This window comes from Orcinus orca, chromosome 3 (assembly GCF_937001465.1).
Source record: "Orcinus orca chromosome 3, mOrcOrc1.1, whole genome shotgun sequence".
Taxonomy (NCBI): domain Eukaryota; kingdom Metazoa; phylum Chordata; class Mammalia; order Artiodactyla; family Delphinidae; genus Orcinus; species Orcinus orca.
In genome coordinates, this window is record NC_064561.1 from 20291249 (window position 1) to 20413144 (window position 121896).

Sequence of the window (121896 nt, forward strand, 5' to 3'; positions counted from 1 at the left end):
CGCTGTCTTATATGGGGCATGGTTCGTGGTGCCCCAAAATTATTACAATCAAAGATCACCAATCACAGATCACCATAACAAAAATAATAATAATGAAAAAGTTTGAAATATTTTGAGAATTACCAAAATGTGATGCAGAGATATGAAGTGAGCAAATGCTGTTGGAACAATGGTGCCGATAGACTTGCTCAGTCCTGGGTTGCCACAAATCTTTGATTTGTAAGATTACAATATCTGCGAAGCCAAAAAAAAAAAAAAAACGAGGTATGCTTATATCCCAGATTATCCAGTGGACCTGATAACAAGGGCCCTTGGAAATGGAAGAGGAAAGCAGAAGAGAGAGAACCAGAGAGACGGCAGTGTGAGAGTGACTCAACCCAACTTTGCTGACTTTGAAGTTGGAGAAGGGGCTGAGAGGATGGTGGAAGGAGGGTAGCCTCTAGAAGGTGGAAAAGGCAAGGAAACAGATTCTCCCCTACAGCTTCCAGAAGGAATGCAGTCCTGCTGACACCTTGGTTTTAGCCCCGAAAGACCCAGTTTGGACTTCTGACCTCTGGAACAGTAGAATAACAAAAGTATGTTGTTTTAAACCTCTAAATTCGTGGTCATTTGTTACAGCAGCAGTGGTGAACTAATACAGGGGTATTACTTTGTTTGTATTAGTGGGGGAGGGTCAGGGAAGGCCTCTCTGAGAAGGTGACAATTAAGTTGAAATCTTCTGTCACATTGTTACTGGCTTTGCTTTTAAGAGCCTTAAAAATGTAAACCTTACCTGATTCAGCTTTGTACACCAACTACTTACTGGAGACCCAGCAGGGTCACACTCCTCAGGAATTTTTTCCCTCCCAGCATTTTCATTTTATTCTGTTTTAAACAATTCAGTAAAATTGTCTTTGTGTGTGTGTGTGTGTGTGTGTGGTCTATGAATTTTAACACATTTATAGATTCATGTAACCACCACAATCAGGATACAGAAGAGTTCCATCACCCCCATGAAGCACAGTCTCCCTTTATCATCACACATGTTCCACACCCTTACCCCCCAGCCATCACTGACGTATTCTCCATCACTATAGCTTTGTTTTTTTGAGAAGGTCACATAAATGGAATCACACAATATGTAGCCTTTGAGACTGGCTTCTTTCACTCATCATAATGCCTCTGAAATTCATTCAAGTCGTCGCATGAATCAATAATTATTTCTTTCTTATTGCAGAGTATTATTCCATTGAATGGATGTACTACAGTTTCTCCATTCACCTATTGGAGGACGCTTGGATTGTTTACCATTTAGGCAATCACCAATAGAGCTGCTATGAACATTTTTGTTCCTGTTTTCACATGAACATAAATTTTCATTTCTCTAGGGTAAATAAATACCCAGGAGTGGGATTGCTGGGTCATATGGTAAGTATATGTTTAACTTTATAAGAAACTGCCAAACTGGTTTCCAGAGGGACTGACCATTTTGCATTCCCACCGGCAGTCTATGAGGGTTCCAGTTGCTCTGCATCCTCACCAGCACTTGGTTTTCTCAGTATGTTTTTTGCTTTGTCCATTCATAAAAGTGTGTAATTGTAACTTTGCCCTAATCTTGTTGAACATCTTTTTGCATGCTTATTGGCCATCCTTACATCCTCTTGGATGACGTTTCTGTTGAAATCTTTTGCCCAGCTTTTATTTGGGTTGTTTGTTTGCTTTTTGTTGAGTTTTGAGAGTTCTTCATATACTTGGGATACAAATCTTTTGCTGGACATGTGGTTTGTAAATATTCTCTCCAAGTTTGTAGCTTGTCTTTTCTTTCTCTTAAAGGTGCCCTTCTCATAGCAGAAGGTTTGCTTTTGATGATGCTCAATTTATCCTTTTATGAATTGTGCTTTTAATGTTATAACTCTACCTACTCCCAGGTCATGAAGATCTGTCCCTTTTGTTATCTTCCAAAAGTTGTATCTATAATCTATTTAGAATTAAATTTTGGATAAAGAGAAAGATTTAAGTTAAAAAAATTTTAAGTGGTTGCTTTAGGAATAGCCATGCTTAACTTTTCCAGTCCACTTAGAATTAATATTTTACCACTTCATGTGGAATGAAGAAACCTTACCACTATATAGGTCACTTTGCCGTCCTCCTTTTATGTTATATTTCTCTTCTATATAACATCTACATTCATTGAAATCCCATCAGGTAATGTTATATTTTTGTTTTCAATCATCAGACATATTTTAAAGAGCTCAACAGGAGAATCAACAGGAGAAATATAGTCTATAATATATTTCCAAATATTTACCATTTCTGCTGCTCTTCCTTACTCCTATTTCAAGTTTCTTTCTGATGTTATCTTCCTTCTGTTGAAGAACTTCCTTTAGCAATCTCTTAGTCCAGGTCTTCTGGCAACAAATTTTCTTAGCCTTCCGCCATCTGAAAATGTCTTTATTTTACCTTATTTCCTGAAATATATTTCCTGTGAAGAATTCTGAGCTGAGAGTTTTTTTCTTTGAGAATTTTAAAAAATGTTGTTCCACTTCCTGCTGGCCTTTGTGGTTTCCAATGTGAAATCTACAGTCATTTGAATCACTGTTCCCCTATAGGTAATATGTCATTTTCTCTGGTTGCTTTCAAGATTTTTTCTTTTGTCTTTAGTTTTCAAAAGTTTAATTATGATGTGTCTGGGCATAGATTTCTTCATATTTATTCCGTTTTGGATTCACTGAACTTCTTAAATCTGTGTGTTTATATTTTTCACCAAATTTGGAAAATTTCCATCATTATTTCTTCAATTTTTTTTCTGGACCTCCCTCTTTCTCTTCTCCTTCCAAGACTCCAGTGATATCAATGTTAGATCTCTGAAGCTCCGTTCACTTTAATCCAATCTTTTTTTCTCTGTGTTATTAAGATTAGATAACTTCTATTATTCTATCTTCAAGTTCACTGTTTCCTCTGTCATCTCCATTATACTATTGAGCCCATGCAGCGAGTTTTTAAAATCTCAGTTATTGTATTTTTCACTTCTAAATTTCCATTTGGTTCTTCTTGACATCTTCTATTCCTAGGCTGAGACTTTTTCTCTTTCCATTCACTTCAAGAGTGTTTGCCCTTATATACTGGGCTATTTTTATAACAGCTGCTGTAAAATCTTTGATATCTCAGGAGAGTCATCTCCGCATTGGCATCTGTTGATTGTCTTTTCCCAAATAAGTTGAGATTTTCCTGGCTCTTCCCATGCAGAGTAGTTTTTTGTTTTGGGCTGCATTGGGTCTTCGTTGCTGCGTGTGGGCTTTCTCTAGTTGCGGTGAGCAGGGGCTATTCTTCGGTGCAGTGTGTGGTCTTCTCATTGCGGTGGTTTCTCTTGTTGCGGAGCACAGGTTCGAGACGCATGGGCTTCAGTAGTCGTGGCACGCAGGCTCAGTAGTTGTGGCACACAGGCTTAGTTGCTCCCTGGCATGTGGGATCCTCCTGGACCAGGGATTGAACCTGTGTCTCCTGCATTGGCAGGCAGATTCTTAACCACTGCGCCACCAAGGAAGTCCCACAGAGTGTTTTATATTTTTCCTTTAGCAGGCAATTGACCTATTTGGGTTTAGATCACAGGTTCCCACAAGCCTCCTGTGGGTCATGGTTCCAGTGTCAGTGCAATTTTCAAAGCTTTTGCAGTGCTATTTGGATCTGTCCCGTATGTGCACCTCCCCATGGCCAATCTGGGATTTGGGCAGTGGTCTATCCTCAGATGTTCAGTTCTCTGGTCTCTGCAGGCTGTTTAGGGTCAGGCCATGCACAGTTTGGGGACGAGCCCAGGATTTCATAAACAACTTTAAGGGGCTGCTTTTCCCAACTCCTCCCTTTCTGTGATCTCCCCTGGACTTTCCAGTTCACTGAGGTTGCCCTTTGCTGGTCCCCAGACCAGAGGCTGAGTCTCTATTTACTTCCCCTACCATGTACTTCCTTAACTGCTATTGTGGAGCCCAAGGGGCTTGCCCACCATCATGGACCATGGCTCCTCTCACTGGAGTTCTAGGTTGCCACCAGCCCACACTGCTACTGCTGCAGCTGCCATCACATGATTTATTGGATGCTGGGGTGCAAGACAATGGAAAAAAAGGGGGTAAAGAAAAAAGAAAAGAAAAACAGAAGGCTTCTGCATTCTCTCACCTTTCTTGGTCCTCAAGCCAGAATCAGAGGGCTTTTCCTGGAGCTCTCTTTGTAGGTTCCAATACCCACTTCAAGGTTTCGGGCTGCATTGAATTCAGCCCAGGAGATACTGGGTGGGGCAGGGGGGTGGGGAAATAGTAAACTTACCACTGATTTGGTGTTACTTTGATATCTGAGACACCATAATATCTGTAAAGCCCTTTATCTTGGGACCCAGCACATAGTAAGTGCTCAAGAAGTGATAGCTACTCTTGATGTTATTATTACCACTTATTTGCTTGTAGGCAGAAGAGACTTCAAATCCATGCATTCTGTCCAGGTTTTAAGCTACACTCAGTGGGAGAGACAGGACGAGTGTGTTTACCTCATCTTACCTGGAATTGGAAACTCCCAGTCATATTTTAAAGGACACTGCATGCAAGCATACAGAGGTGGTACGGTGCTAAAGTCATCATTTAGTGAGCACACGACAGAGCTTTAGGCTCGCAGCTTTATGCCCTTATGCTCAGGCAGCTCAGGGTTTGAACCTAGCTGTCCCTCTTTCTAGCTGTGTGATGCTGGGCAAGAATCCAAATGTATATGATCCTCAGGTTCCTTGCCTGTAAAACAGGGACAATTATAGGATTGTGGTGAGGACGATGCAATAATGTCTGTAAAGCTCTTTATCTTGGGACCCAGCACACAGTAAGTGCTCAAGGCATTGATGGCAACTCTTGGTGTTATCGTTACCACCTGGGGTTGCAAGTTACAGAGACGAACTCTGCCTATATTAAGCAAAAGGGAAGGTATATCTGGGGCTCCCAGAATCCACAGGAGCTGAGGGGGACGAAGTCAAGGAGCACCAGCGACTGCAGGCTGGCTTGAGGTTCACAGCTGAGTTCATTCCTAGCCCCACAGCATGGGACACACTGCCCCCAGGCTCCCATGGTGGGGGGCAGGTGCTATCTCCGCCCTCCCATGAAGACCATGCTCACTGGGGACACTTCCAGAGAGGAACGGGGACTAACAAGCAAGGAGGGTGGCTTCTGGAAAGCTCTCCCCACCAAAAATCCTCTTCCCTTTTACTACTTATAAGACCATAGGCAAGTAACCTAACCTCTCTATACCTCAGTTTTCTCAGCTGTGAAATAAGCCTAATAATCATATGAACTGACGATTTCATCCAATAATGTCAGAAAAGGATTAGTCAGGCTTAGGCACTGAGCTAGTGCTCAGTTATAAAGTATTATTGTTATTACTACATGTGGCTGCTCCTTCAGTCCTCACAACAATCTCTGTGTGTTACTGACCTCACTCTCCGGGTGGAGAAACTTATAGAGGTGCAGTGATTTGGCCCAGGATACAGGTGGACTTTAAAGCTGGTTTGAATCGTACCTGTTGTCAGGGTGGAGGTGGTGTCACCAACGGTGGGGCAGGCCCCCAGTGAAAGGATGACAGCCACAATGGGGGGCAGCATTCGGGGAAGGGGGTCTTGAGGTGAGGGGAGTGTGGGAGCCCCTCCATCTGAGGTCCTGCATATGTTCTCTGGAAGCAAGGTGCTGCCTGCAGCGTGGGTTCACTTGTGTGTGCAAAGTGTGTCTCCTCTCAGCACACGTGTCCTGCTCTGTGCTTTTCTCATAAAAAACATCAGTGATATGGATGGGGCGTCAGGATGAGAAATCTGTTGGAGAACACACTCGTGGGCTGGGGGACAGGACAGGGTCCCCACAGGGCCTGAGGGTTGTAGGGATTGGCAGGAGAAGCCCTGAGCTGACCGGGCACGCTGGTCCCATCTGGAGGGTACAGCTGGGGCAGGGCGGGGGGCTAGGTCCAGGCTGCCAGAAGGACAAGAAGGCTGGGGTGGGGAAACAGGGGGACTGAGAGGGACCCTTCATGAGATGGGAGGTGATGGGGCTGCAGATGGTACCTCTTTTTCTTTCCATGTTTTTTTCCTCCACTTAAGAAAAAGCTGTAATGAGGCAGCCTATGGAATTGCAAGATTGATTGTGTCGTTCTGGCCTTTGAGGGAAGAAGGGGGAAAAAAATCAAATTATCGGACAGGGTCCTTTTAAGGAGCTGCTGTTTTAATTTATTTTTTTATATTTTGTCAATAGCTGTTGTTTTTTCTTAAACAAGTGCTGCACTTTATAAATGGATTTTGCTGGACAAAACAAACACAGTCATTTAATACTTCCTTCTAAAACTTGCTGAAAATGTGGTGAGTGACTATGATGGACACAGGGCCATACCACCACTCGGAAGTGTGACAGGTGGCTTTAGAGAGACACACAGCCCCAGGTGGGGCGGGAAGGGAATTGGACACAGCAGCAGACCTGTGGCACAGAAGACCACCTCCCGGCCACACGGACAAGTTCCCACACCTGTTGAGGCTCCATGTCCCCCAGCTGGGGAGAACATTTTTAAAAACAGAGATTGCCTCCCACCTTGAAGAGTCTGATTCAGTGGGTCTGGAGTGGTCCCCAGATTGTATTCTTTTTAAGCTCGAGGAATTGAACAATAAATCTCAACTCCTCAGCTTGGCCTTGCAGCCACCCTGGGAGACCTCCCTGCCCTCATCCCCACTCCATCCCAAGGGCCCTGGACTCCTCTGGATGCCCCCAGCCTCTGTCCCCCTGCTTCCTTCGCCTGCAGTTCAGACTCAGCTTTTCAAATGGCATTCAAGCTCCTAACCCTGGGCAGGGCTCTCCCACTTGTTCACTCATTCATTCAGCTGCTCATTAAAAATGTGTTTATTCAGCTTCTCTATATGCCAGCCACTGGGCTGGGTATTACAGTGAGTAATATACACAGATACAGGGAGAATAGAGAGTCCTTGCCCTCCAGAAACACACAGTACAGAGGAGGGGGAGGGAGGGAGCTGGCTCTGAGCAGGGGTCTCTAAACCCAGACGTCCCCTGGGGTGGGGCAGACCCCTAGGGGAGCAGAGGCAGGGCTGTGGTTAAGGCCCATGCAGGCCCTTTCCAAACTCCACTGCAGCCTGACTTGGCCTTGCGGAAAGCAGCTCAGTGTTGACCCGTTTTGCAGGAGAAGCTAAATCCAGGTATGTATATGAAATCTCCTGTTTTTTAAAAGCTGCTTGGTTTTCTTTAAATCCATCCTCCCTGGGAGCCACACAAAACTGGCCTGCTTGCCCGGTGGCTGCTTGGCAGCTGGGTCTCTGCAGCTCCAACCCTCTCTGAGCCTGACTTGGCAGGGCCTGGCGGGTGGAGTGAGGGCGGCGGAGGTAGAATGTCCTCCTTCAAAGGCCGCCCTGGGTGGGTGATGCTTGACCAGAGAGTCTGCCCTGGAACCGAGCTCACGCCCCTGGGCTCAGCCATCTCCCTGGGACATCCCCACCCTGGTCCCTGGCCCTGAGCTGGCCCCCTCCTACCAAGGCGGGTCTCTTTTCTCCAACGTAGCGTCTCCCAGGAAGCGGCGCTTCACCCCAGTCGCTCTGGGGACTTAAATAATAAATTGCAGAAGAGAGAGGGGAATTAAGCAATGCAGTGTGGGAGGTGGAGACTGGAGGCTGAGGCTGAGATGGAATATCTGAAGAGGAATCAGAAGTGAAAAGGGGCGGACGGGTGGGCTCCGGCCCTCCACCGGGGGCTGCAGGGGCACCGGGGATGGGTCTTCTTGCTGCCCTGTCCTCGGAGCTTAGGCCTGGAGCAGAGCTGCATCGCAGCCTCGATCTTGTCGAAACCAGGAATCCAATTTGGTCCTGTGGCTCCTTAAAGCAAGATGAAGCCCACTGTCATGCCCCTCACCCCTCAGCACGAGCCTGGCTCACTCAGGCTTGGCACCCAGGACCCCTCAGATGCCTCCCCCCTGGGAGTCTATCCTGACCAGTTGGAGTGAAGGTCCTGCCCAGCCCGGGCCGGGGGTAGGGGAAGGGGAGCCTTGTTCCTGGCACCCTTGCCCTCCCTTCCTCTCTGCATTTCCTTACTCTGAGGACCCCAGGGAGCCCTGGCAGGCCCAAGGCTAACACGCATGCCACAAGCAGCAGACACAGAGATGTGTGTGGTGGTTAGAAAGACCCCAGGCTGGGGAGAGCCCTGGAGTGAGATGGGAGGGGTGGGGAAAGCTAACCTGGGCCTGTGTGGAGTTGCGGGATCCCATGGCAGTGGGACCGTGCTTCACTTCTGAGGTGAGGCCTGGGGAGCATGGAGGCCCACAGAGACCTCCACCAACCCACTCGGCCCCCAGCCAGCAAGACAAGAAACTCCTTTTGGAGGGGTCGGTATAGACAGGCTTGGAGCAGAACAGAGGGTCCCCATGTGCCCCTGGAGGAAGAATGTTTCTCTTGGAATGAGAAATTCACCAGGGTGGCCCTGAAACATGATGGGGGGACCTCAGTAGCCGGGAAGGGACATGTGGCAGGGGATGGACCCAGGACCTGGCCGGACTGGGGACCACACGGGCAGCCAGGGTGGAGGAGCGGAGAGCTCTGGGAATGTGGACACAACATGGATGTGGTGAGCTCGGCTCCCATTCAAGGTCTCCACCCTTCGTGGGCCCTGCTCCCACCTTAAGTTCGACTCCAACCCTAGTGAGAAGCGGGAACTTGCAAGTGACCTAGGAGACCGAGAATTGACCAAGAACACCTTGAAATGACTACATTTATCCTGAGTTTACTGTAGTGGGGGTTAAGATAAGATTAAGTTTTACATGAACACACTACTATATTTAAAATAGCTAAAACAACAAGAACCTACTGTATAGCACAGGGAACTCTGCTCAATATTCTGTAATAACCTAAATGGGAAAAGAATCTGAAAAAGAATAGATACATGTATATGTATAACTGAATCACTTTGCTGTATACCTGAAACTAACACAATATTGTTAATCAACTATGCTCCAACATAAAATAAAAATGGAAAAAAAAAAGGTTAAGCTCAGTTTTTAAAAACCTGAGACTATTTTTACACACCTGGGTTTCTAACCTGGAGACTCTGCCTGATGCTCAGCTCAGAGTTCTCAAGAGGCATTTGGGGTCCGGGCAGGCCCTCTACTGAGTGTCTGCGCTGTGACGGTTTCCATCCTGGGACAGGGGATGCAGCAGCGAGCACAGCTGAGGCGAGGTCCCAGCACTGATGTTGGAGGAGGAGACGGGCGATACAAAAGTGGAAGTGATGTGATGCTGGTGAGTGCTTGAGAGAACAATAGCACAGAACCCTGTGATGGAGCCTCAGGGCTGCTGTGGAGGACATCCAGGGGGACCTCTCTCAGGAGGGGACACTGGGTTGAGTCTCAAATGCGGAGAAGGAGCTGAAGGCGAAGGTCGGTGGAGAAGGCTTTCCAGGGGAAGGGACGGCAGGTGCAAGGGGCCAGAGGTGGGATGGCTCACGGGAGCACGGCGGGTGGGGCCAGGGGGCTGCAGCATGGTGTGCGCAGGGATGGGCCCAGGAAGGCACGGGGTAGAGGGTGTCTGCCCTTCATTCTATATGATGGGAAGTCAGGGGCCAGAGGAGGTAAAGCAGGGAAGAGACCTGATCTGATTTACTACTTTTAAAGGATATCTCGGCGACAGGGAACAATCTGCCGTGCCCCGCACCGCCCCACCGTGACCCCCTCGGACGCCACCTGACTCCACATCCACGCCAGCCTCGTGGCCTCATGGGCCCCCACAACCCCTAGCCCACTCCACGTGCCTGCCTCCACAAAGACTCTTATCACTCAACACACACAGCAAACAGGAACTTAATTTGCTGGGAACCAAACATTTCCAACAACAAGTCTTGGTTTGTTTTCTCTCTTCTCACTTTCCCTCCAAATAACATTTCCTGTGTCCTTTGCCATTCTGAATCCTTCCTTCCCTCCCATGATTTGCCTTTCCTTGTCTTCCCCCCTTTCTCTCCTGACTGCTTCCCCCTCCCCACGTTAAACACTTGAGCCTTTTCCCCAGGGACCAAATGAATACTTCTTCCACATATGTTGTGTGCTAAGCACAGACACGTGTAATATCTATGACAATTGTCACAGGACTCTCACTTGAAAGTTGAGGAAACCCAGACCACATTGGTCTACAATGGAACGGCTTATGTAGCTGGAAAGTCCTTGGGAAGATCTCACTTCAGTCATAGCTGGACCTAGGGGTGCAAACCATGTTTTTAGGACTTTGTTATGGACTGAACGTTTGTGTCCCCCCGCCACAAGATTCACATGTTGAAGCTGCAAACCCTAATGTGACTGTATTTGAAGATGGGGGCTTTATGGAGGTAATCAAGGTTAAGTGAGGTCATGAAGATGGGGTCCTGATCCCACAGGATTATTATCCTTATAAGAAGAAGCACAAGAGTGCTGGTTGTCCCTCTCTCTCTCTCTACTTTGTCAGCACCTTGATGGTGGATTCTCAGCCTCCAGCGCTATGAGAAATAAATGTCTGTTGTTCAAGCCACAGTCTATGGCATTTTGTTATAGCAACTGAGCTGACTGAGACGGACTTCATTTCTTTCACCTTTCAGCTCTGCTTTCCTCTGAGTTGAAGTCATTCTCGGACAAACCTACCTCTTCATGGAGGCCCCGCAGCAGCTCCAAGCTGCATACTCATGCTCACCACCCCAGGAGAGCTAGCTCTCTTTAGCAATAGTTCCAACAAAGGTGCCAGAATATAGTCTTGCCGGCCAGGCCCAGATCACATACCCATGCCTGAAACTAGAGGCCAGGGTCAGCCCTGCCGGAACTACTGGGAGATGAGGTTTTCCCAGATGAGAGTCGCGCAGGGGAAAGATGTGGGTCAGGCGGGATTGGCAGGCTGCCCTGTTTTGAGTGAGGACCTGGAGGCTCAGAGAGCTTAGGACCCTGGAGCTGACTTGTGCTCCCAAGCCTGCTGACCCACCCCCCTGCCCCTGCCCCTACCCCTCCATAGCCCGCCCTGTGCCTACACAAGATGCTTCCCTCTGTCGTGGCAGCCCCCTCCAGGCCTGTCCTCTCCTCTGACCAGCAGCTCGCCCAGCTCCCCTGTCTGCCTTCTTCCTTCTTCCTCAGCACCAGCTCCTGTTGTGGCCCCAGTCCTGAGTTAAGCCGTGGGTTGTGGGTATGACTATTCAGGCCACTAACCCAAGTGTGCCCAAACCACAACCTTACATTCCTATTATCTGTATTCTTCTTTATTGCAAACCCCCATTTCCTGCCCAGCAGAAGAAAATAAGTGTTGGTCAGTTCAGCGACTGGTGTTTATACTCAGTTGATACGGAGTTCCCCCTCCCTGTCTCCTGGTCCCCGGATTCCAGTGAATGTGGGTGGTATCACAACGTGGGTAGGTAGTTGGCAGATGGGTCATAGGTTGGTGTCTGCCCTGCTGACACCCCCAAGACATACACGGGCACATCTGGTTCTTGGCTGTCATCTCCCTTCAGTGCTGGCAGCCGATGAGGTGTCTGTGTCCTCATCTGGTCCCTACTTGTAAGGGCCAAGACAGGGCACAGGGGACCAGGGGGCCTCGCTCAGCCAGGTGCCCCCTGCAATCAGATCTTCAGCTCTGCTGGGGGTATAATCCTTCCTAGCTGCCCTGCTTCAGGGATTCCCTCCCTTCCCTCCTCCAGACCTAGAACAGCCCCAGCAGGGCCCAGCTCACTCATTTCATTCCTTACACTCTCTCTCTTTCCCAGCCAGACAGAATTTTTAACCTCACGTATCTGTGGTGACCAAAAATGCGCTGGGCAGGCATTGTTCCAAATTTACTGTTTATGATGGGACCTGGGCCTTTGGGAGCTCAAAAGCTAAGATTTAGCTACTTTTGATTCTCTCTGCTCCTCCGCATAGCCTGCATCCTGCAGGTCGGGTCTGGTTGCTGTGGGTGGTGGGAGTGTGATACAGTAAAGAGGACATTGCAGGCCTCGCTGGCCCTCGCTGGGGAAGATGTCACAGTGTCACCCACCTCAGGCTGGCTGGGGTGAAGCCACAACCCTGGGAGAGACAAGGCCATCTCTAGTGACACTGTGTGCTGAGAGCCACACATGGGGGTGGGGGCAGCTATAGAGGTGGGTCCCTCCCTGTGGGGCAGGCCTATCAAGGCAGCCAGATGCCCAGTGGGGAGCTCCTGGCAGAGGCCGGAAAAGCTGCCCTGCCTGCCACCTAGAGGCCAAGCGGACCAGGAACTTGAGAGCACCAGCCACAGTTGGTGACCAAGGCCCAGGGGCTGATGTCGGAGCTGGAGGAGCCCATCTTGTTGGGCCGGACCCGGGCTTCTTGGCTTCTCTGTGTTTATACCTTTGTTAAGTCCCAGCAGTAACAAAACTGTGCACAGGGGACCCAGGGAAAAGGTTATTCACACGGGAGCCAGGACATAAAAAGGGGCAGCACTTGCCACTGATCCCTGAGGGGTGGGTGGCAGGAATCAGAGGGAGAGACCCCCAGGGAGAGAGGGAATCCGAAGAAGCAGTGGTCTAGGTTTAATTAATGGAAACAGGAGCCCCTCATAGGGGCTCCCAACTCAGAGGAACAACTGCAGACTCCAGACAGCAGGCTCATCTGCTTACTCACATCAGGGAATATCACCTGGCCCCAGCAGTCTCCTGGACTCTGAACCTTTTGAAAGTACTGATGACCTCAGTCAGGTGTCTTTTGGTTCCAAGTAGCCAAAGCCCCACTGTGACTATCAGTCACAAGAGGAGATATGCTGACTCACAACTGAAAGTCAAGAGATGGCTGAGCTGGCCATTGAGAGCCTCTGTGAAAGTTAATTTTATGTCAACTTGGCTGGGCCATGGGACCAAGATATTCAGTCAAACATTATTCTGGGTGTTTCTGTGAGGGTGTCTCTGGATGAGATTCACTTTTTTTTTTTTTTTAACATCTTTATTGGAGTATAATTGCTTTACAATGGTGTGTTAGTTTCTGCTTTATAACAAAGTGAATCCGTTATACATATACATATGTTCCCATATCACTTCCCTCTTGCATCTCCCTCCCTCCCACCCTCCCTATCCCACCCCTCTAGGTGGTCACAAAGCACTGAGCTGATCTCCCTGTGCTATGCGGCTGCTTCCCACTAGCTATCTATTTTACATTTGGTAGTCTATATATGGCCATGCCTCTCTCTTGCTTTGTCACAGCTTACCCTTCCCCCTCCCCATATCCTCAAGTCCATTCTCTAGTAGGTCTGTGTCTTTATTCCTGTCTTACCCCTAGGTTCTTCATGACATTTTTTTTCTTAAATTCCATATATATGTGTTAACAAACGGTACTTGTCTCTCTCTTTCTGACTTACTTCACTCTGTATGACAGACTCTAGGTCTATCCACCTCATTACAAATAGCTCAATTTCATTTCTTTTTATGGCTGAGTAATATTCCATTGTATATATGTGCCACATCTTCTTTATGCATTCACCCGATGATGGACACTTAGGTTGTTTCCGTCTCCAGACTATTGTAAATAGAGCTGCAATGAACATTTTGGTACATGACTCTTTTTGAATTATGGTTTTCTCAGGGTATATGCCCAGTAGTGGGATTGCTGGGTCGTATGGTAGTTCTATCTGTAGTTTTTTAAGGAACATCCATACTGTTCTCCATAGTGGCTGTACCAATTCACATTCCCACCAGCAGTGCAAGAGTGTTCCCTTTTCTCCACACCCTCTCCAGCATTTATTGTTTCTAGATTTTTTGATGATGGCCATTCTGACTGGTGTGAGATGATATCTCATTGTAGTTTTGATTTGCATTTCTCTAATGATTAATGATGTTGAGCATTCCCTCATGTGTTTGTTGGCAGTCTGTATATCTTCTTTGGAGAAATGTCTATTTATGTCTTCTGCCCATTTTTGGATTGGGTTCTTTGTTTTTTTGTTATTGAGCTGCATGAGCTGCTTATAAATTTTGGAGATTAATCCTTTGTCAGTTGCTTCATTTGCAAATATTTTCTCCCATTCTGAGTGTTGTCTTTTGGTCTTGTTTATGGTTTCCTTTGCTGTGCAAAAGCTTTGAAGTTTCATTAGGTCCCATTTGTTTATTTTTGTTTTTATTTCCATTTCTGTAGGAGGTGGGTCAAAAAGGATCTTGCTGTGATTTATGTCATAGAGTGTTCTGCCTATGTTTTCCTCTAAGAGTTTGATAGTTTCTGGCCTTACATTTAGGTCTTTAATTCATTTTGAGCTTATTTTTGTGTATGGTGTTAGGGAGTGATCTAATCTCATACTTTTACATGTACCTGTCCAGTTTTCCCAGCACCACTTACTGAAGAGGCTGTCCTTTCTCCACTGTACATTCCTGCCTCCTTTATCAAAGATAAGTTGACCATATGTGCGTGGGGTTATCTCTCGACTTTCTATCCTGTTCCATTGATCTATCTTTCTGTTTTTGTGCCAGTACCATACTGTCTTGATTACTGTACCTTTGTAGTATAGTCTGAAGTCAGGGAGCCTGATTCCTCCAGCTCCGTTTTTCGTTCTCAAGATTGCTTTGGCTATTCGGGGTCTTTTCTGTTTCCATACAAATTGTGAAAATTTTCTGTGAAAAATGCCAGTGGTAGTTTGATAGGGATTGTATTGAATCTGTAGATTGCTTTGGGTAGTAGAGTCATTTTCACAATGTTGATTCTTCCAATCCAAGAACATGGTATATCTCTCCATCTATTTGTATCATCTTTAATTTCTTTCATCAGTGTCTTGTAATTTTCTGCATACAGGTCTTTTGTCTCCTTAGGTAGGTTTATTCCTAGATATTTTATTCTTTTTGTTGCAATGGTAAATGGGAGTGTTTTCTTGATTTCACTTGCAGATTTTTCATCATTAGTGTATAGGAATGCCAGAGATTTCTGTGCATTAATTTTGTATCCTGCCACTTTACCAAATTCATTGATTAGCTCTAGTAGTTTTCTGGTAGCATCTTTAGGATTCTCTTTGTATAGTATCATGTCATCTGCAAACAGTGACAGCTTTACTTCTTCTTTTCCAATTTGGATTCCTTTTATTTCCTTTTCTTCTCTTATTGCTGTGGCTAAAACTTCCAAAACTATGTTGAATAAGAGTGGTGAGAGTGGGCAACCTTGTCTTGTTTCTGATCTTAGTGGAAATGCTTTCAGTTTTTCACCATTGAGGACGACGTTGGCTGTGGGTTTGTCATATATGGCCTTTATTATGTTGAGGAAAGTTCCCTCTATGCCTACTTTCTGCAGGGTTTTTATCAAAAATTGTGTTGAATTTTGTCGAAAGCTTTCTCTGCATCTATTGAGATGATCATATGGTTTTTCTCCTTCAATTTTTTAATATGGTTTATCACGTTGATTGATTTGCGTATATTGAAGAATCCTTGCATTCCGGGAATAAACCCCACTTCATCATGGTGTATGATCCTTTTAATGTGCTGTTGGATTCTGTTTGCTAGTATTTTGTTGAGGATTTTTGCATCTATGTTCATCAGTGATATTGGCCTGTAGTTTTCTTTCCTTGTGACATCCTTGTCTGGTTTGGGTATCAAGGTGATGGTGGCCTCGTAGAATGAGTTTGGGTGTGTTCTTCCCTCTGATATATTTTGGAAGAGTTTGAGAAGGATAGGTGTTAGCTCTTTTGTAAATGTTTGACAGAATTCGCCTGTGAAGCCATCTGGTCCTGGGCTTTTGTTTGTTGGAAGATTTTTAATCACAGTTTCCATTTCAGTGCTTGTGATTGGTCTGTTCATATTTTCTATTTCTTCCTGATTAAGTCTTGACAAGTTGTGCATTTCTAAGAATTTGGCCATTTCTTCCAGGTTGTCCATTTTATTGGAATAGAGTTACTTGTAGTAATCTCTCATGATCTTTTGTATTTCTGCAGTGTCAGTTGTTACTTCTCCTTTTTCATTTCTAATTCTATTGATTTGAGTCTTCTCCCTTTTTTTCTTGATGAGTCTGGCTAATGGTTTATCAATTTTGTTGATCTTCTCAAAGAACCAGCTTTTAGTTTTATTGATCTTTGCTATTGTTTCCTTCATTTCTTTTTCATTTATTTCTGATCTGATTTTTATGATTTCTTTCCTTCTGCTAACTTTAGGGGTTTTTTTTGTTCTTTCTCTAATTGCTTTAGGTGCAGGGTTAGGTTGTTTATTCGAGATGTTTCCTGTTTCTTAAGGTAGGATTGTATTGCTATAAACTTCCCTCTTAGAACTGCTTTTGCTGCATCCCATAGGTTTTGGGTCATCGTGTCTCCACTGTCATTTGTTTCTAGGTATTTTTTAAATTTCCTCTTTGATTTCCTCAGTGCTCACTTCGTTGTTAAGTAGTGTATTGTTTAGCCTCCATTTGTTTGTATTTTTTACAGATCTTTTCCTGTAATTGATATCTAGTCTCGTAGCATTGTGGTTGGAAGAGATACTTGATACAATTTCAATTTTCTTAAATTTACCAAGGCTTGATTTGTGACCCAATATATGATCTATCCTGGAGAATGTTCCATGAGCACTTGAGAAAAATGTGTATTCTGTTGTTTTTGGATGGAATGTCCTATAAATATCAATTAAGTCCATCTTGTTTAATGTATCATTTAAAGCTTGTGTTTCCTTATTTGTTTTCATTTTGGATGATCTGTCCATTGGTGAAAGTGCGGTGTTGAAGTTCTCTACTATGAATGTGTTACTGTCGATTTCCCCTTTTATGGCTGTTAGTATTTGCCTTATGTATTGAGGTGCTCCTATGTTGGGTGCATAAATATTTACAATTGCTATATCTTCTTCTTGGATCAATCCCTTGATCATTATGTAATGTCCTTCTTTGTCTCTTCTAATAGTCTTTATTTTAAAGTCTATTTTGTCTGATATGAGAATTGCTACTCCAGCTTTCTCTTGTTTTCCATTTGCATGGAATATCTTTTTCCATCCCCTTACTTTCAGTCTGTATGTGTCTCTAGGTCTGAAGTGGGTCTCTTGTAGACAGCATATATATGGGTCTTGTTTTTGTATCCATTCAGCCAATCTGTGTCTTTTGGTGGGAGCATTTAGTCCATTTACATTTAAGGTAATTATTGATATGTATGTTCCTATTCCCATTTTCTTAATTGTTTTGAGTTCATTATTGTAGGTCTTTTCCTTCTCTTGTGTTTCTTGCCTAGAGAAGTTCCTTTAGCATTTGTTGTAAAGCTGGTTTGGTGGTTCTGAACTCTCTCAGCTTTTGCTTGTCTGTAAAAGTTTTAATTTCTCCATCAAATCTGAATGAGATCCTTGCTGGGTAGAGTAATCTTGGTTGCAGGTTTTTCTCCTTCATCACTTTAAATATGTCCTGCCAGTCCCTTCTGGCTTGCAGAGTTTCTGCTGAAAGATCAGCTGTTAACCTTATGGGGATTCCCTTGTGTGTTATTTGTTGTTTTTCCCTTGCTGCTTTTAACATGTTTTCTTTGTATTTAATTTTTGACAGTTTGATTAATATGTGTCTTGGCATATTTCTCCTTGGATTTATCCTGTATGAGACTCCCTGTGCTTCCTGGACTTGATTAACTATTTCCTTTCCCATATTAGGGAAGTTTTCAACTATAATCTCTTCAAATATTTTCTCAGTCCCTTTCTTTTTCTCTTCTTCTTCTGGAACCCCTATAATTCGAATGTTGGTGCATTTAATGTTGTCCCAGAGGTCTCTGAGACTGTCCTCAGTTCTTTTCATTCTTTTTTCTTTATTCTGCTCTGCAGTAGTTATTTCCATTATTTTATCTTCCAGGTCACTTATCCATTCTTCTGCCTCAGTTATTCTGCTATTGATCCCATCTAGAATATTTTTCATTTCATTTATTGTGTTGTTCATCATTACTTGTTTCATCTTTAGTTCTTCTAGGTCCTTGTTAAATGTTTCTTGCATTTTGTCTATTCTATTTCCAAGATTTTGGATCATCTTTACTATCATTATTCTGAATTCTTTTTCAGGTAGACTGCCTATTTCCTCTTCATTTATTAGGTCTGGTGGGTTTTTATCTTGCTCCTTCATCTGCTGTGTGTTTTTCTGTCTTCGCATTTTGCTTATCTTACTGTGTTTGGGGTCTCCTTTTTGCAGGCTGCAGGTTCGTAATTCCCGTTGTTTTTGGTGTCTGTCCCCAGTGGCTAAAGTTGGTTCAGTGGGTTGTGTAGGCTTCCTGGTCGAGGGGAGTAGTACCTGTGTTCTGGTGGATGAGGCTGGATCTTTTCTTTCTGGTGGGCAGGTCGACATCTGGTAGTGTGTTTTGGGGTGTCTGTGGACTTATTATGATTTTAGGCAGTCTCTCTGCTAATGGGTGGGGTTGTGTTCCTGTCTTGCTAGTTGTTTGGCATAGGGTGTCCAGCACTGTAGCTTGCTGGTCACTGAGTGAAACTGGGTGCTGGTGTTGAGATGGAGATATCTGGGAGATTTTCGCCATTTGATATTATGTGGAGCTGGGAGGTCTCTTGTGGACCAGTGTCCTGAAGTTGGCTCTCCCACCTCAGAGGCACAGCACTGACTCCTGGCTGTAGCACCAAGAGACTTTCATCCACATGGCTCAGAATAAAAGGGAGAAAAAGTAGTAAGAAATGAAAGAAAGAAAGAAAGAAAGAAAGGAAGGAAGGAAGGAAGAAAGAAAGAAAGAAAGATATGAGGGAGGGAGGGAGGAAGGAAGGAGGGAAGGAAGGAAAGAAAGAAGATAAAGTAAAATAAAATAAAGTAAGATAAAATAAAATAAGGTTATTAAAATAAAAAATAGGGCTTCCCTGGTGGCGCAGTGGTTGAGAGTCCGCCTGCCGATTCAGGGGATGCGGATTTGTGCCCTGGTCCGGGAAGATCCTGCATGCCGCGGAGCGCCTGGGCCCATGAGCCATGGCCGCTGAGACTGCGCATCCGGAGCCTGTGCTCCGCAACGGGAGAGGCCACCAACAGTGAGAGGCCTGCGTACCGCATTAAAAAATAAAAATAAAAAATAATTATTAAGAAAACAAAATTTTTTTAAAGAAAAACAAAACAAAACCAAAAAACAGACGGATAGAACCCTAGGACAAATGGTGGAAGCAAAGCTATACAGACAACATATCACACAGAAGCATACACATACACGCTCACAGAAAGAGGAAAAGGGGAAAAAAATCATAAATCGTGCTCTCAAAGTCCACCTCCTCAATTTGGGATGATTGGTTGTCTATTCAGGTATTCCACAGATGCAGGGTACGTCAAGTTGATTGTGGAGCTTTAAATCGCTGCTTCTGAGGCTGCTGGGAGAGATTTCCCTTTCTCTTCTTTGTTCGCACAGCTCCCGGGACTCAGCTTTGGATTTGGCCCTGCCTCTGCGTGTAGGTCGCAGGAGGGCGTCTGTTCTTCGCTCAGACAGGACGGGGTTAAAGGAGCAGCCGCTTCGGGGGCTCTGGCTCACTCAGGCCGGGGGGAGGGAGCGGTACAGAGTGGGGGGGCGAGCCTGCGGCGGCAGAGACCGGCGTGACATTGCACCAGCCTGAGGCGCGCCGTGTGTTCTCCCGGGGAAGTTGTCCCTGGATCCCGGGAACCCGGCAGTGGTGGGCTGCACAGGCTCCCCGGAAGAGAGGTGTGGATAGTGACCTGTGCTCACACACAAGCTTCTTGGTGGCGGCAGCAGCAGCCTTAGCTTCTCATGCCCGTCTCTGGGGTCCGCGCTTTTAGCCGCGGCTCGCGCCCGTCTCTGGAGCTCCTTTAAGCAGCGCTCTTAATCCCCTCTCCTCATGCACTAGGAAACAAAGAGGGAAGAAAAAGTCTCTTGCCTCTTCGGCAGGTCCAGACTTTTCCCCAGACTCGCTCCCGGCTAGCCGTGGTGCACTAACCCCCTGCTGGCTGTGTTCACGCCGCCAACCCCAGTCCTCTCCCTGCGCTCCGACCGAAGCCCGAGCCTCAGCTCCCAGCCCTGCCCGCCCCGGCGGGTGAGCAGACAAGCCTCTCGGGCTGGTGAGTGCCGGTCGGCACTGATCCTCTGTGCGGGAATCTCTCCGCTTTGCCCTCCGCACCCCTGTTGCTGTGCTCTCCTCAGCAGCTCCGAAGCGTTCCCCCTCCGCCACCCGCAGTCTCTGCCCGAGAAGGGGCTTCCTAGTGTGTGGAAACCTTTCCTCCTTCACAGCTCCCTCCCACTGGTCCAGGTTCCGTCCCTATCCTTTTGTCTCTGTTTATTCTTTTTTCTTTTGCCCTACCCAGGTACATGGGGACTTTCTTGCCTTTTGGGAGGTCTGAGGTCTTCTGCCAGCGTTCAGTAGGTGTCCTGTAGGAGTTGTTTCACGTGTAGATGTATTTCTGGTGTATCTGTGGGGAGGAAGGTGATCTCCGCGTCTTACTCTTCCACCATCTTCCGTACGATTGAGATTCACTTTTGAATTAGTAGACGAGTAAAGCAGATTGCACTCCCCAGTGTGGGTGAGCCTTGTCGAATCAGTTGATGGCCTGAAAAAACAAAAAGGCTGTCTCTCCTCCGAGGAAGAGAGAATTCTTCCTGTCTGACTGCTTTTGCATTGGGACACCAGCCTTTTCCTGCCTGCAGACTTGAATTGAAACATCAGCCCCTCCTGGGTCTTGAGCTTGCCAGCCTTCAGACTAGTGGAACTCCACCTCAGTCTCCAGCTTGGCAACTCACCCTGCAGATCTTGGGACTTGTCAGCCTCCATAATCACATGAGCCATTTCCTTATAATAAATATGCAAATTATATCTATTTATATACATCCTATTTGTTCTGTTCTCTGGAGAACCTTGACTTATAGAGACTTTCTGGAGCCTTTGAGGGAAGGAGGCTCCAAGGTCAGCTCAGGAAGTGGCTTGAACCTGTCTTATGCTGCCAGGGTCTGCTTGAGGTGAAGCCAACCCAGGAGAGAGCTGGGGAATCTCTGGAGGGTCCTGGAGCCCAGAGGTGCACCAAGCTCGTGCCACCAGCTTCTGAAGTTGCCTCAAAAGGCAATTCCTCCCACTAGGATGGATAGAATCCAAAAATCAGACAATAACAAGCGTTGGCAAGAAATGTGGAGAAATCGGAACCCTCACCCACTGCGGGTGGCAATGTAAAGTGGTGCAGCCTCTTTGGAAAACCGTCTAGCAGCTCCTATACACAGAATGACCTCATGACCCAGCAATTCCACGCCTAGGCGTGTACCCAAGAGAAATGAAAACATGTGTCCATGCTGAAACATGTACACAACTGTTTATAGCATTATTCATAATAATCCAAAAAACGTGGGATGAAACGATTAAATGTCCATCAACTGACTAATGGATAAACCAAATGTGGTCATTCTATACGATGAAATATTATTCAGCCATAAAAAGAATGTTCTGACACATGTCACAGCATGAATGAACCATTATGCTAAGTGAATTAAGCCAGACACAAAAGGCCGCATAGTGTGTGATTCCATTCATACGAAATGTCCAGAACGGGAGGATCTACAGAGATGGAACGTAGATTACTGGTTGCTTAGGGCTGGGGGGACATGGGGATGATAGCTAAAAGGCTTCTTTTGGAGATGATGAAAATGTTCTCAGTTGATTGTGATGATAGTTGCATGTATCTGTGAATATACTAAAAACCACAGAGTAGTATACTTTAAATGGGTGAAGTATGAGGTATGTGAATTATACCTCAAAAAGCTGTGTCTTTTTTTTTTTTTTTAGAGCAACTCTCCCTTGTAATCTTTGCAACTGGACTCCATAGAGTTCTGGAACCTGAGTCTTTCTCCCAGGATAGAGAGCCTAGTTCTCACCAGGCTGCTGCCCCCATTCCCCTAACTGCCCCTCCCACATCCCTGAGGGCGGAGCCCCAGATGCTGTCCCATGGACAGGGCCCAAGCAGGGAGCCTCAGCCCACATCCATGGGCCTGAGCTAAGGTCTCCTACATTTCCGTGGACCCTCGTGTCTCTGTGCTGCCCACAGGGAGCCAGGGTCCCTGGGGCACCCCTCTATGCCTGTGCTGCCCACCCCCTGCCTTGTGTTTTGGTACTGTCCACAGACTCTGGCTTCGCCTTAGCTGTTCTCCTTGGCCCTGCTGGCCAGCTACCCTGCCAGCCACCCAGTGCCCTCTGATTTCCCCCCTTACCCACCCTCCAGCCCTTGCCTGTGGCCCCACCATCATGTCCAGCATCAACCCTGATGGCCTTTTGCGTGCCTGCCTGGAATCCAGCCCCTACCTTGTGGGGTCACGCCTGGAGCTCTGGGGTCAGCTTCCTCCCTTTCACCCTGATGCCCAGTCCATCCAGGTCTTTGATGCTCCCTGCTCTGCCGCCCACCTCTAGCCAAGACATGACCCTCCGTGCACTTTCACTCACCGTCACCTAGGAGGTGGGGGCTGCTGGGGGCAGTCGGCTGGAGCCCCACAGTGGGGACACTTTGGGCAGTGATCCACCCGACGTCCTCCACCTGAAAAAGCATGCCTCTCTCCACCAGTGAGCTCACTGCTCACCTGCCCTCAAGAAACTGGCCCAGGTGCCAGGAGCCTTGCAGCGTGGTTAGTAATTGTGAAAAGCTGGGAGCCACCCAAGTGTTCGTCAAGGGGTCGCTGGGTGGCTAAAAGACAGGCTAGTCATGGAAGGGAGAACGACCTGGCAATTCCAGGAAGGATCGAGACCCTCATGGGTCTACTCACACGGAGCTTGAAAACATATTGAGTGCAAAACACAAGAAGCTGCATGATGCAGTACGATACCACTTAAGAAGGGAAAACAAATCCACAAAAGAGTACTACCTCTTTTAAGGTATCTTTGTATATTTGTAAACTCAAGAGGAAAAAAATCCTTAGTAGTTGCCTCTGGGGAAGGGGAGGAAGGGGTGGGGTTGGGCCTGGTGGTCACAGTGGATTTTACCTGGAATGTTCTAATTTTTTCAAAAGGAGAATTGATCCTTGTATGACATGTGTAATTTATCATAGCTGAAGAGAGACAAAGAATTCCAAGAGCTGGGCCACAGGCCCCCTGTGCCAGCCTCACTCCTGGCTCCCCGCCTGCCCCCATCCCTAAGGCTTTCCTGCAGTCCCACCCTCTAGCTGGACCCGGAGCTGGAGGCTGTTACATCTTCCATTTAAAACTCCTCATCCACGCCTGCACTGGGGAGTTTCTTATTCCCTTTCCGATGTAACTGTCAGTCACCGGTAATAGTCTTTTTCGATTTCATTTCTTTGAGTTCCTGCCAGCCACTCTGAGAGCCACCTTCCCATCCCTGCTGCCCCCCGCCCAGACCCAAGTCAGGGGGAAAAAAATACATTTTTGCCTTTACTATGATGTATGCGATCCCATAAAATAGTGAAACAGATATGAAAGGTTGAGAGGAGGTAGATAAATGGCTCCTATTATTCTACCAATCAAATGAAATACCTATCCACGTCCTCATTTGAATGATAATAAAACTCGGAGAGGCTGCTGGTTCGCCGTTGTCACCGCTGGCAGTGGCTCGAGCCGTGGAGCCACAGGCCAAGGTAACCTTGGGGTGTCCTCTGCAGCCGGCAGGGAACTGCAGCCCCCGTCTCCTCGCGCCTCTCCCCCAGTCCGAGGCTTCCCATGCTCCCACACCCAACCTCCTTCCCCTGCCCCGCCCACCCAGCTCACCCACTGGACAGTTTTGCACCTGTCTGCCCATACCCCCCACTCCCTCTAAGGCCCACAGGGCAGAGCCAGGCCCCAGAACAAAACACTAGGGTTCCCCAGGAATGCGCTCCCTCTCTGCCACAGTTTTCCAACCACCCTCTCAGCTTTCCCACGCAGACCTCCTCTGGGAGCCCCTGACCTCCTGTCTAGGCTGAGCACCCATGCCGGACACTCCCTTGGCACTCGCCACACGCCTCAGTGACCATGTCTTGTTCTATCTCTAGTCCAGGGCACATCTGTCTCCACTGCTGGACTCAATCCTGGGAGGCAGGGGCCACGTGGGTCTGGCTTTGCAGCACCCTCTCGACCTAGGCACGTGCGCAGAGTTTCATTCATTCCACCTGCATTTACCAAACACGCATGGAGCCCTCCCAGGTTCAGACGGGAAGCCCTGCCCAAGGGCGGTCACTCCGTAGGTGGGGGCAGGTGAGGCCACCTCCCCTTCTGAGCCCTGACATACCAAACTCTTATGTGCTTACAGTTCAGCTCCCCCGGCACTTTCGGTGCCTCTTATGAGCCCTTGCCTGACAACCAGGGGACACTGGTGGTTTTTGCCTTCCCTGTGTCTCCCCCACTTTGCAGGGAGCAGCTCCTGAGGACTCAGCCCTTCTCCACCACAGGGAGTCCTGGCGGCTGTCAATCAAGAGACCCTGGTGGGTACTGACACAGGCCCGTGAGGCTAGGCAGACCCCTGTCTGTGATTTTGACTCTTCAGCAGAATTTTTCATTCTGATGGCCACCCCCTGAAGAGACGTTACCTGAAGGTCTCACTGCTTAGAGCCACTGTGCTGCCCTGATTTCTGTCTTTTCCTTCCAAATCCCCTTGCTCAAGGTAGCCAAGGTCAGTTTCTGGTCCAAAGACTGACCAAGGTCTGGACAAAGCCCCAAGCTGACTTCCAAGGCACTGGGACTTGCTCCATCATCTCTCCCAACTGTGACATCTCATTGTCTGTCCCCTCTTAGGGCAGGGGCTTATCTGAGTCATCTCTTCACCCTATCTCTCCAGCACCAGGGACAGCGCCTGCACGTAGGAAGTGGGTTGCTGACAATGAATGAAACAGGGGTAGGGGTGCCCTTTTTAGAGATAAGGATGATGAGCCCCAGAGGGAGAGTGACAAGTCAGGACCCAAGTCTGGGAGTTCTCCCCAAGCCTGGGACCCCTCCTCTGCCATTCGCTCCCAAATACGTGACGCCCTCTCCTGGGTTTCCTCAAGCCAAGGGAAATCCAGAGGAAGCGTCTCCTGAGAGCCAAGCCCGCACTAAGGCTGCAGGTTCATGAGGGAGGGGAATAGCAATCATGGTGTGCAGGGCTCACTGATTACAGGCAACAGAAAGTTCCCGGGTTGCCCTGGGAAGTTGTCAGGCAGCTTACTGAATCAACAGCAGCTCAGAGCCTGCTCAGGCCACTTATCCGTCCCTGTGTCAGGCCTCCCTCTGCTCGGGACTCAAAGCCCTGGCACAGAGACGGGCAGGTAATCCTCCTTTGGCCAGGGTAAGGCCTTGAAGGACAGTCCCCACTAGGCTGCATGTGATGGAGGAGGAGAATCCCCAAGAGAAAAAACTGGAACTGTTACTTCTAGCAGGAGGCGTGGACTCGGGCAGCTCAAGTACCGTAAGCGAATAAGCCAAGCCACCCAGACTCTGAATTTCTGGTTCCTGCCTGGCTTGGCCTCCCAAGGGCTGCTTTGGGCCCGGCCCAGTTGTTCAGATTCCCCACAGGGTAAAGATCACAGACTTGGAGAGCGAGGGCTCCTTGGAGGGGACTGAAACTGCACATTTTGTAGCTGGGGAGCCCAAGGCCCATGGAGAGACAGTGACAGAGCCAAGATCCCTCCAACCCCAGCATGGGGCCAACACTGACTAGGGACCCTCAGGTCTCCACCAGGGAAGAGGCAGCCTGGCTGGGGGCAGGAGCTGTGAGCTGTGTGACCTGTGGCAGGCCACCAAGCTCTAAGCTCCTATCCTCCTGTGTATAAAATGAGGCTGCTTGTCAGGGTTATTGTAAGGATTAGGCAACTATGACATTGATTTGCTCATGTGAAAATACTTGGAATAGAAATAAAAACATATGTCCACGCAAAGAGTTGTACGTTCATACAGTTCATAGCAGCTTTATTCATAATTGCCAAACTCTGGACACGATCCAGATGCTCCATCAACTGGTGAATGAATAAAGAAACTGTGTGTCCACATGATGGAATACTACACAGCAGTAAAGGGACAACTATGGATACGCACAACGAAGTGGATGCATCTCCAGAGCATTATGCTGAGTGGCAGAGCCAGACTCAAAAGGCTGCCTCTGTGTGATCTCAAACACAGAGGTTCATTCTTCTATAAAGTCACTGCAAACACTGAATTTGTGAGTCTGAACCATCGCTCCTGGGAGAATACGCACAGGGTTAGGTTCCTGCAAGCCTCTGGTCACATGTGCGTCAGCCAATCAATACATAACTTTGTTGTGTGTGTGTTTCTGTTTAAAGACACTTTATTTAATACATATAGTTGAATCATTAACATTGAACTCACGGCCAGAGGCACTGTAACTCACGTCTCTACGAAGCTTATCTAACACACGTATTTTTTCCATCAGGCACATCACAGCCTTCTCACACTGAGGAACACTGGACAGCACTTCAGCACTACATTTGGGGCCATTTTAAACAGCAAAACCACCACCAAAAACAAACAAACAAAAACAAATGCAAAAATCGCAGCACTAAATAACCTGCAAAGAGAACGCTTGTTTACAGTGGGAACTGAAGCAAAAAGCAGAGCCTTGCTTTCTTCAGTCTCAGCTGGGAATGGCGTCATATGAATTAAATTTTTCACCCCTCTGCGTGTGTCTACAAATGACCACGAAAGCACCACGAGAGTTGATTTGGGGGTTACAAATAAATTTTAGCAAGTAGGTGAGTTCTCAAATATGGAATCTGCAAATACTGAGGACTGACTGTATATGAAAAAAATCTAACCTGCAGTGACAGAAAGTAGGTCAGTAGTTGTCTGGTTGGGGGAAGAGCAGAGACTGGCCAGGAAGGACCATGGGGCACCTTCTGGGTGATGACAATGTTCTGTATTTTAATTGTTATGGGGGTTACACAGGGCAACGCATTTGTAAAACTCATTGAAATATACACTTAAAATGAGTGCATTTTATTGTTTGTAAGTTTTACTTCAATGAAGTTGAGTTTATAAAAACGACTTACCAAAAATGATATCTGATCATTCTTCCATTCTTCTTGGGATCTTGGGGCCAGTCCCCTTGGAAGGGTCAGCACAGAATAAAGGAAGAGGCAGGGATGCTGACTTGGGCTCCATTTGGAAGCTGTTTGCACTGCCCCCCCCCAAACCTCACCCCTGTGAGACAGCATGTATGATGCAGACCTTCAGCTTCTCCCACCCAGACATTCTCATTCCCATTGTGTCAGTCAGAACTCTTTTGGTTGCTGGTGACAGAAACCCAACTCAAATCAGCTTAGACAAAAAGCAGAGCAGTGGGGCAGGGGAGGACATAGAAAACAAACTTATGGTTACCAAAGGGGAAAGGGAGGAGAGGGATTAACAGGTACACACTAATATATATAAAATAGATTAAAAAAACAAGGACAGCACAGGGAACTATATTCAATATCTTGTAATAACCTATAGGAAAAGAATCTGGAAAAGACTATATGTATCTATATATACACATATATATGTGTATATATATATATGTATATATATAAAACTGAATCACTTTGCTGTACACCTGAAACATTGTAAATCAACTATACTTCAATTAAAAAAAAGACTTATACACAAATTTTCATAGCAGCTTTTTTTTTTTTTTTTTGGCGGTACGCGGGCGTCTCACTGTTGTGGCCTCTCCCGTTGCGGAGCACAGGCTCCGGACGCGCAGGCTCAGCCGCCATGGCCCACGGGCCCAGATGCTCCGTCGCATGTGGGATCTTCCCGGACCGGGGCACGAACCCGTGTCCCCTGCATCGGCAGGCGGACTCTCAACCACTGCGCCACCAGGGAAGTCCCTCATAGCAGCTTTATTTGAAGTAGCCAAAAACTGGAAACAACAGGTGAATAGTATATCCGCACTATGAAATATTACTTAGCAATAAAATGGAATAAACTATTGATACATGTAACAACATGAATAAATCTCAAAATAATTATGCTGCATGAAAGAAGCCAGACATACTGTATGATTCTATTTATATGAAGTTCTAGAAAATGTAAACTAATCTATAATGAGGAAAAGTAGATCAGTGATTTCTTGTGGGTGAAGAGAAGGACAGGAGAAAAGAATTCCAAATAATCCTGAGAAAACTTTGGGGATGATGATTTGGGGTGTTCATTTATTGATTATGATGATGATTTCGTGGGTGTATACATGTTAAAATTGGTCAGATTGCACACTTTAAATATGTACTTTATTGAAGTCAACTGTTTTAAGAATTGAAAAAAAAAGTCGGGGTGCTATTTGTTCGTGTCATTGGAAAGAGCAGGAAAGCTCTGCCATCAGACATGACTAGATCTAGGGATCAAGTATGGTCACCAGGCCAAGACTGATCTCCCTCTCTTGACTCTCTCTGTGTCAGCTTCACTCTGGGACCATGGGCAGGAAGGTGGTCACCAGTAGACCCAGAACACCAAGGAGAGGGAGTATCTCTGTTATCAGCAAACATTCAGGAACAGATGTCCTTTGCCAACCCTCCACAGCCAAAGGGATGGAACATGCTGACTGGTCAGGCCTGGGTTCTGTTCCTACTCCCCTTGAAGAACACGGACTGAGGGTGGGGGAGATTTCTCCCCAAAAGATAACTCAGGTGCTATTTCCAGAAGATGGGGGAAGAGACAGGGACCAGGCAGAGACAGTAGGTACCCAACACCCAATTTGCCTTAAGCCAGAGCTACTTTTCCTGGACATAACTAAGTCTTTTCCTGGCATCCCAAGAGCTCTCTCACTCACTTCTGGTCTCAGGGAAACATCATACTTCTATCTTTCTGGCAGCACCATGATGATGGAACTTCATGAGCACCAGTGAATTTTCTCTGACTCTTGCTATTAGAGGATCAGTTCTGCTCCTGCCTCCTTCAAGAAACTTCTTTGAGAACACACTGAGTTTTTCTTCAATTTAACAAACATTTATTAAGTATCTGCTTAATTGGAAGCAAGATGAAAGAGATGGTCCCTGCCCTGTCTCTTCCTTTCTATTCTTTTTTTTTTTTTTAAGATTTTTGATGTGGACCATTTTTAAAGTCTTCATTGAATTTGTTACAGTATTGCTTCTGTTTTATGTTTTGGTTTTTTGGCCCCAAGGCATGTGGGATCTTAGCTTCCCGACTGGGGATTGAACCCATACCCCCTGCATTGGAAGGTGAAGTCTTAACCACTGGACCACCAGGGAAGTCCTTCTTGCTTTCTATTCTTTACATTTATTTATTTTCTTGTGTTATTGCATTGGCTAGGACTCCACTACAATGCCAATACTAGGCATCCTTGTCCAATTCCTGCTACTAATGTTTCATCATTAAGTATAACATTTGTCTTATATGTCTGGTAGATGCCCTTTATCAGGTTAAAGAAACTCTTTTATTTCTAGTTGCTAAGAAATTGTGATTTTAAAAATAAGCATAAATTGATTTAAAATTTATCAAATGCTTTTTCTAGATCATGTTTTCTGTAATCCAAAAGCTATACTACACTAAGCTCTAGGAGAGGGGAGGCAGGGGCTAAAGGAGCATTTGAGTAGTTCCTTCAAGGATGTGAGAAACTGACCAGCCTCAATGAGGGGAATGGCATTGTAGGCTGCGGGGACAATCTCAGCAAGGATATGGGCGTGTGAACATGCCTTTAGAGAATGAGTACTAGTCTGAGTGGTTCTTTCATGTGAAATCCCCTCTCCTGGTTTGCAAACACCTGCCCACTGTGGGTCCAGGACATGCCTCAACCCCACAGGAACAGTAACTTGGGCATTCTACAGTGAAGTCGGCACTCATGGCAAAAATCAAGAGAACAGTCAAGATTAACCCATGGAAACTGCTTACATTGCCTATAAAAAACATACATGGGTTTTATGTCTAAAACTCTGTAAGAATTCTAGAGTGCTCCTGCTTGCCTGCCAGGCTGACTCCAACCTGCTTCTGGGAGTTTATTAAGCTTTATCCTTTAACATTTACACTCATTAATATATTTGTTAGTTGCTGGAAGGGTTACCTGAGTTGTAGCTCAAGTCAGCCAGAAGTTAGATGATGCAGAATGTCATTGTGCCGTACACGCAGCAGAGACGGTATACCTTGTCCCAGAATGGCCAGCGAGGCTTCTGTGCCTCCTCTAAGTCAGGCTGAGGCTGGCCCTGACACCACTGAAAGTCTGCCCCTCCCCAGTCTGCAGGCACATGACCAGAGAGTGACAGGGGTCTTCCCAAGCCCGACTTCCTTGGCCATGCTGCCCCCAGGGCAGACCTTTCTCTCTGTCTTTGCATGTGGCCAACACCACCAGGAAAGGGGACCCATTCACCATGACCCCACACACCTGGCAACTGGGCTTCTGGCCTTGACCATGATCGTCCTTACTTTATTGCCACCGATTTCTCAGCTCATCTCCTCCTCACTGGACTTGCTCCAGTCACACTGGTTCCATCTTCTTTCTCAAACACCCAAAGTTCATTTCTGCCTCAGAACCTTTGCACTGCCTGTTCCCTTTGCCTAGAGTGCTTTTCTTTTCTTTCTTTTGATTTTTTTTGTTTAAATGCACCTCACTTTATTTTATTTTACTTATATTTTATAAATTTATTTTTATTTATTTTATTTTTGGCTGCGTTGGGTCTTCATTGCTGTGCTCGGGCTTTCTCTAGTTGCAGCGAGTGGGGGCTACTCTTGGTTGAGGTGCGCGGGCTTCTCACTGTGGTGGCTTTTCTTGTCGCGGAGCACGGGCTGTAGGCGTGTGGGCTTCAGTAGTTGTGGTTCGCGGGCTCTAAAGCACAGGCTCAGTAGTTGTGGCGCATGGGCTTAGTTGCTCTGTGGAATGTGGGATCTTCCCTGACCAGGGCTCGAACCCGTGTCCCCTGCACTGGCAGGCGGATTCTTAACCACTGCACCACCAGGGAAGCCCTGGAGTGCTTTTCTTTGTCACCATTCAGGTTTCAGTTCACATGTTGCCTCCCCAGCCCTCTTCCTAAAGTAGCACTCCATCCTGCATCCCTGTCATGTAACCCTGTTTATTTTCTTCTGAGCAGTTATCACCATTTATTACCACATGAAGTATTTTCCTAGTTACTGTCCATCTCCCCGCCCATGAAGAAGATTCTGACTGTTCTGGTCACTTTGCAGCTACCCAGTGCCTGGCACGCCGTAACCACTTAATAAATATTTGTTGACTGACTGTACGATGGAATCTATGGCTGGCCAATTCGGTTTTGGAGTGTCTTGGTCCCTCCTCCACACACGACTAACTGGGGACCCTGCCTTACCTTGGGCCCCAGCACTCATAGCTTTCCTAGGATGCCCTCCCAGAACTCCAATCCCACCTCCAAGACTGGCCCCTGCCTCCACCCCAGCAGGCAGCTGAATTCCAGAGCCCCTCTGCCCACCTGTGTGCTAATCCTGCCCCAGGGTCAGGTTGAGGGTCGGATGGCAGCCTGGAGGGGTGGGCAGAGGCAGCTGCAGACTTCCCAGCTGACTTGAAGGCCTTGCATCTCCATCTCCTGCCTGCCTCTCCACCATGTGCGGGCCTCCGAGTAAGCGTCCCTCAGCGGCAACTCCCTCCCCAATCATTCCCATTAGCTACTGTCCATACTGGGCTGGAGGGAGATCAATTACCTGTACTGGCCACTGAACCGTGCTAATGAGGATGTACGCACACGCAGCTGGTGGTGGGCATGGGTGGGAGGGGCAGGGGAGGCTACTTACTAAGTGCTTGGTGGGGCAGGTCCCCTCTAGGGTCCCTGGAAGATGCTCCCTTGGGGCAGAGACCCCAGGAACCATGGTTTAGCTCAAGCTGTGTGTGGGAGCAGAAGAAACAGCCTGGCTGGGGATTCGGGACTCAGGGAGTAGGGGTGACACTGATGAGAAGAGGTGCATTCTCAGGCTTGGCCTGTTCGGGTGTCCCTGCTGCCCAGCCCTCTGAGCCTTTGCTCGGACCCTCCCCTCTACCAAGAATGCCCTCCCTGTGTCTACCCCATATCCCAAGGGCCAGTTCAGATGTCATCACCAGCAACGCTCCTGGACCACCTCTACCCTTACCCCTGACAGAAAAACCACTCCAGCCTCTTGGCTCCTAGCCCCTTTGGACCTCGCTCTGTGTAATTCTGACTCTACCAGATTGTACTGATCTGTTTGAAAAGACACTCAACCTCTCTCATAAGAGCAATGCAAAGGAAAACCATGAGAAGAGATGGTTTTCTTCTATCAGATTGGCAAAGATAGAAAAGGTGGATAAAGGCAGTGCTAGCCCTCGCTGCCAGAGCAGGAGGGGCAGGTGCCACCTTAGTAACCGAGTGTGACCTCTTCAGAGGGTAATTTGACAATAGCTATGTAAATTCAAAATGTACCTGCCCTTTGACCTAGCCATTCATTTCCAAGCATTCATCGTCTGAGATAAAAGTGCCCAAAGATAAAAGTACCAGGGTGCTCACTGCCTGGAAATGTCCTCCACATTGTCCATCAGGAGGGTGGTGAGAGTCACTCAGGCCACGTCACACAATGGGCATCCCCAACCTCCTGCCCATGGAGTGAGATAAGCAGAGCACCCATCTCCAAGCTATTGCGGGGAGTCAATCAGTTAATACAAATAAAGTGCTTAGAGGAGCGTCCAGCACAGAGTAAGTATAAGTTCTTGCTATTATTATGGGTTTGCTGTTGTTGAAAAGCATTGGGTGGATCTGTACATATTGATATGTAATTATCTCCCAGAAATGCTGGTCAGTGAAAAATGCAGACAGAGGCCGCCAGTGGTGCAGGATGTGGATTGGGTTCTGGCTGGCTTTGTTTCTTGAGGAGATCTGCTTTTGAATGCATAGACCATCTCCAGGGAAGTGGACAGGGCTGACAACAGTGGTTGCCTCCGGGGAGGGGCAGGAGACCGGGAGACAGGGGCGAGAGGAAGATTTGCACAGAGACTTCCACGCAGTTTGCAGTTTTTAACCACATGCCTGCACCATCTATTCAAACAAATAAATCACTCATGAAGACTGGTGATTCACCTGTCTGCATCTCCCACCAGACCATGAGCCCCCTGAGGGCAGACACTGTGTTGGAGCCACTGCAGAATTCCCAGCCTGGCACACAAAGGTACCTGGCAAATGTTGGCTGATGGGTGAGCTTGCTGGAATTCCATGTGGTCCCTCTGCTGGGACTCCCCCGCAAGGCATGATTCCCAGGAGTTGCCCACAGATTAGGGATGGGGCATGCTGGAGCAGCCTGGGGAGCATTTGGCCTTAGTGGGAGGCAGACCTCGAAAGCTACTTCCTAGAGGATCATTCCTGGAAGCAGGACCCAGGTGTCCAGGTGCATCCAGGCCTCCAGAAGCCTAAGATAACAGCCTCGATCAAGGGCAGGACCCTCTCTCAGGCCACAGCGCAGGCCCCTCTGTATGCAGGAGGCTGATGTCCCCATCTATCTGCATGGCTGCACGAGGGACCAGGGAGGCATTACCGTGGCAACAGCCTTCACAGTGCCAAGGGACTAATTGTGTGGCTTTCACAGTTCTGATGGGCTGAGTTCCAGGTCCCAGATCTGTGGTAATGCAGCCTACCAGGCCGGTGCCTGGGCTGAGGAGCAGAAATGATGCCCCTAGGCACAGGAAGGGACCTGCTGGGCCCACCTCTGCCATCAGCCCCGACTTCGAGCCACCCTCCCTTGTAGCCCTCGTCCTGTGCAGTGAACAGTGGCTGCTCCAGCTGGAACCCCAGGAGAGGAGGCCCGGCTGTGTCTCTCACCAGAGCCTTGTGGCGGAAAGAGCCCCAAAGTGGGAAGAGCTTGACTGTCCACTATCCATGGACAGTCAAGGAAGGGGATGGAGAGGCAAAACATGGCTTATCCCCGCAGGGAACACCCCCGAAGTGGAGAAATGAAGCAGCTTTACATGCACAAATGTGACTCTGTCTTCAAAACACATCACTGGTGTGTGTGGGGGGAGCGGTGGGGGGAAAGCTAGCCCAGCAAGATGCGGACAGTATCCCGCCACTTAACACACATACACACGATGCTGAACACTGTCTCTGAGTGCATAATATGAGGAGGAAATTTTTAAAATGTAAGTGGTCCAGAGGGATCTATAGCTCACAGCTTCAACATCACAGGGAGAGGAGAGGGGAATAGAATAGGGCAGTAAGGGGACCTCAGAGTCATCCATTTTTTAAGTAGACTGGGTTCCTATTTTTACCTGTGCTACCAAAATGATTTAAAGTTAATATAAAAAGTCATTGCTCTATCTTGCTGTCTCATCAAGGCTCCCTCTGACCACCCTCTTTAGTGCCGAGGCCTGACCTAGCCCCTACACTCCCAAGGCCCCTTGCTCACTCATATTTCCACAGCAGTGAGGCTCGCTGTGCCTGGTCTTCTCCCTTCCTGGGGGGAGGGGGCAGTGGGGGACGGCTATACCAGCTTGTGTGTGAGGCCAATCTGGCCCACTGCCTGTTTTTACACAGCTCCAGAGCTATATATAAAAGAATGGTTTTATGTTTTTTAATTGTTGAAAATCAAAAGAGGGATAGTATTTTGTGACACATGGAAATTATATGAAATTCAAATTTCAGTGTCCAGATAATGTTATTTGAACATGGCCAAGCCCATTCGTTCGTCTTGTCAAGAGATGCTTTCTGCTATAAAGGCAGAGTTGAGTGGTTGTATGACCTGAAAGCCTAAAATATTTATTTGGCCCTTTGCAGACAAAGGTTGCCAACCCTGATCTGGACTGTAAGCACCACAAGGATGGGGGTCTCGTTTTGTTCCCTTATGTATCCCGAGTGCCCACCACAGCGTCTGGCACACAGTTAGGTGCTCAGTAAATCTGGCTGAATGAGTGAATGGAGGTGTATGCGTTGGAGCATGTCGCTTCAACCTCCTAGAGAAAGTGACCCCCTTCCCAGCTCTGGCAGACATCACCGCCTTCAGGGATGGGAAGGTGGGCTCAGGTCTCCCTGAGCACTGCACTGGGAGAGGCATCTGTGGGGCAGGCAGTGTCATTTGCTCTAAGTCCTCGGAGAATAAAGCAGAGGGTGGCAAGGTCTGGATTTGGTTCCAACAGGGTGGGCCCCCAGGTCTCTGGAAGGTGGCATGTCTTTGCTTAGCCACGCGGACCTCCCTCCAACGACCCACAGCCCCTCTCTGCCCGCAGCTGACTCTGCTGCCTGCGTGGGCTGCGCTTTGGTGCCCTCTGGTGGCCGCCGGGAGTGTCTCTTTCCAAGGCATGCGCCAGCCACCCTCTGGAAGTGAACCCTGGCCCCGGACTCCATAGCCCATCTGACCTCCTCGTCCAGAGATCCAAGGGCTCAATGGTCCGGCTCAATCTGTCCCTTCCAGTTCTTCCCCCGCCCTCCCCCCACGCACAAGGTAGCTTGATATCAGAAGATGCCCTCCTGCCAAGATGATAGGGGAGCTGCTGGCAGCCTCTCCTCTGGTTAGACTAGGTAGGCCCGTGGCTCCTGAGGGTCTCCCAGGCTGCAAGACAATGCCCACCCCTGTCACCTCCAGTGTCCCTGACGGTGGGTGGGAGGGTGACCTTGGTCCCCATGTCCCAGGGATCCTAGTGTGAAGGGCAGTAGGTAGCTTATAAGCTTCCTTGTGTTTTCTACACATCCGGAGAGGTTCCATCTGGGTAAGGGCTCCTCAGTCCAAGGAAAGTAACTGCTCCAAGTTCTACTTTGGGGACAGAAGATTTGTCTCTCACCAGCATGAAACGCCACGTGCAGTGATCATCATGTGCTCGTCACCACATACACATTGCACCACTACCTCTACCAGGAAACCATGGGCTCTGGGAGGGAAAGGGCAAGTCTGAGCTGCCTCAGCAACCCCAGCCTCCAGCCAGGGCCTACCTGAGTGGATGGATGGATGGATGTCCTGTAGCAGAACTGAGCTTTGGAGAACTCTGGGTCTGCAGCCAAGCTCACGACCACTCCTTCCAGTCATTCCCATGCATCTCATCAGTCCTATTTCCAAATATATCCTGGTTCCACCACTTCCCTCTGTCCGTGCCCTCTGCCCCTCACTCACTCGCACCTCTCCAGCACCCCAGCCTCCCCTATGCCAAGCCTACCCAGCTTCAGGGCCTCTAGGGCAGCTGGTACCAAAACCTGAAACACTGTTCCCCTGGAGCTTCCCAGATATGGGACTTCTTCCACCACCCCAGCAAGGGGTCCCTTCTCACAGGCATTCCAGCCATCACTGTCTAGCTCATCACTCTTATTTTCTTCATAGATTATATTACTAACAAAAATGCTTATTTGCCTACTTGTGTCTCCCCCACGAGAATGCAGCACGAGGGCTGGGACTTTGCCCTTCTCTCTCCTCTACATCCCCGGCACCTGTGTGGAAGCTCAACTCATGCTTGGGGAACGATCCCTTGCTGTCCCTTACTGGTTCACACTTCAAGTGTGCAGGTGTCACCCAAATGCATCAGAAAGGCAGGACGGGTCTGGTGCAGAACTCCGGCGAGAAGACTCAGATCTGGGTGCCTCGTCCAGCTGTGTGGTGGGCAACTCGCTCCCCTCTCTGAGCCCAGTTTCTTCATCAGGAAAAGAGTCTCCACCTCACAAGGGGGTTGTGAGGTTTGAGGGGGAAAATGAAAAGTAAAAGCTTGTGAAATTAAAAATTGCAAGACGTGTACAATATTGTGAGCTGCATTTATTGTACTCCACTGGTACCTGTCAGGGACCCCAGGACACTGTCCAGCCTGTGTCTGGGAGCTACAATGCTGGTTGCATACCCCACACCCTCCCCTCCTGGCAGCAGCTCCCAGCACCCCTGAATGGCACAGCAGCCAGGACCTCAATGGGTGATTATCCCAGAGGGAACCGTAGTGACACAGGGGCCAAAGCTGGCTCCCTCCTCTTTTGTTGGGCTTGCATTTTTTTTTCATTAGTTGTCAACACCTTAAAAATAGGAATATTTCACATAAAAGCCTGGATCTCTGGCTTCTCCAGATTTCTGACATTAGACCTGCATTCCCACTTTATAGCAATTAGCCACAACTAAATGACAACCACCAACTTCAGATGGGGACCTGTGCTTTGCCAGTCCCCACCACTCTATTGTACCTCAAGGTCAGCTGCCATTATCAACTTGATGGTCCAAATATTTTTCATCATAAAGCAATGTCTCTCTGTGTAGTCTTCAGGAACAGTAGGAAAGTCAGTGGCACTGCAAAGACCTCACAAGTCAAAGGCCTACTTCATTCATTTATACAACCTTAAGATCATCTGAGTAAGAGATCTGTGAACCAGCCCAAATCCCCCCTTTTATCCACAAAGGGCACCCTAGGGATGGGTGCGGCAGTCACTCTACACACACCCCTTCATGCAGCTAAGAGGCAGAGCTGAGAGCAGCAGACTTCACAAGTCTGAGCCAGTTGCTCCTTTCGAAGTTCTCAAATTCCCTGAACCCAAAGCACTGGTAAGCTGGGTGGACACACCAGGCACTTGGCTGTACCAGAGTGAGGTTGTGGACGAAGCAGCCAGACCCAGGCAAAGCTTGCTGGTGCGCCCTCTGGTGGCCATGAGGCAGCTCTGCAGGCCTCCATGAAGAGTTTCGATTTGATTCCAAGTGAGCCCGTGTCAACCACCATGGTTCCCAAAGCAGGCTCCCCCCAACCCCATGTGTGCCAAGTTTTCAACTTCCAACTAATTCCTTCCCCAAACATTCCTGATCTCCATTCCACCCCTTAGCCACTCTCCTGGGCACCCATCTCAGTCTCCAGTGTGGCTGGACTCCTCCTAGGCTGTGTGGCCTCTTCACGGCAGGGTCCAGCCTCCCCATTCTTCACATCCTGGTGCCTCGCCCCAGGCTTAGCCCACGGCAGCCTCGCAGTGTTTGCAGGGAAAAACGCTACAGCAGTGGGGAGGCCAACCCCAACCTACAGGGTGAGCAGCACAGGCCAGGTGGGTCCCTCAGAGAACAGGAAGCACATGTCCCAGGAGACGATGTCCCAAGAGCTGCTGTGGCCAGATGGCCAATCTTCACAAGAAGCTGGGGATCTGGACTTTTATGTGAAATACACCAAGTTTTACAGGTTGGCTCAAATGTATATACTACCCAGGCCAAGAAAACACATTTGGCGGATGGCTCCAGGCTGGGGCCCAAGATGGAGAGCTCTGCTGAGAACCTGCAGCTGACAGAACCTTCAAGATGCCGGGCGGAAGCCAGTGGTTTTCAAGGTTTTGTTTATTTGAGTAGTCTGTAGCCATCATCATGTTTGATCCTGAGAGGCAAGCAAGGGAGAGAAAATTCTTGGACCCATTTTAGAGTCTGAGACATTGAGGCTGAAGTGGGCTCCTGGCAGGGTCAAGGTCACAGCTAGTGGAGAGGGCTCTGAGATACATGAGGCTGTGTCCCACGCAACAGCAGGCCCCAAGCCCACCCAACCTGGCCTGCCCCCTCTTAGCTGTGCCCTTCCTAGTCCCCTGGAGAGCCAACCACCCAACAACAGCTGAGACGGCGGCTCCCTGTGCACACCCACTGGCCACACCCACCCTCCGTGCACACAGCTACAGGACAGGCAGCCCGGGCAGAGCCATGCAGCTCTCTCCATGGGTGCACAGCCCAGAGGCACGCAAGCCCCATGTGGGGTTCAGGTCCAAGCAGAAACACCTCCTGCAGCCTTGCCCATCATGGGGAGAGTTGCGGGGGGGGGGGGGGGGTCCCTGGGTCAGCCAGGCGAGTGGCCATGGCCAGCGAGGCAGCCTCACCAGTTGGCCTTCACTGCCTTGATGTCACTCACGAGGTTCTGGGCCAGGCAGATACCAAAGATCTGTAAGACGGAGAGCAGGTGAGGGAGAGGCCACTGGCAGGGCAGGTTGTCCAGGGCAGAGTGAGGGCATGCAGGGCCACAGTGGTACCTGGAGGAGGGCGATGCCCACAAAGATCCCAGCCACAATGATCAGGTTGTCCTGCAGCCACTTTTCAAACTGGCCCACGCAGCCTTTGGTGTGGATGAAGCCCTGCTGCTCCAGCTCCTGGGGACAGATGGGCACCAGGCTCGGCTCAGCCCACCCACCACCACTGCAGGCCCCATCTCAGTCCAGCTTGCTAAGCTCAGCCCCGCCCAGGACCTTACACCTTAGTGCCTGCAGCCTGGAGCTCCACCACAGGGCCTTCTCCTCATCAGGGTCTCAGCACAGATGCCTTCTCCTCCGAGAGGCCTTCCCTGACTGCCCTGCCCCAATCCCATCACTTCTCTGATTTTATTTTCTTCCAAGTGCTTAGCTGAAATTGTCACATTATTGTTCGTATTTCTTTATCCATGTCTTACTGTTTTCTCCCTCTAGTGGAGTCCACTGCCTTGTGTTTGGCAGTACCAAGCCCCACGTGCCTCCTAGGACTCAGCATCCCCTCCCCCGAATCCCTGAGGCCTTTTAGAGCCTAAAGGGGACCCCCCCTTCCGATCCCAGTGCCCCCAGCTGCCCCCAGCCCTGTCCCCTCCCCCTCTCACCAGTTTGAGCCGAACATCGTAGCCACACTGAGTGTTGAGGACATCTTCCTGAGAAGAAACAGGCCAGTGAGCAACTCAGTGGGGGGGGGCATCCATGGGGTCTCAGGGGAAGCAGATGGAACCATGGATTTCGCTGCGTCCACCGCTCCTTAAGCTAGGCTGGCTGGGACCCGTGCACCTCTTTCCCTGATGCCAGGGCGCATGGCCACAACACCAGCTTGAACTGCTTCAGTTTTAGGAACCCTGACTGCTCGAGTTTTATAAGAATGGGAAGAAACCTGGCCCTCGTTGTCCCTGTGCACTGTGACTGGGGGGTGTCACCGAGAGAAGCTTCTGCTCTAAAGAAAGCCATAAAAGGGTCAGAACCCCCAACCCTGCCACCCCAGCATGGTGGCCCAAGAGGAGCAGTCCCTATCCAACAGGCCTCAGCACTGCCCATGGACACAAACTCCCCAGCCCACAGGGCTACTCCTATGTAAGCTGACCTCCCCCGACATCCACATCCACAGCCCCCAGAGCAGGGTGGAGTCGAGCCAGCCCGGGGATGGGCTCTTCCCAGACTGCGCCTGCGAACTGCGAGGCCCACCCCTCCTCACCAGGCCCCACTCACCACAGGGTCCCTGACGCAGCAGGAGAAGGGCACCCCGCAGCGCTCCCGGCTCGGGTTCACGTCAGTGCAGTTGAAGTAGATATTGAGGTTCCAGTCATTGGGCCCTCGGGCTCCGCAGCAAGACCACTAGCGGGTGGGAGAAGAACCCCAGGTGAGCCAGGCCCAGCCCAGGAGCCCCATCCTGTTTGGGGACAGGCCCAGGCTGCAGGAAGACAGGGCTGGGCTGGCCGGGAGGGGGCCTAGAGGCAGCCAGGCAGGCGGGTAGCTCCGCCACAGACAGGCCAGGCCTGGGCCCAGGGCCACCAGAGCAGCTTGAGGCTCCTGCCTGGGTTGGTGGGGGCTGGGTAGAGTAGGAAGGGGCTCCTGAGCTTGTCCCCTAGTCCAAGAGAGGCTGAGAAAAGGAAGGGAGGGGGCAGGGATGGTGGCCCAAGGACTGTGGCTTCCTCCAGGCCACCTTGAGGGGTTCGAGTTTCAACAAACCCTGTGGGGAAAGGCACCACTGAACCCCACATCTGTGACCCGTCTCCCCACACTTGCCCCAGCGATTTTTACAGAAGACCTTCTCTCTTCCTCTCTGCCGGGACAGGAGGGCAATCCTGCCACCCTCACAATGATCCCATTCCACTTTACAGATGCTGCTGTCAGCACCTGTATCACCATTACCCCTACCCAGCACATCGTGGGGCTGCAATGAAGCAGGGAGCTCATGATCTAGTGGGGAGACAGGAGCACACAGCCTTAATTCACTGACATGGCACAGGCTGCTAAAAAGCTGGCCCTCCAGGGACCAGCTCAAGGCTGGTCTTGAGAGGCCTTCTCCTCTCCCAAGGCTGCCCCCAAGAGGCCTTCGCCTTCTCCGAGCTTCCCCATTTCAGCCCTTACCACAGTTTATAATTCTACACACACACGCGCACACACACACGTTTGTTTGTTTTGCTCTTTTATCATCTGTCTCTTCCCCCAGACTACCATCCCCACAAACACAGGTCCCAGCTTTCTTCACCTCTGAATCCCCAGCCCCTAGCCCAGAGCCTGGCACAGAATAGGTCCATAACAATTCTGTGTTGAATGAACAAATAAATCACATCCTAACCACCTGCCTCTCTGTTTACTTCTGCCCTGGGTTGAGAGCTCCTCAAAGCAGGCACCGGCTCTGGTTCACCTCTGGATCCCAGAGCAGTTCTTGGGGTGGATGGCACCAAAGGAGTATGACTCTGAGTGTGTGTGACTACACGTGTGAGTGGGTGAGAATGTGCAGGCGAGAGGTGTCTAGGATTTTGTGAACTGTTCACTGACTGCTTCTTCACAGGGGTTAGGTTTGCAAGCTTGAGGGCAGAGCTTCTGGGGGGCAGGTCTCAAACTCGAATATGTTCAGAGGCCAAACGAATAATATAAATAAGGGAAGAGGGCCGACAGGTATAATAAAATAGAGTGGCGGGGACGGGGCAAACAGTCCCTCTACCAGCAAAGGGGGCAGTGGCAATGTAGCGCCAGCCCATACTGTGGGCCCAGTTTAGAAGAAGAAATCTATATTTTTATGCCACGTTTCCTCCTTTAAGTGTTCTGTAAGCCTGGCCTAGGAGCTGCCAGTTTGGATCCTCTGGCCTCTGTTCCCCAATGCTGTGACCATGCAGGGCTAGGCACATGGAGATCACGAGTGGCTGGCTTCCTCTCAGACAGGGGCCCTCCTGGCTCGCTTCCTTGGGGCCTGCCTGGCCTGGTGGGCGAGGGAACGGACCCAGCACACAGGGAGCTTGCTCCCTCATTCATCTGTCCAGCACGTGCCTCCTGCACGTGGTCAGAGCTGGATGCTGGACTTACGTATTCCTGAGCAAAGTCAATGAGGTTCTGGAGGTCAATGTCGTCCCGATAGGCCTTGACATTGTTGTTGATGAAGAGGTTGAGCTGGTCTCGAATCCAGTCCTTGAAGACGAAGGCCAGGATCCCTGTTGCCAACTCCAGGAAGAAGATGAGGCCAAGGAACACGGAGAACTGGGGTTGGGGGCACACAGACAGTGGGGGTCAGAGATACAGGGTCTGGGGTTGCCACTGGGTGGGGCTCCAACCTCCTGCACCCTGACCCAAGACAGCCCAGAGTCCCCACCTTCTATCATGTTAGTATTGTTTTATGATGAAAAAAGATAGTGCTGTTCTTACCTACCCTGTTGTCTTTGAGGAACCACTCTCCACACACACATTCAGTTTCTGCTGCTACGCAGGAGCCACCTCCACCTCTTTTCCCATTCCCACTCCCACATAGAGGACTGGGCATGCGTCAAGATCCCACCAATCAGAGCATTACCTCCCCTGGGACCACAGGGATTGGTCCAGAGGCGGCCAATCAGGACTAAGGAGAGGCAGTTGAAGTACTTGGGCAGAATGGTTGGGAAGGGAGAGCCTCACTCAGCCTCCAGCAGGAGTTCCTGGGAGGGCAGCTTGAAGCCAGCACCCACCCATTCCCGGACATCTTTCCACCCCAAGAGGACTGGAGCCAACCCAGAGGGACAGAGCTGAGAAACAGAGCGACTAGGACAAGTGACACTGTGGTGGCTGCTGGATCCAAATGCGCTGGCAGCTAACACGCCCTTGGGCTTTCTTAGTGGCCCTTTTAGCTTAGGCCACTAGGTTTCGGCCCCGTACAACAGAAAGGATACTATAAACGTGGAGAATACAAATCTAGTGATTATTGTTACAATAACATAATAATAAAACTACCATTATTAAGCATGAACTATGCAAGAAGTGGGTGGGAGGAGGTTGGGGTCCCCAGTGGGAGGGCACTCACAAACTTGAGCAGGAAGGTGTTCTCCCGGAGGGCCCCAATGCAGCCGGCAAAGCCCAGCACCGACATGATGCCTCCTACCACTACAAAGAGCCACACAGGGTCAAGGCCTCCCAGATCTGTCAGCGCCGAGATGTTGGAGAGAACACCCTGTGAAGGGCGAGCAGAGGCAAATGGGGGGAGCTGGCCTTCCCACCATCTTGACCCAGAGCAGCCCCACACCCTACCCCACCGCCTTACCTTCTCACCCCAGGCCCAGAGACCAATGGCCAGGAACAGGGCTCCCAGCACCTGCAGGAGCAGCAGCAAAGAGCTGAGGGCTGGGGCACCAGCATCCTTTCCCACCCCCAGCAGAGCCCCCTCCCCACTACTGCTCAGGGTCTTCAGGAAGCCAGGGGGAAAGAGAGAAAGAGGGGAAAGGGTTGTAAATGGGATCCAGGGTCCTTTCTTCTTTTTTTTTTTTTAACATCTTTATTGGAGTATAATTGCTTTACAATGGTGTGTTAGTTTCTGCTTTATAACAAAGTGAATCCGTTATACATATACATATGTCCCCATATCTCTTCCCTCTTGTGTCTCCCTCCCACCCTCTGTATCCCACCCCTCTAGGTGGTCACAAAGCACCGAGCTGATCTCCCTCTGCTATGCGGCTGCTTCCCACTAGCTATCTATTTTACGTTTGGTAGTGTATATATGTCCATGCCACTCTCTCACTTTGTCCCAGCTTACCCTTCCCCGTCCCCGTATCCTCAAGTCCATTCTCTAGTAGGTCTGCATCTTTATTCCCGTCTTGCACCTAGGTTCTTCTGACCATTTTTTTTCTTTTCTTTTTTTTAGATTCCATATATATGTGTTAGCATATGGTATTTGTTTTTCACTTTCTGATTTACTTCACTCTGTATGACAGTCTCTAGGTCCATCCACCTCACTACAAATAACTCAGTTTTGTTCCTTTTTATGGCTGAGTAATATTCCATTGTATATATGTGCCATATCTTCTTTATCCATTCATCTGTTGATGGACACTTAGGTTGCTTCCATGTCCTGGCTATTGTAAATAGAGCTGCAATGAACATTTTGGTACATGACTCTTTTTGAATTATGGTTTTCTCAGGGTATATGCCCAGTAGTGGAATTGCTGGGTCATATGGTAGTTCTATTTTTAATTTTTTAAGGAACCTCCACACTGTTCTCCATAGTGGCTATATCAATTTACATTCAGGGTCCTTTCAATCTTCCCAAGAATGCATCTCAGTGTTTCTTCCCACAGGACATAGCTTGGAAGACTGAACCGTCCCCAGCCCTAAGACGGACAAAGGCGGGCCCCTTCTTGGAACTCAGAATTGGAGCAGAGGATGGCTAAAACAGTCCCACCAAGTGGCAGCAGCTGTTTCCTGAGCCTCTGTTCTCACCCCAGGCCTATGTTAGGGTTCCAGGCTCCTGGCATCCTCTCTGCCCCCTCCCAAGTCTGGTCCTCCTGCTGCCCTGCAACTCTGTGACTGCCACCTCACTCCCGTCCCACCCTTTCAACCTCTATCTGGCAGAGTACGTTTGTAGTTCACAGCCAAAGACCCCTAAATCCCAGGGAATCCCAATTCAGCCCCGTATCAGCAGAGTGGCACCAGCCTAGGCCTTCTAAACACCACCCAGTATCCCACCTCATTTCCGTACTAGGAAGAGCCCTGGATATCGAGGGCAGCTGCCTGAACCCGGGCAGGACATCTAGTCTCAGAGGGAGAGTGCCCCTCTGGCCCAAGCCCAAGGCTGTGACCCCACCTCTTCAGACCTCCCTCTCCCACCTGCTTTCTCTACAGGCTCCTTCCCCTCAGCACAGAGCCTCAGTCAGCTCCACCCCTGACCTGCCACCTTTAGCACCTTCCCCTCTCCAACCCCAGGCTCCTCCCACTGCTGTACTCTTTTTCTAGAAATATTTTTCCTTCCCTCCCCCACACTGGATCTGGGATGTGAAACCAAACATCACTTCTCCTGCCTCATCCCACTTGACCCGCCCGTGGCCTTTAGGTGAATGATCACTACTTTCTCTTTCCCAAACCTCTCCATGGTTAACGCAACGCCGTTCCTCCTCCTGCCCGTTCTCAGCCTCCCTCCTACAGTGCTCTGCTTCACCTGCGCCATGCACATGGCTACCCCCCTCCCCCACCAGGTTCCAACCTCAGCCTTCTACCCTTCTTTTTCTCACACTCATCTTTCACCCCATCGTGACACTGGCATCTCCTGATCTCCACCCAAACCTCTCCCCGGCTCTAGAGCACTTAGTCCACCTGCCTGCTGCAAATGCCTCCATGTCCCAGGATCCATTCCATGCACCAGAAATACATCAGGGAATAGGACACATGAGCTCTCAGCCCTCATGGAGTTTACACTCCAGTGGGGGAAATCCACAGTGAGCAAACAAGTAATTTCAGATACCAACAGAGCCTTTAAAGAAAATCAAACAGGGTGATGAAATGGGGAGTTAATAGGGTAGTGGGGGCATGTTTCAGTTAGGGAGCATGGTGACATTTTAGCTGAGGTTTGAATGATGAAAAGGTGCACTGAAGAGAAGAGAATTCTAGGTGGAAGTACTGGCAAAGGCCCAGAGGTAAGATCATGTTTGGCGGTGCAAGGGACAAACTGAAGGGCAGCAAGGCCAGACACCACAGGGTGCTGTGGGCCACGGGGAGAAGTCTGGACTGTATTCTAGTGAGAAAAAACTGGAAGGTTCTGAGCAGGGTAACATAAGGGTCTGCTTTCCATTAAAATAAAAAAATCTCTGGGCCTGTTTCACAGGTACCTCCTTCAGGCCACCTTGACCCAAAACCAAACCCCCAAGTGGCCCAGTCCTGTCAGTTCAGCCTCGTAACTTTCCCTGGAGCCTTCCTCACCTTTCCCACCTGCCACCACCCCAACTTTGCCCCAGCCCTCCTCCCTGGTCTCCCTACCTCCAAACCCTGCCCCTCACTCACCCTCCCCATGTCAGCCAGGCAGATCTGCCTCCAAAACAGAAGCTAGAACATACCCATCACCCAGCACTGAAGCCTCGAGTGCTACCCTCTGCCCTCAACATAAAACTCAAACTCTCTGCCCCAGACCTGGGGCCTTTCACACTCAGGCTCCCCATCCTGGAGGACCCTGGAACAAGCCTGGGTCTCTCATGCCTCTCGCCCCTTGACATCTGGGGGGGGGGTTCCCTCTGCTTAATGCTCTGCCTCACCTCCATCTACTGCCCACTGAGCTGTCACCTTGGCTCTGCACTTACTGGCTGTGTGACTCTGGGTTAAAAGATTTAACCTCTCTGTGCCTGTTCCTTCACCTGTAAAATGTAGATAATAAAGTAGCTGCAAGAATACAGTAAGTTATAATTCATTTAATCTGCGTAACAGTCCTGAGGGGCAGGCTTCATTATCACCCACTCGCTGCCAGGGAAGCTAAGGCCCAGAGAGAAGTGACTTGCCCACTGTCTCACAGCTAGGCCTGCTTCACCCAGAGCCTCAGACTTCCCTGACTAGTGCTCTCTGCACATGGCTCACACCCTCGAGGCTGGGCACTGCTGGGGCCAAAGGACACCCACATTGCATGAGCAGTATGTGGGTAAAGGGCAGTGCCACTGAGTCCTGATAAACAAAACTGAATGGGTCTGGCATTCTGACCCAAGACGTCAGAAGCAGAGACTGCAGAGGCAGCAAGTAGCCTTGGAGATATGGGATGAAGAGGGAGAAGGGAAAGATGACTTGGCAGGGCCCAGGGCTACAGATGCCACCCTGGGAGGGGCACCAGCAGCTCCGTTCTCCAGGCAGGGGCAGCCCTGCCCTGGAGCCTCGGTTTGGTCAGCTGTGGATGTTGAATTCTGTTCCCCAGGGCCAGCTCTATTGGCCTCTCATCAGGAAATATCCCCTGTCCCCGGCCGAGAACTAGGGCGACTGGCCCTCCCTGCCCGCAAGCCTCTTTGGGGTTGGGGTGGGGCTTCGACCTTTGACCTATCCTCCCCCTTTGTAGGAGCTTAAGGCGAGGCAGCAGGCCCAGGTACTGGAGAGGTAAAGGGGCAAGAGACGGGATCCCGTCCTTCGAGGAGGCTCTCATCCCTACGGGTGAAACCAGGGGTGGGGCTCCGCGTATCCCTGACACCCCCGGGTAGCAAAGGGGCTGGGAGGGAGAGGGGGCGCCTGCACTAAGCGTGCCCGTGGGGTCTTCACGGAAACACCTCCCATTTCTCCGCCGGGCCTCGGGAAGACCCCGGAAGACTGTCCCCCCCCCCCCCCACTACCGCAGTGGCTGGGACCCGTCCCCTGCAATCCGGGCCTCTTCGTAGTTCCCCTGGGTGGTCCTGGGGGGGGGCGTGGAGGTGCGAATGGGAGGAAGGAGTGGGGGGACGGTCCCAAGCCCTTGTGGCAGAGAGTGTCTCCCCCTAGTAGGGGACTGAGCCTCCTTCTCCCGCCATCCCCAGCACAGGGCCCAGAACCCACCCCGCTCTCACCCAGAAGACGATGTTGAAGCCAAACAGGAAGTATTTCCCGCAGCAGCCGACCTCGGGTTCCTGGAAGTGCTGGTGCTTGCCGGTCATGGTGAGCGGCCGCCCGCCGGCCCGGGAACCGGAGCCGGGGTCTGGGCCCAGCCCTCCGCGGGCCGCCCGGGGCTGGAGCCGCCCGGGGCCTAGCCCGGCGGCTGCGGCTTCATGGCTGCGGCCACCTAGAGCGCCCGTCGGGCCCCGCCCGCCCCCCAGGGTCCGCCCCGCAGGGACCGCCCTCGGCTCCCGGACCGCCCCCTGCTTGGTCCCCCTCAGAGCCCCACCTCTAGGCCTGACTCCGCCCCCTCCATAGGCTCCGCCCCCAGCCTTACTCCCCTTTGGAGCCCAGTCTCCCGACTGTCCCCTCCGGACCCCACCCCCATACAGGCCCCTCCCCACAGCCCGACTCAGCCCTCTCGGAGCCTAGCCTCTAGGCCTGACTCCTCCCTATGCGCTGGCCGCTGCAGCGTCCTTCAGACCAACCTGAGATGCTGAGGGCGCCGCAAGTCGCAGACACGAAAGACCCCTAGTTCCCCCCACACCGCAAAGCTCAGGACCAGCGCCACCACAATCCCCGGCCTTGCCGTCTGTTCCCATCCCTAGAGAGGAGTAACTACTGAGCTGGTGAGCGAGAGGAGGATGGTTATATGGATGGTGTTTAGCACACGTGCAGGACGTTTTATTACAGTGGAGTCCAATCAGAAGCGCTTTTTGGGTGCTGGGATGAATTGGGAGACTGGGATTGACATATAAACACTTGATACTATGTATAAAATAGATAACTAATGAGAACCTACTGTATAGCTCAGGGAACTCTACTCAATGCTCTGTGGTGACCTAAATGGGAAGGAAATACAAAAAAGAGGGATATTTGTATACCTATAGCTGATTCACTTTGCTGTACAGTAGAAACTAACACAACATTGTAAAGCAACTATACTCCAATAAAAATAAATTTTTTAAAAAAGCGCTCCTCACTGGATGGAAATTCTTTTTTTTTAAATTTTTTTATGGCTGCGTTGGGTCTTCGTTGCTGCGCGCGGGCTTTCTCTAGTTGCCATGCGTGGGCTTCTCATCGGGCTGGCTTTTCTTGATGCGGAGCGGGCTTCAGTAGTTGTGGCTCACCAGCTCTAGAGTGCAGGCTCAGTAGTTGTAGCTCGCGGGCTTAGCTGCTCTGCGTGCATGTGGGATCTTCCCAGACCAGGGCTCGAACCCATGTCCCCTGCATTGGCAGGCAGATTCTTAACCACTGTGCCACCAGGGAAGCCCCAGAAATTCAGTTCTACCTCTACTCGTTCAAACTCAGAGTGGATGACACCTGGGTCTTGTGAGGGCCACTCCTGCTGCTCCCTGCCCCTTCAGTTTTGCCAGGGGCATATACTGCATCCCCTGGCTCAAGCCCCTTTGGCGGTTAAAGCCCCCCGCCCACCATCTAACCCCTCTCCCCCCTACCAGCTTCCACCCTGATCAGGCTCCTTGGTACCTGGGGCGTCTCACAGGAGCCCTCTCAAGGCAGGACTAGAGCAGATCAAGTTTTGGGGGGCCTGAATTTTACTCAATTTTAGAGTCCTCTTTAAAAATAATTCTGGTTTTGTTTAAAAGTATTTATTTAGGAAACAGAAAGGGGCTTAAGCTTCATCACCTTCCAGTTAATCATCGTCTAGCAGAACCATAGTAAGGCCTGACCACCTCTCCTGGGCCAGGGCCTCATCAGTCGCCCCCGCCCCCGCTCCCGCCCCTCTAGGGACCCACGCACAGCTGGCTGAGGGGAGGTGTGGGATACAGGGTAGGCTCCAAGGCTACAAATCTGATGAGAGGCAATCTATAAAAGTTTTTAAAGCAGAGTGATCAATCGAGAGAGCCCCCCACTCCTGTCCCTGAGCTCCAGCTCTGGGTCAGCGGCCTTGAGCCCCCTCCCCCAAAATGGAAGAGTCTGGCCCTCAGGCCACCTAGCCTCTTTCCCCGAGGTGGGGAGCACGGAGTAAGTCCTGGATCCTAGGATTCTCTCCTGTTATCTTTCCACCTGCAGTTGAGCCCTCCTCCCACCAATAACTCACCTCACCCCACTCTACCCAACCCAACCCCCAGGGTGAAACAAGCCCAGGCTTTCCTCCACCTTTCCGTTGCCCTGGTCCCTCACATTGGGTCCCCCACCAGAACTGCCCCTTGTCCTGGGCCCCAATTCACATTAAAGAGTGTTCGTATTCACTCCAGAATAGGTGAGAACCATGCCATCTGCCCCCAGTCCAGCCCCTTTTACACACACACACACACACACACACACACACACACACACACACACACACACAGCAGTGGGAGGCTCAGGGGCAGCCAAATGGGCAGTGGTGCCAGGGCCCCCTCACACCACAAATTTGTTCTTGGCTAGGGAGTTGCTCTTGGCAGCCGTGTCTGCGTGGGCCTGGTACCCAATGATGGTCTTTGTGGAGAGTCCCAGGCGCTCTTTGTAGACATGCCTGGGAGGTAAGTGGGAGAGGAAAGGAGACAGGCAGTCAGCAGCGGGTCCTGGAGATAACGTGGGACCCTGGGTCCTTTGCTCAGAGCTCCTACCCTGGTTCCAACCACAGTAACTCCTGTTGTATTTGTCTTACCCATGTGGAAACCCAAAATGTGCCTAGTGCAAAGGAAAAGAGGTCTGTTAAGAAACAGTTTGAAATTGAGATGCCACACCCTTTACACAAGTGGTGAAGAAAGAAGGGAGAGACAGCATGCAGAGTTCCAGAGGTCTCCCTTGCAGGCCAAACCACGCCCCTTCCACCACTTTCCCCTTCTCTCCTAGAAGAGACCCAGCCCCCACCCTGTGCCAGAGATACCCCTCACCCAATGCGCAGCACGCCCTCCTGGTTCTCTGTCTCCCTCGTCCATACAGCAATCTTGTCCCCCTTGGTTCGGATGTTGATGACGGCCCCACACACCTCCCGGCTGTGCTCCTCAAAGCTCTCCCCGATCAAACACAGCAGCTGGAGCCAAAAAAAAGGAGGAGGATGAGGCTTCCTGGTAGGCACAGAGTCTGCCCCCACCACCCTGAGACCACCGCTACACACCAGCCCAGCCCCTTCCCTTGGGAAGCCTCCCCGCCCAGTCCCCCACTCACCGTCTCCAGCCATAGGTGGTCCAGCTCACTGTGGCGCTGCTGCTTGGCGAGGCTGACCAGCCAGCGGCCACCCCGCCTATTCCTGCTGTCTTCCCACATGGGCTCAATGCCATCCTGGGAGGCAGGCTTGCAGATCAACCACCTCCCTTTGTTCAGAGGAAAGTGAGGGCCTGGCCACCTCCCCAGGTCCTGCTCTAGCCCCTCAGTAGGCCTCCACAGGCCAGGACTTTTCTGCCTTCATCCCTCCTGTACAAGCAGGTTCTACCAGCCATTCAGCCCCCCAGACCCTCCTGTGAGTTCCCATGGGCCCCTAAGCCTCAACATCTGTCACCTCACGTAGCCTTGCGTGGGTGTGTGTTTATCTCCTTTAGTGAACCAAGTTCCTTGATATGAGAGTTCAAATGGAGGTGATTAAGAAAGCATCTGGGGAGGGGCTTCCCTGGTGGCACAGTGGTTGAGAGTCCGCCTGCCAATGCAGGGGACACGGGTTCGTGCCCCGGTCTGGGAAGATCCCACATGCCACGGAGCAGCTGGGCCCGTGAGCCATGGCTGTACCGCAAAAGAAAAAAAAAGAAAAAAAGAAAGCATCTGGGGCAACCCCAGTGTGGCCAAAGGCAGACATTCCAGGCTCAGCTGCTGGAAACAAGTCACCTAAGGAAAATCTTTAAATGCTGATGTCAGGGCCCCACTGCACAGCACCTCCAGGGACAGGCCTGGACATTGATGAGTGTCCTGGGGCAATTCTGATGCACCTCCCTAGTTAAGGAGCCAGGCCAGAAACCTAGACTCCTTCCTTGTTCCCCCTTCATCCCCCTCCCCTGTCCTTCAAGGTACAGCTCAGGTCTGACACTCTGTCCATGCTTCTGCCGAGCGGTCCTCTGATCTGAAATTATACTTGACTCTGAGGGAGGCTGTCCTCGGCACCCCACCCCCAAACCCCTGTGAGGGAGGAAGCTGGGAAGAATCAGCCCCACTGTGCCCTGGGGACAGGGTGGGGGTGGGGAAGCAGGGCTTACCTTGAACAGGGCGTAGTCATAGCCGGAAGAGAGCTTACTGGCCAGCTGGATGTTATTGTACATCCTGGAGAGAGGCCCCCACCCCAGGCTGAAAGTCCAGGCTTTTTAGAGCCTGGTTCCAACTGGCCTCAGACCCCCTCAATCTCTTACCAGACCCCACTGCTTTCCACCCACCTTCCAGCCTCCAAGCCTTTGCTCATACTGGTGCCCCCTGCCAGGAATTCCATCCCCACTTGCCCAGACCTTCAAATCCTACCTTCTCACCCACCTCTAGGGTTTGTGAAGCATCTTTCAGATCTCCTCACTGGATCACCACAGACACTGAGACAGCCTTAAAACTCACTTTGTGGCTGAGACAAGCTCAGAGAGGGGCAGGAACTTGCCCAGGGTCACAAAGCATGGAGCAGCAGAGTCAGGGTCAACTCCTTGTTTCTCCCACTTCCCAGGCTCTCTCCCTGGGTCCCAAGGAGGCTTCAGGGGGGGATGTGCCCCAGCCCAATCCCCCCGCCACCTCCTTGCAGAACCCACCAAGCCCCAGTCCTCAGCAGATGCTGCAAGGCCCCAGGGAAGACTGGGAAAGCTGTGTAGAAAGCGGCTCCCTGGAGGGGTGGGGTCTGCGAAGGATCCCCAGCTCAGAACCCCATGGCCCCAGCCTCCTCCATGAGGGACAGACACTCACGCCCAGAAGTCCTCCACGGTGTCAAACTTGATGACCAGATGCAGGTTGTCCTGCCAGGCCCTGCTGCAGTCATTCTTGAAGAACCACAGAGCCCACCTGGAGGAGGGCGGGCCAGGAGGAAGCAGAGTGCACCCACCTGCCCGCCCCCAGCAGCAGCTAGGTTGGCAGGGAAGCCCTGTCCCTCCAAGGGCAAACAGGGAGATAGGATTTGGGGCACAGGCCGCCCAAGGTGACTGGAGCCAGTTATCCTGAAGGGCCAGGGGATGAGTGAGGGCCTTTAACTCAGAATCTCAGCTGGGTTAAGGCTGGAAGGGCCACCAGAGCCCAAGTCTTAGGCCAGCTCTGGCCGTTCCCAGATGAGGAAGTGATTCCAAGGCCAAGAGTAGGGCCTACCTGTTCAGCAGTGGGTGCAACTCCAGCTTGCTCTCCACGGGGCCCTCGGCCCGGGCCTTCCTCAGACCCTCCTCACCCACCCACACCCCCGCTGCTGCCTCCTCTTCCTCTTTCTCTTTCTCCTCCTTCTCTTTCTTCCACTTTTGGATTCCACCCTCAGCCTCTTTGGCCTGACCAAAGAAAGAAGTCAAGGTGGGCGGTGAGCCCCAGCCTTCGCTGCCCAAGGGGGCGGGCGGGTGGACTTACAGAGTGTGCGGTAGCCATGCTACAGCCTGGACTCCACGGGCACCCAGCATCCGAGGGGGTCCCCAGCTGCCGGCCTTTAACCCACCATCGCCCCGCCCCGCTCACCCAGGACAGGGGACTGGGAGGAGCCAGCGTAGGGGTGGGGGAGTGGGGTGTTCAGAGGGGGAAGGGCTTTACACTATTACTTCCATCAGCAAGCATTTAGTGAGCACCGCAGCCCCGGGGGCTGGGAACACAGCTGTGACCAGGCAGACCTAGCCTCCGCCCACATGGTGCTGGCCATTTGGGGGCTGAGACACGATGGTAAGGGTCAGTATTAGGGGTCTGCCCTTAGTGAAACCGCATCCCGCCAAGGGTGGACGCTGAATTTAAAGCGGACCGTCCCAGACATGGCAGAAGCTGCGACTCTGACATGGGGGAGGGGGGCAGGGCGGGGCCAGGTCCAAGACCTTATACACACATTGTGGTGTCTCCTTTTTGGCTCTGCTGTCATTCACCCCCTCGATTTCACCATCAATGTCATCTGACACAGGCATTTATCTGGTCTCTGGAAGCACCTAAGGGTTTTCTTTCTAATGGGATTATTTAGAAACAAGGAGGATATAAAAAATCCACATTTTTGGTTGCTCTTGAAATTTTAGAGAGGTCTGGCAACACTGAGGCCTCCTTCTCCCAATCTGCTACAGCTGACGCTGCCTTAGGGAAGAGCAAGTAAGGTTCCACACAGGCCTGCCGGCCCACTGCACTCCTGCTTCCTACCTCCTGGGCCATCTGAGTGTTCTCCACCTGGGCATGGATGGCGAGGGCCAGTGCACCTGTCATACAGCCTGGGTTCAAGTCCTCCCTGCCCTGACCTCAGGCAAGTACCTGAACCTCACTGAGTCTCAGTTTTCCTCTCTATAAAATGGGAATGTTAATGATACACAACGCAGAAACTTAGGTATTAAATGATATAAAACACGTAAAGCCCACAAAACAAGGCCTGGCTCAATGGTCAATAGCAGTCAGCTGAGGGCTACCCCAGGGTGGAGGAGGGACTGGGGAGGTGAGGGAGGGAGGGAAAGCTCTGGCTGGGGAGACCCTTTCCCTGCCTTCTGAACAGCAGCCTTTTCTGCAGGGGCTGAACGCTCCCCAAACTTCTTAAGGTTTTTCACCCTCCCCTTGTCCACTTTGAGGGTCCCAGCTCTGTAAGGGACCAGTCCCTTCCCCTACCCCACAGCCAGAGAAGCCCATGACCACCTGGAGGCCGACAGTTAATATCTGTTCAACCCACATCCCTAAGCTCCAGGGTGTGCCAGGCCTAGGCCTATGAGGCAGTGAGGAGCAGAAGATGAGTGTCCCCTGTGCTCTGGTCTATCAGGGGAGCCAGGCATCAGGTAATCTCACAAAGACCTGTGTCATCATAAATGCAGACCTCTGGAGGAGAGGAATTCACAGATGGGAGAAGACAAAATCCATGACCTGCGCTGAGGGCTTTAGAGCAGCACTTCTCAAGAGCATGGATCAGAATCACCTGCAGGGCTTGTTAAACACGGACCACTGGGCCCTGCCTCCCAATTTCTGATGGCTTAGCACAGGGCTTGGGCCTGAGAATTGGCATTTCTAACAAGTTCCCTGATGATGCTGGTCAGAGACCCCGTTTCAAGAACCACCGACTCAGAGGCAGTTCACAGAAGAGGTGACATTTGAGCAAGCATTAACTAGGTAGGTGGAGGAGGGCATCTCGGGGAGTGGAAGCAGCACGTGCAGAGGCTCTGGGGCAAAGGGCCCGTGAGGTACTGGAGGAAGAGAAGAAAGACCACCACTGTCGCTGAGGCCTAAAGGGGGCAAGGGGGGTGAGTCTTGATCTTAGGAGAGTGGAGAGCCATTGGGTGCTTCAAGTGGGTACAGAGGGGCTGGGGAGGTAATCAGATGGGCTTTCTAGCAAGTTCTCTGGCTGCTGTGTAGGAAACAGACCCTGTGCAATTAAGAGCGAGTGGGAGGAGATCTACTTGGATGCTGACGTAGCTGTCCAGGTCACAAATGGGGTGGCAGGGAAGATGAAGAGAACATGTATTTAGAAGGAAGACTCAGTAGTGCTTGGTTGTGGATAGGCTCTGGAGAGGTGGGCATGAAGTCCCAGCTCCCTGTTGCTGCATAACAAACCACCCCAAACAGAGTGGCCTAAAACTACAATAATCATTTATTTTGCTCACAGAACTGCAATTTGGGTAGCACTCGATAGGGATGGCCCATCTCTACTCCAAAGCCCTATCGATTGGAGTGGCTTACAGGCTGGGGCTGGGGCTATCTTCTCACTCACAGTGGGGTGGTCTTTGCTGGCTGACAGATGGAACCTCAACTGGGGTGTCAGCTGGGACAGTTCTATGCAGCCTCTCCATGTGACCACTTGGCTTCCTCACAGCATTGTGGCTGGGTTCCCATAACCAATGTCCCAAGAGATGAGAGGCAGAAGCTGCCAGTTTCTTAAGGCCTCAGCCTGAAACCTGGCACAGCTTTATGTCCAGTGTACTCTTTTTGAGTCCCAGGGCCCACATTCAACAACAGGGACATAATCCCACCTCTCAATGGGAGGAATGTTGAAGAATTTTGGACAGGAGAAGCATTGGAGGAGGGCCAGGCTTGGGGAGAGATCACAAATCCAGATCTGATGGAGAAAAAGGGGGAAAGGACCCTCTCCAAGTGCCGGACATGGTTTTAGCTGCCTTAGAGTCCTGGCCCAGAGCCTGGCATGGGATGATCCTAGCAGCCACAGCAGCCCTTCCCACCATCTTCCACGTCTTCCAGCGTGGGGCAGCCCCTGGAGTCTGGGGTTGGGTGACTATGAAGAGACCCCAGGAGGAACCCCCCCCCAGCCCTATGGGGTTCTGGTCCCTACCCCAGGCCCTCCCAAGTCTGTCTGTGGAGGACATTTTCACAGTGGGGTTGAACAAGTAGAGGCTCTTGAATCCCAATCCTGCCATTCTGTTCCTAAAATATCTCGAATCTGCCCATTACTCTCCCTCCCTCACCTCAGCAAGCATCGCCATCTCTGGCCTGGGCCACTGCCTCTTCTATCCTAACACTCTCCTTGCTTCCACTCCTGCCTCCCTACAAAACATCCTCCACGTGGCTCAGAGGGATTATTTAAACAATCAGTCTGATCACTTAACTCCTCTCTTTAAACCTCTCCAGGATACCCAGGATGTGATCCAAAGTCTAGGTTCTGGGACTGCAAGTTCCTGCACGATCCAGGCTTACAGGGCTGATCCCCCAAGAGGCCAGTCTCGTTCCTGCCTCAGGGACTTTGCACTTGACATCTCTCCCCAACTCTTTATATGACTGACTTCTCTCTGTCCTTCAGGGCTTGACTCATTCCACCTTCTCAAAGAGATCTTCCCTGACCACTCTATCTAAAGTAGACCACTCTCCCCCATGTACTTTATTTTATTTTTTTTTTTGGCTGCATTGAGTCTTCATTGCTGCGTGCAGGCTTTCTCTAGTTGTGGCGAGCGGGGGCTACTCTTTGTTGTGGCGCACAGGCTTCTCATTGTGGTGGCTTCTCTTGTTGCGGAGCGTGGGTTCTAGGCGCGCGAGCTTCAGTAGTTGCAGCACATGGGCTCAGTAGTTGCGCACGGGCTTTAGGGCACACGGGCTTCAGTAGTTGTGACTCGCGGGCTGTAGAGCGCAGGCTTAGTAGTTGTGGCGCATGGGCTTAGTTGCTCCATGGCATGTGGGATCTTCTGGACCAGGGATCGAACCCATGTCCGCTGCACTGGCAGGTGGATTCTTAACCACTGCGCCACCAGGGAAGTCCCCCATATACTCTTTAACTCAGCATCCATTTTATTTCCTTCTTAGCACTTAGCACCACTCATTCATTCATTCATTCAAAAAATACTGACCTAGCAGTTACTTTGTGCCAGGCACTGTTTTAGGTGATGGGGGGTAAAGATGTGAACAAAGCTGATGGTTCCTCCTCTTTGCTTTGGAAGGCCCCAGGACTAAGTGTTGACAGAGTGTTGATCTGTCAACACTTGCTGTTTCACGGTCTCACCCAGTCTCGGGCATTGAATGTGACGAGTATGGTGCACCTGTGGCCCCAATCTGAAATCCCAAAGAGCACATCCAGCTGCCTGCTCACAGCTCCACCTGGGTATCTAATGTGCATCTGGCTCAGGCTTATTGCATCCAAAGCTGAATTCCTGACTTGCCCCTGTCCCCAGACCTGCTCCTCCCACAATCTTCTCCATCCTTCCACCTGCTCAGCCAAAAATTCTGGACTGGTCCTGACTCCTCTCTTGTAACCCATCTTCAGCTCTACCTTCAAAATATCCAGGATCCAGCTGCTTCTCTCCATCTCCATTGCCACCACCCTAGCCCAAGTGGACTGTCACCTTCCCTGTACTATGGTGATGGCATCCAAACTGGTCCCAGCTTCCACCCTGGCCCAAGAACAATCTACTCCCTACACAGCAATCTTTAAAAAGGAAAGTTAGATCACATCACTCCTGAACTCACACTACAAGGGTCTGTAAGGTCCCACCAGTTCTCAGCCTTCCCTCCCCGCTACTCTCCACCCCTCACTCGCTCCACCACACTGGCCACCTTGCAGGTCTTCAAATGTGCCAGGCCCACGCCTGCCTTAGGACTTTACTCTGGCCGCTCCCTCAATTCCTACCTCAAGCCAGGCCTTCCCAGCCCACTGCATTTAACTGGTCAAACCCTCAGCCTCACCCCAGCACCCCCATGCTCTTTCTCTTCTTCGCTTTCCCTCCAAGCACTTATCACCTCCTGACACACCCTATATTTTACTTATTTATTTTACTCATCATCTGCTTTCTGGTACTAGAATATAAGGTCCCCAGGGCCTCTTTTACTCACGACTCTGTTCTCCAGTTCCTGGAGCAGGGCCTGGCTCAGAGCAAGTACCCAGAAATCAGAGTCACGTGGGAGAATTGACCATTAGATTTAGCGAGGTGAATGTCACTGATTTTGACAAAAGGGACACAATCTAAGGCATTTTATTTGGTCACTAGTTCATTTGTTAATTGTCTGCTGCCTCCTTCTAGAATAGTAAGTTCTAGAAGAGCAAGGACTTCATGCATCTTGTTTTCTCCTGAATCTCCAGTACCTAGAACAGTACCTGGAACAGAGTAGGCACTCAGGAAAAACCGACTGAAAAGAATAGAGGCCAATGACCAGTTACATGACTTTCCCTCTCTGGGTGTCAGTTCTTTAATCAGTAAAGTGGGAATGAAAGTGACTGCTTTAAGGGATTGATTTTAGGGCTTAATGATGTAGTGCCTGGCACACAGGTGTTCACTCAGTATCACCCACCCACCCCCGCTCTGTTCTTAGCACCCCAATCCCACCTGCCTGTCTTCCTCCCCATCCTGAGGCCCGGACAGCAATAATGTTGGTAAATGTTCAATCACACTGTCAGGCACCACACTCAGAGTTATAAAGACACTTCTGGATTTTTGCAGAACCCAGGCAAAGCTAGGATCCCTAGGATTCTCTTAAGAGAGCACCTGCTGCTCCAGCTGGGATTTTCTCCCAAACCCTTCTTCACACTCTCCCAGCCTTTCCTCTCCAGAAGCTTCAATAGCTGTGCTCCTTGGTACACTCTGAAGAAGGGGAGAGAAAAGAGAGGAGTGGAGCGGCCCATTTTCCAGTGGGGAGAGAGAACAGAAACAAAGAGAGGGCCCTGAGAACTCACAGGTTTAGGGCCTGGCCAGAAAGAGACGCAGGGGCCTGTGCTCTGCCATCCTATGCCCTAAAGGGGGGCTGGCCATGTGACATGGGGTAAAGAATCCATTGTGCTAGAAAGTAGTGGCCCAGTAACCATGCCACCTTCTTCTGGAGACAGCACATATGCAGAGAGAGAAACAAAGATGTAGCAAATGTAGGTGAGGATATTTGGGTATTCATTGTGCTAATATTGCAACTTTTCTGAAGGTTTTGTTCATTGTATTATGTTTGCAACTTTTCTCTATGTTTGAAGTTTTTAAAAATAATAAGTTGGGGGCAAAACTTTGAGAGGGGGGACAGAGCTGCTTGTGGCTCACCAGTAACCATTCTCCCATTCTCATACTTTGATTCTAGGAAGTCATAAGCCCAGCAAGATGACCAGAGTTTTCCAGCCTCCCTGCAGCTAGGTGTAGCCAATGAGAAGTAGACAGAAATTGTTGGCTTCTGGGAAAACTCCTTAAGAAAGAGACAGAAAACTGGCAGGTACTCTTTTTAGCCTACTTCCCTTCCTCCTGCTTTCTACATAGACATGATGGCTGGAACTGAAGCAGCCACCCTGGGCGTTGAAGGGGCCTTGAAGGTGGAATCCAGGTACTAAGAATGGTAGACCAGGAAGGTAGGATTCTGGGTCCCTGCGGACTGTGAAGTCATCACACCAACTATGGACTGCCTACTGCAGTAGCATGACTTCTTTAAGTGAAAGAATAAACACCTGCTTTGCCTAAGCTTCTGATTAGCAGCCAAATGAACTTCCTACCTGATTCAGATTTCAACCTGTTTTCTGTTCCCTCTACACTCTGGACTTTTCCACCTGCTGGATCATCTGCTGGGAAAGCTCACCACCACTTGTAAGGTCTTTCTCATCTTTCAAAACCCAGCTTGAATGTCACTTTCTTCTGGAGGCTTTCCCTAGGTACCTCTTCCCTCGTGGACTCCCAGCACCTCCTATTGCTTCTGTTAAACTCCCCCACAGACTGCTTGCTGACCATTCGAGGATTCTTTACTACTCATTGCTTTGGCTTCCCTGTAACATTTTGTCCTCTAATCCCTTGGTTTCCCTGTCACCGCTCTCTCCAGTTTCTCCTCCTCTCTGTGCTGCTCCTTCTCAGGCTTTCCCTGCGCTCTGGAACTCAGGAAGTTTGCAGTAAATCAGGATTCCATTCTGGCCCCTCCATTCTTTTCACTCTACCTGTTCCCCTGGGCAATTGCATCCTCCAGCCACCACCTCTATGCAGATGACTACAAATCCAATGGTGTACTGGGCTGGCTTGGACCAGCTCCTGAGAACAAAGTTTCAGGAATTTTGTGAGCCAGGTGTTAAGGCCATTATTAAAAATTAAGTTATATAAATTTATGATTATATAAATATGTTCAAAACAAAGATAATAAACACTCAAAACATAACTTCCTAGTTATTTTACTATTATCTATGCTTTTAAGATTATTTTTTATCTATTTTATCTGAATGGTGGAAATGCTCAGAGACATCACAGTGACAGCTTGAAATCAACCACAGCAGGAGAATTTACACCACGGGTATGGGCAAACTCTACAAATCAAGGTGCTTCCCTGCTTGGAAAGCCATGTATTAAAGATTTCCCACTATACCATGGCCCAAATCGATACCTGAAGCCAGCCTGGAGTGACTTCCTGAGCTCCGGGCTCAGATGTCCAACTCTCACCTGGACTCCTTGTCCTGCACATTCGGTGTGCCCCAGACAAACTCACCATCACCCCCCAAAGCTGCCCCACCCCCTCAATGCCTATTTCATTTTGTAGCAGCATCACTCACCCCATTGTCCAAGCCAGAAACCTGGCAATCTTCCTGAACTCATCTCACTCCCTCCTCCCCAACATCTAATAAGTTATGTCCTCAGTGATGCTCATGTCTCCCCTCCAGTCCTGTTCCAGCCTCACCGAGGCTTCCCTGGTTCAGGCTTCATCATTCCTCCAATGGATTCTGACCCAGCCTCCTCACTGCTCTTGCTGATTCTAGCAGTGTCCCCCTCCAACCCACCTCCATTTGGGCCCCATAAAATGCAAGTCTCATTTAGGTCTCTTTTGTACTTAAAATCCTTCAGTGACTTCCCAATTCCTAAAATAGGGAGTACAGACACCCTTCGTATGGTCTTCTTTCTCTCTTCCTCCTCTCTCCTCCCTACTGCTTGGTCCTTCCTCATCTGACATTCAGGGGATCTTAGTCAAGAGTCATAAACATCACTTCTGGCTTATTTAAACAGATAAGGAGTTTATTATCCATTAGTGGGAAGCTCAGAAACTCTCCTGGAAAGCCAGAGTCCCCTTGGAGACCATGCAGCCTGGAATGATGGCCAAATCACATTGTCAAGCAGTCCCAGGAAGACTCCCCAGATGCTACAGCTGAGTACAGACAGTACAGCTTGCCCTATTGGTGACTGATGCTTCCAAAAGCAGTGCTGCCCCTGGTCCCTGGCAGGAACTGCCACCACCATCACCACCACCTGTCTTCACCAGAGCAGACTCTCCTCCTTCCCTGCTTCTTCCTGGCACTAGGTTCAGGTTCCAAGTCTGGGGCTGAGGTCACATGTCCTGGCAGCAAGGAAAGCTGGGAAAGCATCGTCAGCTCCTGGAGTGGGGAGATGGGCTCTGCCTCATAAGGTGCGGGATCCCCCAGACATAGGAAGGAGACAGTTTCAATGATGAGAGGCCATGCTGTTCCCCATGCCAGCTTTTAAAATTACACAAGTAAAATACTATTCAAGGAAAAGTAATCAAACAGCACAAGAAGGAAGGTAATGAAATGTACAAGCTTCTCTCCCTGAGTTCTCTCAATCCCATTTGCCAGGGGCAACTACTGTTAACAGTGTTTTGGAAGTCCTTGCAGGTGTGTTCTTTGTATATCCAGATGTCTATATTTATATATAAGGTGTCTATATATAACTGTGTGAGTGCATGTATTTTCCTTGTATCAAAATTGACTAGCTCCACAAGAAAAGGGAACCCTCCTACACTGTCAGTGGGAATGTAAACTGGTGCAGCCACTATAGAAAACAGTATGGATCTTCCTCAAAAAACTAAAAATAGAGTTGCCATATGATCCAGCAATTCCATTCCTAGGCATATAGTGGGAGAAAACTATAATTCGAAAAGATACATGCACCCCAATGTTCATAGCAGCACTATTTACAATATCCAAGACATGGAAACAACCTAAATGCCCATTGACAGATGAATGGACAAAGAAGATGTAGTACATGTATACAGTGGAATATTACTCAGCCATAAAAAAGAATGAAATAGTGCTGTTTGCAGCAACATGGATGGACCAGGAGATTATCATACGAAGTAAAGTCAGAAAGAGAAAGACAAATACCATATGATATCACTCACGTGTGGAATCTAAAATATAACACAAATGAACTTATCTATGAAAAAGAAACAGACTCACAGACATAGAGAACAGACTTGTGGTTGCCAAGGGGGCAGGGGGTGAGGGAGGGATGGATTGGGAGTTTGGGGTTAGCAGATGCAAACTATTATATATAGAATGGATAAACAACAAGGTCCTACTGTATAGCACAGGGAACTATATTCAATATCCTGTGATAAACCATAATGAAAAAGAATATGAAGAAGAATGTGTGTATATATATATATATATATATATGTATGTATGTATAACTGAATCACTTTGCTGTGCAATGGAAATTAACACATTGTAAATCAACTATACTTCAATAAAATATTTTTTTTTAATTGCCTAGCTCCACACATTACAGTTTGGCACCTTACTTCTCTCACCTCACACCATGTCTTGTCACACTCCTATATCAGTACACATGGGTCTAGCCCATCCTTTCTAATGGCAGTACAGAGTCACACTGAGTGGATGAATCACAATTAACTAGCCAGTCCTCTACAGAGGGACATTTAGATTATTTTCAGTTTTTTGCTACAATTAACCAGGCTGCAGTGAACATCCTTGCACAAATGTCTTTGTGTGCTTGTATGAGTAGAGATCCAAGGGATGAATTCCTGGAAGAGGAACTGTTGGCTCCAAAGGAGCATGCATTTATGCTTTGGTAAATGTTTCCAAATCACCTTCCAAAAAGCATGTGACAATTTGCAGCTCTACCGGCAATCTGGGAACATTTTTTTTCCAGGCCCTGCGTAGTCTGGTTCCTGATTGCCCTCTCACACACCCTGCATTTCCAACCACAGTGCCTTTGCCCATGCTATGTCCACAGCCTAATATTCCCTTCCTCCCTTGTCTGCCAGATGAAATCACACAAGGCCCAGCTCTGATGTCACCTCCTCTGTACAGCCTTCCCTGACTCCCTTGAGCTGTCAGAGTCCCCTTCCTCTGGGATACCACAGCTTTTTGGGCATAATTCTGTCATATACCAACTAAGGACCTATGTGTGCCTGGCACTCTATGGCCATTTTGACAATCCAGACCATAACCACACTAAAAAGGATCATGTCCACCTCCTTCTCCCTCCCTCCTGGTTCTTCAGTCTTTTATCTGTTCCCAAGCACAGTCCTGCCTCAGGGCCTTTGCACTTGCATTTCCCTCTCTATGGATCTTGCTCTTAAGCATCCTGGTCTTGGCACCTCTCTGGGGTCTCTGCTCCCATTCACCTTCTCACAAAGGCCTCCCCTGACCAGTTGGTCTCAAGTGCCCCTCCTCTAGTAACTCTGGTTCATCTCCATTTCATCATCTTCATGACACTTCTCAGAAGCTGAAATAACCTTGTTTGGTTTAAGTGTTGACGTTTATTTTCTGTCCTGTGACCCATCTCTGCACACACAGAAACTCACCACTGTAAACTTCGAAGAGCAAGGGACCTTGTTTTCCTTTTCTGCTGTCTCCAGCCTCAAACCTGCCTGGCACCTAAGCGCTCAATAATCGTTCATTGAATGAACCATCCGTATTTTACAGAAGAGGAAATTGACATTCAGAAAGGAGAGCTGAGTAGCCCAAGGTCCCACAGTTAACAAAACCACAGCTGAGATCCAAACAGGTCTGAACTCTAAAACCAACTGCACGTCCCTACTCAGCACGCCGCATTTTCTCCCTCACCAGACTAGACTCTTGGGAGCAGGACTTGAGTCTGACGACGCTCCGGGTTCCCCAGCGGCGTGTCCCGGGCCCGCCCCGTGAGGCTAGCGGGCTCCGCGGAGATGTCACCCTCCCCGCCCCCTGTCAGTCAGGCCGAGGGGTGGCGCGGCCGCCAGTGGGGGCGCTGAGCTCAGAGCTGCCGCAGCGCCCCAGCCAGAGCAGAAACGCGCGAGCGAGCAGGGCGCTAGGAGCGAGCGGTGGCTGGCGACGCACCCAAGGCCAGGGCACTACTGCGCCCCGGCTCAGGGCTCACGCCCCGCCTGCTGCAGACCAAACTGAGCGCCTGGCCACGGCCCGATCCCCCATCGGCCCCGAGCCCACCCCAGCCCATCCTAGCCGAGCCCCTGCATCCGCCTGCAGCTGCTGCAGCCGCAGCCGCAACCGCAGCTCCATCCCCAGACCGGAACCCGCATCCAGGTGAGGCGGCCGCGCTCCGGGCACCCGGGCTGAGGAAAGGGCTGGGAATGGAGAGGGAACTGGATGGGATGGGGAAGGGTCTGGAGAATGGAAAGAGGACGCCGGTGGGTGCGTGTCAGTGTGCGCCCCGGGATATGTGTCTCTGTTGCTCGGTGTCTGCAACTGCCTGGGTGGCCGTGTGGACGTGCGTCCGCGGCCGTGTGCCCCCTGTGTGTCAGAGTGTCCGTGCGCTTTTGAACGCCTGCATGTCCTGTGTGTGCACGTGAGCGTGTCCATGGAGTATGTTTGTGTGCATGGCCGTGTGACTCTGTCGTGTGTGTACAGACAGACCCCGGGGCTTCGCGCCTTGCCCAGCACTCCGGTTCCGCGGGGCTGCAGGTTGCAGGGCCCCGGATAACCGAGGCGGTGGCCTCTCCTGCGTCCCCGGTTTCAAGGACGCTAGGACTCGCTGCGGCCCTGTGGCCTAGCGCTGGGGAGGGGGTAAGGCGGGAGGGGGTTCCGGACCCGGAAGGGCGCCTTCGGTCTCAGGAGGGAGGGGAGGGGACACCAGCGTCCCTCCGGAAGGGCTGGGATGAGAATGCGGGGCCAGCACATCCGTGCCCGTGTGTTCGCCCTCCTCAGGCCGCCAGGATGGACGTGTTCATGAAGGGCCTGTCCATGGCCAAGGAGGGCGTCGTGGCCGCCGCGGAGAAAACCAAGCAGGGGGTCACCGAGGCCGCGGAGAAGACCAAGGAGGGTGTCCTCTACGTTGGTGGGCGAGGGGCGGGGCTTCCGGGGTGCAGGGGTTTGGTGTCCTTTGGTGCAGGGAGTGGAGCCGAGGTCCTTAGAAGGAGGGAGTGGGGGGTCTGGGCAGGAGAATATGAGTCAGCAGATGGGGCCGGGTCAGCAGGGGTCACTGAAGGCATAGCCAGTGATGGAACCTGGGCCAGTGATGAGACTGACCGGAGGGGGAATGGGGGAAAGATTGGTGAGGGTGGGGTTCAGCTGAAAGTCCAGGGACCAATGCGGGGATCAAAGGAGACAGCCTTCTTTTCCTTATTCTTCCCATTATTAATAGTTACCTGGTGCTGAGCCCTTACTCTCTGCTAAGTACCCTGTGAAATACATCCATAACATCTATTACCTCATTTAATGCTCCCTGCCCATCCACAGACCAGGGAAACTGGGGCTTCCCAGAGGTTTAACTATCTTGGTCAAGGTCACAGCTGATAAAATGCGAAGCTGGAGTTTGAGCCAAGCTTTATGGACTCCAAAATGCCCCCTCCCCTTGCTGTGCTCCCCCCAGTATTGTTGGGGCTCCCTCCCAGCCCTCCTCTCCAGCTACTTCCACCTCTGAATCGCTCTCTGGGTCTCCCTCCTCCCAGCAGTTCCACCACTGGCATCTCTCCTCTGGGTGCACCCTCCTTGCAGCTGACAGCTGTCATCAGGAGAAAGGCCAAGTGGTTAAAATGTCTCACCCTAAGTGGGAAAAAAGAGGGAGCCTGCAGGATCATTTGCATAAAGGGAGGCAAGAAACTGATTGAATTCTGTCTGCTGATTCAGGGCGTAACTTGTGCGGTCCGTAGAATTATCTCCTATTCAGGCTGTAGAGGGCTGGTTAACTTGCCCAGGGTTTTGGCAGACTTGGAGTTGTGATAATTCGAAAAATACTTATTGACCACCTACTATGTGCTGGTAGGTGCCGGCTCTCCTGATAGTGATGCCAAGTATTCCAGTAGTGGGATTTGACATCCAGTGGCTGGGGTGGGGGCCACTTTGGTAGGGTAAACAAAGAGGGTAACATCTGAGCTGAGCCCGAAGAATAAGGAGGTTGGGAAGGGGGTGCAGAAAAGCAGGTGCAAAGGCCCTGGAATGGGCTGAAGGATACTGGATTCGAGAGCAGAGGGCAGAAAGAAGTGGTAGGAAATGAGATCAGAAAGGTGGGCAAGAGCCAGTTCATGAGTGACCCCTGCAGGACCGGGCAAAGCATTATTATAATTGCCATGATAGACTGTAAGCCAGGGACCGACAGGATCTGACTTCAGTATGGAAAGTCCCTCAGTCCTCTGGGGACAGAACAAATTGCAGGGAGCCCCGCTGGGTGGTAACATAGTTGCCAGATGAGGGTGGTTGGAGCTAGGGCAGAGGTGATGGAGACTGGGAGAAGGCTTGAGCCCACACCTGCTGGACCCCAGCTCTGGCCTCCCTCTTCCCTCCTCCCTTCCCCCTCAGCTCTTTCACTCCTGTGGACCCCTGGCACCCCTGACACTGTGTCCTTGCTAACAGACTCGGCCCCTCCCTTTCCCCTTAGATGGGCACCTCCTACTCCTCCCCCTGACCAGGAACTCCTGATGACCCCCAGTTCTTACTCATCAAAGCCTCAGCTCCCTGTAGCCTAGCATTCAACGTGCTTTGTGGCCCTGCCTCAGTTTCCATTGCTTCGAGCACACAGACCCCGTCGATGTGCTCCGCTCAGGCCCTGAAAACACACCTCTCTATGCCTTGCCCACATGGTTCCCCGTGCCTGGAACACCCTCCTCAGCCTCCTTTCTGCATATCCACCTGCTCCCCATTTGTCAAGACCCAGGCAGTGCCCCCTCCCCCATCACGCACCCCCTGGAGGCTGGAAGTCCTCTCCCCACTGCTTGAGGTCCAGGGCACCAACTCTGCTCTTCTCTTTCCTCCATCTGACAGTGAGCCATTGGCCTGGAGCCTGAATCAGAGCAGGTGCCAACAAGCATTTGTGGGAGGAATAAATGGATGTGCATGCACAACCCCTGACCTCTGCCAGTCTCTGGGTCTAACTGGACTTAGCCCTGAGAATCCTGTCTTCTTGTACCCTCCTCCTGCCAGCCTCAGCTGGCCCAGACACCCGTTTCTGGCTCCGTCAGTTGTTGTCTGGGTTGCCAAATCCTCAGGATGGGAGACAGCCCACTCCCCTGAGGGCATCCACCCCCCACCACCTCAGGTTAGGATGTCTTGCCTTTCCCAGTCGCTACCCTCCTGGAAAGACCCAGCCAATGCCATGGGTGTCAGTCACCATCTTCATGTCACCCTTATACACCCATTCTGCATCTAAGGCTCTCCCAACTTTGGCCAGAAGGAGGGATTTGCACTCTAGTTAGAAGAGGGTCTTTAGAAGAAATGGAGCGAGGAATGTTGGGATGTGAGTGTCCTCGGGTAGGATGTGGGCAGTTATGCATCAGGGGCACCAGGGGCACCTTTCCAAATACAGAGCCTTTTTTCCCCGCCCCCAGTTCCACCCCACTTCTACCCCCATCTGCTCCCATCCTGGGCAGAGGATTAAATGAACCGGCGCAGGTAGAGTGCTTTCCCAGTGCTGGCGCTCAGGCAACATCCACCAGAGGTGTGGGTATCATATCAGGTGGGGGTGGTAGGGGACAGAGAGTGGGGAGAACTGGAAGTCCTGAGGATATACGCATGGGGGGCACTTGTGGGATTTGGGAGCCCAAGGAGGCAGTGAACGGCCAGGATGCCCACTGCTGACTGGGTCCCTCTGCCCACTCTGTAACTGCTGTGCTTGCTGGAGTCTGTTCCCTTGGCTCAGAGCCCTTATGTGTGCTCATTTTTGTCCCCATAGGAAGCAAGACCCGAGAGGGGGTTGTACAAGGAGTGGCCTCAGGTACCGGCCCAGCCCTGCTCAGCCCTGTGTCCTCACCCTGGCCTGGGATCTGGCTGGCCCCCAGAGACTGCGGGGAAGGGGTGGTGGAAGAGGGCACCCCTAAGGCTTCCTGGGGGTGTGCTCCATGGGAAGGCAGGCCCCGGGACACTACGGAGGAGGGTGGCATCTATGCCTGCTTCACCCTGGCCCCCAACCCCCTCCCTGACGCAGTGGCTGAGAAAACCAAGGAGCAGGCATCTCATCTGGGAGGAGCTGTGTTCTCTGGGGCTGGGAATATCGCAGCAGCCACAGGCCTGGTGAAGAAGGAGGAATTTCCCACCGATCTGAAGGTGAGCTATCCTTCCAACACACATACAACACACACACACACACACACACGTGCCAGGCACACCCATAAACCTGCCACCAGGCTCCCTGCTCCCCCAGCCAGCCTGGGGCACAAGCCACCTTGCCTCACGTTCTGCAGGGCCCTGCTAGACGCAGCTCAGAATGAGTCTGCATGAAGCTGTGTACGGGCATGGCACTCCCCGTGACTGTGACCCAGATCTGGCTGGATACATGTATCCTGATTGTGAGAGTCATCTGGACTACTTTTGGCCTCATCCACATATGTCACTGATTGTTCACTCATGTCTTTTCAGTCAACAAGTATTCATGCTAGAGAGGGATTGTTCTAGGGGTTACGACAGAATAGGTTCCTACATTCATGGAGCTGACACTCTAGTGGGAGAAGATACAGTAAAAAGCTAACCAGTAAGCAAGATGGTTTCAGACAGGGGTATGTGCTATGAGGAAAAGACAAGGGTGAGGAGATAGACAGTCAAGGGGTGAGGGGGCTACTTTAAGTTGGGAAGGCTTCTCTGAGGAGGTGACCTTAGAGCTGACACCCAAGGGATGAGGCAAGCCATGTGGAAAGTATATTTCAGGCAGTAGGAAGAACACGTGCAAAGGCCCTGAGGCAGGCATGAGCAGAAGTGGGCCATGGGGAGGGGTGAACTGTGTGTCACACATTTGTGCAGACATGTTACCCCAGGCAAGTGGTGGCGGCTACCCACGTGTGCAGGAAGTCAGATACCTCATTAGGACACGCTGTAGGGTGAGAGCTGTGAGCTCTGGAGCCCCACAGAGCTGGATCTGGATCCTAACTCCACTACTTCCTGTGTGACCCTGAGCAGGTCCCATCATGTCTCTAAGCCTGATTCTTTGCCTCTAAGATGGGAGATGAGCACAAGAGGACTTTTAGGTAGATTAGAGATAATGTAGCTCAGAGGTTCTCAAAAACTTAAGTGTGTATTAGATCACCAGGAGGCCAGGTTAAAATACAGACTGTTGGTCCCATCCCTAGAATTTCTGATTCAGCAGGTCTGTGGGGCTCGAGAATTTGCATGTTTAACAAGTACCTGGGTGATATTGATGCTGCAGGTCCAGGGATCACACTTTGAGAACTACTGATGTAAAAACGCTGGATGGCATAGTGAGTGCTCAGTAAGAGATAATGGCCCCACGATCACATGGTCAGCCTGTGTGCACCCCCAAGGTCTTGTGTCACCATAGGTGTGCTAGGACAGTGCACTCTGTGGGTCTATATGATGTCTGTAGAGACACGCCTCCCATGGGGTGCTCTGTGTTGTCCACGTGTAAGTGCAGACTCCACCTCTGTGGGGGTGGGGCTTTCTTCAGCGTGATCAGGAGATCAGTGTGCATTCAGCATGAGGGTATCCATGCTGAGGAGATCCCACAGCACCCTCCACTCCAGACATTTTGCACAGTTGGTTCCTTCCCCTGTCTGAAAGCTGGGACTTGACTCAAGTTCTGGTTCAAGTCCTGTCTCTGCATTTTATCAGCTGTGTGACTTCCCATTTCTTATCCTTATGTTTCCAGTGATTGCTCCCATTCACTGATCTCTTGTGTGGGTAGGCACTGTTCTAGATATTGTACGTGGAGTCACTCATTGAATCTTCACAACATCCCTGTAAAGAAGGCATCACAATTAGCCCATTTTACAGATGAAGGAACTGAGGCTCAGAGAGGTAAAATGACTTGCCCAAGATCACAAATCCTGACTGCCCCCCTGAGAAGGTGGTTGGGAGGATAAGCTCAGGTTCATGTCACTGTAGTCCCTTGGTGCCAACATGGGGCCAGGCCCAGCGCTGAGAGCTGGGATGCAGAGAAGGCAGGTCTGGGCCTGAGCTCTCAGCTCAAGGCTTGGTGGGGGCCTTGCACAGAACCATTTCTCTCAGGCTGCCTTCCTCTTACCAGCACTTGTTGACACTTCAAGCCTCCTCTCTCAAGGGAGCTCAAGATCATAGACTTACAATCCAAAGCCAGGCCTTTGGGGCCACTGGCCCATGGAGAGCCCATGCAAGCTGGGGGCGCAAGTTTCTGTCTCTACCTCCCAGTCTGCTCACATACGTTATCATAGAAGCCTCCCCATATGCACACAAAGCAGAGACACCATCCCATTTCCCACCCGAGGCAGCTGAGATCAGAGGTAAAACGACTTACCTTATGCCAAAGAGGTAGTGAATGGCCAGGCTAGGATGGTTTTTAAGTGAACTTTTTATTGAAGTACAGCATTCATGCAGAAAGCACTCAGCTCCATGAAATTTTCACAAATTCAACTCTCCCCAAGTAACCAGCACCCAGATCAAGACACAGAACATCAGCCCCTTGGAAGCCTCCCTTACACCTCCTCCCAGTCCCTACTCCCGGGGCCAAGACTAGGGTGAGAGATGTGAGGTATCTGGGGCACAAAATTTAAGGGAGGATGCTTATTCCGGGATCTCCTTTGCACCCCAGGCACCTGACTCTCCTCACCTTTGTCCTGGCCCTGTCTCCCCCCACACAGCTAATTGCTTCCTGACTTCTATCACCACAAATAAGTTGGGTGTTTTTCAGCTTCACAGAAATGTTATCCTAGAGCACATGCTCTTCTGTACCTGGCTTCTTTCATTCATCAGTAAGTGTGAGAGTCAACTATGCTGTGGTGTGCACTGTGGTTCCCCATCCTTGAGGTGAAGTAACCACTGTGTGATAGGATGACAGAGCACACATCCATTCTACCGTTGTTGGACATTTGTTTCCCAATAATGTGCAGAGCTAGGATTCTTAATAGTCTGTTTCTTTCCTGGGTTCTGGTCATAGCTGGGTGACTTTGGGCAAACTAACACTTCCCCCCTCCTGGGCCTTGATGGACCCACCTGTAACTGGGGAGTGAGCCAGGCCAGGAGTGTAAACTCATGTGCCCACAGGGCCCATGACAGGTAATGTGAAGGAGCTGAAGCTGCCTGGATGGAGCCGGAGCAACTGGAGTGTAGAGGTGCCAGCCCTCCAGGGTCCCAAGATTCTCACCTCTGTCCAGTAGGGAGGGACAGTGGTTACATGTGGAAGTGGGGGAGGTGGGGTGCCCCTTGCCTACAGGTTCCCCCACACGTGGCCTTGTGCAGCCGTGCCTGGACCTCAGGTTACTGTGAGTGCCCACGTGTGCAGTCAGCTCAGTCCCATGTTTGTGCACATACATGTGCTCGCCCACAGGGGACTGGCCATGTGTCTGGCAGCCCCCTATTTGCGTGCCTGCTGGTCTGCACCGGTCTGGACAGCAGATGCAGTGGGGAGGGGAGAGTCTTAGCTCACACATCCAAGCAACACCATGAGCTGTCGCTTCCAGCTTATCTTAAAATAGCAACAGCTGAAGAAACCAGGCCACACAGGGCCCTGGGGGAGGGATGGGTGGAAAGTGGCAGGGGAATGGCTCAGAGCCCCTGCTCAGCCCTGTCCCTGAGCCTCCATCTCCCTCCAGGGTTATCTCTGGGGACCTGATACGCACCCCCTCACAGAGCTGACACAAAGAGGGTAGGGATAAATGGGTGACTGAGTGTGCCATCTATCTCCCCATCCCACCCAGTCCATATGATGGGAGCACAGGAGGCTGCCACGTGCTGGGGAGAGGGGTATGGAGAGCCCTCTCCCCCTCGCCACCCCCAGCTTCAAGCCATAATTGGAGGAATTTCACTCCTCCATCCCACTTCCAAGGCACTCCAAATAAACAATTTAATTAAAAATTCTGGTTGCATTGCCAAAAAAACCTAGCCTTCCCCCAACAACCAAAAGCTTCCCAAGGTAGGAATTTGAGGGGCATCACCAGCTGGCCTCATGGGCACTGTCTCTTCTCTGCCTGCAGCCAGAGGAAGTGGCCCAGGAAGCTGCAGAGGAGCCGCTGATTGAGCCCCTGATGGAGCCAGAAGGGGAGAGTTATGAGGAACCGCCCCAGGTGAGGGGTGTCAAGGCTGGGTGGGGCTTTGGGCATCCCCAGCTGGGGTGGGAGGTTCCTGGCAGGATAAGGTTAGGCCTGGGAGCTTCAAACCCCCCTTTTCTAGAACCCAGACACCAGAGGTGGCAACAGGGAGGGAGGACAGATGGGGCCTAGCACTGGGCGCCAGGCACCCCTGCCCAGAACATCCCAGATGTCCCCAACTTCCAGGTTTCTCTTCTGCCCAGGGAGAGGGACATGCACTATTCCTCCTTGAGGGGTAGGGGTCTCTGGGCCGGGCCTGGCCACTTGGTCTCCAACCCCTTCCTCTTTTGCTCTTCTCCACTCCACCCCCATCCCTCTGATGCAGGAGGAGTATCGGGAGTATGAGCCAGAGGCGTAAGGGCCCAGGACGGCCCCCCATCAGCAGCACAATCCCTTCCCTGTCCTGTGCCCCGCCTCCCAGAGCCAGGGTTGTCCTTCTACCCCTTCCCCTTAAAACACGAGATCTTCCTTCGCTCCGAGGCGCCCCCTCGGAGCCTGTGTCAGAGTCTGTCTGTCTCACCTGCCCGCGACCAACCCTGGGGCGTGGACAGGGCCGGGGCTGCGGCCACGGATGGTAGCCTCGCCCCACCTATGTTGCCCCCTCCCCACCCCATCCCATCCCATCCAGTGTCTGCGCGGATGTAGCATGTTCGATGTGTTTTTAAACGAGTCGGAAAGCAGCGGCTCCCCGCCACCCCCGACAGAGGCTTTCTGAGGGGCCCCGGGCAGCCCCAGAACCCCCCCACACCCGCATTCCCACATCGACCCCAAGAACCTTTTTTTTTTAACCAAAACCAGGAGCCAGGCTGTGCCATGCCCCTCCCCCAGCCGGCCCGGTCCGAGCGCGGGCGTCGTGTGTCGTGATTGTGGCATGGAGAGTCCCCCACCCCCGTGTGAGCGTGTCCCGGGCGGGCGGGCCCGGCCGCCCCCCGGGTGTCCATGAATAAAGCCAATCTGTCTGTAGCAGGCGCCGCACGGGCAGGGCTGGGCTGGGCTGGGCGCCGGATGGGGACGACCGACAGGCTTCCACGTCCCAGCCTGCCCCACGCCCCTCTTTGGGGCCCGGCACACTCAGCCCAGGTACAAGACTGACCACATCTGGCCTCAGCTCCTACCCGCCCCGCACCCCCGGGGGACGACCTGGATGGAGGGGTTCCCCCCAGGTTGGGCCACGCTGTGGGCTGGGAGGCGGGAAGGCGGCCTCGGGCGCCACCTACTGGACAGTAAAGCTCCTACAGGGCGTGCTGGGCGGAGGGAAGTCCGCTGCAGCCAAGGCGCAGGGCCGGCGGGCTCAAGGCGCATGCAGCGCAGGCGCCTCGATGATCACGCACGCGCGGACCAGCGTGCACGCACGCTGGCCGACACGTGCAGACCAGCGCGCGCACTCAGAGTTGCACAAGCGCCGCGATGAAGCTCTGGGAAAACAGCAGCGCGGTCACTGGAAGAAGCTGCTTCGCTCAAACCTTTCCCCGCGAGAACGCTGATACGCACATACCACTGCGCACACCTGCTCACCGCAGAAAAACTCATCCAAGGGGAGGGGAAATGGGCAGTTGCCACGGAAAAAAGCAGAGTTCGGGCAACCAGTGCTCCACCCTTCCCGGAAAGGAGTCCGAAAGTTTGCGACCTCGGCTGAGGTGAGCAAGGGTATGCAGAAATCTTGGGAAGCCGACCAGGCGCCTTGAGCGGATGAGTATTGGCACTAGAGGGCCCCCAACACCGCCGCGGTGCAGGGAAGTAGGGGGGCGGAGATGCCGCTTTGCTGCGCAGAGGCCCCGCCTCCATCAAGGCGAAGGCACTGCTCTGATTGGCACAGAAGTTCCCCCGCCCCAACCTGTGATAGGCCCCGCCCCCGACGATGCAGTGCTCTTGCTCTCTTTTGCCGCAGCCGCGGGCTAACTTGACTCACCCATGCGGAAGCCCGGCTCTGCTTTGCCGCAATAACCCCCATTCTTGCCTGAGGAAGACCCAGCCCCTTCTCTGCCAGGTCCGACCTCCTTTCCCACTCAAACCTTGCTTCTCCCCTCCAGCCCCAAGGGCTGGAAGGAGCTTACTGTATTCAGTCAACCGCCAGGTGTTCAGCGCCCCCTCCTTCCCTGAGTTGTTCGGGGCGGGGGGTGGTGCCTGGCTCGAGAAGGCCTTGCACGCTGGGGGAGACCGGGGTCCACTCGGGTCACCTTGGCCTGCGGTGTACGAGCCTTTACTTCTGGAAGTAGGAGGCTTATGACAGACGTGTGTGTAGGGAGAACAAACCGGTGGGCTCCAATTCTCTGGCTCAACGTGCGGGTTCCAGGATGGCCAGATCCTTTTTGGCTGAATTAAGACATTATTTACAACCCACAGTCTGCAGGGATTGCAAACTCGTGGCCCTTAGGTTGAATTTGGCCTATAGAGATGTTTAACTTTCTAGCACAAGGTTTAAATATTTTTCATTTGATTCCAGTTGGCGACAGTCCCTTTCCCTCCCTGTTGTGTGCCTCCCATCCACTTCACTCATTTTCATGAACTGCCTGACCTCTGAGGAATTTGAGTTTGCCAACCCCTTGCCAGCTACCAGCACCTGATATCCATTTTTAGATGCCCAAACCAGGTTCACCATCTGGCTTGTGAAGAGGTTTATTCCTCGTTCCCGGGTGCCAAGCCACACACCTGGTTTTCTGAGCTTGATTTTCTGCTCAGAGACCAGTATTCTCATCTGCAGAGGTCACTTTAAATGCATTCCAGGCACAAGCCCAGAAGTGACAACGGAAGATGCCAGCCCTGTGTCAGACCGAATTCCTGACTGTGAGTGCCTGTGTGAGCACACACAGCTCATGGGCTCCACCCTCAGGACAGGGACAGAGCCATTTCCCCAGTGCCCAGTATCTCCCAGGCATCCAGCACTTGCCTCCATTCATTTCACTTGAAACTGTCCTCAAGGATTCCTTATTAGCCCCAATTTATGGATGAGAGAATGGAGGCCAGAGAGGCAGAGTTACCTGCCCTAGGTCACATTGCTGGGAAGTGGCAAAGGCCACATCCAGACCCGAGCCTGACTCCGAAGCCCAGTTCCTTTGGAATTTTCCAAAAGGGACTTGCTCTGAGGAGAGACAAACAAAACCCACCAACAACAGGAAAATGTGGAGGCAGCAGAGTGTAGATAACAGATGCTTGCGCAATTTCATGGAGACTGCAAGTGAGATTGTGTGTGTGTGGGGGGGGTGTTGAGTGTGCACACTAACATATGGATGCAGGTGTATCTCTGTTCACACGTGTACATGGAGGTTGCCCACACGTTGTGTGCATTTAGTCATTCGACAGTGTGTGTTGCTCACCTGCTCTGTTCTTAGAAGTAAGGGGCTGCAGGGAACAGCCCTGCAGGTCACTGCCCTGGCAGAACTCATGTCCATGGATCAGCAAATATATGGATCAAGATAATTTTGGGTTTTATGGAGAACATAAAACAGAGCAGGGCTTCCCTGGTGGTGCAGTGGTTGAGAGTCCGCCTGCCGATGCGGGGGAGGCGGGTTCGTGCCCCGGTCCTGGAGGATCCCACGTGCCGCGGAGCGGCTGGGCCCGTGGGCCATGGCCGCTGAGCCTGCGCGTCCAGAGCCTGTGCTCCACAACGGGAGAGGCCACGGCGGTGAGAGGCCCGCGTACCGCAAAAAAAAAAAAAAAAAAAAAAAAACCAGAGCAATGTGATAGAATGTGACACAGTAAGGGTGGTGACCAGCATTCAATTGCGTGGTCAGGTCAAGCGTCTAAGGAGGCGAGGTAGAGCTGAAACCTGAATGAAAAGGAAGTGGCCTGGGAAATTTGGGGAGGGCGAGCATCACAGCACAGGAAGAGCCCTGCTGCGTCTTTGTGGACACGGTGTGTGTGGTTGGCGAGGCCACGCCTGGCCAGGCCTCTGAGATCTGTGGGTCCAGCCCCACCCCACCTGGTTCACACCTTCCTTTCCTTAGCCTGCTTCTTTCCTTCACCTGGACATCTGCCTGCAACTCTGCCTGTTGAAATCCTTCCCTCTTCTGAGCTTCCCCTAGTTCTCTAACCAGAACTGACTCCTCCTTGTCACCCCCATCCTCTCAGCTGTGCACACGGAGACCCCCTCCTCACACATGTCAGCATTCCGTGGACCTTTGCCGGCTGGGTAACCTGAAACTGCCCTCTCTCCTGATGAAGGGATGGGGGCTGTCCCTGTGCCCCACCATTCACCCATCTCCCTCCCTGTCTTCCCACCCCCACCCTTAGTAATGTGGCTCCACAGCCTTCTCTGGAACTTTATTTTTGTTTTCTCCCTTCCCTATTTATAGCTCTCTCCCCTCCGAACCATCCCTGCATCCATCCTGTTGCCTAGAAACCAGCTCTGGGCTGAGGGTGGGGGAAGGCCAGGCCGAGCCCAGGCAGGGGGAAGGAAGAGCTGTCACCCACTCCCCTTCTCGGTACTGCCCCCAGGTTCCCAGAAGCCCACCTGCCCTCTGCCCAGTACCCACAGGTGTTTTTTAAAGATAAAACAAAATGTGAAAAACAGCCTTTTTTGTGAAGTCCTTCATGGCTTCTAAAGGGCATGATGCACATGATTGCACTCACGCCTCTCAACACCCTGCCCCACTGGAGGCCCAGGCCCATCTTTTCAGATGAGGAAACTAAGGCTTTGGAAAGCAAAGGTCCTGTGGGTCAAGACTTCTCAGTAGAAACTCCATGGCTCTGCACTTGTTAGCCATAGGACATTGGCCTGAAACATGGAAAAGAAGATTTAAAAGCATAAATGATTCCATAATCTGTTAGTTGTAGAAGGGTAAAGAGAAAAATTTTGTCATGATCCTGCCACACACCAAGCCACTAGGCAGGCCCCCTACCTTGCCACTCCCCCATGCCACTTCCAATGCCCCAACCGTGGCCCCACCATGGCCCTGCCGTGCCCAACTGCAGCTTAACTCCAGCCCTAATGCTTACCTTCCACAGATTGGACCAAGAAGCCTAAGTTTGGTTCCTGGCTCTGTCACTTCGACTGTGTGACCTTAGATAGTTCACATAATCTCTTTGAGCTTCCGTTTCTTCAGCTCAAACGTAAGGATGATAATTTCCACTCCTAAGGGTGCTATTAGTCCACTCGAGGACTAATAAGAGAATTAAATGCAATACTGATGAGAAAGTGCTTTGAAACTGTAGAATACTGTAACATGTGAGTGATCAATTAGAATAGTAAATATTGTTATTATTGTCGTTATTAGGGCCAAAAGGTGGGGCAGGGGAGCCAAAGTGGGCCCTGGGATCAGAGAGGGAGCCCCTTGCCTGTGTCCAGGCAGAAGGGTCCACTTCCCTGGCAGAATGAGGGGCGTGGTCGGGGGCTGCCTGAGAGCACCTGCAGACCACTGAGGAGTAGAGGAGGGCACAGAGACCCTCCTGCTCAAGTGCCCATGCTCCCTGTCCCCATCCCCGACTGCCCCGCTCCCTGTCCGCTACCCAAGGCCCATCTCTGCCTTCAAAATAGGCTTTCTGGGCAGAGTGGGGGAGAGGGCTGCCAAGGAGCAGCTGGGCCATGATTCAGCCTGAGTCACCCATCCAAATGCCAGGGTGGCCCCCAGCTGGGCCGGAGCCTACAGCTGCTGTGGGGAGGGGATCTTTGTGGGCAGCAGGCTGTGCTCACAGGTGCCTGGACGAGGGGCTCTCATGAATATCAGGGCAGTGCTGTGTGGGTCTGGGAGTGGTGCATATGAGGAGGTCAGGGTGAGGAAAATGACTCCATGGACATCAGTTACCTGCACTGACGGAGGAGGCAGGGTTTGTGTGTGTGTGTTTGTGTACACACGCACACCTGTGCACGCATGGCTGTTGCATGTATATCTGACTAAATGAAGAGGGGCTAATAGTGTGGGCAGGAGTTTGGCTGCCAGCTTTGTCACTTTCTGTGTGACCCTGGCAAGTTTCTTAACCTCTATGAACTTTTGTTGCCTTATCTGTGAAATGGGAATAATAATAATAGCAATCTCAGGTGGTTTTTCTTAAGGGTTAAATATAAAGAGATGACTGTAAAACACTTGGGCAGTCAGTAAATGGTACACCACCACCACCACCACCACCATCTAGGGGATACTGGGTTATGCCCTGCATGCATGAGGATGGATACATATCTGAGTGTTTGTATCCAGGGCTGTGTCCATACAAGCCTCAGGGGGTGAGGGGTCTGGGTGAGTGTTTCTTGAAGAAGCAGATGAATGTGTGTTGTGTGTGCACCTCTGAAGCAAAGAGAACTTTCCAGAAAGTTGGGTTTATATGGCATTGCCTGCCATGTGATCCTGCCCACCCTCCCACCTCTTTCCTTCTCTCCCTCCCTCTCTCTCTCCCCTTCTCTCTCTCTCCTCTCTGTCTCTCTCTCTCTCTCTCACACACACACACACACACATACACACACACACACCTTTCCTAGAAGCTATGATTTGCTGAAATTTGGCCTAGACCAGGACCAGTGTCCACGCAAGGGGTGAGGAACTGTGAATGCCACTGTACTGGAAATCTCAGACCTTCTCAAAGGCCTTTAGTCTCAAGCAAAGCTGGAATGGGGGCCAGATCCCAAGGGTGATGTGCCTGGATTTGAAAGCGGAACCATGTGTAGATATGAACATGAGATGTGCGTGTGTATTTGCATGTGTGTGGCGGTGGGGCTGGGGTGGCACTGGGGGGTGGCTGCTGTCTCTGCTCTGGTACAGTCTGCTTGTCTCCATGGTGCCTGTTGCCACACACGCTTGCTTTTCAGAAAGTCACTGGGATTGTTTATTCCACCCCCAGCCTGGGCGCCAGCCAAGGAGCTGCAGGCATTTGTTTATCTTCTGGTGTGTATGAGTGTATATGGCTTCACGGAGGCAGACCAACCAGAGATATGCACGCACACACACTCACACTGGTGCGGGCAATCATGTTGGTTGTCACAGTATGAGCCTGAACCCGATGAGCCACAGTCCGGGCCCAGGCAGACTCGCTCCACGTGGGGACAAAGATGACCCTCAGCAGCTCCAGGCAGACACACCACCAATTTAGCACCCCCTAAAGCTCCAAGGAAGTGGGAGAGCCAGTTGCCCTGGCTGTGGTCCTTTGCTCTACTTCTACCCCTGGAACTAATCACTGCACAGTGATTGGCCAGGCCTGGGTCACTGCCCATCCCTAAAAATGGCAGTGGGTCCATCCCACTCCACCACATGGACTGGAGTGAGGATGCGGTTCCTCAAGGAAAATGGAGGTCCTGTGGTCAGACAAGGGTACACAGTGCTGGGCTTGCCATACCCTGGCATCCACCACAAGTGTTACACTATGCTTGGTCCCTGGGGATTTTTTTCTCCCTGCATCCTCCTCAGAGCTCCGAGAGCTAAGAATTACAAATGATGAAGTTGAGGCCTAGAGAGACCTCAGTCAAGGCCACACAGCTAGCAACTGCCAAAGTCAGAATGTGAACCCACGCTGCCTAACTCCATGCCCTTTTTGAGCTCCTGCTCCGCCTTGGCAGGTGTTTTGTTTTGTTGTCTGAAAATTTTCATTTTTAAACATGTTTTTTATCAACAAGTCACCGTGGAACAAGAGTAGTTGGAGTGTGGCAAAGGGCACCAATGGAAAAAGGCCCTGACTGTGCACATGTAGCAGACATGGCCAGAGCTTTGACTACATCCCCTCAGATGACCATACTATTTCTGTGCCCACCAGTAGGACTCCCAACAGCCAGTACCCGCATCATTATCGAAGAGCTGTCCTCGGGCTATGGAACCCACTTTGTCCACATGCACTGTGGGCTAGAAGTGCTTGGGAATTAACACACAGCCCCATGGGCTGGCTCTTCACCAATGTCTGCCAGATGCTGGGATATAAATACACCAGCTCCCTTGCCCTCAGCCAGGGGAATTCTGAGATGTGCATTTACCCCATTTCCCAAGACTTCCTGCAGGATTAAGCCTCACTCACCCACTGTGGTAGCTGGCTTGATAACCACCTCTTATTGGATGCCTTCCCTTCCTGGGTCACCTTCCCACTCCCCTGCTGGTGTCCCTGCACCTCCCAAATAAACCATATTCCCTGAATCTTCATTTCAGGGTCTGTGAGCTGCCCCAGGGTGCTGGATCCCATCCTATCCTTCCACACTGAGCATCTGGGCCCAGCCATTATGATCTCCTTTCTTGGCATCTCCCTTTCCCTCTCTACTGTCCCCCTCCCATCAGGACTTGAATGCCTCCAATGCCCCTGTAGAGATTATCAGATCCCCTTTCTCCCTCCAAGCCCAAACTTGAGAGTCATCTACTTGCCCTCTCCACCTCCTTGCTCCCATTAACTCATCAGTCCCTGCCCCACCCCACCCCAGTCTGGCTTCCACCCCCACCACTTCAGTAACCATGCTTTCATCAAATTTCCATTATCTTTTTTTCAAGTCCAGAGGACAACTCTCAGGCTGTATCTTGCCTTCCTGATGCAGTTTACCCTGACCTCCTTCTGGAATGTTCTCTCCCCTTGGCTTCTGAGACATCACACTCTCCTGGGTTTCTTCTGGTTTCTCAGACCACTTTTTCTCATTCTTCTTTTGCAGCCTCCTTTTCCCTTAATGTTGATGTTCCTCAGGATGGGCCCTTGTCTCACCCTATTTTGGCCTATACTCTCCCCTCATGTACCAACACACCTCTCCTGACCTCCATCACCAGTTCCCTGGTCTGTCGCCAGGCCTTGCCACTTCAGAGCTCAGTTTTGGACTCGGATGTCTCAGTGTGGCTGTTTCACAAGTCCCTTCTTTCCCCAGGGTTCATCAGGTATCTGTCCTCCAACCATTTGGCTCCCCAAGGCAGAACCTCAGAGGGGCAGCAGAATCCTCTCTCCACTCACACTCACATCCACCCCATGATGTAGACGTGTTGACTTTACCCCTAAATAGTTATCAGATCTGGCCCCTCCTCTCCATCCCAATGGTTCAGGCATCATTACCTCTCACCTGGGCAGCTACTACGGCCTCCTCACTCATGCCCTGATCCTGCTCCCATCCGCACTTGCCCTGCCCCGGGGTGGGGGTGTGGGGGGCTTTTTAGATCACAGCCACGTTCTTGCTACTTTTCATGTCTTGTGAACCTGCCCAAGCCTCGATGTCTTCATCTGTATCATGGAGCCGATGATGTTTACCTTGAAAAGGGAAAGTAAAATGAAACGATGAGTGTAGAATAGGGTTTGTAAACTGTGAAGCGAAGTGCCATTGTGGCAATGAATGAGCAATTTTCAGGGCCAGAGACGTGGGGAAGCCGCCCTTGCATGAGTGTTGTCCGTGGTGCTGAAAATTGGTTCTGTGCTCCCGTTATTGGCTTCCCTGGGATGCTGGCTGAAGACGTCATCCGTTAGATTTTTTTTTTTTTTCTTCATTTGCCATCTAGATTAAAAAAAAAAAAAAGAAAATTTTTTTAACGATCACGGTGACTTATGATTCACCAGGTAAGTGAGAGGAATAGAAAGTAAGGGTGAAGCTTGAAGTTTCAGGAGTTAGCTTCACTACTAACGCAGACAACTGATTTATCATCAGTATCTCAGTTTTCTTATCTGAAAAACGGGGATATAATACATTAATATTAACTTATAAGTGATTGGAAATTGAAATTAGATGAAACCGGAAAACAAAATTAAGGTAACGTTAGTTGTTAGGTTAACTTGCGGGCTTTACCATAAAAACACTGCCCCTAAATAAGCATTATATTAACGTTAGTTGTTACCATTTTTAGTAGGTGGTTTCACAGTACAAGCGAGAGGGCTTTATCACCTCTTGGCAATTACAGACATTTTTTCTTCTCTGGGAAGTCAAAGGGGAGGGGACAATTTCTCTGCTGAGAAAAGTTAAGGCAGGGTGGGCAGCAAGTCCTCCTGTCCTTGGCAATTCAGATTCAGCTGGAAGGCCCTTAACACCTACTTCAGGCTCCTTCATCCTTCCGAGACCACTTACTGTGAGGTGATTAATGTTAGTCCCACCTTACAGATCGGGAAATTGAGACTCGGAGAGGTGAAATGATTTGCTTGAGGGTACCCAGGAGGAGGAGAACCCGGCTTGCACAGACTAGAAGGTGGGCGGGCACCCCGGCTAGGGAGGCCGGTAGCGGGGAAATCGAAGGCGCTCCCCCGACCACGCAGGTCCCTCCACTCCCGGGAGCGTGGGTGGAGGCGAGACAAAGGGGGCGGAGGCGGGGCGAGGTGAGGGGGAGAAGGCCGGAAGTACGGCCAAGGCGGAGGCGGGAAATTCCGCGCAGGGGGAGCTCGGAGATCGCGCAGACCTGGGTCCCGCTCCAGGGGCCGAGTATCCGCGGACAAGCGGCTTCCCCTCTCTGGGCCCCAATTTCCTCCTCGGTGAAACAAGCAGAGAGCGTTCACCGGGCTGGATTGAGTGAGATCTGACAGCGCGCCCCTCCCTCAACAGGGGCGCAGCAAATAGGCAGCCTCTCCACCCCTTAGTCTCCTGTCTGTGAAATGGGAACCAGGTCGAGGAGGGCGGGGAACCCAGGAGCCCAGCGGCCGTGGTGAGGGGCGGCAGGCGAGGGGCGCCCCTCCCTCCTTTGGGCCCCTGCTTCCCTGCGGGCACCGCCCCCTCCCGGGTTCTCAGGCCGCGAGTCGGCCAGTGCGCATGCCCGGGGCGGGGCGCGGGGCTGGAGCGCGTAGCCGGCGCGGAGGACGGCGTAGCGGAGTCCGCGGGTCCGCCCGCCAGCCCTGCCGGAGGCAGCCGAGGCAGCTCGGGCGGTGGCGGTGGCGGTAGCGGTGGCGGTGACGGGAGTCGGAGCGCAGCGCGCCGGGGAGACGGAACGGCGGCACAGCCGGGTAAGCGCCGCGCCTGCACCTGCTGCCCGCTCCAGGTGGGCGGTGTCGACCGCCTTCTTCGGCTCGCGGCCGCCCCAGAGCCGCTGTCCAGGGTCCTCGAACCTCCTGGGTGGCGGGGTTTGGGCACCGTGCGCAGCGTGTGTCTGGCGTGCGCCCGGGTGAATATACGCGCGCGGCCGGGGCGGCGGGTGTCCATTTCCAGGTTCCACTCAGGGGCGGGGCGGGGGTGGGTCCGCAGTCCTGGCCGAGCACCCGAGGGGCCCTGCGGGCCAGCCCACCCTGTAAGACCCCGGCCCCGCTCCTGGCCTCGCCGCTGACTGCCGCTTTGTTTGGCGCGGTGGTGCGGGAGGGGACGCTTCCCGCCACCACGGGGAGGGGTCCGCCCGCGTTGATTCATTTTCCCCCTGGAGCGAGCTCGGCGCTCGAGTGGCTCTATTGGCACCATGGAGCACATTCGCTGTCGCACGCTCAGTGTGGACTACACGCTGGGGCTCCATCACACACACTGTCACACACTCACCGCTCGAGGCCACAGGTCTACACCCACTGTGTCCCTTGATCATTCCATCAGACTCATACACATGGTCACCTGTGCACCCACCCCGTACACCTTTGGTACACACCCAGGCATAGCTACACACTCACACCAGCCATTGCCTATCACAGCACACTCAGCAATACTCCCCGATCACAAAGCACTCGCAGCCATCCTGCTCTGGCCTGCTTGCGCCTATTCACGTCATGGTATCCCTCATGTACCCCCGGACCCCGGAGCAGGCGTGTCACACACTCCGTCACACACTTTTAGCTTGCTCTCCACACACACACACCCACTCCTGCATGTCTAGTCTTGCTCTCCTGTGGATAGACGGACGGATGGTCTGGAGGCCATTTCTGGAAGGAAGACTGGTTATCACCCTTTGCTAGACTCCATCTCCCCTCCAGCCCCAGGGAGGAAGCTTTGCTGCTCTGAGGGTTGTAGGAGACAAGGGGATGAGAGAGTGAAGTACAGCACACTAGGATTGTAACACACACACACACTCTTTCTCACACACCTGCTGAAGTACCACAAGCCTTTGTCAGTCTTATCACCATGGGAGGAGGTGTTTGCAGGTGCCTGGTGCCCTGGCTCCAATTAGGGAAGAAATCCTAAAGGGAAAATAACTGGCTGGTCAGGTCTCTGGGCCTGAGTGAGCATTCACAGGGGCTTCTCTGCCTGGGGGCTGGGCACAATCACTTGTGCACATACCCAGGCCATCCCTCCTATGAGTGAGGCTCTGAGGCCATGTGGCCACACATGTGCATACCCACAGGGTCCAAGTGGCCACCATGAGACACAGGGCATTCTGCACATGTGCACACCAAGTTATTGAGCAGAAGGTAGGAGCCAGGCCCTGGCTCCCCAGGCTGGCCTAAGCTGGTGCAGATGTCCACAAGCCACCTATGTGCTCTCCTGCATGCTGGGTGAGCCAGCCCATACAACCGGGGGTCATTTCAATCTTTTACCTCAACCGGGCGGGAGAAGTGCGCAGGCTTATCTGCTCATAGGGTGTTCCCAAAGGCGGGTTCCCGCACGGAGGACACTCTTGCTTCCTTTCCTAGACGTTCCCTCACACTGTTGCCTGTTAGGTCCAGGGGATTGGGAGGACCCTTGGCATGACCCTGAAGAGCAGAAAGGGGTCTTAAGAGCCAAGCATCAGTGTCCAGGATCTCAGCTGATATGAGTGGGAAGAACCAGGCTTTGGATTCAGACAAAACAGGCTTTGAATTAGAGCCCCCCATCCCAGCTGTGTGCCCTTGGTCAAGTCTTTTCTCCCTCTGACCTCAGTGTCATCTGTGAAATGGGATGATAATGCCCCCCTCGTGAGATTGTTGTGGAGTCCAGGTGCTAAAATGAGCCTGAGAATGCTGCGTCCAGGGCTGAGCGCACAGTGGGAGAGTGATGGGGCTGGGTTCCAATGGGAGGTGAGGAGGTAGGGCCCCAGGCCTGAGTTGCCTTTTGGAGAAGAGGCTGGCCGATACCGAGGCTTCTTTGAGAACCAGGAAAAGTCTAGCAGAACTGTGAGCAGCAGAGCCTCTGGGAATGGTATCTTGGCAGATCTTAAACCCAGGGCTCAGCCAGCTCTACTAAATATAGCTACATCCTCTCCCCCATTTCACAGACTGGGAAATGGAGGTTCAGGGTGTGGAAAAACTCACCCAAAGTCATGTAGGAAGTCAATGACTAAGCCGGGGCTTGACCCCACATCTTTCTAACTCCCTGGCCAGGCTCTCTGTCCCAATCCGGGACCTTATCCCGTATCAGAGAATTGTGAGCTGAGAACTAAGAAGCCGGCCTCTTCCAGGAGGACTTTTGGAAGGGGTATGTTACCAGCTGGGCCATGCCTGCCTCTTGGAACCTCAGTTTCCTTCTCTGGAAAATAAGAACACAACATCTGCCTGGAAAGTGTATGGGATCTGCACATAATAAGCATAGTAAGGGCTTGAGGTCACCTCCCACCTTTCTTGGCATCTAGGTCAAGGGTCAAAACTCAGGTGACTACCGGCCAGGTGGGCAGCATGCATGAAGGGCTGCTATAAGAAGAATGATGGTGCAAATCAGTGATCAGTGGCAGCGGGCAGTTAACCTCAGTGTCCAGGACACTGCTGGGAGGGGTAGAGATGGTGGCTAATTGGAGAGTGTACCCCCAACTAAGGAAGTAGCCACTGCTTGGCTCCAGCTGAGCTGCCATGCAGGAAGCATGCTCAGATTGCCAAGTTTTAGTTTTCCAAGAGAAGCTAGAAATCTGATTTTTACATGAAACCTTCTAATTTTTAAATGTTGATGACTAAATTCCTTAAAAAAAATTTTTAAGCACTCTGAGTTATTCAAGCATGTCCAAGGGTGAGGTTTTGCCAGTTTGTGCCTGTGCTGCTGGCCCTCCCTCCCCTGCCCCCTCCTGGGACCACAGCTGGGCTCTGACAGGCTGAGTAGATAAAAACAGGCCTTGCATGTACACAGCCCAGCCCTAAAGTAGCAGAGACGTGCACACCCCTCATCTTTAATTCTCCCTGCAGCCCTGTGGGAGCAGGGGGTAGGTTTGTTAGGGTCCCCAGTGAGGAGATGGGACTGGCCTGAGGTCACAGAGCTGGTAAATCAGGGAGCTGTCCCAACTTACTACCCATGCCTCACCCAGGGGTAGGGAGCCTGTTGGAGGGGCTGGTGTGAGAGGACCCCAGGGCTGAGCTACCAGGGGTGAAAGGAAGGGTGGTGAAGACTCAGAGCACACCTCCTATAGCCCTTGGTGACTCCTTCCAGTTCCAGCCCAAGCTCCCCATACACCTGCCATTTTTATGCTGACGAAAACCAGATCCGAAGAATTGCAGCAGACCTCTCCTGTGTTTCAAACCTAGCCTCCTGGCTATCTCCCCTATAAGTCCCCCAGGTACCCCAGTTCAACTTCCCATAACCCAGTCCTGCACCATCCTCTGCAAAATGCCCCTCCCCCCATGCCCCCATTTTGGTGATAACCCTTATCCCCCCAAGTCTCATATGCCCAAAGCTTGGGGGACCCAGTCGTGAACAATACCAGCTGAGTCCCCATCCAGGGACCTGAGAGCTAGGCGGGGACCCAGAGGTGTAAAGGGCTACAAGCAGAATGACAAGAGTCTGGTTAGGGGCAGAACAAGAGGCCACAGGGACCCTGAGGAAGCTGGTAGGCAAAGAAGGCTCACTGGAGGAGGAGGCATTTAAACTGAGGACTGAAGGTTTAATAAAAGCCAAGCGGGAATGTGTGTAGAGGCCAAGATTGGAAAGAATGTGAACCCATGGTTGAACCCAAAGAGGTTTCGTGTGTGTGTGTGTGTGTGTGTGTGTGTGTGTGTGTGTGTGTGTGTGTGTGTACACATGCTTTGGGGGATGGAGTGCATAATGAAAGATAAAGCCCAGCAGGTGAGTAAATACACAGGGGCTTAGAAGCACATTGAAGAGTTGGAACTTGACCCTATAAGTAACAGGGAGTCATTAAAAGTTTGGTTTTTTTTTTCCTGTTTTAAAAATATGTGCACACAACCAAAATTCAAGTGTCGCAAAGGGGCGTTCAAAAAAAGTCCCTTCCACCTCCAGATCCCTGGTCTCGCTTCACAAAGGCAATCACTGCTAAAAGTTTCATGGGTTTCCTTCCAGAAATTTTCTCTTTATAAATAAACCTACAGATGTGTATTTGTCCTTGTCCTTGCCTACCCGCATGGGATCCCACTAGCCATGCTATCCTCTGGCTTTTTTTTCACTTAATTTATCTTGGGCATCTTTCCTCATCACTCCACACATTCTAACAGCTGTGGGGGAGGGGAGGTCCTCTGTGCTTGTCCCACATTTTACAAACCCACTTCCTGGTTTTCTTCTCATCACCAGCCATGTTCTCAATACACCATTTGTCTGTCTTCAAGACCACCCCAGAGGTGGGCTTGCTGGCCCAAATGCTGTATGCATTGTAAACTGATATGAATTGATAAATGTCCTTCCAAAAACATTACAACCAATTTACTTCCCCCGAAAAAGCAAGGAGGGTTTTGAGCCAAGGAGTGGCATGGTTGGACTAACATCATAGACAGGTCATTCAGTCATTCATTTAACAAATATTTATTGGGAGCCACTTGCTTACTATGTGCCAGTCATTGTTCTCAACCCTGAGACCACATCAGTAAACACAGCAAAGTCCCCACACTTCTGGAGACGACATTCTGATGGTAGAGACAAATCACGAGCAATAAACAAACATATGCAATATGGTGGCTGGAGACAGGTACCATGAAGAAAAACTGATCGGGGCAAGGGGGATGGAAAGCGTCAGCCAGTGTTGTGAAGGAGGCTATTTTACACAGGTTGGGTCAGGGAAAGCTTCAGGGAGATGCAGATGTTGGGAAGGAAAGCATTTCAGGCAGAGGAGACAGCGAGTGCAAAGGCCCCAAGGCAGTGGGTTCAAGGATCAGCAGGGCAGCCAGGGTGACTGAAGCAGGGTAATCACAGGAGAGCAGTAGGAGACAAGGCCAAGAGCGGTGACGGGGCCAGAAAATGCAGGAACTTGTGGGCTATGGTAAGGAGTTTACTTCTACATTGTATGAGATGGCGAGACATTGCATGGTTCTGGGCAAAGGAGGGACATGATCTACCTTGAGTTTTACTAAGATCCCTCTGGTTCCTGTGTTGAGAAAAAACTATATGGGGTGAAGGAAAAAGCAAGGATAATCCAGGTGGGAGAAGGTGCAGGTTTGCCTCAGGGTAGTGGCCAAATTCTCGATATATTTTGAAGGTAGATCCATTATGTTTTGCTGATGATGGGATGCCGGGTGTGAGAAAAAGTCAAGGGATATTGGCCTGAGCACCAGCGATATGGCTTTGGAGAAGATGGCAGGAGGAAGAGGTCTGGGGGGAATTGGGAACTCTGCTTGCTTTGGCCGCTGAGTGTATAATAAAACAGGGTTGCATGCAGATCCAGCTGCCTGCCAGACCCTCTCCCTGATATCCCCCAGGCACCACACACTCAGCTTGTCCAAAATGCAACTCCCCCTTTTCCCGGATCTGTCGTCCAGCACCCGCCACCCTAGCCAGCATCCTGCAGGCCACCCCCACCATCACCTCTTACCACCAGCTGGTTCCTGTTAGTTTCCCTCAGACCTCTCAATCCTGCCAACTCTTCATTCCCACAACCTTCGCTGTACCATCTCTCATCTAGACTGTCGCAGAGAAGGGGCTGGGTAAACGAATGAAGAATTAGATGAATGAGAGATTGAATAAATGATTGGCCAGCCCCTCCCCTCCAGCCTCCACACCATCCCTGAGCAACCTTTGAAAACACACATTTCAGACTGTGTCCTTTCCTTGACTGTAAACCATTCCCATCTCCCCAGGGCCTACACAGACATAAACTGGTGATCTGCAGACATATTTTGTTTGGGCCACATACTGGTTTTTTTTTTTTTTAATCTTGAATTAATTGGGACATTTTACAGTAAACTTCTATATTTCCCACTTCTGACTGATACTACTAAGATGCATTTCTCCAGGGCAGTACTTGGCTGATGGAGTATGGCTCCCCCTTTAGACAGGGCATGTGCTCTCCACTTTGCCTTAGTCCCCACCACTCCCTACTGTTCTGTACCCAGTCTGTTTCCCTCAATTAAATTACCTACCTGGCTCCTATGGCATCAGAATTTGTGACCCATGGCCTAAAGGAGAAAAGCATAACTTCTAGGTAGCATGTTGCATGGGGTGGGCTGATAAGGGAGGGGTGATGGTAGATGGAGTGGAAAAGTTAGACTGTGGCCAAGTTGTGAAGGGCCTTGAATGCCATTTTAGGAAGCCTGACCTTTATCCAGAGGGCCACTGGGAGCAGTGAAGCAGGGGAATGACATAGTTGGGTTCATGTTTTTAGCCCAGACCCTATGGGCAGGAGGGGACCAGACAAAGGCAGAGAACGTGGTGAGAAGCCCCACCTGCTAGAAAGAGAGTGAGAAGGAGGAGGCCCAGATGGAGGCTCCTCCCCACTGGATCCCCTCTGAGTCTGAGTCTGCTCTCTCTGTGTTTCAGAACCAGACAGAAACCTGGGGCCCAAGCATGGTCATGAGGGCAGTTGGGCAGCGCTGAAGACCCAGCCTGGCTCCAGCTGCTTCGAAAGGACTCCAGCCCCCCAGGACCCCAGCCCACAGCCCTCTGCTGCCCACAGGATGGGAGCCTGGGGGCTGGGAGCCCGGCCATGAGGGACTGCTGCCCCTCCCAGCAAACGGCCAGCCCTGCACCCCCAAGGCACACCCCTGCCCAAAGCCCAGGCATGGACACAGCAACCCCACTGGGGCTGGGGAAAGGGCATCGTGCTCTGAGGGCCCTGGCAGGAGTTTGGCCTTCCCCTCCCTGACCTGCATCCCTCCCCAAGAGGCAGCCGCCAAGGAGACATTAGGGACACATGGAGCCTTGATCTCAGGGACACCAGAAACCACCTTCTCTGGGAAGCCAGAGCCTGTGTCCTCAGTGAAAACTGACCCTTCACCCTCAGAAAACAGAAATCCTATGTTATTACAGAAGATGGATTCCAAGTCTTCAAAGCAGGCAGATTCCATTTCCATAGGAAAAGAAGATGCCGGGTCCTTGAGGAAGGCAGATCCCATGTTTACAGGAAAGACGGAGCCTGTGGCTTCTGGAAGGATGGATCCTGTGACCCCAGAAAAGGAGGATCCTGGATCATTGGGAAAGGTAGATCCTGAGTGCTCCAGCAAGGTGGATACAATGTCTGCAAGGAAGGAGTATCCTGTATCCTTGGGCAAAGGGGATCCTGCATTCCCAAAAAAGGAGGAGCCCAGGTATTCAGGAAAAGACCTTCAAGTGTCCTCAGAAGAGGTGGGTCCTGCATCTGCAGGAAAGACAGATCTTGTATCCTTGGGAAAGAGAGATCCTGAGCTATCTGAAAAGGTGGATCCCATGTCCTTGGAAAACACGGATTCTGCATCTGTAGGAAAGACAGATCCCGGGTCCTTGGGTATGCTGACTCCAGGGTCATCAGGCAAAATCAAGCCTGTATCCCCTGGAACAGTGGCTCTGGGGTCATCTGGAAGGGTGGATCCTACTCACTTAGGGATGACAGAGCCTGCATCTATGGTTAATGCAGAAACCGTGTCCTCTACAAAAGAGGACCCTCAGTTCCTGGGAAAGATGGATCCTGCCTCCTCAGGAAAGCAAGAGTCCATGTCTATGAGAATGACAAAAACCATGTCTACTGGACAGGTGGATCCCATGTTTTCAGGAAAGATGGATCCTACATCTTTGAAAAACATGGACCCTGTGTCTTCAGGCAAGACGGGTCCAGTTTCTTTGGGAAAAGTGGATCCTGTGTCCTCAGGAAAGCCAGAGCCCTTTTCTCCTGGACAGGCAGAACTGATGTCTGTGGGAAAGACAGAAACTGCATCCTCAAGAAAGGAGGACCCAGTGTCCTCCAGAAAGGGGGATCCCATTTCTGTGGGAAATACAAAAACATCATCTTCTGGAAAAGTGAATCCTGAATCATCAGGAAAGATAGACCCTGTGTCCTCAGGCCCAGCGGGTCCCCCATCCTCTGTAAAAACTGAGGCAGTGACTGGAGGAAAAGCAGATCCACTATCTTCAGAAACGTCAGGTCCTGTGGCCCCTGGAAAGGTGGGTCTCATGGCCTCAGGGAAGGCTGATCCCCCGACCTTGGGTAAAGTGGACCCTGTGTGCAAGGGAAAGGCAGAAACTGTTCCCCCTGGAGACATGAACTCCGAGTCTGCAGGAAAGGTGGCCCCCACGACCCTAGGAAAAACAGTCCAGGCATCCTCGGGAAAAGCAGAAGCTGTCCCAGAGGGAAAGGTGGATCCTCTGCCTCTAGAGAAGGGCAATCCTATGAACTCCACGAAGGTGGATCCCAGGGCTTCAGGGAAAGCAGAACCCAAGTCTGAGGGCAAAGCAGAAACGAGGCCCCCTGGGCAGGAGGGCACCGCCTCATCAGGAAAAGCAGAGGCTAAATCTTTGCAGGAGAAGCCGCTGACCTCGGAGAAGGGGGATCCTGGATCCTCTATTGTCTCTGGGAAGTTGGAGCCTGTAGCCCTGGGGAAGACTGACTCTGCGCCTCAGGGAAAAGGGGAACCCCCATCCTCGGGGAAGCAGGCCCACCTGACCCTGGAGAAGGCGGAGGCCTCCTCCTCCAGGCAGGCAGATGACAAACCCTGCGGCTCCGCTTCTTACCCCGCGGATAGCGGGGGTCGCGTGGAGCCAGCGCCACTGCCCAGCTCCGAGGCCTGCAGCCTTGGCCAGAAGGACCCGGCGGCCACTAGGGCCGAGAGAAACCCAGGCCTGGAGGCCGTAGCGCCGTCGCCGGGGCCGCGAACTCGCGACAACTTCACCAAGGCGCCGTCGTGGGAGGCGAGCGCCACGCCGCCACGCGAGGACGCGGGCACGCAGGCGGGCTCGCAGGCCTGTGTGTCGGTGGCCGTGAGCCCCATGTCTCCGCAGGACGGCGGGGGCGGCTCGGCCTTCAGCTTCCAGGCGGCGCCGCGCGCACCCAGCCCCGCGCCCAGGCCGCCCTCTCGCCGGGACGCGGGCCTACAGGTGTCACTGGGCGCCGCTGAGACGCGCTCCGTGGCCACGGAGCCCATGACGCCGCAGGCCGCCGCGCCGCCCGCCTTCCCCGAAGTGCGGGTGCGGCCGGGCTCCGCACTGGCAGCCGCCGTGGCGCCCCCAGAGGCCGCTGAGCCGGTGCGCGACGTGAGCTGGGACGAAAAGGGCATGACGTGGGAGGTGTACGGCGCCGCCATGGAGGTGGAGGTACTGGGCATGGCCATCCAGAAGCATCTGGAGCGACAGATCGAGGAGCACGGCCGCCAAGGGGCGCCCGCGCCGCCGCCCGCTGCGCGTCAGGGCCCGGGCCGTGCGGGCTCCGTGCGCACCGCGCCCCCAGAGGGCGCAGCGAAGCGCCCACCCGGCCTCTTCCGCGCGCTGCTGCAGAGTGTGCGCCGGCCGCGGTGCTGCTCACGGGCCGGACCCACGGCCGAGTGATCTGCTCCCCTTTTGTACGCCCGGGTTTCCAACCTTCTCAGGCTCCCTTCTTGACCCCAGACCCCTAGAAGGGATCCCCTCGACGCGTGACAGGCCTCCGAGGGGCGGGCAGCCTCTAGGGTCTTATCTTGTCTTTCCAGCCCCCTCCCCTCCTAAACACACAAATGAACGCCCTCTACCCGGCTCCCTCGTGGTCATGAGCCCACGAACCCAGCCCTGACACCCCACTGTCCCCTCACAGCCCTCAGTTCCACCCCCTCCCGGTCACACTGGGCAACCTCTGGGGACCCGCTCAGCACCCACGCTCCCAGCCCTGAGAGCTGAGGCAGGCTCCTGAGATGTCCAGACGGGTGCACTGTGGTCTCCAGCGGCGGCCAGGTCCCCAGAACGGGAGAGACTGTGTACAAAAACCCCAAGTGTGCGAGGATTGACATGTGAGACCCCCCGATGTGCAAGGCCCCGGGTGTATGCGAGTGCATGTCCATGCAGCGGGCTGGCCCCATGGCCTGGGCATCTCTTGCATGCTGGTAGTTGTCCCCAGTTCCTGTCTCCCCCTCACCTGGCCCAATCCCCAACCCTATCCCCACCCCCACTGGACACTGGTCCACAATTCGCAGACAGGCCAAAGGCAGCTGCAGGAGTGCCCTGGGGGCGCAGCTGAGTCACAGAAAGGGGAGAGGGCTCAGACAGGTCCGGGGATCAGAGTCAGAGGCTCACAGACAGCCTGGGTGACAACTGGTCTTGGGTATTGGGGGCAGGATGGAGAGCTCATTCTACAACCACAGTAGTCCCTGAAAGACCACCCTCTCCAGCCCTCGGTCCCCCAGTGCTGTGAGCCCCACAAATCCCTTGTGACAACTCAGTTCCCGTGTCCCACCCCTCCAGCCGCGGTTTTTGGCTACAAACTGTCACAATATATACATTGGTAATAAAATACTCCCCCAACTCTTGTCAGCTGTGATTGGCTACAAGCAGACGGGGGTGGAGCAACATGATATCTTATTATGTTCAGGGAGGGGTAGGTATAATTTGGGGGTAACAAGGCTCTTCCAAGGTGACCCAGAAGAGTGGGGGCCCATGTGGGGCTCTGTGGCCAGGGTCCTGTGGCAGGGCCCCCATCACACTTCTGTGGTATTCAGGCCAGTGTTGGTGAAGGCCAGCTCCTCCTTCTGCTGTTCTTGTGTGCCCACCTTCATTCCTGACAGCACTCTGTTCAGGGGCTCTGGATCCGGCCCCATCAGACTGTGCAGGGGCTCCTCCTGTGGGAAGAGGGAGGGGAGGTGTGAGGCCAGGGCCAAGATGGGGTGATCTCCCCAGTCCTTAGGAGAGTGGGTGGCCCTCCAAGCCCACGACCAGATGGCTCCTTGGCTGGGGCCTCAGTTTCCTGACTCTGTCCCAGAGGGGGCCATGGATACTGGTGGTACAGATGGGCTCAGGTGAAGGGGAGGGCCTAGGGGGTCTACTCTGACCTTTGCCCACCCATGGACATGGTGGCATTTGGGTGTTCTGCCCAGTCCTGAACGATGCCAGGCCCTGGGTCCTGTGCCAAGGAGCCAGTCCAGCACAGTTCCTGTCACCTGTACCTCATGGCAGGCACCGTGCTGGGCGCAACCATCCATCAGCTGAGGTACCCACAGGACCCCCAAGGGAGGGATCATGTCCCCCACTTTACAGATGTGGAAATTGAGGCTCGGAGCGCTCTCTGGCCAGGAAGGGACAGAGCGGTGTTTGGACCGCTGGTCTTGCTGGCTCTAAAGCCTGTCCATGGCTCAGCGCTGCTCCTGGTTGAGTTTGGCAGGTCCTTCTGCCACCCCAGAGGGACATGTCACACCCAGGATCCCGCCTGCAGGCCATCATGGCACACACTCTCTCGTCTCCTGCCTTTCCTCTTACCCCTCCCCATGTGATGTGTCACACCCTCACAAGAATCCCTCCTGTGGACCAGCCAGGCCCCAAGACTCAGCTACTCCACCACATAGACACCCACGGGGACAGAGCCTCCACCACCTCCACCCTCCCCAGGGCACACTAAGGGCTTTTTCCAGACTGGGACTGTTCCAGTCCCTGGTAAACAGTGGAACACATGAGGGGCCCCAGGAGGGACTAAACGTTGTGCCTGAGCTTCCCAGAGCCCTCTACACAGATCCCCAGTGGGAGCAGTTGGCGCAGTACAGCCCAGGAAGTGCAGCCTGGCCCGGGAGACAGGAAACCTGGGTTCTGGGCTGCCCTGGCCTTGCAAGCTTTCTGACCTTGGGCAGCTCAGCACCCCTCCCTGGCCTTGGTTGCTTGAAAAGTTTGGATTGGATGGGCCCTCAGATCTCACAGACCTTCCACACAAACATTTACAGAAGTCTTAGGTGAGTCAGGGCACCAAGGGATCTGTGGAAGGAAGCCCCACCTGCGTTCCCCACCCAGAGACCCCAAGGCCCACCTACCACTGCAGGAGTTGGGGTGGAGCCTCGGGCAGCTTCTCAGAAACTGAACAACCCCCTGCCGTTGCAGGATTGGCTCTTTCTTGGCTTTGAAGACTCTTAGCGGCCTGGCCCCCTCTCCCTTTCCAGACTCTCAGAGCTCCCTGAACCTCCTCAGCCCACAGGTCCAGCCCCACTGCTGGGGTTTCTGACTCCACTCCCCTCTGGGGGTCAGCTTTGGCCTCCACCAGGGCCTACCTGCTGGGTCACAAGCTCCAGCCCACAAGACTGTTCCCTTCTGCCTCAGTTCCCCCCAGATATGTTTATTGGAGTTTTTGCCCCAAACCGTCTTGAACCAGAGATGAGCCATCCACCCAGAGGCCTCCTGCACTGCCTGGCAGCCTGGACCACCATTGATGACCCCCATCCCTGGGGGTCCATTTGGAGGCCTCCATGTTACAGCCAGGTCCCTGGGCAGCATTCTGATATTTTAACACCCACGAGAGGCTTTGGTTGACCAAATCTTTCCAAGTAAGGGGTCCTCAAGGGAAAATAAGTCCTGAATCATGAGGAACAGCAAGGGACCCCCTGGAAGGGCAGGGCCCGGCTGAGAGCAGGACCCAAAGTAGGGTGGATAAGGTGAATGGTGGGTGGATATCCACCCCTACGCACGCGTGCGCGCGCGCGCGCACACACACACACACACACACACACACACACAGAACCGCAGACTATAAAAGCTCAGTGGGTCTTAGAGCTTCTACTCCAGTGGTGGTTTTCAGAGTGGGAAGGAGAGGGTAGTTCCTTCTGGTTCTGGCCTCCCATCCCCCATTCAGCCCTCTGATCTACTCTCCTACTTTCGTGGTTCTCACTCCTGCCTGCACATTAGAACCCCAGAAGCTTTAGCAGCACCTTCCTGCCCAGGCCCACCCCAGCTATCTGATCAGAATCTCTGAGCTGTGACCTGGCATCCTCAGGTCTAAAGAGCTCCCCACGTGATTTCAGTCAGCAGCCCAGGCTGCACAAATGCTTGGTCTAACTGAACCAACTAACCTATTGAATAAATGATAGTATTGTTGTTCATCTGAGCCTACCTTTGCTCCCTGGCTAGATTATGTTCATCTCTGGATCTCCTCCCCCCGCCCCACCAGCTTTTATGTAAAGGATATAAAGGGAGGGAACCAGATTCCTGACCACTCGTTTTATGCCAGATCGTTTTCATACCCACTCTTATTTCATCCTCACAGCAGTCCTGCATATTTGGTGTTCTGATCCCCATTTATAAATGAGAAAACTGAGAACCAGAGGGAAGAATTCACCCACCCAGGGTCACAGTTAATGAGTAGAGGAGCAAGGATCGGGCCCCATTCCAAAGCCGTGGGGTGTCCCAGGGCCAGATGCAGACACCCCCATGGCAGCAGGAGGTCCCTCGAGCTCTGTCCTGAAACCCACCCCTTCAGAGAAGAGCCCCAAGTCAGAAGCCCCAGGCACCAGCTCATCCCCCATCTTGCCTTGATTTCCTGCCTGCTATTTTCCAGATCCACAGAGTTGTCATCCAGGGAGTTGAGGCTGAAAGGGAGATGATGGAGCTCAGAGAGTTGGCAGGCCCAGCCCTCCCTGTCTCTGGCCAACAGCTACCCCTGCCATCACCACCACCATCACCATCACTACCTCGACTACCACCTCACCACCACCACCATCACCACCACCATTACCACCATTGCCATCACCACCATCATCACCACCACCACCATTACCACCACCATCACTGCCACCACTACCACCATCACCATCACCACCATCACCATTACCACCACCATCACTGTCACCACTACCACCACCACCACCACCACCACCATCACCATTACCACCACTGCCATCACCACCATCATCACCACCACCACCATCACCACCACCATCACCATCACCACTACCACCATCACCATCAGCACCATCACCACCATCAGCACCATCACCACTACCACCATCACCATCAGCACCATCGCCATCACCATCATCACCATCACCACCATCACTGTCACCATCACCATTACCGCCACCATGACTACCACTACAACCAGCACTGCTCACCTGACGTGGTCCAAGTCACTGGAGGAAGACTGGGACTCGAAGCCCAGGTCCTTGGTGGGGAGGTTCAGCACGGGATTGGCACTGGAAAGAAGGCCCAGTCAAGTGACCATGGGCCTCAACCACCCCATGGGGCCTCTTACCCATCCTTCGACCCCCACTTACCGCTCAGTGTTGTACACATTAGTCCCGGGGATGGCAGAGACTGGGGGCATCACCCCCGCCGCTGTCTTCCGGGCCTCCTTGGAAGCCTTCATAGCCCGAAGTTTCCGGTGGTAACTGGGGGGAACATGGCGGGGGGGCATCACTATTTTCCCTGCACACCTACTGTGTGCCCAGTGCAGGCCCTGAGAGTGTGACTTCACAACAACCCTGGCAGGTGGGAGTGTTAGCTCCATTTTACAGAGGGTACAAGGAAGAACCAGAGAAGGGAAATGATTTGCTGAAGAACACGCAGCTGACCAGTGGCAAAGCCTAGAATCAAACCCAGATGTGGCTACTGGCTTCATATGTATTGGAAAGGTAAAAAGCAGCAGCATTTATTAAAAGTATAGTATGTGCCAGACACCTTGCTCGGTATGAGATGCGCATGGTTCCCTTGAATGCTTTGAGGAATCTAGTGTCATGCCCATTCTGCAAATGAGGACACTGAGGCTTGGGGAGGGGAATTTAACGTACCCAAGAGGTCATAACGGGTCACCTGGGATTGAATACAGATGTACCTGACACCTAAACCCCAGGTCTTTCTACCCCTCAGATATCCTGGGTGGTGGGAGAGGCGAGGTTAAAGACACAGGGGGTGATGGGAGCAGCACCTCTTCTGGGTACACACGAGGACCGTGGTCATGATCACGATGACCAGCAGCAAAGCCACTCCCAATCCTATGATGGCATTACGGAGCGTGTCCGGCAACTCTGACTCCTGGCTCTCCTGGGAGCCCTGGAGAAGAAGGATTGTGATGGGGGAGGATGTAGGGTCAACACCCCCCTCCTCACCCCCCCTGTTACCTCCACCCTGCCGACACTCACCAGCACCACCAGCCCCAGCTGCAGCAGCTTGGTCAGGGAGTCCTTGTCATTCCGGATCGTCCTGGCCACAGAGCCCCGCTCAGGCCCGAGGGACGTTGGCATCCCCCAGGCTTCCTGCTCACCCTCCTGCCCACCCCAAGGGCAGCCCCACTTACACACTCAGCTGATCAAGGGTCAAGGCTGACCCATTTGAGAAGACAAAGTAGGCATCGAGGTAGGAACGGGCTCGGGCCCTGGAATGGGGCAGAGGTGAAGCCAGCAGCGCAGAACCACCAGACAGGCAGGCCCCTCCTACTGCTGGTCCTCTCTTCTTCGCCCCAACCACCGGTCCTGTGGGCACTCACCGAGCCATGGATTCTACGTCCTGAATGTTCACAATGTAGACAGTAGTCCTGGTCGCCTGGACAAGAGCCCTGCAAAGGGGCCAGGTGTCACAGAGGGCTGGGGTAGGGGCCTTAGCCCAGGCCTGTGGCCAGGGCTCTGCCAGTGGAATTAGGGATTGTGTGAGGGGCACCACCTCTGGACAGCTCCATTGGCTAAGCAAGTTGCACTTCTGTGCAAATTAGACAAGGATGCCCCTTCCTCTGGGACTGGGTTTCCAGTTTAGCAAGCAGAGTGCCCTTGTACAATGCACAGCCTTTGCAACTGTACATGGCAGCCCTATTTAGGCCTGTCTTTGCCCAGGCAACCATAGGCTTCTGGGGACAGGCAGAAAGGAAGTGCAAGTACAGGTACAGGTACAGGTACAGGGTCAAAGACAAGGACACTACCTAATGTACTGTGGTAACCTAAATGAGAGGGAAGTCCAAAAGGGAGGGGATATCTGTATGTGTATGGCTGATTCATTTTGTTGTGCAGTGGAGGCTAACACAACATTGTAAAGCAACCATACTCCAATAAAAATTAATTTTAAAAAAAGACAAGGGCAAGGTCAAGTGTGGGTCAGGGACAGGGTTAAGAGATATGCCATCCAGGTTTCTGTCAGGGACCAGGCTCCCAGACCGTGTTTTTCCCTACAGGCCCCTCCCAGCTCCCCAGACCTACGCCTTAATCTCTTCCGTGTTGGCGCCCACCTCCTCCTTGCTCATGGAGAACTGCAGCCTCACACGGTAACTCTGGTCCACAGTGAAGAGCTACAGAAAGAGGGTAGGGGGAAGATGAGGCACAAGGGACCCAGGGGTTGGCAGAGGGCACTAGGAACTGAAGGCAGAACCCGACACTCACATTTAGGGTGATTTTGGCTTCCTGGGCAGGACCCTCAGATGGCCTGTCCTGGGCCTTGACCGTCACTTGGTAAGTTCCTTGGAGAGTGGAATCAAGGTTGGTCACCAGCCTATGGAAGGTAGGAGAGCAGAGCTCAGTCCTGAAACCCAAGCTGAAGTCTCCTTGGAACCTCCTGGTACACCTCCCAGGACGAGGAACTCACTGCCTTGAGGCCCTCCACCCCATCCAGGGGCTGCCCACAGTTACTCAATGTTTCCAATGAACACGCTGGTCTCCAAGGAAGTGGAGACATGGAAGAAGCCCTGGAAAGGGATCACGGCCCCATCCTTAGTGATGAAATCCACTTGGAGGATGGAGAACAGGATGGCCCCATTGTTCCCTGAGTCATTGTCTCTGGCCTAGGAGCAAGGGCGAACAACAACTGCGGACCAGGCCAGGCCAGGCACCCCTCCATCCCCAGCAGGAGTCTGAGGCTAGGGTGGCCTGGGAGGCTGGTCCCCATGACCTCTATCAGCCTTCCCCAGGCCACTGACCAAATGCTTTAAACAAACAGTGTTTGAACAAGTCCCTGCTTCTGGCGCCCCAGCTCAACAGGTCATTGCCCAAAGTCCCTCCCGTGTGGAAATCCCACCCTGCTCTCCCCCACCCCCACCACTGCCACACACACACACAAGCTCAGGGACACTCAGATTTCCTGGGCACCTACTGTGTGCCAGTCACCTTCCCTTAGATCCCTCGTTTCAGTGCTTGCTAACATGAGTACGAATTCCCCTAGTGGACCACAAAATGATGGGGGGAAAGGGCACAAGCAATTTTATTCATTCTAGTGCCTTTTAGAGAAGAATATAACCAACACACAGAGCTGTGAGTCCACTGACGTCACTTTTCAGGATGAGGCCAAAGCTGGTGTTTATGTTTCAAAAAGGAGTCAATTTAAAGAAAATTGTTCAAAGCCGTGGCCAGACTCATGACATTAGAATGCAATTGGCTGAAGACTGGAAAACTGAATGTTTAAGCCTAGAAAGAACCTAGAGAGGGGGAATCACTATCCCCCTTTTATGGGAGAACGCTGGGGTTCTGAGAGAGACCCTGTCCTGACCACAGGCACACACAGCTCAAAGTGGGGAGGGCCAGGCCCATCCATCTCCACACCTGTGCCCTTTCCACAGCACAGGGCATGACGCCCACATATAACCCATCTCTTAACCCTAAGGAGTTACTGCAAAGAACTGACAGCTCCTTGTCCAGGAGGGAAAGTGAGTTCCAGAAAGGTGTGGCAGCTCCCCAGCTCAGTAAGAGGCCCAGCCAGGCCCAGGCCCCAGGGCTGTGTGGGAGGCCACACTACCCGCCCCCCCTGCATGGCATAGCTGCCACCCTCTAATAAACACATACAATGCCATAAAAATTGAAAGTATTTTTACAACTTTGCTCTGAAAATTATTTAATACGAGGAACTTGTTTAATTTACAGTTACTATGGTTTCTCTGTAATACTCCAGAATTCTGGTGTAGTGAGAAAACCACTGCAAGTGATTTTTACGGTCATGAAATTTTTATGAATACTACATTTAACAGTTAATGGAGTTTAATCATATCAATTAAGCAGGTGTTCATTTCCATTCTGAGGTTTTCTTTTCATACGTCGGAGCCAATAGATTTTCTTTCTAGTGTTAAAACATTCTGGGGGCAGCTGAAGGACCTAAAGGCCTAGGCCCTGTGTCTCCTGGAGCTAATGTGAATGACAACGTTTGGAGCCAAGGACTTACCTGGACAGAAGCCACCTGCTGGTTGGGTATCACAAGTTCTGGGATGATCACTACAGGTGTGGACAGGAAGAGGTCAGTGGGGTCAGGACCAGTGCCCAATTGGCCAAGTGCCGACCGTAAGCCCAGCTCAGGGCTCACCCCACCAAACCTGCCCTTAACCTCTCTACCACCAGAGACCCCCCATTACAACTACCCCTAAGCCGTTAGTTAGCAGGTCCTCCACCTCTCATTGTGAAGATGGGGAAACTGAGGCCCAGAGAAGGAGGGCCTGGCCCAGGGTCAGATGTGAGTTGGGACAGAGCTGGGGTGAAAACTCAGGTCTCCCCTCCTGTTGAAACCCTGAGGGAGAGGCAGGGTTGGAGGCCTTCTTCCCTTTCTAAGTGCACACCTGGGAGTTGCCCAAAGGTAGTCCTGGCAGAGTACAGTGTGGGTGGGGAGGGAGGGCCTTGCTGCTTACCAAAAGTCTTATTCTCAGGCAGAAAGTAGGGTGCATTGTCATTCACATCCTCGATGGTGATGGGGAGGCTTCCTAGGGGGGAAATGTTGGCCGGCCTTGGTGTCTAAGCAAAGACCTGACCCAGAAAGTCTCATCCTCAGTCTTGCTCCTAGCAGCCTCCCTCCCATGCATCACCCATGCTCAGTCCCCTCCCCTGCTCCTGACTCAGGATGCTGACTCAGTCTCCTCTGGCCTTCGTAGGAGGGAGCATCCTCCCCAGACCTCAGAGAGGAGAAGCAACTTGTCCAAAGTCACACAGCAAGAGCAGTGGGCCAAGACTGAGCCCAACCCAGGTATGTCCCACCTGACCATAACATTATTCTGACACTTACTAGCTGTGTAATCTAGATTATTGAACTGCCTCAGTTTCCTCATCTATAAAATTGGATAGGGACCACCTACCACATGGATTGTGTGGGAATAAAATGAAGAAATGCTTGCAAGGTACCTGGCATAGCTCTTGGCTGTAGTAAGGATTCAATATACGCTAGCTGTTAATATGATTGTTATTGCTACTTGGTGTCAGAGGTGGGATCTGAGTGCACATCTGGCTCTGAAGTGTGCTCTTTCTTTTACGCTGCCTCACAACATAATAGCATTAATTAAGTGCTTACTATATGCCAAACACTGCATGAAATGCTTTACATATATATTCTCATTTAATCTTCACAGCCAACCTACTACCCAGCTCCACTTGATAGATGGGGCTACTAAAGCTTGGGGAGGTGTCATGACCTTCCCAGTGGAACAGCTGGTAAGGGCTGGAGCCACAATTTGAACCCAGACCTTGCAGGTGCCAGTTCTTTCCCATAGCCCCTATGTTACAGCCTGCTGAGCCCTGCAGGCCAGGCTGCCTCACCATTGTCACTGTAGGCCTGGAAGCGGGGGTCCGTTGTGAGGTCATAGGCCCGCACAACCAGCGTGACCAGGTCACAGGTCTCATAGTCGATGACCTCACTCTGATGGATGAACACAGAGCCGTTGGCCAGCACAGAGAACCAGCCATGGCACAGACTGCCCACGTCGACCCCGGCCTTGGTACAGATGACGTTCACAAGCTGTACCTCCACCTGGGACATGGTGTCCCTGTCCTGAGCCACCACCTCGGCCACCATACCATGCTGCGAGCCATTCTCAGCCACACGGATGCCCCGGAGCGAGGTTGGGTCCAGGGTGGGTGGCACGTCATTCACGTCCTCCACATTCACGAGGACTTTTGCTGTGGCGTCACGCCCCTGGGGGTCTGGGCTCTCAGCACTCACTGTCAGATTGAAGAAGTCCTGTGTCTCATAGTCCAGGCTCACGTCCAAGGGCAGCCAGAGGTGGCCCTCTGCCAGCCCAGACCCCAGCACCAAGCCTCGGATCAAGAAGTTGTTGGCACCACCCCCTGATAGGCTGAAGCTGATGCGGTTGTTGGCTTCCGTCTGGTCTGCATCCCAGGCCTCCACCACGCCCACCAGCACTCCTGTGAATGAGGGGCAGAGTGTGGAGGGACCCCTGACCTGGCCACTGGGGGCATCCTCTCTCCTCACTCCCCTTGGGGGCCTGCCCTCGAAGGGGTTGTATAGCCTGGCCGAGGGAGGACTTACCTGGGTCCCTCTCCCTCACTGAGAAGGAATAGCTGGACTGGTTGAAGATGGGAAGATTATCATTGATGTCCTGCAGACAGAGGCAGTTCTGAGCCCAGGGAACTCAGGAGACCCCAGGTTCAGCATCCCCAGAGCCAGTCTGAGAAGCCCATACTTCCCCTGGCCCGAGGCCCAGACTCTCTGTCCAGGTCTCTTCAGACAGCACTGCCCGCTTCCTAGATGATGAAACAGGCTTCAAGCAGACAGAACTCGCCCAGACCCCACCCCTGGGGCTCAGAGGTCTGTGGTGGTACTCTGAAGTTTGGTGTACACTCTGTTTCCCTGTGCACCACTCAGAGCCGTCTTAGACCCTGCTCTTGGGAGGGATAGTTCTGAGTCCCCACCTGTGTCCCTGTCTGGCCCAGCTTGACTCCCCATCTCTCGGATTTATTGGGTTGGCCCCAATACCACCATGATCCCACAAAGGCCCAAGATTTCCCTGGTCCCCTCCTTTCTCCTGTCCCTCCTGCCCTCGGTCAACCCCAAGACACTCACTCTGTGCTCAGGTGGGGCTGGGCTGGGGGCACCTGCCAGGGCTTGACCTGGTGTGTCCTGAGACGTCCGCTGTGTTCTGTTCTCGCCTTCCCTCTCCAGCCCTGGTCACCCCGCCCAGACAGAGTGCTGCCCCTGTTGTCACAGCATCAGGCCAACTCTGCCTGTGCTTCCTCCCCTGATGCTGGTGCGTGCTGGGCACCCTTGGCTTTCCCAGTCCTTCCCCAGGATGGCCCAGAGGTGTCTGCTTTTGCTTTCAGCTTTTTCTAAATAATGGTAGAGAGAACATCTTTGAAAACTGAGCCCTCTCCCCCTTAACCAGATGTAATTTCTGATGGCAATTTCCCAGAAATGGCATTACTGCCTCCGTGCACATGGCCAACTGTGCTCTCAAGGTCGTCCTAATTCACAGGAGGGGCTAAGAGCACAGCTCTGAGTTCAGTCCAGCTCCACCTCTTCCTCACATGTGACTTTGACCTCTCTGGGCCTCAATATCTTCATCTGCAAGGTGGAGTGGTCCTCCCTACTCACAGAGCTCATGGGTGTGAAAGGACTCTTCTCGCTCAGGAAATGCAATTTTGCTTTCTTCCTTCTCTGAGGCCTACTTCCACCCCAAGGACAGCTGGCAAGTCCTCATCCGACTTCTGTTTCTCTATTTTCCCTGAGGTCTCATTCTGATCCTTGTGGGAAAGCGGCACATCCCAACCCAGTGGGAAACAGGGCTGCTGTGTGGGGTGGTTCAGGCTGTGCACTGCACAACCCGAGGGGGCACCAACCACATTGTGGACATCGTAGAGGAAGGTGCCTGTGACCCAGTGGCGGCCTTAGAACCAGACAGACTGGATTCAAAACCCCATTCTGTGACCCGAGGCAGGCTACAGAACCTCTGTGTGCCTTAGTCCCTTGATCAATAAAATGGTGCTAAACGATCCCTCCCTTGCAGGACCAGGTATACACTGAGTGTATTCTCTGGGCCGGGCATTCTTTGAAACACTTTCCATTTTTTAACTCGTTTTATATTATTTTCATCCCCATTTTACAGATGAGGAACTTGAGAACACAGGGAAGTTGAGCGATTGCCTAAGACCACACAACAAATGAGCCAGGATTCTGACCCATCAGCTTGGCTCCAGAACTCTTTTACCCACCGCACTGCAAAAGGCAGAAATGTGACTTGAGTTGGGAGGATGGGGAGCTGGCCATCTGCTCAGGAGCCCCCCAGTCCAGGGCTCATCCTGGACCCTGTCCCCGGCTGAGCCAGACCTTACCTCCACAGTGATGGTGACATTAACGTCAGTCCAGAGGGCAGGCTCGCCACAATCAGATACGCGCACGGTCAGCACGATGCGGCCCCCCAGGGTGGGGTTGATGGCCTCTCGGTCCAAGGGCCCCAGGTTTCTGAGGATCCCTTTGTCGGGGTCCACTGAGAAGTTGTGGCTGTAGGGGCTGCTCAGCAGGCTGAAGCGCAGAAGGCTGTGGTTGGTGCCTGGCTGGTCATCGTCGTGAGCCTGTGCAGGTAAGCAGGGTCGGGACGTCAGCCATCAGGTGCTCCCCGGCCCCAGCCCCTGCCCTGCAGTCTGGACTCTCCCTCCAGCGCTGGCCCATGAGGGCAGTAACTGGGCCTGAAGCCAGAGGGATGCTCCCCAATCTCCCAGTCTCAGTCTTGCAACTGAGAGGGCCAGACCAACAGCTTTCAAGAGCTTCTGAGGCCTGAAACATTGAGGTCACTCATTCATCCCACAAATGTTTACCTACCACATGCTCAGCCCTGTTCTAGGTACTGGGAATAGAGCCACGATCAAGACAGTTCCCTTATGGAGCTGATATTCTAGTGGGGAGGGAGGAGTGGGGGCAGTATAATATAGACAGTCGAAGTTTAAAATAAACAAAAATAAGTGTATGTGTGTGGACTTCCCTGGTGGCGCAGTGGTTAAGAATCCGCCTGCCAATGCAAGGGACATGGGTACGAGCCCCAGTCCAGGAAGATCCCACCTGCCGCGGAGCAACTAAGCCCGTGCACCACAACTACTGAGCTTGTGCTCTGGAACCTGCGAGCCACACTACTGAAGCCCGCGCACCTAGAGCCTGTGCTCCTCAGCAAGAGAAGCCACTCACTCATCGCAGCGAAGAGTAGCCCCCGCTCAACGCAATTACAGAAAAACTGCACGCAGCAGTGAAGACCCAACGCAGCCATAAATTTAATAAAAAAAAAAAAAGTGGGGGGGGGAATTCCCTGGTGGCCTAGTGGTTAGGATTCTGGGCTTACACTGCTGTAGCCCGGGTTCAACCCCTGGTTGGAGAACTGAAATCCCACAAGCCATGCGGCACAGCCAAATAAATAAATAAGTGTGAAGTCCAACAAGATTCTGACTTTCCCATGATGACTACTTCAGTGCTATATTTTTTAAATAGCTGAAATTCTTCATCCAATCTGTGTGTGTGTGTGTGTGTGTGTGTGTGTTTCTGTCCTACCAAGGTTGTGAACACATGCTTAGTGTGCTTTTGGGGTGATCCAGCATGGAGAGCACAAGATGCTCTTCCCTGCCACCAGGCCTTTGCACGTGCACATGAATGCCCTCTACACCTTGTCTGCTTGACTCCAGGTCAGACTGGTGCCTCCCCTGGTCCTCCACAACCCCTGTGCTGCCTTCAGTACAGCACAAGTGACACCCTTGGATGATGGTCCGCCACCCTCCCTGAAGGCAGGAATTATGGTGGGTTCATCTCGGAGGACCCAGGGCCCAGCAAAGGGCCTGGTGCATAGTAGGTGCTCAGCAAACATGGCTTTGAATACAGAGCTAGGCTAGTCCCACTTGGATCCAATTCTTTCCCCTCCTCTCTGCCCACTGCCACCTTCAGGTTTTTGTTTCAGATCTGTTGGGATCGTGTTTATGAAATGAAAAACTCTGTCTGTTCATTCCTTGGCACTCTGAACTCAGGCCGGTTAATTCACCAAGCACTTCTCAGGCCTCACACTGGGCACCATGGTTCTGGCAGCAGATCTGAAATGCTCCTGCCCCAAAGAGCTCACAGACCAGGGTGAGGAGCACTGAGGTGCATGAAGGAAGGCCCAGGTTTCAGCACTGCCACTGACTGGCTGTATAACCACAGAAAAGTCACTTAACCTCTTTGAGCCTCAGTTTTCTCCTTCCGTGAAATGGGGAGCATTAGAGCACCTACTTCATAAGTTTGTCAAAAGATCAGAGATGGGAATGTACTCTGGAAACTACAAGCCCCAGAAAGACGGGAGGGCTCCACGGCCATGTGATTGTCATTCCGAGGACCTGGTTTCTCAATTCTCACAAGATCCCCTTACAGGTGACTCAGTGGAGAAGCTTCTGAAGGCTTCAGAATCAGAGGAGAAGCTTCTTTCCAGTGTTCCTCTGGAGCCAGTAGTGCGTTTTTATCTCACAGAGTCTGTGAACCTGACCACTGATCTCATTTCCATTTTTGCTTTGGCCATTAGGAAGCTCAGAACTGAGTATTCAGCCCGCTCTTAGCAATTGTATGGCTTCTACCTTTGTGCACTTTAAAAAAATACCATCCTTATTTTCTCTTTTTCCTTATTTCTTTTATCACACTTTTAAATCTAAGCCACCTCAAATCCTTTTTGGAATGAGGCAGGCGCCTGAATTTAAAAGAGCAATATGTTTTTGAGGGCTTGTTCTGTGCTAGGCCTTGTGCCGAGCACTTTACATCCGTTATGACCCTGGGAATAAGTACTGAGATTGTCTTCATTTTCCAAAGAAGAAACGGAGGCCCAGAGAGACTGAGTGACTTTCTCAGGACTACACAGCAGAGCCCAGATTCCAACCCAGGACCAGCAGGACTACAGAGGCAGGCCTGGTGCCGTGTGCCCCTCCCACCCATCAGCTACAGGCCGGCTCACACCTGGATGGTCACGGAGACATTGCCCTCCTCTTCCTGGACAAAGATGTTGTAGGAACCGCTGACCACGGGCTTGTTGTCATTGATGTCCAGCACAACGATCTGCAGCATGGTGGAGGACGACAGGTTCCCGCCGTCCGTGGCCAGCAGCGTGAGGTAGTACACGGCCTGCTTCTCCTGATCCAGCAGCTCACTGTTTCTCACCGTCACTCTCCCCGAGGCTGGATCCACCGCAAAGATGTCCACCCTGTGCAGGGTGGCCAGATGGAGCAAATAAAGATACAGGATGCCCACTTCAATTTGCATTTCAGATAAACAATGAAAAATATTTTAGGACGTCCCATGGAATATTTGCAACCTACTTATACTAAAAAAAAAACCCATTCATTGTTTATCTGAAGTTGAAATGTAACTGGGTACCCTATATTTTATCTGACTCCTCTAGCCCTGCTGTGAGGCAGAGAGGTGAGCCTGGGTCCCCCTCGCCCACCTGCCCGCTGCCCACCCGGGTAACTTACCCATTCCCCGGAAGCAAGCTGTAGGTGATGCGGCCCCCCTCGCCCGTGTCTGGGTCGGAGGCCTGTGAGGCAGAGAGATAGATAATGGGACACTGAGCAGAAGCCACACCTGCTCTGTCAACCGTGCAGTTGACGAGGACAGGGCCGTCCTGCTTCCTGACCCAGAGGGAGAAGCCCCCGACTCACTCAGACTGACACATAGACATCACATACATGCGCATGCGCATACACACCTGCTGGCCCCCGCTGACATCAGATGATACAGGGACTCCAGCAGGGCCACAGCCCCAGGCCTGCCCATCTCCACATCTCTCCCAGCCCTGCCCAGCCCTGTCCCCCATCACTCACTTGGATGCTGTCGGTGACCACATAGCCGACCGCACTGTGCTCGGAGACACTGAGGTTGTACAGGTTGTGGGGGAATGTGGGCCTGTGATCATTAATGTCTCTAAGGTGGATGGTCACCAAGGCTACCGAGGAGCTTCTGCTGACCGAGTCAGTGGCCACGACCTGAGGACAGGGGAAGAGGCAGCGACATTGGGACTGGAGCACCCCATGGCCCGCTCTCCGTGGTGCCCCAGAATACCCCTCACCTGCACCAGCATCACCGTTTGTGTCTCGTAGTCCACCAGCGACGGTGCTCTCACCAGCACCTGCACATCCACTGAGCCCGCCGCCCGCTCCGGGGAGACGCTGAAGGCTTCAACATTAGGGCCCCGGAGGGATAGCAGGAAGGTGCCGTTGCTGCCCTGTAGACGTGGGCTGTATATTAGGGACCCCACTCCTGCAATGTACCCACCTGCATCTTTCTCCCAATCCCTGGCCACAGGTCCCAGGAGGATAGGCTAGTCACTAGTCCCTGTCAATGTGGGCTCATCAGAAGAAGACCTCCCCGAGGCCCCAGCCTGGGCTTCAGAGCCTGGACACACACCCCTCACTCCCTTTGAGTCTTCCGTACCAGCCACCATGCACCACCCTCCACCACCCATACCAACACCAAATATCATCAATGTCCAACATCGGTCCATTATCCACACCCCCTCTACTCCACACCCCTCTCCAGTCAAGGCCAACCACCATCTCAACACACCCACCCATCCACCACTACCCAATATCACCCTCCAGTCGACATTTTGTACCAACTCATTATCACCAAATACTACCAAACACCATCCATGGTTATTCAGCATTCAATACTACCCAAATCACGCACCACTCAGTATCAACCTCCACCTAGGAATACTGTCCAACTTGACAGCCACCCAGACCACACTGTGCTCAAAACTGCCCACATCCCCCAATACCCAGTACTATCCCAGCACCCTGCAACTTCACCATCCACACATCACTACCCCCTCTACTCTACACCGCCAAAACTTACATTCCACTCAACATTACCCAGCATCCAGGACCAACCTCCTCTCAGTGCTGCCTTTCTGTTCCCCGCCACATAGCACCACCCTGAACACAAGACTACCAGCCAGCTCAACATCACTCAGCAGTTCCAAGTGTCATCCAACAACTCCGACCACCACTCATGGTCAGCACCACTGTTGCCCACTGCCCACTGCCCCACCGAGCACTGTGGTGCTGCACTCTGCTGGTCACTCGCCACTTCCCTCCCCCAACGATCTCCCAACCATCACTTCCACCCATGCCGCGCATGGTCTGGGTGCCCCTGCCTTGTCTGGGTCGTAGACCACCATGGTTAGGTCATCGATGGGGATGCGGGTGGAGGCGTGCTCGTCCACGTAGCCAGTGAAGTTGACTTGAGCCTCTTGGGGGGTGAAGGTGCAGGTTGGGAGGCTGCAGTTGTAAAACTCAGGTTTGTGGTCATTGACGTCTGTCACTCTCAGCTTGACCCATATGCTCACCTTGGCCTCCTGCCCATAGACGTTGGGGTGCATCTCGGTGGCCTGAGAGCAGAGCAGAGGCCGAGAGGCAGAGATCAGAAAACCAGAATTCAGAGAGAGCTGAGATCAAAGGTCAGAGTTTAGAAAGTCAGGGTACAAAGTGGGCAGTGGCCCTCTCACTCACCATGACCTGCACCTGCACCTCCTCATCCTCCTCCAGCAGCTGCTCTCTGTCCAGGGAACCGTTGACCCTGATCACCCCGTCTGGCCCAATGTCGAACCAGCCAGGCCTTGTGGAGTCTGGGAAAAGGCAGCAGGAGCAGCTACTTCCAGTGGCTCTGACGGAGCCCCCACCCCTTCCCTTGCCTCAGCCCCAGCCTGGGGACACCCCATTCTCACTGGAGATGCTGTAGATCACAGGGTCATTGATGCCTCTGTCGCCATCCATGGCCTCCACCTTCAGCACCGAGGTTCCCTGCAAGAAGGCATGGTCAGTGGCCAGACCCTTTCCCCACCTCTTGTCTCCACCCAGACCCCTCCAGTTCCCTGGCACACCTGGGGTGCATCCTCAGGCACAGAGGCCGAGTAAAACTCCCTGACAAACTGGGGGTCCAGGTCTGGCTGATCGATTACAGAGATGGACACGAAGACAGGCGAGGAGCACTGGACAACGATGCTGTTGTTGTACTCGCCGCCCGAGTCCTGCCGGGAGATGGGTCTCCATGAAGCCGGGGCTTCGGGTCCCGATGCCCCTGACCCCGCCTGCGCCTGCACTCACACAGGCCTTCAGCTCCAGCTGATAGAAGGCACTCTTGTTGTTGTAGCTGAGGCTGCCGTTGAGGATGATGGAGCCGTTGGGCAGGATCCCAAAGAGGTACTCACTGCTGTCCGTGCTAGGGATGACCTGAGGCAGAGCACAGTCAGGCCAGGCTCCCCCGGACAGCCCTGCCCCCAGGACCTGCTCTGAGAGACCTGGGGTCGAATCCTGGCTCTGCTCTCGACCTCACCAGGTCACTTAACCTCTCTGAGCCTGGGAAATGGGCTAGATATCGCCTCAGTGGGACGAAAACAGGGTCAAGTGAGCTAAGGTAGGTTCCAGGCATGTAGTGGGCGCTCAGTGATGGGGGCCGTGGCTAGCCAATGTGTCTTCGTGAAACTGGGGTCACACCCGCCACTGTCTGTGTGACCTTGGACAAGACCCTGGACCGCTCTGAGCCTTGATTTCCTCTTCTTTGAAGCCAGGATTGCCGCAGCCACCAGGTGGTGTGACGCTAACCGCGCAAAGACACAGACAGTGCCCCAGGCGAGAGGGTGGGAAGGAGAGTCCGGTCTGCAGCAGGCACCCTCCTTAGGCGGCTGGGCCAAATGAGGTCCAGAGGGGGGCCAGAGGAAGGCGTGGGGACCAGGGCTGGGCCGTCGCAGAGCCCCTGCTCCGCAAGGTCCCTGCAGGTTGTGTGGGAGATGCTGCCCCCTGGCGGCCATGAGGAGAGGTGGCGCCCACACTCCCACGTGGACCCGCACACACTTACCTTCTCTATGGAGTACACCACGGCGCCTCCGGCCCCCGTGTCTTTGTCCTTGGCCAGCACAGAGAACACCAGGGAGCCAACCGGCAGGGTCTGTAACAAGGGTTTTGTCACCTCTGAGCTCCAACACATCTCCTCCATGCCCAAGCACATCATGCCCCCTCCTGGAGTTTCAGTGCCCCCAGCTGTACCACGGGGATAGCGATGGACCTTCCAGAACCTGAAACCCAGCATTCCACAGATGTCCCCCTTTCCTTCCCACCTGGGCTGGGCTTCTCGGGGCATCTGGATAGAGGCAGGGAGCAGAGTTCCCCCTTCTCCTCTCCCCACACAGCCTCCCTGAAACCTGAGCTGGCTTCTGATTTGCAGCGCCCCTCAGGACCACCATGAGTGACCATTCCAGAACTCAGGTTGTGCCACTCCCCTGCTTAAACAGCCCTGTGTGTTCTCTGTAGCGTCCAGCGGTAGGTTCCACACAGCACCTTGCAGAGCTGGAAGGTTCTTTTGGGAGGCTTTTCCTCTAGGACCTGTCCACACCCTCACTGTTTCTTCACGGTGGCCAGAAAGATCTTTGAAAATCCTGAACCAGGCCACATCAGTCTCGTGCTCAAAACCAACAAGTGGTTCCCGCATTCTGCCCAGAATACGGTCCAGACTGCCTCCATGGCCCTCCAGGTTCAGGCCACTGCCCACTTCTCTGACCTTACCTTCTCCTCAGCCTCCTCCCCCCACACACATGAGCTTCCTGGCTATGCCTACAGCACTCCAGGCTGATTCCCACCTCAGAGCCTTTGCAGCTGCTGTTCCCTGCCTGGAATATCCTTTTCCTGGAGCAGCCCATGCTGGCTCCTCAACATTTAGTTCTGCTCAGATGTCACCTACCCAGAGAAGATTTTCCTGACTGGCTCAACTTAAAGCAGGCCCCTCCCCAGTCATGTTTTATGCTCTTCATAGAACTCATCACCATCTGAAATAATCCTGTTTATTTAATGTTTTGTTGATTAAATGTTTTGTTGTCTGTGCTCTTCATTACAATGTGAGCTAGCGAGGGTGGCGACCAAGTCTGTCTTCACTGGATATCCTCAGCACCAAGGACAGTGCCAGACACACAGTAGGCGCTCGATCAGAGCCTGTTGAAGGGCTGTCTGAACCTCACCAGCCTCAGGTCTGGCCTGGGGTAGGGGGACCCACACCTGTCAGGACTTTGAAGCCACGTAGTAATGAAGATTCAGGAGTGGTGTTGTGTTTGCTGCCCTGGAACCACTGGGAAACCTCCTCCCTGCCTATGCAGTTCAAGTGGGGCTGCTCCTCTTGCTAGAGGGGAAAGCACATGATGCAGACCTAGACAATTGGAGCATTCCATACTCCTCAACTGATGGGCACCTGACCCAAAATTGGCCAATGAGAGTCAGTCCTGGGGGTTTGGCTGGGACCATTGAGAAAGAGACAGTCTGTGTTGCAATTGCAAAGCCGGTGGGATGTGAGCCTGGAGCTGCTGGGGGACACTTTTATCACCATAAGGGAGAACTGCTCGCCCCACCCCAGGATGATGGCAACACGAGAAGCAGAGCTTCTAGGTAGAGAGAAATCTCTTCTTGATGACATGGCTTGAGTACCTGGATCCAGCCATGCCTGAAGTCAGATATACTGTTAAATTTTTCAGAAACATGAGAAAATCAATTCCTTTCCCCCCACCACCCCTGACTATCATAACTTAAAGAATTTCAATGCAGTCTGATAGATTGCAAAATGTTGCTGTAACTATGGTATGTGGGGTTACATGCAACCCCCTGAATTTGGTTCATCAAGCTGCCCTTTCTAGGAGGTGCACTTCCCAATCTTGGATGCCCTGCTGTCTATCTCTGGTCCTTCCCACTCTGAGCAGATCTGTGGGATGTCTGCATCCTACACACACACCCCGTTAAGGCAGATGTTACCTCATTGATTCTGGTGGAGTAGTCTGTGTTCTGGAAAACGGGTGCGTTGTCATTTCTGTCCTCCACGATCACCACCATTTCCTTCCGCACCTGCAAGTGAGAAAGCCCAGGTGAGCCCAGAAAACGTGGGAGCTTGAGAAAACAAATTCAGGAGTATCAGGACGGGAGTGCAAGTTGGTATAGCTTCTCAGGAGAACAATCAGGTGGTGTCTGGGGTGACTTTTTTTAATACATCTTTATTGAAGTATAATTGCTTCACAATGCTGTGTTAGTTTCTGTTGTACAACAAAGTGAATCAGCCATATGCAGACATATATCCCCATATCCCCTCTCTCTTGAGCCTCCCTCCCACCCTCCCTATCCCACCCTTCTAGGTCGTCGCAACGCACCGAGCTGATCTCCCTGTGCTATGCAGCAGCTTCCCACTAGTTATCTGTGTCACATTTGGTAATGTATATATGTTGATGCTACTCTCACTTTGCCCCAGCTTCCCCCTCTCCCCTCTGTGTTTATCTGATACCATTTCAAAGGCCAGAAAAGTTGCAAGTACGGTACAAAGAATTCCTGATACTCTTCATCCAGATTTACCCCTTATTTAGTTTTTCTCTCCACAGATTTACTGAACCATTTGGAGAGTGTGTTGTGGAAATCATTAGGTCATTAAAAAAAAATCTAAAATGTCCTATTACAAGAATGTTCCTTTTAGCTTTGTTAGCCATAGCGTAAAGCTGTGAACAACCTAAGTGTTGAGGAGACCAGCTGAGCACCATGGAGCTTATAGTCCCCACACTGGGCTATAGACATACAGGAAACAGGAGACTCATGTGCAGACACAGAAGGGACCCCAAAGCCGATTGTTGTTTTCTGGCCGCACCCTGTGGCATGCGGAACATCCCTGACCAGGGATCGAACCCGGGCTCCCTGTAGCGGAAGCACAGAGTCTTAACCACTGGACCACCAGGGAAGTCTTCCAAAGCTGATTGTCAAGTCATCAAGGCAGTTCAAGACCATATATGCAGTAGGATCCCACTTGGATTTCAGAAAACGCACCCAAAACTACCATCTCTCTTCCGTGGATGCATATATCCATGTCAGTGTTTAGCGATGGATAGAAAAGAACACGGTGATGGCAGACACTTCAGGTGGGAGTGGGCTGGGAAGGGTTGACCAAGGGGACTTGAGCTCTATCTGCACTTTTAAAACTGTTTACAAAGAGAAAATATTTATGAATATCCAAGTCATTAAAATGATTTTTTTAACGGATAGGGTTTGGGGAATAGGTTATAAAGACAAAACCCCCAACTTTCACAGACACAAGACACAGCTGCATAAGTGTGTTATTGAGAAACATGAACACTGAGACCAACCCATCAGCCAAAGGGGTTGAAAGTGATGACCTCAGTGGAGAGAGGGTAGGGAGGTATTTGGCACTTGTTTTTTTATTAATAAGTATATTAATACAAGTTAATAATGTAATTGGGACTTCCCTGGTGGTCCAGTGGTAAAGAATCCACCTTACAATGCAGGGGACGTGGGTTCAATCCCTGGTCAGGGAACTAAGATCCCGCATGCCACGGGGCTACTAAGCCCATGCGCCACAACTACTGAGCTCGCGCCTCAACTAGAGCCCACCTGCTGCAAACTACAGCGCACATGTGCTCTGTAACCCATGCGCCACAACTAGAGAGAAGCCCACACGCCACAACGAATAGCTCGCGTGCCTCAGTGAAGATCCTGCGTGCTGCAACTAACACCCAACGCAGTCGAAAGTAAATAAAAAATAGTACATAAATCTTTTAAAAAATAATAATGTAATTAATGATATACAATAGATATACAAAATACACAAAAGATAAACCATATATTTGTATAAATTAATATAAATTATAATAAATACTAAAATCTTGGTTAATATTGTATGACGAAAAATGGAGAAGTATAATTTCAATAAAAATAAACATTCAATTCATTTTTTGTTAGCTGGGGCTCTCTCTGCTTATTTGCGGTGGGCAGTTAGTGGTGGGCCCTCAGTCCCCTGCTCTCTAATCCCTGGACCTCCCTTCCGGGCCCACTTCTGACTCACTGGATTATTGTGACCGTCGCTCACAGAGATGTCGATGGAAAACCAGTAGAGTGTCTGCAGTGGGCAGAGAGAAGGGAAACAAGGTAAGCCCTGTTCGGGTGCCCACCAGAGCCCTCCCTACCTCCCCAATCCCGCACGAGGCCTTCTCAGATTGCTTCCCTTTACCTCATAGTCCAGAAGGTTGGCCAGCTTCACTTCCCCAGTATTCGGGGTGACATTAAAGAAGTAGGCATAGGAGCCACTAATCCTATAGGTCAGAGGGTCATTTTCCTGGTCCTGAGCTATCAGCCAGAAGACCTCAGTACCTGCAGACGGGACAGGGAATGCACAGGGCCCACGGCCACCTAGTTCAATGCTGGCCTGGCCAAGCTGCCCACGAGGCCCACAAGAATGTCAAACTTCTTTTAAAATTAGAAGGGCCAAGACATGGAAACAACCTAAATGTCTATCAATGGATGAATGGGTAAAGAAGATGTGGTATACATGTACAATGGAATATTTTCAGCCTTGAAAAAAGAATGAAATCTTTCCATTTGTGACAACATGGATGGACCTAGAGGGAATTCTGCTAAGAGAAATAAGTCAAAGGAAAACAAATACTGTATGATCTCACTTACATGTGGGATCTAAAAACAAAAAACCAAGATCATAGATACAGAGAAGATTGGTGGTTGCCAGAGGTGGGGTGCGGAGGACTGAGAAATGGGTGAAGAGGGTCAAAAGGTACACATATCCAGTTATAAAACAAATAAGTCCTGGGGATGTAATGTACAGCATGGTGACTAGAGTTAACAATACTGTATTGGGTATTTGAAAATTATTAAGAGATGAGGTCTTAAAAGCTCTCATCCCAAGGGAAAAAAAAAAGCCATCTGTAACTATGTGTGGTAACATATGTTAACTAGACTTATTGTGGTGATCATTTTGAAATATATACAAATATATCATTATGTTGTACACCTGAAACTAATATAATATTGTATGTCAATTATACCTCATTTTTTCAAACGGTAAAAAAAAAAATCAAAAGGAATAAATGATTATAATCTAGCCCTCAGGATATTTGTCTTTATGCCAATGCAGTATATTAAAGTATATTTTGAATGTATTTTTCTGGAGGGAGAGGCCTACAAAAACAAAAGTGCCAGAACAGTGACATGGTGGTGGGGCCCAGCACCCAGCCTGAGAGTCTCAGAGAACCAGCGTGCCCCCACCCTTGCCCACGACAGCCTTGCAGGGACAGTCTGGGCAGCACATCTGGAGTCTGCTCTTCTTTGACCAAATAGTTCTGGCTCCTCCAGAAACTCCTTAGAAAGCTTGGTCCCTTCCCACCCAGGCCCCCTCCTCCAGGAAGACCATCGGGCTAGAAAGCTGTTAGTATCTACAGTATGTTTCCTCTGTTGTGAGACACACTGTCAATTTAATGACTGCTGGGGTGGGGAGTCACTCTGTGTTAACTGACTATCTCAAATATAAGACACATCCTGATTCAAAAATGTCAAAATGTAAACTGATATGGCCCTTATACCCATACCCATGGGAAGTGAGTGGGGATGTGTAAATCCTTCTCTGTAAACATGTGTTCATGGACACAGAAAGAAGGATCAGGGAGAAAAAGCTTTTTTAAAAGTCTGTCTGAAAAAGAATTAACTGTAACAAATAAATCAATAAGAGCTACAGAAATAAAAGACATATATTAGGTGTCTGTCTTTAAACTCAAATTTGACGTATTTTAAAACGTCTGCCTGACAAAACTAAAGTATTATACAGTGTGAGTGTCAAGTAAACAGGTCTTCTGCAGGAGAGAAAGGACAGGGAGTGACTAGAAGGGCAGAGAGGGGGTCGGTGTGCTTCCATGTATATATATTATACCTCAAAATAAAAGGTCTAAACAACATTTTTTAAAAACCTGACTGAAAATGCTTTCTCATCCAAAGAGAGCCATACAATTCATCTCAGAAAGGAAGAAATTGCTCTTCGGATTAAGAAAGCCCAGAGAGGGGCCCTGTGGTTATCGAAGAAAAGATTCTCATTTGGTCTGCCTGAGATCAGACTTGACATTAAAGGGTCACCCAAGAGAATGGAGATCTTGAGGACATTTGGGTTACATATGTTTGTGACATTTGTTTGAAGGTGTGTGTGTGTTTATCCACGACCAAACAGCTATGAAAATATACATAAAATATCATTAACGTGTATATACTACTTCTCTGTTGTATTCACAGATATCAAATAGTTTGACCTCAGCCCAGTCCTCCAGGGAGGATTGTGCCAACTCAGAATGTAATGAGACTATCACCTCCCTCATCCTGGGATCTAAACCTTTATTAATATAACCCTTAGTAGATTTTGCTGTCCTGGCAACCACATGCAAATGGATGTGGCTTTCGTGGCTCTGAAGCCCATCGCCCACCCTTTCTTCGTGTACCTAGACCTGGGTTTCTGGATTCCAAGGCAGACTTTGGATTTCACCTTTGATGCAGTCTCTTGCTTCATCTAGTAGATTTAGATATTTGGGGACCCAATTCTGACACTGCAACAAAGACTGTAAATTGTCCCCCAGTATTCACAGCCCCCTTTCTCTCAGACTAATAGAACCCCAGATTTTGAGCTGTGCACATGGCTAAATAAAATAAAGACCTCATTTCTCCAGTTCCTTTGCAGCTAGGGCATGTGGCTACGTTCTGGCTAATGAGATGTGAGCAGAAGTAACATGTGTAAAACCTGGAGCCCTGTCCCTAGGACAAAGAAATGGGCCCTCTTGGCCCTTCCTTGCCCCCAGCTCTCACTGGAATAGGGCGTGACATGAGCCATCTAGGACCACGTGGATGAGGGCCAGGCCCTAGGGGAGGCAGAACCTGGAAATGGAAGGAGGGTGCCTGATGCCAGAAGCATAGGGCACAGAACAGCCTGATGGAACAGAGCCTCTGACAGCCCTGGGCTCACTGCTCTAGATGACTATGTAAGAGAATAGGAAACTTTGACCTTGTTGACAGCTCTGTTATTTGGGGTCTGTTATGTGCAGCTGACCCTGTATCCCAATGAATACAGTCATCTATCATTTCAGCTTCTTCAACCCCCATCCTGCCTGCTGGGAATTTGGCATCCAGTCCCTGTGGCTTCATCCAAAACAATGTTTCATGAACATCATTCACTCCTGTACACTGCCAAGATCATTACCACATCCACATCTCATTGTTTATGACCCTCCTTTTAACTGACTTACTGTTTCATGTAAATACATTTATTTTAAAAGCAAACTAGATGGCTACTGGACGTAGAAAACTCATCTCACTCGCCATAGAGGGAAGGTAACTCTACAAACGAAGACAGCAAAAGTATCAATTTCTGGTGAGATGTGTGCATGAAAGGCTCTGAGCCTAAAGCCTGCTCTCTTTCTGTCTGAAAAAAAAAATAGCAGAGGAGGAAGAGAGATGAACAAGTGAGAGAGGTAGAAGAGAAATAATGTACCAAATGGATACTTTCTCCCTTGGGAAATCAGAAAGACTGAAAGAGATGGGAAATGCGAGGAATGTTCTCTTGGGGTGAGTCTTGATTATTTGGTGCTGTGTGAGGGCCCTCGACCCAAAAGCTGCAAAGGAGAAAACAAACTTCTGGAAAAAACTTCCTTCAGGCCACCTTTGCCCCATGACAAGCCGTGGAGCTGCAGGGATGGCAAGCAAGCCCACAGGGGAGCCCCTGGGGCCCTCTTGTGGGTAAGCGTTTGGTGCAGTCTGGGCACAGGGACAGTTACTCACCCACTGGTAGGTCCTCGGGCAGGGTCACTAATGACATGTTGGACAGGAATGTTGGGGCCACGTTGGCTGACACTGTAGGGACACAGAGTGTTGGAACATCTGGACACCTCCATAAAGACACCCCCATCTGCCCCTGTGGGAGCCCACACCAGTCCCACTGGCCAACTTTCAGTCCAGCTCACCGGCCCAGGAATGGATTCCTCTCCAGGCCTCCCCAGAGCAGCCAAGCCCAGGGCTGGGCCATAGGAGTTGGGCGCTTGCTGATGAAGCAGCATCCCACCCTTCTGGAGGGTTCTGCTGAGGATCCCCAGGTTAGTGTTGCCCTGGTGGGGGAGGGGAGGTACCCACCAGACACCATGAGGGCTGGAAGCAAGAGGCAGGACAGCCACGGCCACACCATCACGTCTGGAGGGACCTGGGGGAAGAGGCATCAGGGGAGGGGCACATGAACCCAGGCCTCCCTCCTCTGGTGGACCCTGATCAGTCGGGTCTGAACCCGGCCAACTCACCTCCATCACACAAAAAAAATTCTGCCCATTTGCCAGATGTTCCAGGGGATAGGGAGTTGGGAGGCATGGCAGGGAGGGGCAGGGTAGCTGAGCCTGATCTAGAGCCCCAGCCTGAGACTGACCCTGAACTTGACCCCAGGGTTCAGTGCCCACTGTGTAGCAGGCACGGATCCAAGTATATTACGTGCATAATCTCTTTATTCTTACAACTAGGTGGCTGCTAAGGGACTTGCCTGAGGCCACACAGAGAGTCAATGGCAAGCCCATGCTCTGAAAACAGGTCTTTTGAACTCCAGAATTCATTCCCTCAACCACTGCACTAACCTGCCTGTTTAGAGTCCAAGCTAATAGCATCCTTCAAAATCAGGGGCCTGGAGAGGGACTATGACTTGTCCAGGACCATCCAGAGCCTCTGTGGGGGGGCTCGGTCCTTTGTCCCACTTGCTGACACAATTAATAGCTGCCTTTGCATCCTTTCTCAAAGTGTACTCCGTGGAACCCCAGCCCTGTAAGATGTCCCATAACAGAAGGGTTCCCTGGTCAAGTCAGTTTGGGAAGGGCTTTGTGCTCCTCTTGCTGATTGACAGCTGGGCAGGAACGCTTGGAAAACCTTGCCCTGCCCAGTCTTCTTGGTCATCTTACATTGCAAGCGATCCTTCATCTGGGAAAAGAGGGACTTTGATTCACTGTCATCGAGAGATACCTGAACCCCCAAGGCTCTTTCATCCCAAAAGACAATTGTTACCAAAGCAAGAGGGAGAGCAGGATACATTTCGCAAATGCTTCTTGTTCTCTGTCAAGAAAATGTGTTGCGTGCTTGCATGTACATAATCATTCCATAAGACAGGATTTTTATTGCGTACTCTTTTGTACCTTTTGGATTTCATGCTAAGTGAATATATTAACTTTTCCAAAGATAAATTAAAGCTATAAAGCACACAAAGGAACACAGCTGCTGCTAAGCACCCTCACTGGGTCCTGGGCAGCTCCCACTCCTGCCCCAGTGCGGCTGAGACAAGCACTGTTTTCCAGAGGAGCCCGGCTCCAAAGCTACGGGAGAACCAAGAAGGAGGGACCCTCACCCACGGTAGACTCCATATGACAGGCCTTCCGAGGGGGATGCGGAATGGCTTCCAGAGCTGAACCTTGACCGTGAAACACATCAGAAACCACAACTCCTCTCCCTCCCACCACCTACCCCTCCTCCTGTGTTCCTGCCTCAGGGATCGCCCATTTCCCCCATCACCCTTGACTCCCCCTCTCCCGAATGTCCCACATCCAATCCCGTCCCTGAACCTCTTACACTTCTCTCCATCCTGCAACAGGCTTCCTCTCTCCCCGGCTCAGCCCTCCTCACGGTCTCCTTCCCTTCCGTCTCTAATCAAGTCCTCTCAACCAAAATTATCCTTCCTCACTCCCTCTAATCACCTTTCTCCCCTGCTCCAAACTTTTCAGTGACTCCCCATTGCCAAACTGCATACAAAGGCTTCGAACAGACCATCCGGCCCTGCTTCCCTCCCTCACACCTCCCACATCCACAGACCCACTCTGTTTTCCCTCATTTTGCATATGCAGTTCCCTCTTTCTGGAATGCCTTTCCCTGCCTTGCTAACTGATGAGCAGCCCCAAGGTCATCTTCTGTCCAGACACTCCTTCAGTGTTCCCACAGGAGGAGTTGACTCCTGCGCTGGCCTAGAGACCTCACCAGATGCTGCTCAGATCCTAGCCTAACCTCTGTAGCTCTCAGGACCCATTATCTCTTTGCAGATCAGCCTCTCCCTCCAGACCAGGAGAGATGTGAAGGCAAGGTCCAGGTCTGATTCATCTCTGTGACCCCAGGACAGAGCCCAGGGCTGAGCCCAGGGCAAGCTCAGGGGGCATTTCAGAAATGAATAAATGAGTGTGCCAGTGAATCACTGTAACCCCAGAGGCCTGACGTGGAAAGCCTGAGAGGTGGGGCAGGGTGCAAGGGGTAAACATACGGGCTAGAGAGCCTGAGTGTCAATCCAATGTAATCTTGGGCAAGTAATTTAACCTCTCTAGGCCTCAGTTCCACCATCTGTAAATTGGGAATAATAACAGCACCTACACTACAGGGTCTGTGTGAGGCTTACACAGTGCCTGGCTCAAAGTATGTTAGCAAAAAAATGTCAGCAACTATTATTATGGAGGAGATAAAAGTCTGTCTTCTGCCCCCCTCATCATTGGGAGCCCCATATTCTGCTCTGGCCAGCCTTGGTCACCTCACAGGCCCCTCTCGGTCAATGTCCCCTAGATAGCCAGAGGGACACTGGCACCAATCTGGCCACCATCCTCTGGGCTTGGCTTGCCTCCACCTGTCCTGAAGTTCCAGCTTTAGTCTTCCCCCTTTAACTCAGAGTTGTCTTTGCCCAACTTTGCCCAGATCTACTGGGGTATCAAGAGGGTTGGTCATTTTAAATATCTGCTGACATTTCCTGAGCACCTACTCTGTGCTGACTACCCTTATTTATCCATTCATTCCCCTAATACATACTTATTGGGTGTCCTTGATCCACCATGTGCCAGACCTTGTTCCCAGCACTGGGGAGATACAACAGTAGGTATAAC

The 121896-nt window shown here is 51.8% G+C and overlaps 5 protein-coding genes across 9 annotated transcripts; 2 read left to right on the forward strand and 3 right to left on the reverse strand.

Annotated features, from left to right (window-relative positions):
- Positions 1-37965: 37965 nt before the first annotated feature.
- TSPAN17 (tetraspanin 17) lies at positions 37966-47348 on the reverse strand. 4 transcript variants are annotated; one of them, XR_007476360.1, is made up of 9 exons: positions 47125-47348; positions 42891-42941; positions 42654-42800; positions 41690-41860; positions 39869-39994; positions 39259-39302; positions 38666-38782; positions 38516-38577; positions 37966-38028 (listed from the first exon to the last, which is right to left on the reverse strand). XR_007476360.1 is itself a non-coding variant. In XM_012538642.3 (9 exons), the coding sequence occupies exons 1-9, from the start codon at positions 47209-47211 to the stop codon at positions 37992-37994; spliced, it is 846 nt and encodes a 281-aa protein (XP_012394096.1). In that variant the 5' UTR covers positions 47212-47348; the 3' UTR covers positions 37966-37991. The 4 variants fall into 4 exon arrangements, 3 of the variants coding, with proteins under 3 accessions (XP_012394096.1, XP_033270769.1, XP_049563619.1); XM_012538642.3 differs by having other exon boundaries at positions 39259-39306; XM_033414878.2 differs by lacking the exon at positions 42891-42941 and having other exon boundaries at positions 39259-39306.
- Positions 47349-49513: 2165 nt separating this feature from the next.
- Positions 49514-53422, reverse strand: EIF4E1B (eukaryotic translation initiation factor 4E family member 1B). The gene is made up of 7 exons (XM_033414933.1): positions 53360-53422; positions 52355-52524; positions 51962-52057; positions 51283-51346; positions 50267-50380; positions 49993-50132; positions 49514-49628 (listed from the first exon to the last, which is right to left on the reverse strand). Exons 1-7 carry the CDS (start codon positions 53420-53422, stop codon positions 49514-49516), a joined length of 762 nt encoding a protein of 253 aa, XP_033270824.1.
- A 10136-nt stretch (positions 53423-63558) lies between these two features.
- On the forward strand, positions 63559-72730 carry SNCB (synuclein beta). Its single transcript, XM_004284827.3, has 6 exons — positions 63559-63851; positions 64473-64602; positions 67432-67473; positions 67684-67802; positions 71654-71743; positions 72093-72730. The coding sequence occupies exons 2-6, from the start codon at positions 64482-64484 to the stop codon at positions 72123-72125; spliced, it is 405 nt and encodes a 134-aa protein (XP_004284875.1). The 5' UTR covers positions 63559-63851; positions 64473-64481; the 3' UTR covers positions 72126-72730.
- A 142-nt stretch (positions 72731-72872) lies between these two features.
- GPRIN1 (G protein regulated inducer of neurite outgrowth 1) lies at positions 72873-93052 on the forward strand. Of its 2 annotated transcripts, none has more exons than XM_033414883.2 (2): positions 72873-73404; positions 89130-93052. In XM_033414883.2, the coding sequence occupies exon 2, from the start codon at positions 89607-89609 to the stop codon at positions 92100-92102; it is 2496 nt and encodes an 831-aa protein (XP_033270774.2). In that variant the 5' UTR covers positions 72873-73404; positions 89130-89606; the 3' UTR covers positions 92103-93052. The 2 variants fall into 2 exon arrangements, with proteins under 2 accessions (XP_033270774.2, XP_049563629.1); XM_049707672.1 differs by lacking the exon at positions 72873-73404 and adding an exon at positions 73416-82561.
- Positions 93053-93092: 40 nt separating this feature from the next.
- Positions 93093-119313, reverse strand: CDHR2 (cadherin related family member 2). The gene is made up of 32 exons (XM_049707516.1): positions 119308-119313; positions 119147-119213; positions 118799-118870; positions 115206-115345; positions 115057-115094; positions 112958-113060; positions 111024-111113; positions 110273-110398; positions 110050-110196; positions 109894-109969; positions 109679-109794; positions 109324-109557; positions 108235-108390; positions 107990-108151; positions 107642-107703; positions 107127-107370; positions 104504-104743; positions 102705-102774; positions 101975-102580; positions 101077-101148; positions 100620-100669; positions 99101-99252; positions 98855-98963; positions 98675-98763; positions 97975-98043; positions 97786-97863; positions 97631-97691; positions 97417-97541; positions 96767-96880; positions 96605-96685; positions 96025-96082; positions 93093-93361 (listed from the first exon to the last, which is right to left on the reverse strand). The coding sequence occupies exons 1-32, from the start codon at positions 119311-119313 to the stop codon at positions 93221-93223; spliced, it is 3954 nt and encodes a 1317-aa protein (XP_049563473.1). The 3' UTR covers positions 93093-93220.
- Between the last annotated feature and the right edge of the window lie 2583 nt (positions 119314-121896).

Excerpts from the sequence above, each read along its gene's own strand:
- TSPAN17 (XM_012538642.3), bottom strand. The coding sequence starts at position 47,211 with ATGACCGGCAAGCACCAGCACTTCCAGGAACCCGAGGTCGGCTGCTGC. Across the intron at positions 39,995-41,689 it reads TTGACTTTGCTCAGGAATAC|TGGTCTTGCTGCGGAGCCCG; the intron begins GTAAGTCCAGCA and ends CCCACCCGCTAG. Across the intron at positions 39,307-39,868 it reads GCTGCGTCAGGGACCCTGTG|GAAGATGTCCTCAACACTCA; the intron begins GTGAGTGGGGCC and ends GTTTCTTCTCAG.
- EIF4E1B (XM_033414933.1), bottom strand. The coding sequence starts at position 53,422 with ATGACAGGTGCACTGGCCCTCGCCATCCATGCCCAGGTGGAGAACACT. Across the intron at positions 50,381-51,282 it reads ATGACTACGCCCTGTTCAAG|GATGGCATTGAGCCCATGTG; the intron begins GTAAGCCCTGCT and ends CCTGCCTCCCAG. Across the intron at positions 50,133-50,266 it reads ACCACCTATGGCTGGAGACG|CTGCTGTGTTTGATCGGGGA; the intron begins GTGAGTGGGGGA and ends TTTTGGCTCCAG.
- SNCB (XM_004284827.3), top strand. The coding sequence starts at position 64,482 with ATGGACGTGTTCATGAAGGGCCTGTCCATGGCCAAGGAGGGCGTCGTG. Across the intron at positions 64,603-67,431 it reads GGAGGGTGTCCTCTACGTTG|GAAGCAAGACCCGAGAGGGG; the intron begins GTGGGCGAGGGG and ends TTGTCCCCATAG. Across the intron at positions 71,744-72,092 it reads GTTATGAGGAACCGCCCCAG|GAGGAGTATCGGGAGTATGA; the intron begins GTGAGGGGTGTC and ends CCTCTGATGCAG.
- GPRIN1 (XM_033414883.2), top strand. The coding sequence starts at position 89,607 with ATGTTATTACAGAAGATGGATTCCAAGTCTTCAAAGCAGGCAGATTCC.
- CDHR2 (XM_049707516.1), bottom strand. Across the intron at positions 111,114-112,957 it reads ACTCCACCAGAATCAATGAG|ACCCTGCCGGTTGGCTCCCT; the intron begins GTAACATCTGCC and ends CCCTTGTTACAG. Across the intron at positions 104,744-107,126 it reads ATGTCTCCGTGACCATCCAG|GCTCACGACGATGACCAGCC; the intron begins GTGTGAGCCGGC and ends TTACCTGCACAG.